The sequence below is a fragment of the Pipra filicauda genome, unplaced genomic scaffold (assembly GCF_003945595.2).
Source record: "Pipra filicauda isolate LSUMZ 115617 unplaced genomic scaffold, ASM394559v2 scaffold344_size1527164_pilon, whole genome shotgun sequence".
Classification (NCBI taxonomy): domain Eukaryota; kingdom Metazoa; phylum Chordata; class Aves; order Passeriformes; family Pipridae; genus Pipra; species Pipra filicauda.
This window is the reverse complement of record NW_024104470.1, coordinates 877,180-999,075: the sequence shown is the minus strand read 5'-3', so window position 1 is coordinate 999,075 and position 121,896 is coordinate 877,180. Positions and strand designations below refer to the sequence as shown.

Here is a 121,896-nt window from a genome sequence, read left to right as displayed (position 1 = left end):
TCACCAGGAAACCACAGCGGGGGGTGGGATGGATGGGGATAAAGTTTCCGTAGCTGAAGTGCAATCACCGGCATTGCCTGGCACTGTGCCTGTCACCGCTGCTGGCACACGGCCCCTGCACCCACCGGTGGGGCTGTTGTGCCAAGTGAGCCCCTTCCCCATACCGGGGCAGGGGCAGGGTGCTTTTGCGGGCGGCATTGGGTCCCCCTGCACCGCGGGCACCTGGCTGAGGTCTGGCGTGGCAGCGGGTGTGGGATGTGTCCCTGGCCCCGCTGCCACGGCAGGCGGGGACTGGAGGGCTCATGAGCAGTGACGTCTCCGTCTCGCCGCGAGGAAACAGCTGCTCGCCAAGGACGAGCGCTCGGCCACAAGAACACCCCCAGGGCGGCGGCTGCTCCTGCGAACACCCCGGACAGGCCCCGTGCTGCCGGTCAGTGCCGGGGGTGCGGGGGGAACGGGCGGGTCTGCAAACCCACCGCAGCAGAGGGTGCCAAAGCCACCCTCCTGCGAGCGGAGGAAAGCCCTGGAATGCCCTGGCTGGGCGGTGAGCCGTGCAAGCAGAGGCTCCCTCCAAGGGGTGTCTGCAGGGGGATCCCTACTTTTTCCTTTTTATGAAAAATCTTCTCTTTTTAACAAGGCCCCGGGGGGCTGCGCTGCCTGCGGGTGCTTTTTGGGGTGGGCGCTGGCGTTGCTGCGGGGCCCATGGGTGTGTCCCGGCCAGGATGCGCCTTTGTCCACGCTTTGCTGCCGCCGCGGCTGCGGAAACACCCATCCCTCCAGCTGGGATCCAAGCTGAGGATCCCCCCTGGTTTGGTACCTGCCAGGTTTTGCACAGGTAAATGCACCCTACGGCACCCCAGAGGCTCGAGCTCTAGAAGGGCGGGGAAGCATTTTGACAGTGGGGTGGGGGGCCTCCCTTGCCCCACCAGGAGGATGGGTGCCGTTTTTTTTTTTTAACCCAGGGAAGCTCCCTTTGCTCCCCACAGGCAGGACAACGTGTGGTGGGGCACTGGGTGTTGTGGCCTCTGTGCTGGGGGAGACCCACAAGGCAGTCGGGCTCCTGGGGTGCCACCCCTGAGCCCAAAGCTATGAGGGGGCTCTTGGAGAGGCTGCAGGGGTGCACTGCTGGGGCGACAGAGGCTTCTGCAAAGGCTGTGCACGTAATTTAGGATTTCCCACTTTTTGTCCAGGGAGGTCCACAGCCCCAACCTCTCCACTGTTTGGGGGGAGGAGGTGTACCCCCATGCTGGGGCACTGCTGCCCCTGGGTTTCACTGTAGTTTTCACTGCCCAATGGATGCCATGTGTTTGTCTGGGCATCTTCCCAGGGCTGCTGCCCCAGCCTCTGCAGAGGTGTTGGCAGCAGTGGGACAGGGACAGGGCACTGCAAGGACAGGTTGGGAACTGGGTGTGGTCGGCAATTCTCCGCCACTGCTGAGATGAGTTGGGTGGTCTCAGCCCAGCTGCCACATGAACCTGGAGCCAGGCAGGAGGGCTGTGCCACGGTGGGATTTCTCTGCTCCCAGGAGGGTACACGGATTCACCGACAGGCTCCAGAGTGGCACTAAAAGGCTGCGTGGGTGGGGGTGGGATCCCCTGGCACCCACCCAGCACCCGGCCGCAGTGCGGCCCCGCTGCGTGTGGGGCACATGGGGGCTCTCCCCCAGGCAGGAGCCATGTGAAGGGTCACCGAGGCTCCCAGGCTGAAAAGGGAAGGGGAGGTGAAGGCAGCTGTGGTTTTCTGCAAAACTTCCCCCTCTCAGCAAGGATGCCTGTGGGTGCCACAGGCTTCCTGCACCCAAGTGGGGGGACTCAGCCACACCTATGGCTGTGGGGTTGGGTCTCCCCCTCCATGACTGCTCTGGTAGGGATGTGCAACCAAGCCAGGGAACTTCATGTGATTTCTCCTACTCGCTCCATGGCATGAAACCAAACTCGTCCGGGGTCAGAAATCCCCCCAGGGCAACCCTGCTCTGCCTTGAGCTTTTCTGCAACGTGTCTCAGAGGGAGGGTGAGCGAGGGGGCCGTGCCTCATGGCTGGCCTCAGCTGACGCTCAGAGGTTCATTCATGGCCGGGCTCCATTTTCCAGCTGTTTTTCTCCCTCTGCCAGCTTCCTCGGAGCAAATGGCGCTGTCTGGGGACTTTCTCTGGGAGGGTGAGGAGAGCCCACACCGCAGTGGGTTGCAGCTATAAATGGTGCTGGTGTTAGAAAACAACCTGCACGTTACCCTGGAAACCCATCTGTGTTTCCTGGGCTCCAGGATGTGTGGGACCGGTGGTGGCCTTGATCGCTGCACGGAAACTCAGATAAAAGCTGGTGGGAGCTTGTGGGGGCTGCCCAGCCCCAGCACCACGAGGCAATGGGACATCCCCAGCAGCTGGGATGGCCCCAGGGCTTGGGGGCTGCAGGGCAGCAGAAGGGGCATTGCAGGGTGCAGTGAGAAGGGCCGGCCCTGCAGAGGATGCTCAGCCCATTTCCACATATCAGCACTTTTTTCCCCCTCCAGTTTCTCTTGGCACTGGCAGGAAGCTGCACGGGGCCCATCTGCACTGCCCCTGGCCCTTGGGGTCCCCAGCTCAGTGCCAGATACCAAAGGCTCTGGTGACCACAGGGTGGCCAGCAAAGCCCCTCTCCCTGATCCTCCCCACAGTACCTGGCATTGCCCTCCCGTGGGTATCACACCCGCACCCATGGTGGGAGCAAACCTTCCCTTAAATAACACAACCCACACAAGGGGGCTTTGGCTCACACTGACCTTTCTGTTCCCTCTCACAGCTCCTCCTTGCCCTCGCTCCAGTGATTTCCAGCTCGGGAAGCCATGGCACCCAAAGGAAAGGTAAGGGTGACCCCCACACGGCAGGGACGGGGACTGGAGTGCTGCAGAGCAGACCCCAGAGCTGGGGCAGTACATCTAACATGCAGCAAGGGTGGTGACGTGCAGGGACACGATGCTGCCCAAAGCCTGTTTACATTCCTGCCTCTCCAGCCAGTGCTGTCTGGATGTGATGCAGATGGGGGAAGTGCTGGGCTGGGGAGCAGGGACAGCGAGGAGCAAAAATCCTTTTGGGACCATAGTGGAATGGGGGAGAGAAGTAGGGCCGTGGGAAGGGGAGAAGAGATGTTGCACTGGGGATTTGGGCTTCCACTGCCTGATCCTGCAAAGCATGCAGCCCCAATTGGGCCTCTGCCCCCTCCCCAGCCTGGATTACTTCCCACTCCAAGCCAGGGCTGGTGCAATGTGGCAGCTGGGTGAGCAGGTGCTCCCTTGCAGCCAGGAAAATATCCAGCATGGGTGGAAAACCCTGCCTCGGTGGGCAGCTGTGGCTGGCGTGGTACAGCCTGCTGGAAGGGGAGGAGTCCCAGCCCAGAGCCTCCCTTCTCCGCTCTGCTTTCCATTCCCTGGAGAAATCAGTCGTTTCCTCCAGCCCAATTACCTGAAGCTTCCTGCCCAGCCGAGGCAGTGATTGCTCTGGGTGGAGAAACTGAGTTACAGTGCAGATGAACATTCCCCTGCGGTGGTCCAGGACCCCAAGCAGCCATGTGGTGGGAGAGAGCGAAGCCATGCTGGGAATTTTGCTTCCACCCTCCTGGCCCCAGTGTGGCTTATTTTTAGCTGGGAGGTCCCGGACGGGCCGGGATGACTCAGAGGCTGGAGGAGGGGAGGCAGGAGGCCCATGGCAGCTGAAACAGGGGATTGAAAGCAGGATGGGGGTATGAAGAGTATGCAGAGGGCAGGATGCTGTTTCCCTCCCAAGTGATGTTTCTGCCCCTCCCTGGGGCTCACTCCCACAGAGAATGCAGAGAGCGTGGGGTGATGCACAGCACTGAGCTCCTGCCTCAGCTTCCCTTGCCCTGGCCAGGGCAGCATTGTGGAAAGGCAGGCAGCTCATGCTTGGAGGTTGCAGAAAGCAGGAACACAGCCCTGCTCCCCCTCTCCATTTAACCACGGCCAAAATCTTGGCTCCCCAGCACCACCTGTGCAACCCCAGCACCCTCTGGCCACCCTTGTTCACTCCTGCTGCCTCCAGACATCTCCTTTGCCTTGCAATTCCTTTACATCTCTGCAAGACACGTGTGTGGCAGCAGCTCGTGCCAAGCCAGGAAGGGTCTGGGAGCTGCCGGGAAGTGGGGCTAAATCCAGCTCTCCCGATGAATCACCTGCAATACGATCTGTTCCATGCCCACCAGGCTCCCTCAAAGGGCAGCATCTCCTCTTGGTCCCTGCCACATGGGACACAAGTGCCAGCAGCTACTCCTGTAGGAGTAGCCTGTGGGACGTGCCCAGTTTCCCTCTGGAAAAGTGGCTACAGAGGCTGGTTTCTTTCTGAAGGTGCTGGTGATGTGCAGCAGAGTTGTTGTGCTGGGATGGGACCCAGGGAGCTGTGGGTATGGAGCTGCCCTGTGTCCTGGGTTCGTTCCTGGAGGCAGAGGGACACTGGTGCCCATCTTCTCTGAGGACATGTTGGCTTTAGATGCCCATGCTGGCAACAGGCCTTTGTACAGCTCCTGGGGATCTTGAAGAAGCCATGCAGCAGATCCTGAGTAGGTGATTCCCAGGAGGTGCACATACCCAGCTGGCACATGGTACAAGGAGAGCCAAGGGAGGATGCTCAGTTTCCCAGGGTGCTGACACAGCTGACAGCCCCAGCTCAGCCTGGCTCCCAGCCCTCCTGTTCCCCAGCGAGACTGCTAAGGAAATGCTGCTGCTCAGCAATTCCCACTCTGTGCCTCTGTAGGGGATGCATCCCAGTTCCTTATGTGGGGTCAGGCTGGTTTCACATCTGCTTCCACCCAGGGTGGTGCTGATCTTGTTCAGAGTCCAGTCCCAGGCTCCCTGGGGTGAATTCCCACAGGCAAAGCTGACCTGCAGAGGGAGAGCCTGGTCCCTCCTTTTTCCTGAGGTCTCTGGGTGTGTCACTCCTGGGCTCCCAGTTGTGCATCCTGGAGGTGCAGAGGAGCAGACAGAATTGGATCATGTCAACACCCAGGATTTCTCAGGCTCCCAGGAAAGTCTTTCCCAATATCCAGGGTCTCTGCTCTGACCCCTTGGATCAGCCTGGGCCCCACAGGAGTGCATGCTGGGGCAGGACAAGCTGTTGGCAGCTCTGGTGCTTCTCAGTGTTTTCCACTTAGCAGCCCATGATGATTTTGTGCCTGTAAATTTGTCTCCTTGCTTGGAGGCCATGCAGAGCTTGGGCATCCTCAGCACCCAGAGGGGTTCCCTGCTTGCAACAGGTAGTGGAAAATTATTTTCTTCGTTGTTCTGAATCCAGCCCTGATAACTCCCTTCAGCTTGGCTGCATTGCAGGGGGATCACTCTGGTCCTTGAGGGCCTTCCCCTGCATTCAGGGTGTCCAATCTTCCCTTGGGGCCTCCCCTTTTCCTGCCCCCCCCCCCCCCCCAAGGTGGTGCAGGGAACTGAAAGAGCTGAAGGACCCTGTCAACAGACCCCTTGGCTCCTGCTGGCATGGTGCAGAGGGCTGTATCTGGCTTACACATGGGCACAAGCAGCAAACAGTGATACGAGAGTGAAGGCCATGGATGTATTCCTGTGACCTGGCACACAGTTTATGCAACCAGGAGAGCAAACAGGAAAGGAAACAACTGCAGAGAAGAACAAGTGTTTATATTTGAGGCTGAGCTTGGCCTTGGGCAACCCGAGCAGAAACAGATCTCACCTCAATCCTGCTCAGATTCAACTTCTCCTTCCCCCATCCCGCTGGGGCTGCTCCTTCCCCTTGTACCTTCTTGCCTCCTTTCCCCCAGGTCTACAGGGGCTCGGTGAAGGATTTCCAAGGCTTTGACGCCAACCAGGATGCAGAAGCCTTGTACAATGCCATGAAGGGATTTGGTATGGACACTCCTCCAGACTGTCACCCCGGGGCCACCCTTGATGTCCCCTGTTCCTTTGGTTAACCCTTGCATGGCTGGGCATCCTGCATCACCTCCCCTCTCACCTGTCTGCTTTAGCAGCGTGCTGAAGCTCTCCTGGTTCCCTTTCCTCCCTGGGGACAGCCTGGCTCTGCTTCTCCTCCCAGTCCCGCCTCCAAAGCAGCTTTGGGCATGGCAGGATGGCTGTGATGAGCCCAGCCGTGGGCTCTCCATGACTTCTGGCTCTCCCCACAGGCAGTGACAAGGAGGCCATCCTTGACCTCATCACATCCAGGAGCAACAAGCAGCGAGTGGAGATCTGCCAAGCCTACAAGTCACTCTATGGGAAGGTAATGGCAGGAACACTCCTGATCCATGCTCCCACTGCAGACACAGGTGGCCGTGGCTGCCACCAACCAGCCCATGCAGGGACCCACCGCTCCCTGGGCCCACTCAGAGGTGCTGTGGAGCAAAGGGTTCCCCAGCCCCTTTCTCCCCCTCCACCAGGACCTCATTGCAGACCTCAAATATGAGCTGACAGGGAAGTTTGAGCGGCTGATCGTGAGCCTGATGCGTCCCCCGGCTTACGGTGACGCCAAGGAGATCAAAGATGCCATCTCGGTAAGGGGTGTGCAACCCCCCTGGGGCCCCTCCAAGGACACCCCAGCCAGCCCCACTGCTCATGGGGCTGTGTCTCTGCCCACAGGGCATCGGCACAGATGAGAAGTGCCTTATCGAGATCCTCGCCTCCCGCACCAACCAGGAGATCCACGACCTGGTGGCTGCCTACAAAGATGGTGAGGGTTGGGGAAGGGCAGGGGCTGCCCTGTGCCTCCATGGGCCAAGACAAGGGCAGAGGTAAAGGGATCCAGCTCTCCAGGCCCTGACCTCTCCCTCTTCCACCAGCCTATGAGAGAGACCTGGAGGCTGACATCGTTGGAGACACATCAGGCCACTTCAAGAAGATGCTCGTCGTTCTGCTTCAGGTATGTCCATCTGTCCAGCGTCTGTAGGTGGTGGGTGCCTGTGCCCTGCAGGGCTGAGCCTGTCCCTGTCCCACAGGGCGCCAGGGAGGAGGACGACGTGGTGAGCGAGGACCTGGTGGAGCAGGATGCCAAGGTGAGGCTTGGCAGGTCGCTGTGACAGGTGGCATCTGGGCAGGGACGGGGCTGGTGGCACTGGGACCATCTGGATTTGGGCCTGCAAAAGGCAGGTGGGTGCCAAGAGCACCCATGCATGGGTAGAGCCCCCCATTAGCAACACCCTGACTTGGGTTGTGCCACCCTCCCCATCCCACAAGGACCTGCTGGAAGCTGGCGAGCTGAAATGGGGCACGGATGAGGCCCAGTTCATCTACATCCTCGGCCGGAGGAGCAGGCAGCATCTCCGCCTGGGTGAGCATCTCCTGCAAGCTCGGGGTGGGCTTGAAGGTATCTTGTCAGCTCCTCCAGGCATTGCCTTGCTCTCATCCCACAGTCTTTGATGAATATCTGAAGATTGCTGGGAAGCCAATTGAGAGGAGCATTCGGGGAGAGCTCTCTGGTGACTTTGAGAAGCTGATGCTGGCCGTGGGTAAGCCAGTCCCTGAGTGGGGATGCTGCAAAAACAGCATGTCAGTGGCCTTGCTGGAGTGGGAGGGCTCAGCACCAGGGCCAGTAGGGTCAGGGCTGCGGCTGTACCTGGTTTTATGGAGCTCAGGTAGGCTCCTTCAGGGTGGGTGGGGATGCTGGATGTGATTCCCAAGGGGTGTGGGTGCTTGGAGACTGGGGGCACTGGTGAAGCTGGGTGCTGGCATCCCTCACCATGCCTCAATTTCCCCGCAGTGAAGTGTGTCAGAAGCACGGCAGAATATTTTGCTGAAAGGCTCTACAAGGCCATGAAGGTGAGTGAATCACCCCTTCTCCACAGGGTCCTCCACAGCATTGAGGGAGCTGGCCAAAGGAGGGCCCCCCTACCATGGGGTGCTTCTGGAGAGCAAAGTGACACAGGTCCATGAAGACAGGACCTGTGTGACCTGGGGTCTCTGCTCTTTCCTCCAAAGGAGTTATTCCTTCAGATCCAGGGCTGGGTAGAAATTGGATAGAGGGTCCCACATGTGGTGGGTTGAACAGGGTTGTTTGGCCATCCCAGGCTTGATGTGAGGGTTCCTCCATTGCAGGGGCTGGGCACAAGAGACAACACCCTGATCCGCATCATGGTGTCCCGCAGTGAGATCGACATGCTGGACATCCGGGAGGTGTTCAGGACCAAGTATGAGAAATCTCTCTACAACATGATAAAGGTAAGTGCTGGGGGTCCCTGGTCATCCTCCAAGCAGCTGCTAGTGCTACCTCCCTTGTGATACCAGCACTCCTGGGAGGGCTGAGCCTCCTCCCCAGACACCCTGTGCCAGGTGTCCATCTCTAAGGACAAGGCTCAGGGAGACCCCTCTCCATGAGCCCAACCCATGGCACTACCTTGACCCTACCTGTGTGGTTCTCCATCTCCATCTGCCTTTCCAGGAGGACACCTCCGGGGAGTACAAGAAGGCCCTGCTGAAGCTGTGCGGAGGGGACGATGAGTAAGACCACCTGTCACCCTCTTTGTCCCTCTTCATCCCCTTGGTGCTGGGTACCCACCTCTGGGTCAGAGCCTGGTGGAGCGCCTGGACCAGCAGCACCTGCAGGAATAGCAGTATAGGGGGCCCCGTGGCCCCTCTGCATGACCAGCCATGGTGCCATGGTCTGTTCTTGGCATGTGGGAGCCCCACAGGGCAGGGACAAACCCCTGGAGGGAGGGTGCTCTGCTGTGGGATTCACCACCCATTTTCCCCCATTCCCACCCACCCAGCCCCCCAGCAAGCACCTGGCTCCTGCCCCACGCCCAGCACCCAACGGATACAAAACGCCCCTTATAGAGGGGCATAACAGAAAGAGGTGGGGCTGCTGGTGGGTGCAGCCCCCCATGGCTCACTGTCCCCTGTCCTTGCCCTCCCATTGCAGTGCTGCAGGTGAGTTCTTCCCCGAGGCGGCGCAGGTGGCCTATCGGATGTGGGAGCTTAGTGCGGTGGCCAAAGTAGAGGTTAGAACCCCCAGCCCCCCTGTACTCTCTCTCTGCTGCCTGCCGGCTTGGGACCCCTGGCTGCTCCTCTCTGCCACGGGGCACGGCCAGCCCCTCAGCTCTGCTCTGCCTCTCGCTCCTCTCTTGATGCCGTTCTCTGGTTTTGGGGTACGAGGTTGGCAGGATGTAACCCTGGCAGGGCTGGCCGCCCCCCATGGGCTCCACTAACCCCTTCCTCTCTCTGAGGCCTTCCTCTCTCGGGGCTGTGGGTCCTGCATGTCTGTGAAATGCATCACTTGCAGCCCTGGCTCCAGTGCCCACCAGAAACCTCCTGCTCCCTGGGGTAGCTCAGGGCTGGCCGGGGCACAGCTGTGCCATGAGGAACCAGCACTCTGCATGCAGCTGGAGGCACCCACAAAAGGGTGCTTTGGGATGTGCAGAAAAGACACTCTGAGGCCTACATGCAAGGAGAATGGAAACGTGTTCAGAGCTGTAAAGAGGGTAGAATCACAGAGCAGGAGTGGGCACCCTTTCAGCGACTCCTCTTCTGGCTCCAGTGATGTGACCAGCCCAGGCTGAGGTGTCCCAGTGCTAGGGGAGGCAGGTGTGACACAGAGCAGGACACCAAGACTGCAGGAACTGTCTGTTGCTGTCTTCTTCCTGCTCTTTGCTGGCCTGGCTATGGTTTGCCCCTTAATGGAAGGGGTGACAGGGGCGGGGACATCCTCACTGAGCCCCAGGTGCTTGCACTAACACGACTTGCTTTGGCCTCAGCTTGCCGGGTGGCACCTTTCCTCCCTCTCTCCATCTCCCTCCCTCCCTCTCTCCCTCCCATCCTTCCATCTCAGAGATGAACCTAAACCCCTCTGTGCATCCACAGCTGCGAGGAACCGTGCAGCCTGCGGGAGACTTCAATGATGATGGGGATGCACAGGTGCTGAGGAAGGCGATGAAGGGCCTGGGTAAGTGGGGGCCAGAAGTTCAGCCACTAACTGTTGCTCCTCAACAGCTTCTGGGGCAGAAAATCCACACTAGCCCATGCAGGACTGCATGGAAGCCTCAGGGGGAATAGAGAGATGGTTTTGGAGCTGTGAGAGCTCTCCCTTCCCCACCTGCCCAGTTTGTGGGGGTGGTGATGTGCCCATGATCGGGGTGACACAGTGACACAGCGTGGCTCTGCAGGCCCCCTCGGCCCTCCCCAGCATCACTGCTGTCATTGCAGGCACAGATGAAGGGGCCATCATCGAGGTGGTGACCAAGAGGAGCAACGCCCAGAGGCAGCAGATCCTTAAGGCTTACAAGGCTCACTACGGCAGGGTACTGCGGCCCCATCCCACCCTGCTCCCTCCTTCTCTCCATATCCTGCCCTCTCCCATGCAGAGATCGGCCCCTCACTGAAAGGATTCCTGTAAGGGAGCAGTGGGCAGCTGAGGCACCCCAATGTGCCCTGGCATGACTCCCCCAAGGAAAACAGAATTGTCACAGCAGCCTCTCACTCTGGGTGCCCCACCAGCCCAAGGGAGGGTGTCCCTTCCCCTTCACTTGCCCCATCCTCGATCCCGCACAGAGGGCTCCAGAGCCAGGATGTCTCCAGATCCACCCCCAAAATGTGACCTTAAACCACCCCAAGGGTCTTCCACCTCCACACTCTCCTCTCCTGTTTTCTCACCCGTGTTGCCTTGACCAGTCCATCCCTGCAGAAGCAACTGGGGACTGAACCCTCAAATGCTTTTGCAGGACCTGATGGCAGACCTGAAATCCGAGCTGTCAGGCAGCTTGGCCAAGCTGATCCTCGGGCTCATGCTGACGCCAGCGCAGTACGATGCCAAGCAGCTGAGGAAGGCTGTGGAGGTAATTGCCACACTGCTGGTGTCAGTGCCAACACGGGAGGATGAGGTGGTTTTCACTGTGGCTGCACCCGCAGGCTGTGGCCCAGGGCTGTGAGTGCCCCCCAGCTTCACACACTCCAGGCTCTCATTTCCTATACAGAAGGAAAGAGCAGAAAGCACCAGGATAAAGACTTAGTTTGCACTCAAGACCTGCTGGGAGCCCAGTCTGGCCTCTTTGCAGCCCAGCATGCTCAGCCAGCTTGTAGCCACAGGAGAGCCAGGGTAGGGGCAAACCAATAACATGCACTACTATCCACGAGATGGGACCCCACTATCAGTGTACTTGGACACTTTCATGTTGGTTCCTACCAGCCCTTGGGGACATTTGCTGGACATGAACTTTTGGCATGTGGTTGCCCTGGGGTTAGAGCAGCCCCTCCTTGCCTGGCATCATGGGGCAGTGCCACCGTGTCTCCATCCAGTCCTGGTACCTGCAGCTATCTGCCATGCCACTGTCTTCCAGGGGGCCGGCACGGACGAGAGCGTCCTCATTGAAATCATGGCCACGCGGAACAACCAGGAGATCCGGGCTATCAACGAGGCATATCAGGAAGGTACGGCACAGGAGGGATGTGGGAGCACCCAGGCCCTGGGCACAAACCATGTACAGTGTTGTGTAAGGCCCTTCCTTGGCAGCAGTTTTGGGTCCACGGGTCAGTGCTGTGAAGGTCTAAGAGTCCCCCCAGCAGAGCACTGCTCCTGGCCTCTCTGTCTCACAGTGACATACCCCAGCTCTGCCATCAATGTCTCCTCTCCTGAGAGCTCTTTTGCAATGATCCCATTTCCTCCAGAGCACCTTAGCACTCTGCTCATGCTCAGGGCATTATAGCTGCTGGGCTGATCCCCTCCTCCCTGGGCCTGAAAACAGCAGATGGGGGAATCTGCTTCAGCCATGCAAGGGCTGGAGGATGGCCACTGCCCTCCCACGGGCACAAAAGGCACTGCTGGGTGGGAAGCTGAGCTGCAGGCAGGGTGCAGGGCTCAGCCATCCCTTCTCCACAGCCTACCACAAGAGCCTGGAAGACGACCTGAGCTCCGACACATCAGGGCATTTCAAGAGGATTCTTGTCTCACTGGCTCTGGTAAGGGCAGCTCTCCCTGGGGATTGTCCCCTTCCTGCCCACAGGCAGTGCTAGGGGTCTGCAAGGACAGTGGCTATGGAGAAGGCAGTGCTGCTGGAAGGCAGTGGCTATGGTTGGGCAGTGCTGCTGGACCCTGTCTGCCACCCTCTCACTTGGGGCTCTCCCAGGACATGTCCTCTCCCCAGCTCCATGACTTTTGTATCCAACCGCAGGGCAACCGCGACGAAGGACCAGAGAACCTCACACAGGCACACGAAGATGCCAAGGTAAGACCTGTATTGGCAGTGCTCTTATGGGCTCTGCATTAAAAAAAAAGAGGATGTTGCATCCGCTGGTCTGGAAATGGCATCCTCAGGGAAGCAAATGTTGCTGGGGCAGGGTCTCTGTAAACTGCAGTGGGAGAGCCAGGTGAAGTGATACTTTTGGAGGTAAAGCTTCCAGGCCTGATTCTGTGTGCTCCTCTGGGCCAAGTCTTTTCTGAAGGGGGCTGGGAAGCTCTGAGCAGAGTCAAACCTGAGCTATCGCTTGTCTGTCCTGTGCCTGTGCTGTCCTGAATGCTCCAAAGCATGGGAGAGCACTACAGCATTCCCAGCAGGGCTGCTGCCAGCAGAGGGAGTGGAGGCTGCACTGCCTGCATCTCAGTCACAAGTGCTGCCTGCACCCCTGCCCATGCACTGCCTGTGCCCTGCCCATGCACTGCCTGCACCCCTGCCCATGCACTGCCTGCATGCCTGCTGCATGTGCTGCTGCTCACCTCGTCCTGCTGCACAGAAAGAGAGAGCCAGGGATGACAAGCCAGGGACAAGCCAGCCAGGTGGCACCTGACCTGGCACCACGCTGCATTTTGTCGGCAAAGCTGCCCTTATCCCTCTGCCTGCGCCTGGCAGAGGTGGGCAGGCTGATGGGAGCCAGCCCATGGCTAGGCAAGGATGCTCCCTGAGGAGCAACAGGCACCCAAGCCCCAGGGGTGGGGGGCTCACTTCATTTGGCCAAAGACCACTCTCCCAAGGTACTGGTGTAGAGGCCAAACTGGAGGAGGACACAGGTCCTGCTCATGGGGAAGCAGGGGAGCTGGGGACAGGTAATTTTAAGGGATTTTGCTAGACTTCCCTTGCTTTGTCAGGGAAGGATAAAGGTTGAGCAGCACCTTTTGACCCTGTTGTCTTCCTGTCTCTCTCTCTCTCCACCAGGTTGTTGCTGAGACCCTGGTGAGTGCCTTCCCTTTTGCTCCTCACCCTTCTGCATGTGTGAGGGGATGCTGTGGTCCTGGGGTGCAGGGCTGGGGCTGGGAATTGCAGCCCCACAAACTGGGCTCTTCTGACCACATGCTCGGGACTCTGACATCCTTGCATCAGGGTGGAAGACAAGGGGACAGATGCAGGAGGGCACCTTCCTGCCCTTGGGGACTGATTCTGCCCGTTGCCTGCATGCAGCACCTGTGTTCCTGGCAGCGTAGGACACAGGGCTGGCTTCCCTGGCTCACCAGAAGTGGGAATTGCCTGATCCCCTCTCTGCCATACCCATCCCCTTGCCTCCCTCTTCACTCTTGGTTGCTCTTCCAGAAACTCGCTGATGTCTCCAGCAACGACTCCAGTGACTCCCTGGAGACCCGCTTCCTCAGCATCCTCTGCACCCGCAGCTACCCCCACCTCCGCAGAGGTAGGACCACATTTCTCCACTGCAGCTGGACCCTCAGCTTGCATTTGGGCTGGATGGGATGGGGGTCTCCCCAAGGCTGAGGTTGAGCCCTGTCTCCGCAGCAGTGGTGGGGATGAGACAGTGGGAGGAGATGGTGTGGCATTTGAGGTGGCTACTTGAAGTCACCCAAGCCTGCTCTGGTCCCACCTGGTCCACGGCTGAGGCCTGAGTCTCCTGAGTGCTCAGGGCTGGGATGGAGTGGCTTGGCAGTGACCCTTTCCTCTCCCCCCTCCCCAGTGTTCCAGGAGTTCATCAAAATGACCAACCACGACGTGGAGCATGCCATCAAGAAGCGGATGTCGGGAGATGTGAAGGATGCCTTCGTGGCCATTGGTCAGTGCCTGGCGGGTGTTCCCTCAGGACAGGGCTCCCTGCAGGGCAGGCAGCCCCTTTGCCTACCTCTGCCCAGGCAACATGGTGGTAGATTCCTGCTGCCCTTGGGCCATGGAGACTCCCAGTGTGGTGTGGGGTTGAGGCATTTATAGGGCATCCTACTACGGGGCTAAGCCTGCACCATTGTACCAAGGAGGGCTCGTAGTTGACCCAGTGGGTGGCACAGCTCCTTGCTGTGACATGTCCCCTGGGTGCCACGAGCCCACTTTCCCTGCCCTCTGTGTGTTGCAGTCCGGAGTGTGAAGAACAAGCCGGCCTTCTTCGCTGACAAGCTCTACAAGTCCATGAAGGTGCGGACAGGTTCTCCTGAGGCTGGGCTGAGGAGGGGGCTGTGCTGGGCAGACATCCTTTGGGACTCAGTAATCCCATGACAGGGATGGGTTTTGTGCCCTGGCTGTCCCTGAGGGGAGTAGGGCAGGGCTGAGCTCAAACCAATACCTGGGGACAGCAGGAGATGTGTCAGGCCGGTGTCTTGCCAGAAGCAAGTCCAGCATATGTCCAAGGAGAGATCATAGAACAGTTTGGGTAGGAAGGGACCTTTAAAGGCTGTCTAGTCCAAACCCCTGAAATAAGTAGAGACATCTTCAAGTAGGTCAGACTGCTCAGGGCTGCATCCAGCCTGGCTTGGAATGTTTCCAGGGATGGGCCTTTCTGGGCAACTTGTGCCAGTTTCACCACCTTCATTGCAAAAAATTTCTTCTTTATACCTTTTTCTATCACTACAGACCCTGCTAAAAAGTCTGTCCCTATCTTTTTAAAGCCCCCTTTAAGTAGTGAAAGATTGCAATAAGGTCTCTCCAAAGCCTTCTCCTATTTAGGCTGAACAACCCCAACTGCCTCAGCCTTTCCTCACAGGAGCAGTGTTCCAGCCCTCTGATCATTTTTGTCGCCCTCCTGTGGACCTGATCCACAGCTTGGACTGTGCTGGAGATGCCAGGTGGATCTGTGAGCCCCAGTCCCTGCAGGGTTATTTCTTTGAGCTCCTCCTTGCAGGGTGCTGGCACAGATGAGAGGACCCTGACCCGGATCATGATTTCCCGGAGCGAGATTGACCTGCTCAACATCCGGGGCGAGTTCATAGACCTGTTCGACAAATCGCTGCACCACATGATTGAGGTGAGGGGACAGGGACGTCCCTCCCCAGCTCATCATCTTGTCTGGCTGAGCCCTGAAGGGACCTGAGCTGTGAGTGCTGCCATGAGTGGCACAAGGGCTGAGCATCACCTGGGGAGGGGGAACATGCTCCCACCAACCTCGGTGGTGGCCGGTCTGGCTGTAGAGAGGATGTGCTGACATCTTCCACTGCTGCACAGATACCTGCAGGGTGGCCTGGACATGGAGCTGTGCCTTCCCTGTGCCCAGCACCTTGAACTGGGCTTCTCCAGGGCCGTTTCTCTGACATGGGTCTCCCTCTTGCAGAAGGACACCTCTGGCGACTACCGCAAGGCTCTGCTGGCCCTGTGTGGGGGGGAGGACTAGGCGGCAGCGGGGGCCCCTTCTTTGTGTCTGAGCCAGCACCCACCCACTGCCTTGATGTCACCGCAGCTTCGGGGGCTTCAGGGGACGCTCGGTTCCCTGCACAGGACGACTCACTTTGCGCTGGACAGCGGCACCACATTGCAAGCGGGGGAGTCTCGGGGAGGGGAGCAGAGGGGTCTGGGTAGGGAGATTGTCTTGAAGCAAAACACTTCATACCCAAACCTGCCACTAAGCTAGGAATATACCCAGATTGAAAAGACAATTTCAAATCTGATTAATAAAACCTTACTGTTGCTGACCCTGGGGCAAGAGCAGTCGATTTATTGGGGCAGGTTTGGGTGGGACTGAGGAGCCTTAGTGTTTCCTTGTTTGTCTAGGCAAACTCGGGCAAGAGCCCTGCCTCAGCTCCAGGGAGGGCTCTGATGACACCCCAAAGCCCCTCTGAGCAACACTGCTGCTGAGAAAGGGGCTGAAAATGCATATGGGGCTGGCAGCAGCACAGGGATTTCACCAGGAGCTTCGCTTCATGCCTCTGAAAATCCCCGGCAAGGTTCATGCCGTTGTGTGGATGATGCTTTCATAAACCAGAGATACAAATCAGACTTGATGGCATCCATCCGTCCTCGCACGCGGTTTCCTGTGCTTTCAAGCTGCTGAAGAAGCAGTCGAAAGGCACATGCCGTAGAGGCTACACCCCCAAACAGTTTGTTTGCACTTCCCCCAGCACTCGGAGAAAAGAACTGGAATTTCCAAAAGCGGGAAATTCCAGCACTTTCAATTGTTTCCAAGCCAGAACAAAAAGTCGTGAATACCCAAGTCTTCCTCAGAACAGCTGGGTGAGGAAAGCTTCACCTTCAAAATATCAAAGCAGTGTTAGGAATAATAACACAATATTATTACAGCACTTCAAAACCAGCCAAGGTTGAGAAGCAACAACATGTAGAAACAAACCAGGGAAGCTGAAACAACTTAGCTGGGTGTTATCCCACTGAAAATTCCCTTGATGCCTTCCTGTAAAATGTCCCCTTGTAACAAAATAACCGTTCTTGGCAGAAAACGGCCTGGTTGAAGCTTTTTCACCCTCCCCATAGAGATGTGGGCTCCTCTGCCTTGCCCCTGTGTGTAAGTAGGAATGGGCATCCCTGTCCCAGCAGCATCTGGGGGGCTGAACACACCCCATTCCTGCAGCAGCCCACAGGTCACCTGCTTGGCCAGAAACCTGCTACAAAGACTCCAAGCAGCTGCAGAAGATGTTTTGAAGGGAGGATGTAACCCCGATCTTCATCTGCCTGTCTCTTCCTGCAGCTCTGCACTGCAGCCCCGAGCTTTGCAGCAGAGGCACAAGGCTTCTGCAGATCAGGGATGGCACAGAGACTGCATGGAGCAGAGCTGTCCACCTCCCTGCATCTGGGAACAGGGCTCAGGGCTCACAGATCCAGCTGCAATGCCCGAGGAAGTTTGGAGGCTTGGGAGACAGCCCGTCACCCCAGGAGAGCCAGATTTGGGGCAGTGGAGCCCTGTTCCTCCAGAGCAGGGGGAAAACCTGCTCGGTGTTAGCACAGGACCACAACACTCATCATCTGCCTCCTTCCTGTTGCCAAAACAGATGCTCCTGGGGTATGTACAGGAGGGTGTGTTTCCTGGGCACAGGTGTAAACACTCTGGTGAATTTTCTGGCTGTAAGCCTACGACCAGGGATCACATCACCCACGGCCTGGCTGTCTTGGAGAGGCACAGGACCACAAGTGAGACCAGGCAGCCCCTCGGGACCAGTCCCCAGCCCAGCTCAGTGCGATGCCGATGCCAGAAAGCCTGGCCGACCACAGCACTCCAGTCCCAAGGCCAGGAATATCCCTGGCACCCGCTGCCAGCTGCTCCTACAATGCAGACAAGATAGAGAGATAGAGTCACACAGCGTTTGGGGACAGGGAGGGAGGGGAAGATGAGGTTTCCTCCCTGGAGCAACTCCCTCTCCTAGAAAAGTCCTGCTGCCAAAAAGCCTCTATATTGCCTCAGTGCTACAGTAATCCATCTCCAGCAGCAGTTGCTACAGCTGGAGCAGAAACAGCCAGTGGCATTTTAATTGCTGCAAACACTCAAGCACAGTCAGTACCCAATTTGAGCACGGGCTGTTTCAGCACCTGCCCCATGCTGGGGTTGGCAGCACACCTGGGGCTGCCCTATAAGGAGAACTGCAAACTGGCCTGAGCTCAGCAGAGCTGCCCACCTCAAGGCAATGCCAGGAGGGTGACGGGATCTTGGGAAGCACTGGCATGGCCTTTGGGACTCACTCTGCCTTGGGGCCCTTTCATCATGGAATGAGTGTAACCTGCAGTGAAACAAGGACCACTGAATCTAGGAAAAAGAAAATTATGTTTGGCCTAAGTCAAGCCTGGGGAAGAAAGAGCACTTGTTTTGTTTAAAGTCCAAATCACTCACTAGCAATTAGTATTAATTGACAATAAATTACGTAAAAATTCCCTGATTGAGGACTGTTTTGCCCATGAAGCCCTCCATACATGGGCAGGTCATAGAGACTTCAGACAAAGCAGTTTCATCCCTGTAGAATTCCAGTTTCCAGGGAAAATAGACTTCATAGCACCACTTTCCAAGAATACTTCTGCTCCATCTGCTGGCTCCAAGCTGCCCAATCTAAGGGCAACTGGTGACAAATCCCATGCCTGTGATCAACAAGGAGGTGAGCAGTTCAAGGAAGGCTAGGAAAGCAAAGGAGAGGACAAAACCATAGGCACAAGAAAGGGGAAAAATTAACAAGGCTGTGAGCAAGGTAAGGGCTGGAGGTGGGTCCTTGCTGGCCATCCACGCTTCAGCCTTCAAGGCTGCTGCAGGGAAAAGTCCGGGATTTACGCTTTGCTCATTGACCAGCAATGTCGGGGGCAAGGGCTCGCTTCCAGGCAGAGCAAAGGCCAGATTTCACAGGTTGCAACACCCAAAAAACCCCACGAGCCCATGTTTGGTGTGCAGAGGGCCAGACCTCTTCTCTGAGTCAGCTCCAGACGCCACTGCAGATCCTCTTTGCTACCAGCCCCTGGGAGGAGCCACTTCTGGTGTGGAGACAAGATGGGATATTGGTTTTGGTCCCTGGCACAATATGTGAGCCACTTCCATCCCACCTGTCATCCTCCCTTCCCCCGGATGAGAGAAACAGTCTTCATTGGGAGCCAGCAGAGGTTTCCTCTTCAGCTGTTCATCTTCCCAAGTCAAAGGAGGAAGAAGCAGCCTTGCCCCTCATATCCACGTGTCCCTCTCTGTTCAGCCTGATCCCCACAGTGAGCTAAGGCTGGGGAATGGCTGAACTCTACAGAGCTGCTCTCCATACACCATCATCCCTGGAGCAGCTGTACAGGACATGATGACTGCTGCTGAGCCCTTTTCTCAGGCATTGCAATTGGATGAGACACATCCCGGGGAGAGAGGAAGAGGGGAAAATCCCCTCTGCGCCTGTTGTTGATTTTGTACATTGGGACTCCAAATGATTCAAAGCTTAAGGCACGCAAGGAAATCCTCTGAGCACTTCCAGGCCCAGTTCTCACAGTTCTTGGCATATCCACTGTGGGACTGCACCAGGTCCCACCATAACCCATCCTCTGGTGACTGTGGAGGAGGGAGAGCGAGGACGGCAGGAAGGGTGATCTCCTGCTACATAGGTGACACTGAGTTCTGCCTCACATGCCAGAGGCAGAGGGAAAAGGGAGGTCTCTTTCAGTGAGAGGGTAAACCCAGAGGGCAAAGCAAAAGCAGCCCAGCATCCCTGAACAGCCAGGGTGTGATCCAACCCCCTGTAAAGGCAGGATACTGCAGGAGCAGGACTGCTCCCCAGTGCCTCCCTGCTCTCCTACCCCAATCCATACTCCCTCCTGCCCTCTCCCAGCAGCAGTCTCCCAAGCTCCCTCCTCTGCCTCTCCCTTGCCCTCCATCCCAGAGCCCTCCCATCCTGCCAGGTTAATTTGAGTTCCTGATTTGCATAGGCAGCAGATCACAATGTTCTGGAAATCCCCTCCTGTAGCCAGAGCTTCCTCCCCGCTCTCACAGCGCCACTGTGGGCCTTCTGCTTCCTTTTGGTGCCACAGCACCAGGACACATCCAACCAGAGTGGTACAGGCAGGAGGTCCCAGCTGCTGATGCCAAGAGGGACCCATCAGCAGCCCCCTGAGGAGCTGAGCCCAGGAGTGGCCCCAGGGTGCTGAGCCAAACCAGCTGCACCCGCTGCCTGCTCTGCTCCTGCCTCACTCCAGGGCCAGCTCCCAGCACAGCCACCAGGTCCCGGCCAGCCCCGTCACCCCATTAGTGTTCAAGTGTGCTCCGTTTGCTCAGCAGCACCAGGGATTTACTGGGCAACTGGGGCTGTTGAGTCAATTCCACTTTGGATTCACACCACTGGACCCACCCTGCTCACTCCAGAATGGGATCAACTTGGAGGAAGCTACACCTGATCCGAAACAAGCAGGAGCTGAGGACAGAGTAGTTCCACCAGCCCCATCCTCAGCCTGTGCTCCTTCTCACCCTGTTTCCCACAAGGTAGCAGTGATCAAGGCACCTTCACGTAAGCGAGCTGCCACTGAAGGTGCTGAACCCCTACTGTGTCAAAGTGTCAGCTATGAACATGTCCTCACAGCCACGCAGGTGTGCTCATGAACCACAGCTGCCATCAGGGGAGTCTTCTCCCCTGGGAGCATGGCAGGACCAAAGCAATGAGGAAGGATCCACAGGACCAAGAGCCTTTTGTTTTCATAGTGAGATTCATCCTGGTGTTTGGGCCAGCCCAAGCTGGCAATCTCAGGTAAAAACACACGGAGCGGCTGGCTAGAGAGGTGGAGAGGCACCGGTGAGAGCACGCCATGAAGTGACCACTTCCACAGGTTCTCAGACTGCAGGCAGATCCCAGACCCACAGCTCCCCACCCTCCTGCCCAGTACCCCCACTCCTGCCACCCAAACCAAACAGACTAAAGCTGGGCACTCCTCAGGCCTTGCAATTCCAACCTGGCAAGGGCAGACCAAACACTCTTCCAGGCACAACTGTACCTGCTGGCAAGGAGCTGGGGAGCTGGAATCAGCCTCTACAAAATAAAACCATTTAAATCCTTGCTGTTTATTCCAGCACCAGCTGGCTCCAGCCTTGGTTCTGACCATCAGTTCTCCTGGTGGATGGTTTCCAGGGATTACCTGCAACCCAGGCATACCATCACCTGTCTGGCTCCACCAGCAGAGACAGCTCTTTTCTGCTCCCTCAGGAAGATGCATCCTGTTCTGACTCCAGAGATGGATGAGGACGGAATGGAAATACACATGGGAAAAGGACAGTGCCTCTTGCAAGACACAGCAGTGTCCCTGAGGAGAAACATGACATGTTTGCAAACCCAGTGAAGTTGCTCAGAAACCAGGCAAGGGGAATGATGTAACGAGGCTCTTCAGTTGCCCAAAAGTGAATCACAGCCTCCACAACAGCCCCCCCCCACTTTTGCTGACTAATACCTGACACAACTTGCGGCCCCTGGGAGGAACGGCACAGGAGAGCCCTTTAAGTGGTGCCTGGCTCCCTATCAAAACCACGCACGGGCTGTCTGGGACCTCCATCATGGGGAATTCCCCTTCTCCATGCCTAAAAGTACACTCAGCTGGGCCGGCCTTCCTGCATTTGGGGATTGCAGCTGCAGAGCTCCTGGTCCCAAAGGTTCTCACCCTCCCCCCCCAGCCCTTCCACAACCTGACCAGGTGAGTAACACAATGATATTTTTGTGGGGGAATGGAGTGAGGGGAAGACAGGGAGCTTTTGGGGTGCCGCAAAGCTGAACCATGCCACCCCCTTCACTCCTCACAGAAGTAAGGATTTGATTGTTTTGTGCAGGCTGAGGCATTAACACATAGGCAAGGCGTTTTCTAGTTCTGTGGAACTGCGTTTAATTTTGAAGGCAGGTTTTCTGAGGGTTTACAGAATAGCAGTGGGCCTCTGGGGTAAAACAAGACTTCCAGGGAACAAAAGGGAATATACTGTCTGGGCATGGGGTTCTGTTGTCTCATCCCCAGCTGAGACCTCAGAGCACAGAGAGCACATCGGGGTCCCAGCACCGCCGAGCTCCCGTAACCCAGCCAGGCTGCCAGGGCAACGTCCTGCTGTCAGTAAAAGGCAGTCAGGGAAAGGGGTTTATTGGCTTTTAATTTTTAAAACCCAAAGCATCAAAGTGCCAAGAGGCCACGGAGCTGTGTGAACAGAGCTGGGTAAGAAGCCAGGACTGGGACAGCAGGAAACAGCTCGATCTCCACTGAAGGACCTCGGTGAACCCAACACCAGGTCACCTAAAGAGGATGTGAACAGACTGCAGGCAGAGAGCAAGCAGCACGGCTGCCTTACAGTGGGATTTCTTTGCTCCTGGTTTTTTGGTTTTACTTATATTTTTAAAACTGTACCACCTTCCGTGTGGCAAAACCAAGAGAAGAAAGAAAATCAGGTAGTTGTTGAGCAAATCCCAATGAGCGGAGTGAAACCAGGTGGTGTCCCCTTTGGTTCTTGCTCCTCTGGCTGATTTTGGTGGTCCATGACGGCACGATAATCACAGCAGCAGCACAGAGGAGAAGGATCCCGGAATACACGCTCCGGTTAGAGGGTGTAATTTCCTCGTCTAACATTAACTGGGAGGCTCGGTGGGGAATTCTCAGAGGAAGGCTCTGGTCAGCCACAGCCGGCTCGCAGCAGCGCCCTCCTCCTTCCCGGGGCAGAGGGGAGAGCTGGCGCTGCCTCCCCTCAGCCATCCCTCTCCCCAGCGGGGGCACACGGGGACCCCCCGGCGGGCTGTCCCCTCGGCCCCGCCATTTTGTGTCTCCGCACGCCGGGAGAGCCGCTGAGGGGGCTCGGCAGAGCCGTTCCGCGACCAGCGGAACTCCCCACTAAGGTGGAAGGCGCAGACAGGCTCCTGCCGCCCCTCAGAGCTCCACCAAGCCGGGCGGGGCCCCGTGCAGCCCCAGGGACCCTCAGGGGACGCACACACAGCCACAACACGTCCGCCATGACGAGCACCTTCCCCACCACCTGCCCTCCCTCCCGCTTTATACCCTGCCCCGCGCGCCGATTGGCTGCGGCGCCTGTCCGTCAGGCTGGGAATTTCCCGGGGGCGGGACCGCCGCCTCCGGTGCTGGTGGCGGAGCGGGGGGCGCCGGACCCTGATCCCGGTCCCGATCCCGATCCCGGTCCCGATCCCGGCAGCGGCCCCGCCGCGGGGCGTGCGGCAGGTGAGCTCGGAGCGGCGCGGGGCCCTGCCGCCCCCGGGGACAGGAGCGCTGCCCGCGGCATCGGGGTCTTACCGGGCACCGGCGTCGCGTCGCCGCAGCGAAGGGTCCCGGGCCGGGGGTGGTCGGGGCTGGCGGGCTCGGGGGCTGCGTGTCGGCCGTATCTGTCCGCTCCGCGAGCTCTCGGGCTGCTCGGGCGGTCGGGGTGAGACCCCGGAGGGGGCTGGGGCCGTGCCGTCCACCGGGTGTCGCGGCCAGTCGCGATAGTCGTGCCGTGCCTCAGTTTCCCCGTTTCCGGGCAGGGCGGAGGCTGCCGACGCCCCGCATCCCGCCGCTCTCGCGGGGGTCGGGCTGGTTGTGTGGGTCCCCACCCCGTGTTGGTGGTGGCGATGCCCGGGGGAAGAGGAGGAGGCTCGGGGGGTGCGGGGTGGGGGTCCCGCAGCCCCCCGGGCGGTGCCGATCCCCCGGGGGCGGCCCCGCTCCTCCCTCGTCCCGCCTTGCACAACCGCGGCGTTTCCCGGGCCCACGCATCTGCCTCCCGGTTATCCCGGGATTGCGCTCCCCGCCAGGCAGCTCTAGCGCGTGGGTCCCCCATGGCCACACATCCGTGGCCCCAAGGACCCTCCTGTCCACGCTGTTTTCCTTCCTCTTTGACTTTTACCTCCTGGTCTGGTAGTGCGTGTCCCCATAGGATGCTGATCCAGAGGCTTGAATAGCTGGAGCAGGAATGGCAGCATCCTCCTCTTTTGGGAGAGGGTGCACAGCCTGTGTCCCCCTCTCTCCTCCCTCACTTCCATGCTAAGATCCCCACGGAGGGCAGAAAGAAAAAAAGATGCTGCCTGTCACTGCTGCTTTGGGGTGAGAATAGCTCTCTGGGGACCTGCAGCCTCTCAGAGATCCAGCTGTCCTGTTCCTCAGTGTCCCTGGCACAGGTTGCTCACCATATCAGGGAGTCAAATACAGCCTTTCCCCTTGAGCTGGATTTTCCCATTACTTGGGTGGATTTTTCCCATCACTTGGATGGGTTATTCCCATCACTGGGGTGGGTTATTCCCATCCCCTGGGGAAGTGGGAGCTGTTCTGTTGCCACAAGCTCTTTTGGAGTGCACATTTCATGGAGAGCACTGCCAGACAAAGCGTTCCAGGGACCAGACTTTGGGCACTGGGATGGGTTCTGGAGGCAGGAGGGCTCCAACCACACACGTCCTTGAGAGCTGTCTGTGGTGAGGTGAAGCGAGCAACAAGAAAACAGGAGAGGCTTTTTGCAGCCCTTGGCATCGTTCCTGGCTCTGCAAGAAATCCCACTATGCCCTTTTGGCCTGACTTATGCAAAACAGACCTATTTAGCGCAGGACCGTGGGTTGTTGCTTGCCAGCAGCTGGTACAAAACATTCATGGGTGGAGGAAACTGAACCATCTACTCATGGCATTGCAGGATTTGTTTTAAAGCAGCAATTCTTATACTTTGGGTGACAGAGGAAGCTTTGCTGATGTAGCTTTGTGGTGCTTGGTTGTTTGCCGGCTGAAGCGCACCAGGTTGGAAAGGAGTAGCTTGGAAGCAAGGAAAAGGGGTGGCTGTGCCTTGCTCTGCTTTGGAGCACTGTGATGAGCAGCCATGATGTTACTGAGCTCTGCAGGGAGAAGTGGAGCAGGCAACATGAGGCAGTTGTCTTTGCAGCAGAAGACGAGATCTTGCATTAAACCCCCAGGGTGATGCCAGGAGAGCACCACCACCACGTCTGGCTGCATGTCCTGCCTGCGCTGGAGCTTGGGCCCATGCTCAGGAGCTCTGCAGCCGTGTCTGTAGACTTGGCAGACCCGGGGAAATGCTTTATTTTCCTCGTGAGCAGCCTCATCAGAAGCAGGTTGTTTTTTGAAGCTCTGCGGGAGGTGGGTTTCTGAGGGGAGAGTAGGATTTCTGGCTGCAGGACATCTGTACTACTCGCCTTTCCCACCCTCTCTCTGTGGCTAAATAGGCTGGAAAGGAAAATGCTTCAAGTGGAGGTTCAGGCTTTTCCCTTTAAGACCTGAGCCTTGCAATGCCTGCTTCCCTCTTCTTTTATTACTCCCAACCCAGGGTACTGCAGTGCCCAGAAAGTCTCGTTATTGCTCCCTCCTAAATCCAGCTCTGCTTTTGCTTCCCTGCAAATGAGACCAGTTCAGCAGCCCGGTTGTCCCTGGTCTGGGACCTGCTGGAGCTCTGGAGAGGAAAACAAAACCAGGCTGGGGTCTGTGGCTTTTTGCTGATCTCCAGTAAAATGATCAAACAACAACAGCAGCAACAAAATCCTTCCATAGTGTCTATCTGAGTGGCTTTTGCTTTTCCTCTGAGGAGGGATGCCGGGGACCCGGCAGCCCCGGTCATGGGAAAATTCTGCTGGCAGCCTGCAGGGATTTACTTTCACCTCCTACGATCCTGGTGCGGAGGAGGCTTCCTGGGATTGTCGTGTGATGGAGTAAGGAAAACCCCTTTCTCCTAAGGGCTGAGCTGAGCCCCCACCATGGATCGCAGGATGGGAATTGGTGGGCTGCCAAGGCCTCAGCTTTGAGATGTTCGTCCCCACTGCAGGGCTCACTGCCCAAAGCAGACCTCCAGCAGTGCTTGCTGCACAGGATTCGCATTCTCTGATCTTCAGATGTTTGGCAATTTTAAAGCCGGAATCACGTCCTTCTGCATGGCTGCTACAGGGAAGGCCGGGGAAGTGGTGCATGTCATCCTGGGTGACAGCGGTGACAGTTCCTGCTCACTTCCAAGCCACAGCACAGCTATTTAAATACCATTCTGCTTTCATCTTCACCCAGGAGCCTCCCCTGCCCACTCCCACTCTCATTCTCTGCTTTTGCTGAGTTGTCGTAAAATTTTACTACCTGAAGGTCTTGGTGCCCTGCTTGGAACCAGCAACGCCCACGGGTGACCGTCTGGCAGTCACCGTCCATGGCTGGGCACGGAGCCAGCAAGCTACAGCCAGGCAGCCATGGTCTGTGCCTGGCCCTCAGCCTCAAGGGCTGTGAAATACTGTCAGATTAGCTTAGGAACTGTTGACTGGCAAAGAGGGAAGTGTTTTCTGGTGTTTCGGTGGTTTCTGCTGGAGTTTGTGGTAGTCGTGTTTTCCTTGTGTTTCTAATCACTATTAGGTGCTGGTCTGTGGTCCTCTCTCTCCTCCCCCAGTGTTTTTATTGAAATGAGATTTTCCACCACTCTAAATCTCACCTGTCAGAACTCTTAAGGAAAAAAGAAAAAACAACAACAAACCAGGACTGGGATCAGTGACCTGGTCCCCAGGGTGACAGCTGTGTCCCAGCCGCTCCTTGCAGAAACTGGGCTGTGCCTCCACTCCAGGAAACCCTCCCTGACCCCGGTACTGCGGAAACTCCTCCCTCTTGCTGAGTATTGTTTGCTGGTGAATTTGTGGCTGGTCTGTGCTTCCGTCAGCTGGAGATAGTTCAGTTCCTCTCTGCAGCTGCTGTTTGAAAACAGCTTCTGTGTCCACTCTGCTGCAATCTCCCTGGTGGGGTGCAGACCTGGGGTAGAAAAATTAATAAAATCCTGAGAATTGGGCATAGCAGAGTCTTTTGGTGGCTCCATCTGGCTGAAAGAACATGGGATCACTGTGAGTGAGCTCTGCCAGTTGACAAGGTGATCAGTGCAGCTGGATTGGGTTTGAAGGATTCCTGCAGGGGCTGGGGACCTCCCATGTGTGCTATGGGGCAAGGCAGAAAACCTCCAGGTTTGGGGAGTGGAATGTAAGAGAAATAGGGGCCGGTACTTCAAGCTGCTGCAAAGCCACATGGGGAAATGGTACCACACGAGAGGGCAGCTTGTCCCCACCTTCCTCAGTCCACACCTGGGTTTGTCCCGGTGGAGGACATGGATGTCCTGCAAGATGCTCACTGCAAGATGGGTTTGCTATCAGCTCTTCCCAGAGCCCCAGGTCTGGAGCAGCATATGGTGACTAGAGACCAGTGAGAAACAGGTTCATGTCCCTGATGGCCTGCCTGTGGTGCCATCCCAGTCCTCTGCCAGGCTGGGCACATGTCACAGCATTTGCCTGCCATGGAGGTGCCACTGGGCCATATGTGTGCCTCCATGCTGGGTTCTGTCCTCCCCACTGGCAGGTCTGCTCCAGTTTTCCCCATCCCGTGGCAGGAGGCTGTGAGGGATTTCATAGAATCCTAGAATGGTTTAAGTGGGAAGGGACCTTAAAGATCATCTAGTTCCAACTCCCTGCCATGGGAAGGTACACCTCAACCTGGCCTTGAACAATTCCAGGGCTGGGGCATCCATAGCTTCCTGTCAGCTGCTCTGGGCCCCAGGAATAGCCGCTCCTCAGCTTGCCCCACACCACTGCAGCAGGACAGCTCCCAGTGATCACCACCTCCAGCTGCTTGGGATGGGGCTACAAGCAGTGGGGGGCTTGGCAGCACCCACAGGGCAGGAGGATGGTGAGGCCCACCAGTGCATCTCCTAGAAGCAGTCTGCCACTGAGGACAGGCCTAATTCTAATTCCTTGCCTAATTCCCTGCCGCTGAGACAGGCGTTAATCGCTGCTCCAGTTGTGGATGCTGCCAGGTGGCAGTTGTCATCTGGAAAGTCCCTGCCGCTCCCTGGCAGGCAGGTCATCCAAACCGGAGATCAGCCTGGATCACTCATGGCATGAGCATTAGTCTGAGGTTGAGACAGTTTTGGGTATGGGCTACCCCCTTCTCCTTTCAAAATGCGTCCCCTCAGCCCCCTCCTGCTCACCAGCACCCGGCTGCCTTGGCTGGGGGAAGAGCACTTTGGGGTGCTCCTGTTGTGCCCCCAGGCAGCACCTGAGCTCCAGCTGGCACTGGGACCTTCTCAGCTGCTGCTCTACTCCACATTATGGAGCTGGCATCAGGGGGGACAGTTCTGATAAGTTGTGCTGTGATTCACAACAGCTGCTTTATCCCCCCAGGAGATGAGTGAGACCTGGAGCCAGGATCCTGCCCAGCTGTCCCCAGGCCAGACCTCAGCAAGGGGGAGGCCTTAGGCCACCCACAAGTGCAAGGAATTGGAAAAGCAAATAGCAGGCTGCTTGCAGATGATTCGTCTCCTTGGACTTTGCTCCCAGCCCGGCACATGCCTGGCTGTTCCCTGTGCCTGATTCAGGAAGCCACGCTGTTGGCAGCTGGTTTTTCCGGCTGAGCCGGAGGGCAGAGCGGGTCCCTGCCTGACTCCTGGGGCTCATCCCCACAATGCTGCCCAAATTTCCCCACAGCTGCAGGTTAAGGTGTTTGGAGGTGCAGACGGTGCCCCTCCCCAACAGCGCCAACAAGACTTTATGCCCCACAAAAATACCGTAGGTTGAGCAGGATGTCCTGATGACAGTGACAGTGTCCAGGCATGGTGTGGATGCTCCTGGGCTGGGTCTCCATCCTTCCTGGGATGCAGCAACCAGTGCTTGCCACCTCCTCCGCTACTCCCATGCCCTGCAAGGGTGAGAGCCAGCCCTGAGTAGGGCTGCTGGTGATGCCTCCTCGTGTGACACTTCTCATGGCCGTGAGTCACCCCGACATGTTCACCCCCAGCAGGGCTGGAGGGGGAAGTGCCTTTACCTGGGACACTTGTTGGCTGGCTGGTGAGCAGCGAGGCAGCACTGCCTTCACCAGCACAGCACCCCAGACCCCCACAGGGTTGGGACCAGGGGACTGTGGCACTATCTGGAGCCAGAGGAAGGTGACGCTGTGCTCCACTGCCTTGCAGGGATGCCCGGCTGGGAGATAGGTGACTGAACAGCAGGCATGGAAGGGAGAGGACCCTACCGCATCTACGACCCTGGTGGGGGCTCAGAGGAGAATGGATCCACGGCCTTGGAGCGCCTGGTGGAGGAGAACACCCGGCTGAAGGAGAAGATGCAGGGGATCAAGTCTATTGGTAACTGCTGCATGCCAGGGGGATGAGGTTTGCTTTGGGGCAGCCCAGCCTGTGCCCACCAAGCCTGGGGTTTTCTTGCTCAGTTGAGAAGGATGCTGGTAGAAGTGGTGGGTCTTGGCACTGGGGTAGCAGTAAAGCTCTCCCTGTCCTGGGGGGTTGAGCAGGATGCCTGAGCTTTTTCACATGAAGGTGCAGGGGGAACAAGGGTTTTGCTGAACTTCTGTGGTGCTTTACAGTGGGATAAATGGCTGGGAAGAAAAGGCAAGTACTGGAGCTAAGTCAGCTTCTTGGAGTTCACAGGTGCCGGGATCTGTTCTGCTTTTGATGAAAACCCCCACCTCCTCCAAGCTCTTTTGGGTCAGAGGCTTTTCCCAGGTGCTGCTCAAAGACCCTGGTATTGGGTGCTCTCTGCCAGCAGGGACATGCCAGTGTGGAAATGCTCCAGCCTAGTTGGGCTACCCCCTTTCTTGTCCTTGACCGCCTTCCCCCCACCCCCAGTTTTGCTTTCGGTCTCGTGACCCAGCTTCCCCTTTCAAGTCCTGCTTCTGCAGCCGAATTTCCACCTGCCTCGTGATTCCTGTTGTGTCACCATGCCCTTACCTGTGACCAGCTTCTGCTGGTGTGGCAGCAACCACCCAGGGTAGGGGGAGGATTGCATTGCTGGTGACAGACCCCAGAGTGGGCAGGCTGGACCCCTTGGGACACCACCGAGGCTTAAATTCACTTCTTCGGGGAAGTGGAAGAGACCTCTAAGAGACATGGTGCTGCCCTTCTGCCTCCTCTGTGTGCCATCATGGGGATTTCTGAAGTCAGTGAGCCACTGATGCAGCTTTGCCATTGGATTTGTCCCAGAAAAGTTGTTTCTGGGTGAAGAAGGACTATTCTGGGCACTGCTCCACCCAAATAGGGTGTTCGGTGCTGGTGGATGGGGCTGCTGGAGGGCAGACACTTGGGGAAGGAGGCTGAGCATTCTGCTGTTGCCCACAACAGGAGAGCTTCTGGAGGAGTCCCAGGTCGAGGCATCCAAGCTGCGGCAGAAGGCGGAGGACCTTGTGAAGGACAACAAAATGCTGATGGCATCATCTTCCTTGGAGGACTTGGTGAAAACCGGAGGTAGGAGATGTGAGGCTCATGGGGGAGGAATAACCCAATGGCTCAGAATCCTGGGCTTGGGGGAAAGGAAAGGGTGTGCAGGAGACTTTTATGAAGGTCCCTTGCAGCCCTGTCATCTCTAGAGTGCATCAAAGCACTGCCATCCTCCCTTCCAGAAGAAGGTTTCTGTCCCATCTCCATAGCTGGGTTAAAAACCATCCATTGGTGCCTGACCTCGCAGGGGTCTGCATCCCAGGTGAGGAGAAGCCTTCCTCTCCAAAACTTTCGTGGCTACATCCTTTCTCCTCTCTGCAGCTGTCGGCCCTGATCCCAGCTTCACACGGGCAGCCCCGGGCAGCGCCCAGACGGACATGGAAGTACGGAAATCACCTCCGAGTGTGAGTCTGGTGAATGTGGGAGCTGGTGCTGGCATGGCTGGAGGGAGGGACTCTCCATCTAGTTAAAGCAAAAGGAGGCAGCCTTTAGCCTCTAGAAACAGGGATAAACCTGAAACAGTCAGCTTCTCTGCTGTACTCCTGGTGGTCTTCTCGTGGTGGGTATCCTGGGCTGCCATTCCCCAGGGAGCCCTGACCTGGCTGCCTCCTCTTGCAGGGATCCTCCTCGGAGTTCGAGGTCGTCACTGTCGAAGCACAGGGGTTTCCCCAGGAGAGCAGGAGAGCGGTGAGTGCCCCTGGTGCCTGCGGGACTTGGGGAGTCGAGCCAGTCGGTGTGGTAGTGCCAGGGGTTTGGGGGTGTGCAGGCAGGCAGCACTGTACCCCAGCAAGCACAGGCAGGGCTGACAGACCCATGTCAAGGCAGCCCTTAGGGAAACCACGAAGGAGGGATAAACTTGACAGGAGCGCCCAAGAACAAGTGGCCTGACTGGACTGCCTGGGCACAGGGCCAGTGAAGCAGCCCCAGACAGATGGGGCACTGGTGTCTGCAGATGTCACACAACAGTGGCAGGAAGGGCTGTGACAACCCAGTGATGCTTGGATGTTCACCTGATGCCCACACCAGATGGAAGCATTGGGTCTCCAAGCCCCATCATTGCTGACAGAGTCTGCCCTAGCCAGGGCACCTCTGTGTGCTCCATTTGCTGCCACCTGAATGTCCCCCTCTGGCTGTCACTGCCCTGTCCTGTCCCACTCTGGCTTTTTGTGTGTGCTGGAAGGGAGAGGAGGAGGGATGGGGAGCCCAGGATGGATGAACATCAGCTTGCACCACATGGTACCAGTAAGAGATTGTGCTCTCATTGAACATCCCTGTTCACATTGGCCAGAGAGGCCCTAGGAGGGGTTGAGTCTTATTGGACACTCCTGGGGTGCAGCCATGGGGTGATGGAGAATGTGATGGCATCTGCCTGGCAATCAGATGCTGGTGCCTGAGCCAAGTCCTAGTCCTGTGCTCACAGGTGGCCTTCCCAGCACTCCAGCTGCACTTGGGTCCTCACTGCCTCCCCTTGCCAGCCAGCATGGGTGGGAAGAGCTGGCCATGCTATGCTCCACACACACCCTCCCAGGGCTGTTTCAGGGCTGTAAACCCCAGGGTCAGGGTGCTGGGGACACACTGAGCTCCTGGCCCCATATGGTGCCACCCAGGGCATTCCCACAGGCGGCAGGTGAGTCAGCAGGGCCAGGAGCAGAGCAGGCAAAGGTGTGGCAGCGCATCCTCACCTCCTCCCAGCAGTGCCGTGTGTGCCAGCTGGGCTCTGTTGTGCTGACAGTGTCTCCCAGGCAATGGAGGAGTTAACCAGTCACGCCAGGGGAGCACAAACCTCTTGGGGACACCCCCCATGCGTGGGCAGGGGTACGCCCTGGCATTGATGGGTGCACCCTGATCTGGGCTTTCCCAGCTACTGTTTAAATCCCGTGCATCACCCTCTTGGCTGCCAATTGCCAAAGAGCTCAGGTTCCTGTTGCCTGGTGTGCCACAGCAGCAGGGGAGCACCAGGGGAGAACAGGAGGAAGGAGAAAATGGGGATTGGGTAAGACCACCCTTTCCAACACAGCCCAGGGCGTACGTGGAGAGGACAGTCTCGAGAGCTGGAATTTCTAGTCTTGGTACTGATGGGGAGACCTCAGGTGGAAAAGAGAGCAGGGGTGGAGATGCCGCTGTTGCTATCAGCAAATCAAGAGTGTGTGGTCTGCTCAGACTACCGAGGGGCACAGGGAATCCATGGCCTGGGAAAGCTGCTGCCCTAATGTCCTCCTTGCACTTGGGGTCTTGGTGTCCCATGTCCAGCAGCTGGGAATCAGACCCTTACAAAACTGGCAGTTTTTCAGCATACTGAAGGCTTATTGCAGGTCCAGCTGCCCAGCACAGCCCAGGGTGGGAGGTGAGGATGACTTTTTCCCCAAGAGGGAACTTTGCAGTGTTCCTTAAACTGGTCTGACTGCACTTCATCCCATTCCCAGGACTTGGAGCAGCCCCTGAACGAGGATGCCAACCTGCTGCCCCAGCTGCAGCAGCTGGAGAACACACTGAGCGGCTGCGCCAAGGAGGCCAGCAAGGACCAGGTCTTCGTGCGCATGGGCTACATGGCCTCCGAGCTCAAGCGCTTGGCCTCCAAGGTGCACAAGAACGAGCAGAGAACATCGTTCCTGCAGGTGAGCAAGGGCTGGCCTGGCTCTTCATGGGGGTTTTCCCGCTTTTGTTTTTTCCCGCCAATCCCCTCCTGTCCACCCTGAGGTGGACACCCACCTTCATGCCAGGGTTTGGCGGGAGGCAGGTGGCCCAGCAGGCTCCTGGGGCTGGCCACGTCCTCATGCTGCCAGTGTTCACCCTCCAGACGCTGTGTGAGACGCTGCACAGTGAGAACAAGGAACTGCGTACCAAGCTGGAGCGGGACCTGGAGCAGAGAAACCAGGCTCTGGAAAAGCTCAGGTGAGGGTGGGTGGTGTGGAGGGGGACAGGGCTGCCCTGGGAGCTTCTTCCCACTTACCCATCCTCTCTGCCTGCAGGTGTGAGAACCAGGAGCTCCGGAGGATGGTGACGCTGAGCAGCCAGGACAGTGGGAAGAGGGAAGCTGCCGAGCAGCAGCAGGTGAGGAGGCAGCATCGCCTTGGAGAGGGCTGGGAAGGAGGCAGGGAGCCCGCTGACACATCAGCAAAGGTGGCCTCATCTTACTCAAGCCCCCAGTTTGTCCCAGTATGACTAGCAAGACTTCTCAGGGTCTCAAGGGGATGGGAGAGGCCATGGGAGGGGAACTGGCTCGAGTTTAGCCGGCCTTGGGCAGCCTCCACAAAAGCCCTGAGGGTCCCCCCGTGCGCGTCCAGCAGAGCGGGGCCATGGTGGAGAAGGCGCCGGGCAGAGAAGAGCTGGAAGCCAAGGAAAAGAAGGTGAAGATCCTGGAGCACCAGCGCAGGGAGGTGAGGACCAGGCTGGGAGGGAGGCACAGGGCTGGGATGGGATGGCACCAAGAGACTGGGGCAGGGCTGCAGAGCCACAGGGAAGCACTGCTGGAGCTGAGATCTCCATCCAGCTGGTCCCCGAGGTGCTTTCATGACAGGAGTCTGCTGGGGACTGCCACAGCTGGCTTGGAGCAGGGTTTGGGCTCCTGTTCAGCCATCCCTCTCTCCCTGCAGCTGCTGGAGGTCAATAAACAGTGGGATCAGCATTTCCGCGCCATGAAGCAGAAGTACGAGCAGAAGGTAGGGCTGGTGCTCGGGGGCCACATCTCTGCTGGGTGGGGGGACTCAGAGGAAACAGGGCGCAGGGGAATATTTGGGGGCTGCCTGCGCCCCCTTTCCCCCCATTGTGAGTCCTTCCAGGCCAACATCCCCACTCTCCCCTGGCAGGTCACGGACCTGCACCAGGAGCTGGCCGAGGCCCGCAGGGCACTGACCGAGCTGGAGGCGGAGCGGGAGCAAAAGCAACGGGATTTTGACCGCAAGCTGCTCCTGGCCAAGTCCCGCATCGAAACGGAAGAGGTGAGTCCCTTGGGAAGAGTGACAGGGAGCTGGCAGCCCTATTGCCCTGCGCTGGCTGATCTCCCTCCCATGCCCGGTCCTGCAGGCAGAGAAGGAGAGGCTGTCCATGGAGGTGAGAGACCTGCAGCAGAGGATGCGGTTCCTGCAGGAGCAGCTGGCTCCGGTCACCAGGCAGCGGGAATACCAGGAAAAGGAGATCCAGAGGCTAAACAAGGTGGGTGCAGGGCACAACCAACCCCTCACTGCAAAATGTCTTTTATGTTCTCCGGTCTCTTCACCTCTCTCAAATCCCAAACTGGCCCTGTTCAAACCACTCTTGCCCAGGCAGAGGCTTGTGCCAGATGAGGCTCACCATATCCCTCTGGGCTCTCAGGAAAGGGGGTTCAAGGAGGGTCCCTCATGCCCCTGCCCAGTTATACCCACTTCCCATGCTGGGCACATGTCCATGGTACTCCAGAGACATCCTGGGCACTGCACCTTGCTCTGACCCTGCTCCCTTCCCTTCCTCCTAGGCACTAGAAGAGGCCCTGAATGTCCAGGCCTCTCCACCACCCATCTTTGCCATGGAGCCAGCGGGGAAGCTGCCACAGCAGGAGCTGCTGACCCAGAACGAGCTACTCAAGCAGCAGGTAGGGCAGGACACAGAGCCACTGGAGGCAGGGAAGGAGCTACATGTCCTGGATCTTCCCAGCAAAGAGCCCAGAGCTGCCTAGCAGCTGGGTGGGTGTCAGTGCTGTGGTGGTGGGGATTGGGGACCGAGCTCAGCGTCTTCCAGGCATTCAGTTGGAAGGACCACAGCCATGGGCCATTGTGACAGCCCACGTGCCTGGGGCTTGGTGTAGCTGATGGGGTCAAGGATGGCAAGTCAGTCATAGGGGTGCTTTGGGGAGGTGTCTGCCTTCAGCCTGGTGCACACACATTTCTCCCTCTTGCCAGGTGAAAATTTTTGAGGAAGACTTCCAACGGGAGCGGAGTGACAGAGAGAGGATGAATGAGGAGAAGGAAGAGCTGAAGCAGCAGCTGGAAAAGCTGCAGAAGCAGTTGGTCCTCTCCAACAACCAGGTGATTAGTGCTGGCTGCCACCAGCAGCATTTCCAGGAGCCCCATGTAATCCCTGTGTGTGTTGGAAGTGCTCAACCCCAGTGTCACAGCCCCCATGCCCACCTCAGAGCAGGGGCTGGGTGTCACCAGCTGCACTCTGGAAGCCCTGTGTCTGCCCTGGGTATGTCAGAGGTTCTTGTCCCCAGTGTCACAGTCCCCTGTACCTAAGAGCACCTAAGAGTAGGTGCTGAGGGAGGACAGGAGAGCAGAGGGGTGGTTTTTCTGCTGGATATCACTGCCAGAGCATCTCCTTTCACTCATCACACAGGCATGGGGGTGGCAGGGTTAGCTCTGTACTAACTCTCCTTGCTCCCAGCTGCGAGCCTCCAAAGACGACTGCCAGAGGGAGAAGGAGGAGAAGGAGAAGTTGAAGAAGCTGCTGAAACAGCACAAACAGGTGGGGATGGGAAGAAACCCTCCTTAGGCAAAGGGGGTGGGGGCTACAGGCCTGGCACCCCTGAGCCAGGTGATGGTGGTGGTGGTGGACTGCCCTCAGGATCTCTGCATCATCTATCCTGGCTCCTCACAGGCTTCTGGAGAGAGACTGCACCCTGAGCCGGTGCCAGGGCCGCTGGGCCCTTCCTGCCCCATGTACCAGTACCAGTACAGTCCCCCCATGGCTCACCCCATGTACCACGGCTTCGATGAGTGGCAGCAGGTCCGATACCCGCCAGCCATGCCAGGCGAGCACACGCCGGGACAGAACTTCCAGCATTTTCCCCCGGTGAGTGTCTACCTGTGCCAGCATGAGGGGGAGCAGAGGGGCCATGTGAGTGGGTCTGGGGCTCGCTGCTGAATGAGCAGCTCCTCTAGGGCCCCTGAGTCACAGAGCAGGGAGCTGAGCACGTGTGTCCTGTTGGCATCTGACTGCTCAGCCCCTTTCCTCCCCCTCCTCCTCCTCACACCCTGGCAATCAATCAGGGAGTGCAGCCTAATGATTCACATGCCTGGTAATTCACTGTTTCTGTTCCATCTCCTCCCACAGCCCGAGTACCCTTGGCGCCCACCCTGTGCCATGGTTCGCAGCCAGAACGCCCAAGCAGTGGCTGGGGTGAAACCAGTCCCCAAGGACTTGGGTAAGGCTCAAACCCCTGGTGTGGGGGTGCCCCTGTCCTTCACCTTGAACCCCTGGGTGCTTGGCTGAAGACCTGGGGGAGGGATGAGGGCTTATCTTTCCAGGCAGTGCCCATTTCCCCTCAGTCCCCCTCTCATCAGCTGAGGGGGTGATTATGCCATGGGGTTGGTCCTTGGCGCATCCCCGGCAGCATCCCCACAGCACCTGAAGTTGGGCTGAGCCCCAAAAGCTCACGGAATTGTGGCAGTTGGTGCTCGGGAATAGCAGCCGTGCCATGGCTGCCATCCCTCCCATGGGGCTTGTCTGGGCATGAAGAGCTGCACTTACCCCCTGCCACCCCTGTCTTGTGTTCCAGAACAGGCAGGTCCTGGACTGCCCTAACACCAAGGACCGGCCGCGCTCCGACACCACTGGAAGAGGAGTAGGGTGTGTGTGTGTGCCCGTGTGTGTGTATCCAGGAGCTTCCTCCAGCTGCTGATCCCTGTGTGTGGACATGTGGTGCACGTGGCTGCACTCGTGGCCTGGATTGGCTCGGCAGAGCATCCCCCCAAGGAAATCATGAAGGAGGGACTGGAGGGGCCATCGTGGTGGCGGCCAGTGCAGGGTCAGTCCCCTGCAGCCTTCCCCTTACCCCCGAGGTGTCAGGCCTGGCGTCGCTGTAGAACTGAGCCAGGTCTTCGGGGAAGAGGAGCCAGCGTTTCCCAGGAGCGTGCCAGGAGCTGCCCCGGTCCAGGGGCTTGGGTTCGGCCCCTGGAGGAGCGGGTGACGACGAGGACTCTCCCGGCAGTGGGAGGTCCCACTCTCACAGGCAGGTGCCGGCCACAGCCATGGCCCGGCCTGAGCCTGGTTGGTGTCTTTGTATTTATTTAAGGACTGAAGTGTGGCTGAGTCTCTCTGCTTTTATCCCGAAAGCTGCTTCCTCTGGGGCAGCCTCTGCATGGGGACAGGGAGGGATGCCAGGGCTGCTGGTCCCCAGGTGCTCTAGGTCACAGGGCCATAGTGAGCACAAGGGGTCCCCAACCCTTGCATGGGCACCCCAGGATCTATTGCCCCAAGTCCGTGCCCCCCTATCTCCCTCTGGGTGCTGAGCTCAGCCCCTCACCCTTCCCTCTCCTGCCCCCCACCTCTGCCAGGGCAGGGAGGCCTCGACTGTCCCGTCTGCCTCTCCATGCAGTAGTGTCTTGGGGACAGTCTTTCACATTGCACAGCAAATCTTGCTCCAGAAAACAGGTCTGGAGGGGAAAAAACAAACACAACCCTTTGTGTAACACAACCCTATTTGTGTAAGCATGGCTGTCATGTGTGCGACAGCAGGAGGCACTGGCCCAGCATGCTCCTCACTGGGGGCTGTCCCTGGTCCCGCCTGCAGCCCCTTTTGCCCACCTCTACATCCTGTCCCCCTTCTCTCCCCAAATGCTGGACTGTGATGACAAATCCTTCTTTGCAGTTGCCCAGGGAAAAAAAATGGAGTTTGTCCAGTTAGGAGCTGCTCCCCCCAGGCTGGCTGCTGTGCCCTCCCCACTCTTCCCCCTCTACCCCAGCCAAGGAGTGGGGCTGTGCGTTTGCAGAGCCTTTATTTGGTGTTTCTATGGTGGGGGGCGAGGGGTCAGCTGCCCCCGACTGGGAGAGCAGCACGTCTGTGCACCAGAACCACGGGCAGCTTGAATGCACTGAAGAGCTGCTCCGTGCTTGGCAGGATCAGGCCAGGCCCACCCCACACCGGGGGCTTTCGGGCTGAGCCTTCATGGAGACGTGGTCTTCTGCTCCAGGGGCAGTCGGCCCCTGCATCCTCCCACTGCTTGGGATGGTGGGGCAGAGGAGTGCAAGCTGGAGGCCAGGAGACGTCACCACCAGGGGTGGAGGTGGGACATGGGGTTATTGGAAATGTCCCACTCCCATTGCTGAGGTCTCTGACACAGGGTGGCCCAGCCCAGCATCCTGGCTGGGGTGTGACAGAGACGGCAGCAATGGAAGGGGACAGCATTTAGCTCTGGCTGCCAGGGAACATCCTGGGAAGGAATGGATGGGGAAGCAGCCAGGGGGGATGCCAGCCCTCATGCCAGCTCTACTTGTCCTACTTCTGCCGCTGCCTCAGGTAGGCCACGATGTCGTTCTTCACGACCCCGATGTTGGCGCGATGGTACCAGCGCATGACAGGCACGCCATCAGGCCCCACCAGGAACTTCTCGAAGTTCCACTTGATGTCATGGATACGCAGAGGCTCCCAGAAGAGTTTGTTGGGGTTCCCAAAGTTCTCCGTCACCGGGGGACAGGCGTTCTGCAATTGAAGGCCAGTGCATCACTGCCTTGCCCCTCCAAAAACCAACCTGGGTGCTGCCCCCTCACCCCTTTTTGCCACGGCACCCACCTTCAGGAAGGTGAAGACCTTCTGCTCCTTGGCCCCATTCACATCCCCCTTCTGGAAGAGCTGGAAATTGGGTTCAAAGCCGCCTCCTGGCCGGACGTGCCTGCAAGGGGAGAGTGGGCAGGAGGTTGTGCAATGGACAGCTCTGGATGTTGCACAAGGGGTGGTGAGGGGACTCCAAAACTCCCTGTTTTGGGGGCCGCAGCCCCAGGCTGGGAGGGAGGTCCTGGCCAGCAGGAGCTGCAGCCTATGCACCCACCACCTAGCTGGGGACCCCAGAACAGCTGGGGTGCACCACAGCCCCCACCACAGTACTCACTTCAGAGCAGGGAGGATCTCTGAGTTCTGGCCAGGTTCCTGCTTCCCAAATTGGTTGGAGGGGAAGCCGAGGACCACAAGCCCCTGGTCTCTCAGCTCATTTTGTAGTGCATTCAGTTCTGCATGCAAGCAAAGCCAGGAGTGGGTTAGCAGGGGACCAGGCATACCCCCAAACCTGCACCCACCTCCCTCGGAACATGTTATCCCTTCCTCCAGCTCCCTGAAGCAGAACAGGCCACAGGGACGTGCCAAAGGCTGCACCCCTGGGTGATACCACCCACTCCTGGGCTGCCTGCCCTGACCCTGAGGTGTGTGTGCCCTGCAGGGCTCTTACCAACATACTGCAGGGTCAGGCCTCAGTACGTGGCCACATTGACGAAGAGCACCATCTTCCCCCTGTACCTCTCAAAGGGGATGAACTCGTCCCCATCGATGGTCATGGCCCCATAGTTGTAGATGGTGTCGTTCACGGAGTTGTAGCAATCCACCTGTGGGGCGATGAGCATCCTATGGGAGCAGGCTGGGGGGCTGCCCGCCACCCCATTCCCCATCCCCACAGGTACCAGAGCAGCAGGCCCAGCCCTGGCACTGGCTGTGAGTGCAGCTGCCAGCATTGTGTCTCTCCCCTGTCCCAAATACTGCTGGCAGCAGCCAGGTTTCAGCATGCCAAGGTCACAGTGATGGGACAGGCTGGCTTGCTCATGCAGATGCACACATGTGTTCACACATGTGCAAGCCCAGGCAGCGGGCCTGGCTCCAGCTGGGGGAATGTTTACAGGCTAGGGAGCGGCAGGAAGGGGAGAGGCTGGAAAACAGTGAGGCCGGCCCCAGTCTCCTGGGCCGTGGGCGAGTGAGCAGGACCCAGCACCTCCCCACGCCTCTGGGGAGCAGGGGCAGTGCAGGGGGATCAGGGTGGCACGGGACAGGGCGGGGCTGGAGCAGCCCCTGCATGCGGGCCACAGGGGTTAACTCGGGGGAGCCCATCTCCTGTCCCCCACCAGGGAACTGAGGCACAGCCAAGTGCTCGGAGGGGCTATTTTGGGAGCTGGCAGGAGGTGAAGTCAGGGGCTGTGCCCAGGGAGTGAAGGCTCCGTGGGGCTGTGGGGTCCCAGCGGGCAGGGTGGAGAGCCTGGCTGGGGGGGTGACAGTCACCCCTGTCCCCTGCCCGCTGGGCTGTAGGGACACGGCGGCTCCACACCCTCCAAAAACGGGGGAACCCCCTGGATGATGTGCATGGAAGAAAATCCCCATGGTCTTCCCCTGGGGAGGTCGGAGGAGGGGGTGTCATAGGGCCACCGTGCCCCACTCCTGCCCCGGGGAGCCCTGCAGAGAGCCTTGGGGACAGGCGGGTCCCCAGGGTGTCACACAGCCCCCCGTCACCCCCCTCACAGGCCCCGTGGGGGTGCCCCCCGCCTCTTACCTTCTCCCTTTGCTCACTCCACCCCGGCTGGACGAGCCCAGCCAAGAAAAGGGGCAAAATCCAGGCGCTGCGGGAGCAGCCCCCCATGGTGGGGCGCAGGGTGAGGGGTGCTGGCACCCCCCTGACAGCCCGGGGCCAGCGGCGGGGACCAGCGCTGCTGTCGCCTGCTGTCACCTCCGAGCCCGGCGGCCAAGAAATAGCTGCGGGGCTGCGGCGGGGGAGCCAATGGCCGGGGGGGGCCGGGCCGGGGCCGCGTTAACCGTGTGGGCTCTGGGACGGACACACGGACACACGGACGGACACTGCCCGGGGGTGGCACCACGGCCTGGCAGGGACCGGGGGCACCCACGGGAACACGGGGCAGCGGCATGTGCAGAGGGTTTATGCAACAAGTTATCCGAGCCGGGATAAACCCGCAGGTTGGGAGGAGAAGTGCCGGGGGGACGGGGAGTGGGGGAGAGAGGGGCTGGGAGATGGAGAGGGGCCAGGGGGGCAGAGGGAGCGCGGGGGGGAGAGAAGTGTCGCAGCAAAGAGGTGCCCTATCCTGCGCAGGGCACCCAGCCAAGGTGACATTTCCCCCCAGAGGGGTGCTGGCACCCGAGGAGCAGGGACTAAACACCCCCAGCAGCATCCCGGGGAGGTCGGGCTGGGGGTCGGAGGGGGAGTGTCCCCCAGTGGTTGCAACGGCGGAGCTGGGGAAAGTTGATCCTGCTTTTCTCCCTGGTGCCCAGTAAATTAGAGTATTGTTGGAAGCAGCCCTGGAGGAAGGTTCCTCCTGGGGGGGGGCTGTTCTGGGGCTCGGGGGCTGTGGCTCCACGCTGACCCTGCTGCGGTCAAAGGCAGGGCACCACTGTCCCTTAGCCCTTGGTGTCCCCAGGGGCAGGAGTTTCTAGGGTCCTGTTTGCATAGGCAAGGAATGCAAACGTTTACCCTGGGCTGTCTCCAAGGAAAATATCCCTGGTGAGGTGTAAATTCCTTGAAATCCCCCAACAAAACCATCTGATGGGAGAATTAACTGGATAGGAAACTGCGGTTTGGGGTGGGGGCTGGTCTGGGATGCAGGGCAGGATGGGGTGGCAGTGGGTGAGCCCTGGGGGGACGAGGAGTGCCAGTAGGAGCTTTGGCTTTACAAGAAAGCAGGGCCACGATGGTGTCAGCGAGCCGGCTGCTGGAGATGCCACCAGGGAAGGGGAGCGAGGACGTGGGTTAAGAGGAAGCTGGGAGCAATCTCCCAGTCCATGTTTTTCACCGGAAGGAACACCATGTCCTTGGAAAGGCTGATATTATCTGGCTCCAAATGCAGCCTCAGATGATGTGGGAGGGCTGGGAGTGGGGTGCATCCTTCAGGCACCCAGGGAACCTGTGGAGTAGGGCAGCTGTGGGTCCCTCCGCCACTGGCAGCATTCCCAAAAGCTTTAAACCTGCACTGCTACTGGAGAAGTGCCTTAGCCCTGCCCTGGCATGGGGTGTGGAGTGTTTCCCCAGGTTCAGACAACCCCCCAAGATGCTCATCTGCTGCCTGGAGATTGCCCCGAGCCCATCACAAGGTGCCAACAGCCAGGCTGGCCACAGGGATGCTCCAGTTGACCCTCATGGATGTGGGGGAGTGAGGCAGCTCTTTGCCAAAACCGGGGAACCTGTAGGAGCCATTATTAGGGGTTTGACCCTCCCCAGCCACCTCCCAGGCTCTGGGTAGATTTGGGGCCACAGGGCCATGGGGCTGCAGCTCCTGGCCAACACACTGCTTGCACCTCTCTGCATCCTGCAGCCCACAGGGACCAATGTGAGCCTGGCACAGTGCCCTGCTCCCCAGCCAGCTCACACTGCTGAGCCTGACCAGGCCTTGAGGGTGGTTGTGTCCCTTCCATGTGTCCCTGATCCCTGCCATGCACAGGGAAAGGCTGAGCTACTTCAGAACTGAGTTTTCCTGAAATCAAAATAAAAATAAGGGACCTCTTTCTCCAAGTCCCCTCTCCTTGGGTGCTGGTGCCAAATCATCCTTGGTGGAGGTGGGGGATGGAGGAGTACTTAATGAGCCACAGCCGATGGACACCCTCTGTGTCACTGAGCTTCCACGGCAGCCTGGGTATGTCACCCAGTGTCCCCACCATGCTCTGCCTTGCTATGCCCAGGCTGCATGGCAGAGCTGAGGGTGCCGGGGGCTCCAGCAACACCGTCTGAGGGCAGTGTGTCACTCTACCCTGCAGGACTGAGGTCCCCCACCCCCAGTGGCAGGCGCGCTGGCCGGGCTGACCCTCGCACGAACCTCCTTCCCTGCTTGTTTTTCCACCAGAGCTGGGCAGGAGCCAGCCCCCGCCTGCTGCAGATGTTTGGCAGGAGTTCGGGGTGAGAGGCCAGGCACTTCCAGCCCCGTGGCCACCACACTGCTGCTGCCACTAGCCTCCCTGGCTGTCCCCGAGCTGCGTGCCAGGGGCTGCAGAGACCTCGTGCCAGGCTGCAGGGTCACAGCTGAGCACAGAAAGCGTGAAAGCAGGGGTGGGGACCATGTACTGCTGCTGACTGAACTTGTCCCAGAACTGACCAAGCAGTTTCTGCCATGTAGAGTGACAGGCCAGCAGTGTGCCAGGGTGGTAGTGGTGAGCTTGAGCAGCAGCAGGCAGCACTGCCCTGGCTCGCAGCAGTGCAGCTTCCCTTTGGCAGCCTGACATGGCATCAGTCCCAGGGCAGCCTCTGAACTTTTGTTCTAGGTGTGCAATGGGAGGCAAAAGCAGAACAAGCTCTGCCAGGCGAGAGGCCCCAGATCTTTGGGCACGAGGCCTCCACACGCTGCCAGCCCGCAGCTCGCCCAGCCCTCGCCACCCTGCCCCAGCCCATGTGCTCCCGCACACTGCTCTGGTTCTATGGCAGCCTCCCTGCTGGGCATGGTGCCCAGCACCTTTTGGAATAAGGACCCCCTTCCCAAGTGCCCTCGCAGCCCCCCAGGCTTTGGCCTGGTTGCTGCCCCCTCCCCATTGCCATCCCTTCCTCTTCCAGGGTAAGATTTGTCCCCCTGCAGAAATGCCACTGACTCCCCCCCCTTCCCATCGCAAAGGGAGACTGTCCAAAGGCAAGGTGAGAGCCAAAATCCCCCATCCCCTGCTCCCTGCCGGGGTTGCCCCATCCTCGTCCCCCAGCAGCAGCCCCCATGAGCCAGCAGCCAGCTCCTGCCACACTCCAGCACCTCTAGGAAAGTATCCCAGTGGGTGCTGAATCACCTCAGCGCCTGCATCGTGCCTGCTTGCCACAGTGTCTGCTTCTCAAAAGGCAGGAAAAGGCTTTTTTCCTTGGCAAAACACCACATAAACACTGCCTCTGAGCTCCAGCACTGTTCAGGCACTGAAGCCAGGGCTGAGAAGGATTTGCTTATCTTACTCCATCCTGGAGGAGGAATTTCCAAATCAAATGTGTTGGAAATTCAGTCTATATCCATTCTCCCCTATCTTCATTTAAAAAATGTCCTGGCTTCTCCCTGCTTTCCCCCAGCTGCCATTTCACTTCGTGTTTGTTGTTGTTACAGGCAAACCCCTCTTTCCAAGGCCTTTCCTGGAAATGTTTGCCACGGACTTGAAACTTTCCAGAAAACTCATACTATGAAAGGAAACCTCTCACATCCCTTGGCTGCTCCAAGGGGCACACGGAGGTGGGATCAGGCACCGGGCATGGTTACATGGACGGGGGGGGAGGGGGGTGTGGGGAGAGGTGTTTCATGCTTTCCCTCGTGTTTTGCTCTGAACCAGGCTTCCTTCTCAAACCATTCCAATGTTTGTGGCTTCTTCCCTATTCCTCTCATAGCAAAGCTGCTCAGCTCACGTTCCTGGTGCCAGATGCCGCTGGCCATCCCCACAGTGTCCCCAGGGAAGCAATGCTGGGGTGGGGCACGGCGGGGGTGGGGGGGGTAAAGCAGAGCTGGGGCTGTTCCCACCCTGCACATCCGTAATGTCTTCCAGCTGCTGCTGCACCGTGCCAGCACGGGAGGGAGAGAGGAGGAACAACAGGAAAATAACTCCGGTTATTTGCCTCAAATTCTGCAACTTGAGAGGGAAAGGGAGAGTCAACAGCTCGAAACAGAAATTTGTTTCTGGGCTGGGCAAGGAATACACGTCCCTTTCCTCCCGGCACAACCACAGCCCGTGGCTGCAGCGCAGGCATTTCCTCTGCTCACAGGGGTCTGTGCTGGGCTCCCTTCCTGGGGTGGGAGGTGTTTGCCCAAGGTCCTACTTCCCCGGGAATCGCCTGCCCCTCTAGCCCCAACCCATATCAGATGCCAACTGCTGTGGATCAAGCCACACGAGATGAGACAGGATTTGAACACTGCAGGGCTGGTTGCTCTTTCCAGCAGACAAAATAGGATTTGAACAATTCCCACCAGCATCACGGTAGTGTTTCCCCACATCCCTGACTCATCCTGTTACTTGAGACCTTTCCTGCCATGAGTCACCAGGACACCGTTTCAGCCCCAGGACTGCTCCTGCCCCACTGACCCCTGCACGAGGCTGGTGTGGGGGAAGCGATGCTGGTCACTAGAGTGGGAGGAAAGCAGCCATCACCGCTGTCAGAAAGTCCTGAGGGATCCTTCCTGCTGTCTGACAACCATTGCCCAATTGAAGTTTGCCCTCCCAGAGCGTGGAGCTGGGCTGGCAGTGTGCCTCGCATAGGGCTGCGGCCTCCAGGCTCCAAGGCCAGACAGAACCCCAGCACCTTGAGTCAAAACAGTGCAGGAGGTCTCTGTGCAGGAGCACAGAGAGGGCTTCTGGAGAGGCTGCAAAGTATCTCAGATCCTGCACACAGGCACCCAGATGCCACCTGTAGTGTGAACAGAGCCACACAACATGCTCATGTGTAGGTTAAAAGTCCATTTATTTCATAACAAAGAGCAGTGCAAGAACTTACATGATCCCCTGCCACTGACTGGGCACAAACCTGCTCCTCCCACTTTACCTGCCCAGGTGAGAGGTGCACAGACCCCCCAGTGGGGCCGGTGTGTTGGGTGAACAGTGAGGGCTCTCACTATCGGGAGCGGGGAGCACAGCCAGCGTGCAGGCAGACAGGCTGGCAGGAGCTGCACACACTCCTCTGCCCTGTGAGACCCAGAGGAACCAAGAGCCCCATAAGATTTTCCTACAATTTCAGCAGATAATGGATAGAGGAGAAGCCAGTGCCAGCTGCACATCTGCTGTGCAGGCAGGACGGGCTCTGTCACCGATGTTTTCAGCCAAGCCTTCAAACTTGCAACCAGAAGCCACATCCATCTTGCTTTTACCCTTTTTTCCAAACACCCTGAGAGCTGGGACTCCAAAGAAGAAATAATTTTGTCGGGCATTTCCACTCCTTGCTGCTTGCCTGGAAGGAGATGGGATCACCAGTGAAGGCAAGACTAGCCTTCCTGCCTCATGGCAGCAAGTTGTTTCTAGCTGGACACATCCACAAAGTCATCCACTTTGCTCTCCCGCTGCTGCCTGTGCTGCCACCTCCCCTGTGGTCCCCGTGAGCTCGGTGGGCAACAGGAGGCAGTGAGTTCACCCAGCGAGAGCCTGGTGCCAGCACAGGGGCAGGCATCTGAGTGCTGGCCAACCCCGGCTCCAGCCCGTCTCTCCAGCTCTCAGGGTGCCCCATTGGGCTCTGCGGGGTCCCTGGCACAGGGTCCCATGGCCGCAGCCCCCTGCCCGGCCGTGCCCCAGTGTCCACACCTCACACGATGCCGTTGCGCGTGGGGTGAGTTCGCACGCGGTAGATGACGACGGCAGTGGCCGGGCAGAGCACCAGCGCCGTCATCACCAGGATGGTGGCCAGGATGATCAAGACGATGACCCAGACGTCCAGGATGTGCTTGGGAAGGGCGGCAGGACCTGTGAGTTCCAGGAGGTCCATCCTGCAAGGGAGAGGCAGGGGGGTGATGGGGCAGCCCCCTCCATCCCTCCCACAGCCAGAACCCATGCGCTGCTCTGAGCAACCCGCTGCTCTCTCCAAGCTGTGGGCAGGTCCTGCTTTCACCTTGGGCTCCTCTGAGAGCCTTTGGTAAAGGCTCCTTCGATTAGCCCCAGGATTTACAGCGTGCTTTGAAAGCACTGGATGAAAGCCTAGGGAAAAACTTCCCTATTAATTGCTGCCGTTGTTAAAGGAGCTGATAAAGCAAAGCCATAACAGGGCATCCCGCTGGTCACTCACCGGTGGGTCATCGCGTGGGGAAATGGTGGGGTCAGGTCAGCCAGAGCCCCCCTCCCTCCTGGGGAGCCTCCTCTGTGTGTGTCCCCACACCTGTACTCCGTGCTGAGTCACCGAGTTAACAGCTCAATGGGGCGGAGGGGCCGGAGAGCGGGGACCCCCCTCCACAGGGACCGCGGCTGCGCCCCCGTCCCGCTCCTGCACCCTGGGGGTGGGGGACACGATGCCGTGGAGAAGAAGCGTCAGCTGCCTGTGCCCTGCCTGTCCTGCCTGTGCCCTGCCTGCCCTGCCCTTGCCCTGCCCGTCCTACTTGCCCTGCCGATGCCCTGCCTCTCCTACCTGCCCTGCCTGCCCCCTGCATGCCCTGCCCGTCCTACCTGCCCGCATCCCCTTACCTGCGGCGCTGCCCGGCTCCGACTCGGGCTCCGGCTCCGGCGAGAAGCGACGGCAGCTGCGGATCCCGTCGGGGGAGGAAGACTCCGCCTGGCCCCGCCCGGCCCGCGCGGGGCGGCAGGGAAGGGGAAGGGGAAGGAAAAAAAGGAAGGAGAAGGGAGGGGAGGGCAGTCAGGACATTTTTTCTCACCAGGCTAAAGCAAGGTCACATTCCACCTCATCCCAGCCAGGACGGGGTCCCACCGGGGGAGACCATCTGGAGCCGAACCCGAAGGTGTCAGGTCGGCACCGTGGGAATATTTAACTTCTTAGCCCTTAACAAAGGGTTCTCCCCTGCCCCATCCTGCTCCTGCCACAGCAGGGCTCACAGGTCTCACCTGCCCCCGAGGCCCGGGGGAGGCGCTCCAGGGATCCGGGCAGGGTGATTTACAGAGACAGGGAACAGCGTTTCCACTGCCCACTGGAACATTCCGCTCCATCCGTGATGCCGAATGGCTAAAGCAGATGTGAGATGCTCTGATTTTCCTGCTGGGACACCAGCTCAGTGTCACACACAGTGGAACCTATGCACTGCATCCTTCACTCCTGCTTTTTCCCAGGGAAACCTGCTGGATTCCCAGTGGTGGAAACCCCCTACCCACATGCTCTCAGACCCCCCTGGCCTGCAGGCACCTTCCCGGGCCCACAGCACAGGCAGAGAGCCTCCTCCCTGCCTTCCCAGCTGCTGCTGTTGGATAAAGAGCACGTGGGGTTTTTATCTCGAGCTGTGGCAGATCCTCATGGACAGGGGTTTCCTCCGGAGCTGCCAGTGGTGGGTAGAGGGCAGGAACTGACTCCAGGTGCTGTGCAGGGATAGCACAGGGGTGGGAATGAGGGATCCATGCCACAGTCCAGGCTCTGACTGGTGCTTGGTCAGGGTGTCCAAGAGCAAACTGGGGGTGGTTTGCTGATGGAAGCTCTGCCCACACAGCACAGCATCCACAGACTTCATGCTTTCCTGCTGATCCCATGACATGGGAATGTTTGTTCTTGTCAGGACCCTGTCTTAGCGGCCATGAGACGGAAGAGAAACCACCTTTGGGGTGTGGAATATTCAGCACTGCATCCAGCTCTGGGGGCCCCAGCATAGGAAGGATGTGGAGCTGCTGGAGCGAGTTCAGAGGCGGCCGCAAAGGTGCTCCACAGGCTGGAGCCCCTCTGCCCTGGAGACAGGCTGGGAGAGCTGGGGGTGTTCACCTGGAGAACAGAAGGCTCTGGAAAGACCTTAGAGCCCCTTCCAGTGCCTAAAGAGGCCCCAAGGGAGCTGGAGAGGGACTTTGGACAAGGGATGGAGGGATGGAAAAAAGGGGAACGGCTTCCCACTGTCAGAGTGTAGGATTAGATGGAATATTGAGAAGGAATTCTTGGCTATGAGGGTGGCGGGGGGCTGGCACAGGTTGCCTGGAGGAGCTGTGGCTGCCCCACCTCTGTTCCTGGCCGGGGTTTGGAGGCCCCCGGTCCCCAGGATGTCCCTGCACCGGGATCCCCCCGGGCCGCCCCGCCCCGCCGGGCACGTGGCCAGGGCGGCGCGCTGACGTCACGCTGAGGCGCGCTGACGTCAGGCGGCGGCGCGGCGGAGCCCGCCCGCTCTCAAGATGGCGTCGCTGCTGCAGTCGGAGCGGGTGCTGTACCTGGTGCGCGGCGAGAAGGAGCTGCGGGCACCGCTGCCGCAGCTGTACTTCTGCCGCTACTGCAGCGAGCTCCGCTCGCTCGAGTGCGTCTCGCATGAGGTAACGGCGTCCCGGCAGCGCCGCGCCCGCGCACCGGGCGGGACCGGGCGGGACCGGGCGGGACGATGCGCGCAGAACGGGTACCGATTGGGTGGCTCTCCCGCCACTCACTCGCTTTCTGCCTTCCTATTGGTCGGTGGCGCTTCTAGGGGGTGGGCGCAACGCTGCTTGGGGTGCGACGATTGGCTGTGGGTGATGGGTGGGGCGGTGCTTCGCTTTAGATTGGCTGTGCCGCCTGTCCGTCGGCGGAGCTCGGGCTGTGATTGGCCGAGACCAGCGCACAGGGGCGGCTCCCCCTCGTGAGGGAGGTGCCCCCCCCTCAGCCTCGGTCGAGGGGAGCGGGGACCCCCCAAAACCACTGTGAGAACAGTCTGAGGCAACGAGGGCCCCCCAAAACCTTTGTGGGACTGGTCTGGGGCACCGGGGCCTCCCTACCCCTCTGCGGGGCCCCACCGGGAGGGTCAAGACCCCCCCTCCCACACACATCCCCATCGGGCCCGGCCGGGGAGAGGCAGGGACCCCCCCACGCTCACCACTCCACATTATTTTACAGTGTGATTTCTGTTGTGGAGGGTTTGTGGCTTCACAAACTGTCATAGTCAAACAGGTAGAATTGATTTTGTGGAAGCCTGGTTGAACTAAGAAACTGTGATAGATTTGGAAAGCCTTGAAAGAATGACTGTGCAGCCCTGATCTCAGAAGAGGAGTCTTTAAGGAAAGGTTGAGGCCTCTGAACAGCAGATTTGTCGCCAGGCTGCATCCATGATGGATTTACTGTGGTGTGAGGAGTGTAGTCATTGTGCATGTCCATGTTTAATAATCAGTTTGAATTCCTCTTCAAGAAGGGGCCCCCAGTCTTGCTGGTGTTGTTTTAATTGACAAAATTCGATGTGACAGCAGACAGATAAAAAGTGTTCTGAATTGTACATAAATCTGAGCAGCGCAACGGCAAGGACAAAATAAATGTAGGTATAAGTAGAAAATAACATGTTAAAACCTGTGGTTCAAGCTGCAGAATGAAATTCTGGTAGCTGCTAAAGGCTGACCTTTCCTCACTTACAAGGTGGAGTAATTTAATCCATTCTGATTTAAGAAACCTTCTGATTCATGTTATTAAAGAACAAAATCAGGCTGAAACAGGCTAAGATTTTGAATACCATAAAATGCCTCAAGCCTTCCCTGGCTGCACCAGGGGTTGCCAGACACGAATCCCTGTTGAATCGTGTGGCGGGTGCCATGTGCTGTCTGGTGTGCCAGGTAACACGTGTGATGTGACTGCCTTCTCCTTCAGGTGGACTCCCACTACTGCCCCAGCTGCCTGGAAAACATGCCTTCAGCTGAAGCCAAGCTGAAAAAGAATAGGTAAGGTTGCTTTTGCTTTTATTTTCATCAAGGCTCCCTATTTTAAACAGCTCCTTCCTTAGTCAGCACCTGACGTATCTGTCTGAAACTCTTCAAAAATTACATTGGTGCTTTTTACCATTGAGTCTGTTTTGGGGAATAAATCATTGCCATGATCTATCAGGTGACGTTCATGGATTTTTTTCATTTTTTTTGTGATGACTTGTTTCATAATACAAAGAGGTTTTTATTATCCCTCGGTGTTTCTCACTGTTGCCATTCTGAAGTTGACTCTGAACCCCTCCTCTTCCCCCGATGGCTCTGGTGACCTTTTTCCCTCGAGGAAAAGGTCGGTTGGTTTAATGTTGATCTGGTTGTTGAGAGCTTTTCCCTCAGCCTGGGAGCCTTCTCAGAGCACTGTGTGGTTGTCTGCAGGTGTGCCAACTGCTTTGACTGCCCCTGCTGCATGCACACCCTCTCCACCCGTGCCACGAGCATCCCTGCCCCGCTCCCCGACGACCCGGCCAAGACCACCATGAAGAAAGCCTATTACCTGGCCTGTGGGTTCTGCCGCTGGACTTCCCGGGATGTCGGGATGGCAGACAAGTCTGTAGGTAAGGGACAGTTAGAAACAGAGAACTGAGTTACAGCAGGAGCCCAGTTTGTGTTTTGAAGGTGACAGTTAATCACATTAGCTCCTGACTGTACTGTAGGTTTAGGACCTGCCTAGGGTTGGAGTCACAGTTAGAAATTCACAGGAAAGTGGTTTGTTGCTGAAGTCTCCTCTGAAGAGCTGAGCTGAGTTAGTGGAATGTGTGACCCACTTCCATGTTCTTGTTACCTGACTAGTGAGAAAACTGTCAAATGAGGGGCTGTGTTAGTGCTCTCTCCCCACAACCGAGGTCTTGTTTGTGTGCTCTCAGAGCCTTTGAAGCTACTCAGTCTGACAGCATAAACATGTAATTTATTTTCCATCACTTCTGTGCACCTTGACTTATTCTGGAGTTGCTAGTCAGTGTTTGTACTTGTTTTTTCTCTTCACAATAGCACAAAGCTTTCATCTATTTTTGGTATGTAAGATGAACAGAAAATGTCTGTCAGGCTCCAGAAACGGGGCTGAGTAGGCCAAGCAGATTCTCTGACTTGCGGTGTTGATGTAACTGAAGACTGGGAGCTGGAAATGCAGAGACAGTGGCAGCCAGTAACAAGACACACACATAAAGTCATGTACCTGCTGGTAAAGTGACTCCTAGCTGCTGTCCTGAGTGTCTCTCAAACAGCACTTGTTTAAAAACACAATATGAAAGCTGCCAAAGCTCCTTTAGCCCTAAACTGCCCGTAAAAAGCTTGAAGAGGTGGATATTTGTACAGGCATGAACTTAAAGAATTGCAGTGGTAAGTGTAGCAAAAATAGGCAATGTCATATTTTATGAGTAACACTGAGATAGTTGAGTGTGGGGTGTGATGGAGTCTGGAAATCTCCCGTGGACTTTGTTTTTTCTGTTTCCTCCTGCAGCGAGTGGTGGTTGGCAGGAACCGGAGAATCCTCACACACAGAGGGTGAGTGAGCAGGAAGGCCGTGCTTGGGCTGAGATGGATCAGCCAGAAAGAGCTGTTAGAGGTGTCAGGCCCTCTCAATCACTTTTTCTGCATCTATATAATCCTTCAGATACCAGTTCCAGTTCCTAATCTCCACCTTGACTGAATTCAATGGAGGGAAGGCCTCTTAGAGGCTCCCCTGAGGATATCGCAGTATAAAATCTCCTTTTGAGAAGAAACTCAATTGAAAACATCCTATCTAATAGTGCTGTTAGAACACCACCGGTGAATATGCTGAGTATGTATGTGAGAAAAAGCTGTTTTCCAATCAAGAGTGTGTCTAGGATCTGGAAAACAGAGCTGCACCTTTAACACCCTTCCCTGTCACCCGTTAGGGCTCCACTCTAAATGTGACCAGCCTCGGGGAGGGGGGAAAAGATGCTAAAGATGCTGTTTGCTCCACTAATCCAGATTGCTGGATTTTGGCCACACGACATTACTCTGTCTGGTCACGGCAAATCCATGAATGAAGTCTCAGTTGCTGAATTGCAAAGTGAGAACTGGGAAACTGCTCTCCAACACACATCATTCCCAAGGGAGGGTCAGTTTGTCACCCAGACCGTGGGTTAAGACATGTTAAGACACACAGACTTCTTTAAGTGTATCCTTCGCAATACAGCAGGCAGTGGGAACTGAGTGAAACAAGTAGCAGTGACCCCAGCTACTTCACAAGCAAACACTGCAGCTGACCCGACGTTGCTCCCCTTACACTGGGTGCCTGTTCCTTTCCATCCCTGCAGATTAACAAACTGGTTGAGTACTACCAGCAGTTGGCTCAGAAGGAGAAGATCGAGCGGGACCGGAAGAAGCTGGTGCGACGCCGAAACTACGTGCCCCTGGCCTTTTCGGTGAGCTGGGTGTGCTGTCCCCTCAGAGCAGCAGAAGTGATGGGCAGCAGCCTCAGTGTGGAAAATTAGATAGTTGGGAGCACAGCAGGCCTGCCCAACTTTTTTCAGTTGAGGACAACATGAAGAAAATGAGGGCTTCTTTAGGGACGAGTAGTTTTACACCCATTGCCCCTCTCTCTCTGATAGTCCTCTCTGTCAGTGCCAGGAGGGTTTACACTTGCCATACCAAGGAATATGTTCTCCAGCAGTGAAATGCAGTGCAACTGCAGCCACAATGCCAGTGGCAGCTCTTTCTCAGGACAGTTCATTCCACAGCTCAGTGACAGATAGATCAGCATTGTCTGGCACTTCCTCTGCATGAAATCTCGACTGATATTAACCTTAAGACTTGGTTGTGGCTTGAATGACTTGTTTATTGTAACTGGCAGGTAAACGCTTACTTTGTTTAGCTGAGTGACTGCATTTGCTTGCTACTTCTTGATTAACTGTGCTTGCTCTGTGCCCTTGCTTGTGTCTTATGGCTGCATTTTTTGTCTCCGTTGCTACCTGCTGCTATTTTGGGGGCTCTCCACAGCAACACACTATACACGTAGTGGTAAGTCTTTTCACAGTTTCTGCTGGTGTTAAAGCTCTCATGGTACCAACTGAAGGGGAGTAGCAGACTGTACACCTTGCCTCAGGGCCTCTGGCTTGGGTGTGCCTAGAACAAACACAGGTAAAGGCTAACTTGTTAAGAGGGTAAAAGTTGTAACAAAACTATTTTTTGTTAGTTTAGAAACAGGGCAGTGTCTTTGGGTAAGTAATGTGCACTTGAAAACCAGTCCTTTACCTAGCTTGGCTGAGTCAAGTACCACAAACATGAGTCATCTCACCCTTGAAAAGTCACTAGAGTAGGCTGATGCTCACATTTCTCGTTTCGTGAGAATTCAGGTTTTCAGTCCTGCCCACAAGGCAGATATCTACCTCCAAGCACCCTGTGTACAGCTCAGCTCTAGAAAGCTGAGAAGTAGCTCAGCTACTCCTTCTGAGGCACGTGTAGGTAATGAGACTTGTAGGAGTTTGAATCTTCCAGCTGCTTCTAGTAGTGCTACGGAGCATTTCAGATGGATGCATAGCCACGTCAACCCAGTTCTTGTGGCAGCTGAGCTCTCGTTCTACACTACTTGTCGTGGAGTTGCTCTGAAGAGAAGATCAGGGAAAATGTGTCAGTAGTGCAGGATGGTGATGTAAGTAAGGAGCAAAAGTTTTATAAGCAGTAGCCACACACATCCATCTTTCCCTGTCTGCAGTGCAGTGGGAATTGTTTTCTCCTTAATAACAGTTTAAGCAGAAGAAAGTATCTTGGGAAGCAGTGAACACCTTTTCCTTTTGCTTTCCTTTGCTTATCCCCCCATGCTTGTCATGCAGCTCAAAGGATGAGTTTGCAGCAGGGTTTTTGTCCTGGTAGGAAGCAGACCTGAAGCTGACAGTTCCTTCTTTCCTTGTAGGACAAATATGGCCTTGGAACCAGGCTTCAGCGCCAGAGGCCCGGAGCGCCCATCAGTGCCCTCGCTGGACTCTCGTGAGTGTCAGGGTTGGGGTTACCTTTTGGGGAAGGATTGGAGGTGTAGGCAAGAGAGCAGTACAGCAACTTTAGAAAGATGATGGACATGTTAGCAGGTAGCAGTGAGAGCAGATTTCTTCTTTCGAGTGTTGGAGAGACATCAAGTCCTCGTGCATCTCTGTGCAGCAGCACCAGATGTGTTGCTTTCTCTCCATAGGAACAAGTGACTGCTCACACCCTTGTGCAGTTGTTGTCTTACAATCTCACTCTCACTGCCTTCTGTGCTGGAATGCAGTTACTGTGGTTGCTGTCAGAGCACACATGCCATATTTTATGACCAAGTTGTCCCTTATTTTGCTTCAGCCTGAAAGAAGGAGAAGACCAGAAGGAGATCAAGATCGAGCCAGCTGATGCAGTGGAAGAAGTGGAGCCTCTTCCTGAGGATTACTATACAAGACCAATCAATCTGACAGAAGGTAACACCTTAGTATACTGTCACTTTTTGCCCTTACATTTTATAACATAGGCAGTGCCTACAAACCTGTCTATGAAGTTCCTAATGACCCAAGCTTCTGGTAATTTTTATGCTGGGATTGAAACTGTGGGAAATGTGTGACCTTTTAAATGGTAATTTTGAATGCAACTTCAGCTTCATGTTGTATGTGGAAAGCTCAGAGCCAGATGCTTCAGGCCTCTGAAGGGTTGTTTTATTTTCTTGCTGACCATAATTTCTGTGTGTGTGAAGCATCAACTTTTGGATGGAGAAAAGAGCTGACGTCCTTTTTCAAATAATAGCAGGAACTAAGGAAATAACTGAGCTGCTGGGGAGCTGGAACCAAAACTGGACTGTTGAGTAACAATTGCACATTGCTTTGACATCAGCTTGGAACAGCTTGTGTATGCTTGCCAGTTGTTTACCTGACTCATGATTTAATCCACAAATACCATAAATTGATCAGTGACACTTGGAGTAAGCAAGATAAACCAGCAGGTACAGGAGCAATGTGGGCTTCCAGCTGAGGTGGCTCCACGTAGGGCAGATGTTCTGGGTAGGTCTGCAGGCCTACAAAGTCTGCCAATATCAATTAATTAATGAAAGCTTTATGGGAAGGAGTAGATCATCTTGGTCTCCTTTTGCCATGAGACTGTCCTTACTGTGAGGATTTAATGCTGGTGAAGAAGACGACTTCCATGGTGAGGGAAAGGCTGCCAGGTGGCTCACTGCCTCTTAAGCACTGGGAACAGTGAGGAGCCTATTTTTTGGGAGAAACCCATGGGAGATTTTGGCTGCTGGGACTTCCTTGCCTTGGGAACTATGTTGTCACTAATTTTATGTGTGAGTCTGAGTTACACAAACCCCTTGCTAAGCTGTGTATTGTACTCATGCAGCACCCAGCTGTGAGGGTAACAAAGCTGTGAAACTCATTTGCCCTTGCAGGGGAAAGAACTATGTTCTAGATGACTGCAAAACTCTGTTTCCATCCCAGCTCAGCTTTGAAGAGAGATCAGAGTCCCTTGTTTCTCCTGAGCTGGCACTGATGTTGCTCTCATGTTACTGTGCCCGGTCAGGGCAGCCCTTTATGCAGCTCTTGCCTTTCTATTCATTGCTAGAAACAGTGGCAGTTGAGAGTGGCTTCTGAATTATGTGGTGCAGGTGAAATTAAATTTCTTAGAGGTGGTGGCATGTCTGCACACAGTGCGAGGTGCATATGTAGAGTCTAATCTAGCTCGAGTTTCAGCACCTGAGACATTTCTTTGTCTTGCTTTCTGTGGTGCTCCCAGTGACGACTCTGCGTCAGCGTCTGCTGCAGCCTGACTTCCAGCCCATCTGCGCTTCCCAGCTCTACCCACGTCACAAACACCTCCTGATCAAACGCTCGCTGCGCTGTCGGGTAGGGAACTCGGGACAAAAACCTGCCTTTTCCAGGCTCTCAGAACTTGGGTGGTGGGAAATGGGCTGTGTATTTCTCTTTTAAAAGAAACTGCTCAGATGGTTCTGGTTGTTGAATGTTCTCAGCCAAATTACTGAAAACAGCACTAGGAGGTGAGGGAGTCTGTCACATCTCTGGTGTGATGAAGATTGTGAAAGGAGGACAAAAATATACAAAGATGGTTTTGTGCTAGTGCTCTGCCTAGCCAAGGAGTTGGAGAAGGCTGCCAGTTCAGTCAGAAATAAAAAAAATCTGCTGTTTCTAAAGACAAAAGTCAGCAAAGAAAATATTAGGGAGAGGCAGTGCAGAATACAGAAGATGTCCATAGAGTGGAGGCAGAAAGAAGGTATTTAAGAGAATAAAAGCAGAGAGCTGGGAAGTGAAGACAGGAAAGAGTTAAATCCAAGTTCTGCTATTGACTTACTATAGGGTTTTTACTACATGATTTGTTTTCTCAGTAATACAGGGATATTTATCTAGTTCCCAAAGTAATAGACCAATATTCTTATAAGTATTTAAGATGCAGAGTGCTTTGCAAATGCAGAATATTTTCTCAGAAATAAGTGATTGAGTGATCCTGTATTTGAAGAGTAGCCTCTGAGGAGATCAGGAGTTCCAGCTATTTGGTTTTTTTATTGGATTCTGGAGCATAAGTCTGAGGGCTTACAGGTATTTGTGCCTTCTTCCTTCTGCAATCAGTGTCCAGGTGTTTTTAAGACAAATTTCAAGTCTCGTGTTTCCGAGATTGCACTGGTAGTGCAGGATATGACATTTTTGGAGTATCAGTAAGTGAGCACAGTGATGGCTCCATGCACCTGAGGTAGTTTTTATATGTGCTGTGCTGGTGGACGGTGCCTGTGGCTCTGATTGTTCAGTGTGTGACTGCACACTCTCTTCTGGTGCTGACTAAAATATCTTTGTCTCTAGAAATGTGAACATAACCTGAGCAAACCAGAATTCAATCCAACCTCTATCAAATTCAAGATCCAGCTGGTTGCTGTGTAAGTAAGATATGGGGACTGGGGACAACAGCTTAGTTAATGCCTTCTATTTGTTTGGTTTTTTTGGTACTCTTGTTTTGACCTCTTGTAGGATTGTGTCATCTCTTAGGATGGTGTAATCACCTTTTAAAATACAGTTACCTTATCTGTGAAAGGTTTGCTTCCTGATCTAGTAATGATTTCAGCAGTTTGACAAAACCACTGCATGCTGTGCCTGCCCCACACAGTAGTAGAGGTCTGTAGGATTAGGCTTGTACAGCAGCAGGGCACTTTATTTTTCCTCTTAATGTAAGCCAAGCTCTGATAGCTCTAATACCTCCCTCTGCTTCAGGAGGTGAGTTATAGACAGCAACACACTCCCTTATGGTCCTTTGCTTTGTTATTTTTGTAGTAACTACATCCCTGAAGTGAGAATCATGTCTATTCCCAACCTGCGCTACATGAAGGTCAGTAGCTTTTCCAGAAATGTCTTAGGGTGAGACACAGTGGGGAGCTGTGAATGTGGGATCTTTTTGGAAGGTGACACCGTGTGATGTTGTTCCCTAAGGGTTCCACTCAGCTTGGAGGGCGCAGGGTTTAGGGGAGTGGTCACCGCCTGTACTTGTCACTCTGCAGCAGATTACTGTGCAGTGTGACATCTGGCCTCACAAGCACTTGCCAGTATCTGAAGAATAAAAGGTGTGGAGTTGAGATCTTGGCTAGATTCCAAAAATACGTATTTCTTATATTAAGGAAGAGTGTTGCATGGCATTGGTGCCTTTCTTACAGACTGGGGGTGGTTGCTGTCCATCCCTTGAGAGGATATGATGCAGTTTTTGAAGGCGTTGATTGGTCACGGAAGATGGAGGTGCTAACAATAACAATGAATTTTAGCACAATTGCTTCTTGAATTGTGATTCCTGAATCTCCTCAGGAGAGCCAAGTCCTTCTGACTCTGACCAATCCTGTGGAGAACGTCACACATGTCACTCTGCTGGAGTGTGAGGAGGGAGACCCTGACAACATCAACAGCACTGCCAAGGTACCGTACCCTCCCAAGCCTCTTCCAAGGCTTACTACTCCCATTTGTCCTTCCACAGGCCACACTTTTCATATGTCCTTCAACCCCTGCTGTGTCTTCACTGAGATCCAGAACCCAAGGGAGAAATTAATGATTTCACTGGCAGGGTGGTAATAAAATGGTCCCAGAGCAGAGGAAAGCCGAGGATGAATCACTTTTCTGTTAAACTGTAGTTAAGCAGCCCTCAAAAGGGGAGGGCCCTCTCCTGCTTGCAGTGTAGCTGGTGATCAGTGCTGAAAGGCCTCTTTCTCTCCCTGCTCTGTTTCAGGTATCTGTTCCTCCCAAGGAGCTTATTCTGGCTGGCAAAGATGCTGCGGCAGAATATGATGAGCTGGCAGAGCCTCAAGACTTCCAGGATGACCCTGAGTGAGTATTGTCTGTCCTGTGGGGATCATCTTCCTTAAAAACTTGGCACTTCAAGTAACTCACTCTCTTCTTTGTCTTCAGTGTGTTTTGCTTCCCCCTCAGAGCATTGTTCCTCTCTGAACAATGGTTTGAGAACTTGGCTGACCCAGTGTTCCTCTGTGTTCTGCCTTGCAGCGTTATTGCCTTCAGAAAAGCCAATAAGGTGGGAGTTTTCATCAAGGTCACCCCGCAGAAAGAAGAGGGCGAAGTGACCGTGAGCTTCAAGATGAAGCACGAGTTCAGAAACCTCACTGCTCCCATCCGGCCCAACGAGGAAGGCGATCACTCCTCAGAGGTCATCTGGCTCACCCACCACGTGGAGCTCAGCCTCGGCCCCGTGCTCCCGTAGAGGCTCCCAACGCTTGCTCCCTGACGGCTGGCGCAGGATGGACTGGCACACTGAGAAAGCACCTGCTGGAAGGTTCTGCCAGAGCTCCTTTGTGATGTGTGGGTGTGCCACAGGCCCCGGCCGGCCGCAAGGAGGGTGCTGAGGGTGCTGTGGTTTGGGATGGTTTGTTCTCTCTCCCCTTGTCGTAGTGCCCACTAACCACCACTCCTCTTCCCCTCACTGCTACAGGCTAGTTTAACTTGCAGCACGTGTCAGAGCACAGAGAAAGGTCTCGCTTTCTCCAGGTTTGCGCTGAGTTTGGCTCTATCAACAGATAATTTTGGCTAAATTTGGATTTATCCACAGAAAAGAACCCATACCGTTTTTTCCTGATGTTCCATGCTCTGTAATGAACAACTTCTCTTTCACCCAGAGCTATGCCCTTCCCAAACCAACATTTTAAGAGGTGGCTGTGTCTGCTGCATTACTGGCAAGTTACTGGCAGCAGCACAATGTTTTCTTTTGGTTTTCTGCTTCCTTGTAGGATACCTCAACTGTGGGGCACCGGGATGTACAGCCCTACCCCTCTGGCATATGTAGCTTGCTTAGCTGAGGTGGCAGATCTGTTTTCACAAAGGAGTTGATGAGTTTGCCTTTAAACTTTAAACATAGTGTACTGTAGTGTTCATGGATTTGACTGGCAACCGAGCCTGCTGTCGGCCTGCTGGGCCTCAGGTGGATGTGGCAGCATGATACACTGCAAGCTGGGAATTCAGGTGCTGCTGCATCTCTTGACTGAGGCAGGAATGCTCTGGAGAGGCTGCCTGACAGTCTTCAGCTCCATAAGTTGTTAGGGATCATAGTTATCAGGGTGTGAAACCTGGAGAGTTAAGGTTAGTTCTGGTAATTGTAAACCCACAAAGGTGTTTTTTGGGTTCATCCTCTGTGTTTTTCCAGTTAGGGTGGGTGTGAGGGAGGTGTAAAGGTGGAAAGTCTTTATTTGTTAACTACACACACTGTACTACAAGGTCACTTACCCGGTGTGTAATTTGGCTGCAGCCCAGACTAAAATGGGTGGTTAAGAGCTGTGTATCCAGGACACTGCATAACCAGAAAGTGCGTGGCTAATGCAGGCAGGTGAGATGGCTCTTCCTGCAGAGCATTCCCACTTCAGTTATTGACCTTAGTTAAACCTATCTGATGGGCTTTGATGTGCTGCTCTGCTGGGAAAGGCTTGAGTGCCAGCCAGGCATGGCTGTGTCACTCCAGATGCTCATGCCATGGCTCTGCCAGCCTGGATCTGCAGATCCTGTTCGTGGGAAGGCAGGATGAGGCTGCCTGCTCCCCACAGGTGGTGGTGCAGCACCCAGAACATTTCCCTTAGCGCAAGAAACCTGCCGTGGTGTGTGGGAGGGACTCCCACCCCACAGCCCTGATCCTGGGCAGGTCTCAAAGCAGTGAGGCATCACGTTTACAAGTTGTAACTTTGTGTAGGTTACACACAGATGTACAGCATGAATTTGAGACTTGTAGTTAGTAGTTAATGTATAGCGCTAGTGCCTGCTGCGGCTTCACCTGTCCAGATAACAAAGCACTGCACCTCTGGCCGCAACTTCTCCTGTTCAGTAGCCAAAACAGCTGTTACACTTGCGACACGACTACGGAAAAGCCGAGCTGGTGGCTGGCCCAGGGCTTGAGCTGTGCCTGGGGCTGGTGGCCATTGTTCCCCTGGTGCTGGCCTGGGGTTTGCTGCAGGCCAACACAACCTGCGCCCCTCTCACTACAAACACAAGGTGCATTGAGTTGCGCTGTTTTGAGCGGCCTGATGAGCTCGGCGAGTTGTTTTCCCCCCTCCCCGTAGGTGCTGTAGGCGGTAGGAAAGGTGTCTCGGTGCGTCCCTGCCTCTGTCCCCGCTCCCCGACAAGGCGCCTGTTGCCTTATGCTTGACGTCGTGTAGTGACCTTCAATAAAACACAACGTGGCTCTCGGATTCTTTGCGCTGGTTCTTTATAATTTAATTATTTAAACAAAACAAAAAAGCGAAGCTTCCCCCCCCCCCCCGTGTTTTCCCGATGGTCCCGCCGGTCCCCCCCGGTGCCGGTGGTCTCGCCCGGAGCGCGGTGGCGGCAGCGGCGGCGGAAGTGGCGTCAGTTCCGGCGGGGCCCGGCCGGCAGCGGGGCGGGCGCCATGTCCACATCGCTGGGCTCCAACACCTACAACCGGCAGAACTGGGAGGACGCGGTGAGCGGGGGGAGCCGGGACACGCGGGGAAGGCGGGAGGAGCGGGACCGGGGTGGGCTTGCGCTGCCAGGAGGCCGCCAGGCGAGGGGAGCGCGGGGAGGAGGCGCCAGGACCGGCCCTGGGCACCCGCGACCCCCGACCTGCGGTGCCGCGGCTCCCGGGCCCTCCGTACGGCAAAGGGACGGTGCTGCTCCCTACGGTCGGTAGGAGGGGGAGCTCTCGGCGGCTGCTGAGCCGGGCCCCTCGTGTGCTCTCTGGAGCCGAGGCCTCTCCTCTCAGGCTATGCTGAGGGATAACGGGGCGGCGCCACCTCCTCGGGTCCGGGCTCACAGGATCAGATCTTAAGAATATGCTTTCTTTGTTTGTGTGCTCTAAGTTTTGCATCAAGCTACAGCAGCCAGCAGATCGCGATTCTTGAATAATTTGAGCCTGGGTGGTGGCTTGCAGTTCTCCTGATGTCTCTGAATCTTTTTGCGTTTTTCAGTCAGTGTGATGAGTTTAACTCAGTAGCATTTTTCAGAGTGCGACTTGAATGCTGTTGTGATGTCAGAGTTTGTTACAAATTCCCGATTTTCTTCTTGCTCCACGCAGGACTTCCCTATCCTGTGCCAGACATGTCTTGGAGAAAACCCCTACATTCGGATGGTATGTTCCTTTTGGATCCTGCAGTCCTTCCCTCTGTGCTGGACTCTAAAACTGTGGGGTCTGGGGACTGAAGCAGGGCTGGGGGCAGGAGGGGCTGCTGAGCTGGACACACACACCTGAGCATCTGGTTCTGCACAACAGGACTTGGTTCCAGCCGTTGTTGGTATGTGGTGTCATGGTTAGGGGTGTGATATAAGAGCAAATCAATCAAAAAGGAGAGGAAGATGACGTAGTCCAGTGTCTGGAGTGCAGGAAAGAGTAGAACATGAAGCTTTAATGCTTCATGTGAACTGTGACGTGGAGAGCTGTGAGCTGCTGAAACACTAAGTAACACAATTCCTAAAATATGACGAACATGCAGTACTGAAATTAAATTAAAGCTGCCTTGTGAAGGTAATTTAAATCCCTGTTTGTTTTCCTTGGTTTCCTCTGTGCAGGGTGAGTCAGTCCATGTTGTGTTGCTTTTCTCTGCTCAGCCCACTTGTGTGTGACCTACACTGACACGATCTCCTTCACATTTCTGTGCCACCAAGTTTGCTGAGAGAGATTGGGATATTTTTATGAAACACAACCTTAATGCTGGTATAGGTGATATATCAAAACCAGGTTGTTTTCACGGTCATGTAACATCGTCTTTCCTGAAAAATAGCTCTTATTACTCCTTTTCATTCCTATCTTTCATCAGTGCAGGGGTGGGACTTACAATACTCTGTTTTTAATGAATGTTTCTAAACCAGAAGTGGATTGAGAGTATTTTAGAATTGACTTCTTTGTCTTGTTGACCTTCCAAGGTGTAAGCCCAAAACATGGGGGTGGATGAGTGTAAATGCAGCATAATTATGAAAAAACCCACTGTGTTATAACATCAATGATATGTTTTCTGTTGAACTGATGATATTTCATGTTTTCTTTTATTGCTTTTTATTACATTTCAGACCAAAGAAAAATATGGAAAAGAATGCAAGGTATGTTTGTGTCTTTTGAAAAAAGAATGTCTAAATTGGTGCAGATCTAGGAATAATATGTTTTAATGATTAAAAACCTGTCGGCTTCAGAAAAGCACTTATCTGGGTTAACAACTTAAAATATTTATGTAACTACATAAATTTTTAGGTCGGTCTACTGTGCTTTGTTAAACAAAGTCAGTTGGTCTTAAAATAGCAAAATTTTTGAGCAAATCCTAAGTCTGTCTAAATCTTCATGTTTATCAGAATGAGGGTTTGTGAATACTGTTGTACTATATTTGAAGATATTTCAGCATTTTAAATTATTTAATGTTTTCTTGTGCAGGTCTTTTGTTTTTACTCAGAAATGCATAAATACCTGGAGTTTAGGGTTAGCTCTGCGTATGTTACTCATGGCTACGTGGTGATTTGTGTTAATTATTTAAGAAATAAGCCACATTTATTTCTGAAAGAGCAAGAAATAGTGTTCACTGGACTGAGGGAAATCAAAGGAATTTTTTGCCCTTTTATCAGTTCTCTTCTGAAGCAGAGAGAAGGCATGTGTTGAAATCTGTACAGATTGAGATTGTATCCACATACTCGGGCTGTACATGCAGCAGAAGCAGATGTGTCATTCCATGAGATAAGAGAGGGCAGTAGTCTTTTTCTGGACCAAAGGTCTCATAACCTCTCCCCGGGTTGCTGCTGTGCAACAGCACAGATGTAGTTCATCTCTGATAGCTCTACACTGACATCTCCTGGAATGAAGGAGAATTTCTGTTTCCTTTGAGTAGATCTGTGCTCAGGCTATTGTAATAAATTAAAAAAACAAACAAACAAACAAAAAAAAACCAAGAAAAAAAACTTCCCTAAAACTTTCTCCTGTCTAAATAAAGCACCAAATAGAAAACTGAGAACCAAACAGAAAACCGAGCTCTGTGTCTTAGCACTAAGATGGAGAAGTTGTACTTACGGTTTAAAGAGATTAGACGAGTTTGGAGTTTTCAGTTTCCGTGCAAGAAGCAGAACAGTCACTGCGGAGGGAGAAACAAGGGTCACCTTTCTGTGTCCCAGATTTGTGCCAGGCCTTTCACCGTGTTCCGCTGGTGCCCCGGGGTGCGGATGCGCTTCAAGAAGACCGAAGTGTGCCAGACATGCAGCAAGCTGAAGAACGTCTGCCAGACCTGCCTGCTTGACCTGGAATATGGTGCGTACCCAAAAATGTAAACCAAGAGAAGGAGCTGGCCTCTGAAATGTAAAATTGGTGAAATGTCTTTAAATTTGTGTGTGTATTTGGCACTGGGCAGTCTTGGAGAGGAACAAGTCTTGGCGATCACATCTGCAGCAGATGAGTTACCTCTGGCCAGTGCAGGTTGCAGAAATAACTATTTCTGCTCTTTCAGCTTGTGCTTCATATGGATTTGTTGGGGTTTTATTGTTTCATTCTAGGTTTGCCTATCCAAGTCCGAGATGCAGGACTCTCCCTTAAGGATGAAATGCCCAAATCTGACGTCAACAAAGAGTACTATACCCAGAACATGGAGCGAGAGGTAAGATAGTTACAGTCATGCTCTTGATGTGACTGTGGATGGGGAGGAAAGGGGAGCAATGACCCAGCTTCTCTTAAAACCTTTTGCTTGCTCTGGTTCTGTGCATTAGTGTTCAGTGCTGATATATACATAATTGTTTGTGTTTTACCTGCTGTTTAGATAGCCAATTCTGATGGCACTAGACCTGTTGGTGCACTAGGAAAAGCTACTTCTACCAGCGACATGCTGCTGAAGCTGGCCCGAACCACTCCGTACTACAAACGCAACCGTCCTCACATCTGCTCCTTCTGGGTGAAAGGAGAGTGCAAGAGAGGGGAGGAGTGTCCCTACAGGTACAGATACATCTTAAACAGTTAATCTGTTCACCACAGCTACCTTGGGGCTCAAAGAACCCAAGATCTTGCAGTGGGCAGGAGACTCAACACTGTGATTGGGCTCAGGGTGAAACTTGTGTCCAGCGCCAGCAAATGAATCTCTGTGGTGGCACGTTCGTTAGTGAGCCATTGACTGCAGGGTTTGCCAAAGCAGTGACTGCAGCTCTCCTCTTGTGTAGTTCATTTTTCCCCTTCATGGCGTCAGTCCCCTCAACCAGAGATCTTTGTGTTTGAACAAGAGGCCATTTGAATCCAGCTCTTGTGTTTTGTGGGGCTCGAATGTTGAGCTGTCAGAAGTGCCATTCATTCGGAACTTGAGGCAGTCCTGGCTGCAGTTCAAGTTCTCAGGGCTTTTTGTTCCATTTTGGCATGTTTATGTGGACAGCGTTAAGGATATAAGTGACCCGAGGGCTTGAGAAGGGAAGGTGGCAGCTACAGCCATTTTAATCCATGCAGCTGTCACTGGTGTTATAAAATGCTTTGCTTGCTGAACCTTAGACATGAGAAACCTACAGATCCAGACGATCCTCTGGCTGACCAGAACATCAAAGATCGTTACTATGGAATTAATGATCCCGTGGCTGATAAACTGCTGAAACGAGCATCAACCATGCCTCGCCTAGACCCCCCCGAAGACAAGACTATTACTACACTGTATGTTGGAGGGCTTGGAGATACCATTTCTGAATCGGATCTCAGGTGTGTTGGTGAATTATATATTGCCCTTGCCCTTTTGTTTGACACTTTGGTATCTGCTTATGTTCCAGTAAGGAAATCTCTCTTGCAAGGAACAAAAATAAACCTGGTTTTCAGTTTTCCTTAATGGGGAACTGGTTGGTGGGCAAGTGCAGGGGAGTGCCAGCTTGTTGGAGAACAGATAAACAGGCACATTTCAAATGCTTTGATTTAAAATTTATTTCTTTAAACATGAATCATCCTTCTGAGCTGTTGGGCATACTGTGCAACCCTTTTTACAAGGAAGTCCTGTAGCCTCTAGCTAGCTGCTAAGAGAAGCTTCAGAGCTTTCATTGCTCCATAATTGCACAGAGAGGCAATAATGATTAATTGATCGATTATTAATGTCTAATGATCAGTTTGAACTGGGGATGGAGAAGAGAAAGCATACCTATTCTACCTGCTCTGCTCTGTACCCCGTGACTAGGAGGAGAGGGGTATCATCATGATTTTTCCCTTCCCCCTGCAGAAATCACTTCTACCAGTTTGGGGAGATCCGGACGATAACGGTGGTGCAGAGGCAGCAGTGTGCGTTCATCCAGTTTGCCACCCGCCAGGCTGCAGAGGTGGCTGCTGAGAAATCCTTCAACAAGCTCATTGTCAACGGTCGCAGGCTCAATGTCAAGTGGGGAAGGTGAGTGTGGGGGGAGGAAGGCAGGAGGATACTGCCACAAGGTTCTGCTCCCAGTTTATGTAGTCTTGATAAGCAGGATTGGATATTATGGTGGAGTACATATTTGATTGGTAAATAGCTGGGGTCCTCTTACAGCTTGGCTTTGTTTCTGCAGCGGGATGTGGGTTGGAGATGACACAAATAGTGTAAGAGATTTCCTGGCTGAGGGTTATGGATGGGTTTCTGTAGTTTTGCTCCTAGTCCATCTCCTGTAAGCACTGTTTGCACACTTTGTACCACCTGTCTCTGATGTTGTGAGTTTTTCATCTTTGGCCTGAAACAGTGGATCTGGATTAGATAAGGTGAAACTACTGTGTTACAAATATTTCCTTATCCCACTTTTTCTCATCCTTGTTCTCAAACTTTTGTCTGTTTCCCAGGTCCCAGGCAGCAAGAGGAAAAGAAAAGGACAAGGAAGGTACTACAGAATCCGGGATAAAGCTGGAGCCAGTTCCGGGACTTCCTGGTGGTAAGGGAATTGTTTTCATCTCTGAAACACTTAATGCTGACCTGCTTCCATGAGTGAGGCTAGTGTTAAATTTCTGGGAGCAGTGACAGTTCAGGATGGTAGAGGCAGTGGTGAGCAGAGCAGTTGCAGTAGCTTTGCAGCAGATCCAGCTGGGATGGGAGATGAGCTTTGTTTAGAAGCAAATCCTGGATGAAAAGAGAGTTCTTTATGTGATGAGTGAAAAGGTAAAGCTCAATTCAAGGTACTTAGGTCTGAGACACTGGCAGCACATGCTTTTAATGTTTTCCTAATTCACTGAGCATTGTATGATGGAAAAAGCAAAGCTGGTTTTGGGTGAAGAAAACCAGTGACTGGAATTTCAGGGCAGTCCTGCTCTCACGGTTCAAAGGTGCGATGGTAGCAGCAGTTTGCCCTTGCGAAAGCACGCATTGTGCCCCCTCTCTGAAGGAGACACCTCTGCTTGTCTTGCATCTCCATAACCACTGTGTGCTTCTTCTGCAGCTCTCCCCCCTCCTCCAGCTGCAGAAGAGGAGGCTTCTGCAAATTACTTCAACCTACCTCCAAGTGGCCCCTCAGCTGTGGTGAACATTGCCCTGCCACCTCCCCCTGGCATCGCTCCACCGCCACCTCCAGGTACTTGTGTTTCCCCCTCTAGTGGGGGTGTGGAACTCGGTGTTAGATGGTCTGTTCCTCCTTGCCTGGCCATGCTACAACTGATGCATGCCCTGAACTGATTTTCCTCATCCCTGATCACACAGTGTCAACTGATGATCTAAACTGAGGTGTCAGCACAGTTTAATTAAACTGAGCTGCCTGTTGTGGTAGGTATTCACTTGCAAATTCCCAGGCATGGAGATCCCCATCGCTGGTACTGAGACCTACTCAGTGCTTTTGCTGGCTGTGTAAATGCCGCATTAACCCCAACTTCAAAGGGTAATTTTGCAGCTAGTTGACTGCCAGCCTGTTTTTGGCTCTCTGTATATATCTATCCAGAGTTCCTTTTTTTTTTTTTTAATGGAATGTTGTACTCTTGTGAGTATATTTTCTCTGCTGCACGGTTGAATAGAAAACATTTAGATGGGCGTTACAGACATCTGCCCAGTTGCCCCACCAGCTTTTATCTGTGAGTGAGGATGTGTGTTGGGTAGGGATTGCCCCCAGTTGTACGGAAAAGAGGGAAGGAGTTTTGGGGGAGATGGGAGATGAGCACATTTGTGAGGCACAGCTGTGAGCCAGCTGTTCAGTCGGCGCTTTGAAGCAGTGGAACATACGCATCGGGTTTTCTGCTGCTTTGCCTGAAGCTGCCAATTTTATTCCTGCAGGTTTTGGACCACACATGTTCCATGCTATGGGGCCCCCACCTCCCTTCATGAGAGCCCCAGGCCCCATCCACTACCCATCCCAGGACCCCCAGAGGATGGGTGCCCACGCGGGAAAGCACAGCAGCCCCTAGCACGTCCTGCCACCCTCATCCTTGAAGTAAATGTTATTTTCTAGTTACCATGGTAGCACCATATGTTGAGCTGTGGGTGAGCTAGAGACGCCTTATTCCCCTGCTTGCAGCCACAGGGCAAGCTGAGCTCCGTGTCTCCGCTAGCTAATCGGATTGTTGGTATGTCCCAGGTCTTTCTTTAAGTGTTGGGGGGGGGTGGGGGACAGACAGGGGGGTTGTCTGTGGGTCTGGGGTACCAGAATTACAGTGCTATCTGTGTATCCCATTGGCACACTTTTAAAATAAACTTCTGGAAAAACAAAACCAAACCCTTTTCAAGCCCGTTTGATGTCCTCAGTCTGAACATTATGGACTGTTTAAATGTAACCAGAGACTCTTCTCTGTCAGGTAACTAATGATGTGCTAATCTAATGAGGTGTTAAACCAGGACTGAATAAGAGCTGAAAAACAAGCTCATCAGATGATGTTGTTGCCACAGGCAAACCCATGGCTTTGCCTTACACAGAGTTTTCCTCCCTCCTTTTTCCTGACTTCTGGCTTTGAAAAAAAGACAAGAAAACAAAACCTTTTTTGATGCATCACTTCTAATCCTGCTCATCCTGGGTGAGACAAACGCTGGGTCAGCTGAGCAGCCCTCGGGCAGTGCAGGCATGACATGGAGTGACAGGTCAGCAGTTGCCCAATTTAGCCAGGTGACGGTCCCCTCAGTGGCCCCACAGGCTGGGCTGTGTTGCTGACAGCTGCAGGGGAGGGCACTGTGCAGCCGCAGCTGCTCTGGGGGAGATTTGGGGCTTTCGAGGCCCTTGGTGCAGTGTCTTAAGCTGTGAGAAGGGTCCCACTTCATCCTGCTTTTCCTTCTGTGCTCCCACTGTAGTGCTTGGCCAGGAGTGACTGCATCCTGCATGGAGCCTGCTGCTGAGTAAGGTCTGTGTACATGTGGCTGGAGGATTTTAGATTTATCTGTGTGTCAGCTGCTTTTGTGCAGTGGATCTGTGGACATCTTTCTGTAAAGCAAAACGTGATGGGGCTTGTTCTGAGGCTTCATTTGCTTGTTTCAAAAAAAGCACATTAAAATATTTGAATTTTTCACCACTGTGCTTAGACCCTGCTTCCTGGAGTGCAATGTCTGGGGACTTTGTCTGATTTTTATGTGGCTGCTCCCACAGCCAAGATGCAATGTGGGCAAGGACAGCATGTCTGCTTTTGTTTTCATGTGCTGTCCTTTATGGTGACACTGAGTCCCATGATGGACTGCCAGGCTGTTGGAGGGGTGTAGCACTTGTGCACCATGGACTGGCTTTCTCTGGAGAAAGCTGGGCTTTGGGCATGGGTGATTAGTTCAGCTTTTGTCAGGGAAGAGCCATTTCAGGGCAGCGTTGGGCAGCAGAGGCTGCTGGTGGATAGGAAAGGGCTGTGGCTTTTGCCACTGCTCTGGCCCCAAGACTCCACAGCCAGGGCCTGTGAGTGCTGTGCAGACACGTCTCAAATGCAAGAGGCTTTACATCATCACTATTTATTATTTCCAGTTCCCTGGGGTTACATGGCTTCTGCAGATGATGGACAAAGAGGAGAGAGATGGAACTGGAACAGGGCAGCAGTTGAGCATCACAGATACCCAGATCAATAGGCTGTTGTTAGCCACAGGTCCCACTGTGTGTCACTGCTGTAATTGGATCCTCATTGCTGATTTTCACATTCCCAGAGAAGCCTGTGCTCTCTAGAGTCATGATCACGCTGCTTTTCCTTCCCTGTGGAACACCCTGGCAGGATCCTCAGACTGGTGTGGGTCCAGGCAGGACCTGATCCTTGTTAACCAACTACATGAAGCAAATCTGGCGTAAGTCACTCAGGGCTTAGATGTTCAAGCAAGGCATGCAAATAGCAGTAGAAAGGGGAAAATACCAGCTGCCAAGTGCTAGCCAGTGGAAAATACAGCACAATTTTCCAACTCCCACTGTTCCTCTCCCATCTATCCTGGTTGTGCTGTGTTGGTAAACAGGCAGATTCCCAGTTCCTCATTTGTTTTGTTGTCCAGCCAAGCCCAAAGTAGCTGCTTTTAACATGCCAATGCCTCCAGTAACTTGTTTTGCTGCTGCTCTTCCATTATCACCTCCTCTCACCGTCCTGACTGGAATGACAGATGCAGAGTTGTCCTGAAGATGGAATTTCTCTGCAAAAGCACCAGCTGTCAAAGCAGGTCTCTTGTGTCGGTGAAGACGCAGGGAGGGAGTTTGGTGTGTTGCAGCTGGTGGTGCTGTTTTCCACAAGGCAGGGCAGAGGACAGGCTGTATGAGGTGTTTTGTATGGGAGCTTGTGGGGATCTGCTTGATTAACAGCAAGAACTTGGCTGGCTGGCTTGGCACTCACTGCCCTTGTGACCAGGGCTGCTGCAAGGGGAATTCAGAATGGTCCCAGACTCGAGCTCGGTCAAACCCCATCTGAAGATGACAACCCGAGACCACTGGCTGAGCTTCCACGAGGGATACCTGCCCCCTCTCCCCCACCCTGCGAAGTGTGTCCGAGTCTAGCGAGGAAACCATCCGTGGTGGTGTGGAAGGAACAGCTACAGCTCTTCGCTCTCCGGCAGGATCCGCACCCAGCCTTGCGCCACGCGGTTGAAGTTGGGCCTGTGGGAAATCACCTCCAGCGCGCTCAGGTTGTCCAGCTCTGCGGTGGGCACAGAGAACAGCTCCCCAACCACCGCCCTGTCAAACGGGGCTGGGGTCCTGTGGCACAAGGAGAAGCAGACTTAGTCACAAGGGCATGCTGTGAAGGTGATAGAAAAAGTAGGTCTGGATTTACTGACTCTGAGCCCAGCACAGCCTAGCAATGTCTGTGGCAAATGACAACTCTCCTCCTCCTCCTCCCCAGAACACTGTTAGAGCCCCTGCCAGCCCAGCAAGGTGCTTCTCCGGTGCAGAGCCCACCTCAACTCAAGCTTTGGCAAGACTAGGGAGCAAGGCTCGGTGCCTGAGTGTGAATGGAAGCGTTCTGCACATGGAAGGGCTTAGGTTCAGAGAGCAGTGACAAACCCCCTGGTCGTTAGAAAGCGTCTCAATGTGTTCTGCAGAGGGCCGAGGCCGATGGCTGCTCCAGATCCCTGCAGCACATGTGCAGGCAAATGTGTCTCTCTTGGCCCTGGCTCCATCCTGCCTTTTGGGACGGCTTCTCATGAACTATGACTAACAGGAGGAGCAGTGCGGGGGCAAGAGCTGTCATCCCTTTCTGGAGAAATGTGGAAAGGGACTGGGGAAGATTGTGCCAGCCCCCAAAAAGCCAAGAATGTTGGTTTTGGAGCAGCACATGGAGGCTGAGCTATCAGTGAGGCAAAGCTGGGAATGTTTGCTTTGGGAAGCACTGCTAGAACACGAGTAACGTGGCAGTGTTTTGCAACAGAGGAGAAATAAGAGGGGGAAAGGTAAAGTAGAGAGATTTGTTCTAGGAACTTTCTCTCTTCTGGGAAAAGATAGTCTTTGTCAAAGGTTGGTTTTCACTCTCTCTTAAGGCAGCAAGGTGGCCCCAGGTCTTTGCATCACAGCCTGAATATTTAAAATTGGGAATAAATCAGTCTTTAACACAGTTGCTGTTGAAATGGTGGACTTGCCCTTGCCTTGTGACCCATGTGAGCTGGGATTCAACCAGCCTTAGGCAAGACCACTGGCTTTTTGATAGCCAATCTCTTCCAAAAGGCTTGTTTTTCTGTGGTTTGGTATTTGAACTGAGAAGTGATTTAAAAGCCAACAGCTTGGAAGATCATGAAAAGCCCAGTTAAAAGCAGATTGGCTCTCTGAATCTTCCTGCCTCAGTGAAGAATTAGAGGAGGTGGCGAGAGGCTTGGAGTTAAATTAGCATCCATCTGTATTAAATTACAGTTGAAGACTTTAAATAGAAAGGCAGCGTGTGAGAGAGGAGAAATGGTGCAGGGTAAAGCACTATTCAGAAACATGCCCTTGCTTCAGTCCCTGTCCATAAATAAATCCCAAGGCAGGAACATGGCTAAATGTTGAAATAAAAGAGCCAAGTGTCTGCAGCAGCTTTTCGTTCTCCCCCTGCAGCACCTCCTCGGCTGTAACTCCTCAAGGAGAGCCACATGGCAAAGCCCCAGGGCTGAGGGGGAGGAGAGCAGCAAAGGGATGGTGGTGGCCAGGCTGATCTCTGGCTTTTGGGATACCATTCCCATGTGGAGGGGTTGTGGCTCCCCACAGCCCCTTCTGCCAGGTGCTCAAAGCACAGCAGTCGTGTGTCCCATGACCCAAATCCAGCCCTGGTGTGGGCACAGCAGAGCTGCCCCTGGCACAGGCCCAGCACTGTGCCCATGGTCTGACAGGGAGCGGTGCTGTGTCCTACTGGGGAGCTCCAGTGGGAACTTGAATGCTGTAAGGCAACTTTGGCCAGGCCACCAAGGCCCAAGTAATTCCATCCTCATGACAGAGGCTTTCATCAAGGAGGACCCAGGACCTTGGTTTGCAATTCCCTGGGATGATGTTCAGTTTAAAAGTTCAGTTCTCATTATTCTACCATGGGCTGCTGGTGCTTTGCTACCACCAGATCTCCATCTCCTGGATCCCCACCGAGCACCTTCCCAGAAAGGAAACCTTCCTTGGCAGTCTCTGCTCCAGCCTTGACCCCAATGTATTTTGGAGGTGTGACGAGGCACCAGCTGTGCTCCATCAGAAGCAGCCACAGGGCAGGGAGCTTGCCAGGCTGAGCCACTAGAAATCCCCTGGCCTGGAGGCTTCAATCCCAAGCAGGTGTTTGGAAGGAATCTGGTGACTTCTTTTAGCACTTTGTGGGATGATTAACCTTATACCCCCACCACTTCCAGCAGCTGCTTGGATACCTTAAGGAAATTAGGAGACTTGGCACTGTCTGTGTCATTCCTCCACCCAGCCCAGAGCTGAGCCCAGCTGGGAGCAGAAGTGATTCCTTCTCCAGGACCATGTACATGAGAATTAGTCCTCACAAATTTCATCCCTGAGGTTAGCCAGTGAGATCAGACTGCTTAAGGCTGTGCAAACCCAGTGGTGGAGCTGAGAGGAGATCTGGGGAGCTGCTGGAGGCAGGGACCTTTGCAGGGAGCATCCTGAGCCCTCGCTGTGCCCCTGTGGTGTATAGAGAGAGCACAGACCACTGTGTTTCCCTCACAGGATGTTGGATGCTTCTCAAGGCTGAAGGGCTTGAAGGGCTGGCCAGGTTGGTGGTGCCTGCCTGTTACCTGTTGAAGCTCCTGAAGTCCCACGCAGGGGGTTTCATGGGTGGCTGGTTCTTGCCATACACAGCATCATCCCTGTCACCGAAGAGCTCCTGCCACGGGCACCGGTAGCCCTTGGGGATGGCGGTGACGTTGAACTTCTCCGGGGGGATTTCTTTGAGGGGGCTCGAGTACCCTGTGCAGGGGGAGAGACAGCATGGGCTGCTGGGGCTGGGAACAGCCTGGCATTTGCATGGCCATAGAGGACCTGCTGCTGGGGCCAGGACTGCATATCTATAACATAAATATATACTTATATATTTGTATATGTACAAACTCTGGGGAAGGGTTTGGGGCAGAACCCTCGGCAGGCAGCAGCTCGCTGCCTCCAGCCCCACACTGCTGAGATCACAGCGGTGTCGGGTTTGGGGTGCAGGCAGGATTTATTTACCTGGGGCCAGGGCACTGGGGTTCAGGACTTTGCTCATATGCAAGACTTTCTCTGTCTTCTTCGGCACTTCTGGGGGGCCACCCTGGGGCGATGCTGCCACGTGGAGCTCGGAGTGATAATTCTGCTGGCCCTCAGCATTCTCCTCTGCCTGCGGGGGGGGAGAGTCAACAGGCACAGGGCACTTTTCCTGCCCCCACTGGGACTTTGGAGGTGGTTGAAAGCACCTCAAAGCTCCCTCCATCTACTCACCATCCCTTCATTTGCTGGATCTCCTTTCTCAGTGCGGTGTGAGCCCCCTGGCCCTGGGAGCTGCAAGAGGTAAGGAGAAGGGTTAGTGAGTGGATACTGAGCTCCTTGCTTGCCCATCTCCATACCCAGCCCACCAAGCCATCTCTCCTCTCGCTTCATCTCAGCGTAGCAGCCGACTGTGGCTGCCCTGTGCAGAGCCCCCCGGCCCTGCCAGGAATTGCTTCCCTGGAAAGGCTGCAAGAGCTGGGGAAGGGCTGTCTCAGACCCACCTCCCTGTAGCCACTGGGATGCTCAAAAATGAAGCGCTGCATCCGCCTCTGGCGCTGCTGGAAGAGCTGGGAGCCGCGGTTATTCCGCAGGGAGAGTTCCTCGATCATCAGGTCCTGCGTTGTGCTCATCTTCTTGCCCAAGTCCAGACGGGGCTCTGAGGAGGCCAGGAGAGAGCACAGCCAGAGCTGAGGATGCTGCAGTGCTGGGGAGCCCCAAGCCCAGCACAGACAGTGTGTCCCCTCGTCGGGGTCCCTGTTGCGTGGCTTAGCTGTGTCAGAGACTGGTGTTTCCTCAGTGTGAGGAACTATCAGGGAATTAGCTCAGCTCCAAAGGCTCAAACAGCCTCACTTGCCCCATGCATGGGTCAGTGGCCTCAACCAGAGCTGGGTCTGGCCCCTGGGCAGGGAGGGCAGCACTGCCCTGGGCCTGATGGCACCTCTGCACCCCCTTACCATCTGCAGGGCCCGGTTTCATGATGGTCATCACTTGCTGCCGTGCTCCTGGGGCAGCTCTGTGGCAGGGGGATGGATTCTGCCTGGCTGGAAGAGAGAGGCACCCCCAGAGTGACACCAAGCATGGGGACGTGTCAGCCCCAGGCGTGCCACAGAGGGATGCCAGATTTCAGCTGAGCATCACCCCTGTCCAGCATCATCCCCGAGCATGTCCCCTCAACAGCATCATCCCTGAGCATCATCCCTGAGCATCATCCTTAAGTATCTCCCTGCGCCGCTCTCCATTCCCTTCAGCAGACATAGGGAATGTTCAAAGCATGTTGTCCCTCAGCCCCTGCCTGTCATGTTTCCTTTCTGCCTTTCTTTAGGGCAGAAAGTATCCTCAGCTCTATCCTTGCCCACAGTGAGCCAGTGTCCCTGTGCCCTGAGTGCCCCCGGAGCAGCACCTGCTGCCGCAGCCCACAGGGCCAGGGGGGCCCTGGCTGCCCCCCCCCAACACCTCTGCCTTAGCAGAGCTATTTTCAGCTGTTGGCCCCAAGGGTGCAGGAGCTGCAACCCTGACCCTGCAGGGAGCTGGTGAGCCCAGCCAGTGGTGAAGAGGGGCACGGGACTACCGGGCTGGGTCGCTCCTTTGTGGAGAGGCAGCTGGAAACCAGCCCTGGTGTCAGCCCCTCAGGCTGCCCACCTGCAGCAGCACAGGGCACTCGGCTCAGTAAATGGGAGCTGTTTGACCCCATTGAGTGCATCTGGTGTCCCTCACCTCAGGCTGATGCTGGGCAGTTTCCCCTAAGGGCCCTGGAGAGCAGAGGGTCCCCATGGGGCTGTGAGTGCCTGGCATGCAGCTCCCTGCCAGCCCTAAGCTCAGCTTTACCATCCGCACAGTGAGCCTCAGACCTGCGTCCCATCCTTCCCTCCACCCCACTCCAGGGAGACTGTACCCTGACCCCACAGTCATGATGTCCCCACCACCAAGGCTGGGACGTCCCCAAGCCCTGTGCACCCACCCACCCACTGCCTCCCATGTGGGGACCTCACCTTCCCTACCTGGCCAGGGGATGCCCCAGATGCTGGGGAGTGAAGATGCTTCTCCTGCTGTGGAGGGTGATGAGGCCAAAGCCAACCTGCAGCCACCAGTGCTTGGTGGCCCTGGGTGGCCCTTCACAGCAACCCCTGGGCTCCTGCCGCTCACCCCAACCCGTCCCGGGCTCCAGCCCAGATGCCAAGGTCCAGCCACGGGACAGAAGTTATTTCTGGCTGAGAAAGGGGGCGGAGCAGGGCTGTGACCCTTGGGGAGCGGGATGCCGTCACCCCAGCACGGGACAGGTCTGACCCACGGGGATGAGGATGCCATCACCCTGAAGTGGGGCTGTGACCCTTGGGGACCAGGACCTGTCACCCCAGCATGGAGCAGGGCTGACCCACGGGGATGGGGATGCTGTCACCTTGGCACGGAGCAGGGCTGACCCCTGGGGACAGGGATGGTGGGCACGTAGCAGCAGCAGGAGGTGGCCATGTGCCATGTGTTCCCAGGCCACCTTGGGGACAGATCAGAGCTAGGCTGGGTGGGATAAAGGCAGTTTATTTCTGAGCTGGGTATACAGCGGCGTGGTGAAGGCAGGTTATGGTGGCTGGTGGAGTGAGGGTGGGAGATATGTCCTGGGAGTGGGGGGCTGTGCTCCAGGAAGAACAGACTGCAGGGTGGAGGTACTCCAGGGAATAGGGATGGGCTGGCTCCAACAGTGTGTCCTGGGGAACGGGAAGGAGTGACTGGGGCTCCCTGAATGGGAACGTGTCCGAGCTCTGGCAGCCCAGATTCAAACTCTTTTCCAGTCCTGGTCTCATCAAGGTGTGGGGACACCGACTCATCCCCATGGGGACACTCTCCTGTGCTGACACCTCCTTCAAACCCTCTGCAACATGTACCACTTCCTTCAGCCCCCCACAGCCCCCCCATCTCTTCCCACCTGCCCTGGCTGCCACAGAGCCCATCGGTTCCTGTGTGTGCCTCCATCCTGCCAGGGTGAGGATGAGGATGGGGTGAACCTGGGGATGGGGACAGTGACAGGTACAGGATGGGGCTGTCCTTCTTTGTTTGGGGAGGACAGGAGGGCACCTATAAACAGTCCCCTTGACGTGGCAATAAATAACTTTGGCTCATTTTGGTCACCAGGGAAGGAAGGATTTGGGAGAATTTCTTTGAGAAGGAGTCTAAAGTAAAAAAAAAAAAAAAAGCAATGAAGAACTGGGGAGATGGAATGAAAAATTAACTTTTCCTCCCCAGAATCTGTTTTCAGTTGAAACTGGATAGTTCTGGAGGCTGGGAGAGGGAACCTGGTCATGGCACACTGCCCATCCCTGCTGGATACGGTGGCTGTGCCACCCCAGCAAAGCAGAGCTGCAGTGACACCCCAGGGTAACACCTGGCAGCTGGGGACAGGGAGCTCACAGGGGACCACCGAGCCCATCCCATCCTGGCTATGTGGGAGGGGGCTGGCTGGTGGGCAGGGACTGCTGAGGGAGGGGGCTGGCTCTCCCCACTGCCTGCTCCTGCGTGCTGATCACGCAGTCCTGCCCAGAAAGGTTAGGGTGGTAAAAATAGAGCAGGACCACGGGATGGCGGGCGAGCAGGAGGCACCTGACCCTGCTGGCACACCGAGGGGCTGCGGCAGCTCCGCAGGGACACTGGTTTTTGGGGACCTCAGCCCCGAGGGTTGGGGTGCTCCCGGTGTGGGGGGGTCAGCGGGTGGCATCACCCAGGCTGACAGGTCCAGGAAGGGGGTGGTTTGGCTGGGGCTGGCTCATCTAGGAGGTGCAAGGGGCCCCCGAGGGCAGACCCCCCGTCTTCAGCCGCAGGCTGCCGGTCCAGCCCCGGGGACAGAGGTTGAAACTGTGGATTCCCGGGCTCTTGGTCCCCGAGTCTTCGGAGTCGAGGGAGACGTCCGAGTCTGTCGGGGACCGGGAGGTGCAGCGCTTGGCTGGGCATCGCCCGCCCACCACGGGGGATGGCAGGGGGCTCTTGGGGATGGGGGACAGCCTGGGGATGGGGCAGGAGGACGTGCTGGGTGGCAGCAGGAGCCGGCGACCCTCTGCCCAGGCGGCTCGGGGCATGCCGGGGGAGGCACAGAACTGGGGGCTGCCTGCCCGGGGCGATCGCAAGGGGCTTTTGTGGGTGGGCGAGGGGCTGCCCAGGCTCCCCAGCACGCTGCTGGCAGCCTGCAGTGCCGGCGCTCTGGGCCCCAGCCGGGGGGACTGGGGCAGGCTGGGGGGGCCAGCGGAGATGGGGGTGAAGGGCCGGGAGCCCTCCAGCCCCACGGCTTTGGGAGAGGAGCTCTTCCTGCGGGCAGCGTTGATGATGTTCCTGGCAAGCCGCGCTTGCATCTGCCGGCTGGCCCGGGGGTCCGCGTCCTGCCGCAGCGGGGACAGGGACCTCTCGCTCCATGGAGGTGACATGGGAGGTCCCTCATCCAGTTCGGGCACCGAGGCCGGGCTGGCCCAGCCGTCCAGGCTGCCCGGGCGCCGTGCCAGCCGGGGCGTCCAAGTGGGCGATGCAGGGAGGGACGACCGCCTGTCCTGGAGAGGGACAGAGAGCGGGTTAGTGACCCCCACTCGGGGGAACGAAGGGACAGAGCAGGGGGACAGCAGCAGGAGGGGTGCCAGGGTAAGAGTCACGCTGGCTCAGCCCCACAGGAGCTGGGGATGCCTCCTCGTGCATTGCACCCCTGCAAGGGCTCCCCAAAATGCATTTGACTCTTCACCCCCTTGCCTGTCAAGGAGGTCGGGGCAGGCTGAGCCTGCCATTAATCCTCCTTGCCCAAAATACGTCTCAGGCCCTCTCACTACCTGCAGCTTCCTAAAGCCTCCCTCTGGGGGATGCTCTGAGATCCCAGGTGTCCATTGCCCGGCACTGCTCCCCAGACGGCAGAAAAGAGAAGAGTCAGGTGTGACAGCGCAGAGAGTGTATTCAGAAAGAGGGGAGAAAAAGAAAAATGCAGGAGAAATAAAAGCACGGTCAAAAGGCAACTTGACACCATGGGGAGAGTGGTGGGAGTGAGGGATGGGCAGAGGCACGGCTGGACCACGAGCCCCAGGCTGAGCATCACGCAGCAGCCCTGCCCTCACCACCCTCCTCATCCCAGCACATCCTTGCTTCCAACCATACCACACAGCACCACCCACCCCAGCTCCAGCACTGAGCCCAGGGAGGGACAGGCACTCCACAGTGTCCCTTGTCCTGGTACCACAGGAATTTACTGTTCCTGAGGGATGCAGCTCTTCCTCTGCAGTGAGGAAGCAAATGAGGACAGATCCTGAAGGAGCAGCAGAAGAGCCAGGAGCAGGCACAGTGAGGTGGAAAGGTGGGGTGTCCCCTCCAGGTTTGCTTTGGTAGGAGGCCGAGAGGAACCGCAGGACAGAGGGGATGCAGATGAGCAGGCAGAGCTCTGAGCGCTGGAAAGGCGGGAGGTGAGGAAAGGAGGGAGCCAGAGGTGCGATGCTCTGTACAGTTTCCAGACGAGAGAAGAGAGAAAGCACCGTCAGCCCCCTGGCAGCACAGGCAGGCTCCTGATGGCTGTTTGGGATCCTGTGGGCTCTATGCCCCAACTCCTGCTGCCTCCCCGGGGCTCCTCAGCTCCCATTTCGCTGGGGGCTCAGCAGTGCCTGCCACCCACTATCCCAGCACTGCAGCCTCCCAGCCACTTCTTTTTTCTATTTCCTTTTCTTTTTACCCCCTTTTTTTGCAGTTGGTTTGGCTTTTGGTGCTCCCATGAGCAGTTAGGGAGGACTCAGCCTACGACCCCCATGTTTTTCTCTCCGCCACCACTACTTGTAATAAAAAGAAGGTTTCCACACCTGGGGCTCGATGCCAGCATTCCTGGTGGAGTAGGAGGGCCGGGGTGCCTGGAAGCCTGCCTTCCCCCGGGGCGGCAGCAGGCGGCATGGGGAGGCCAGGAGCACCTCAGCCGGGGCTCCGGGACTGGCTCCGGGACTGGCACGGCTCTCGTGAGTCAGGGGCAGAGCCCCGGCAGTGCCAGGGAAGGGGCTGGAGGTGGTCTGGCTGGCACTGGGCACGACAGGGGGATGCCAAACAGGGGAAGGAGGCAATGGAGAGGTCGGGCAGGAGGCTTGCTGGGGGTAGGGGTAGGCATCTGGAAGAGAGGGTCTGGGTGGAGGCATCTCTTGGGGCATGGACCTTGACGGCCCCTTAGATGGGGAGAGGATGAAGAGAGAGGACTGAAGCTGGTAGGGTTGGTGCTTGGAGATCTCCAGCTCCTTCTGGGAGACCTCATTCTCCATCAGGTTGTTGCCATACAGAGAGGCAGGGGGGGTTTTGGAGGGCCTGGAGGGACTCTTGGAGGGGCGTCTGGAGACCATGGGTGACAGGTAAGCATTGCTGTCATATTTCCAGGAGGGAGGCAGAGACATGGTGGGCGATGGGCACCGCAGCAGCTCAGGCTGGGAGGGAGCCTCGATGATGAACTTCTCCATCCTGGACTGCCGGCGAGCAAAGAGCTCAGCCCCCTTCCCTCTCGCTTCACTGAGGATGTGGCTGGGCTGCGGCTTCTGCTTGGGCTGGATGGTGGGAGACTTGAGGCAGGAGGACCATGCCGGAGCATCCTCAGCTGGCGGGAGGTGGTGCCCACTCCTGGATGCACTGCTGGGGACAAAGTTGGCAGCTTCAGCCCCAAGGACGAAGGGCTCATCCTCTGCACTGGGCTCTCCCTGATCTTTCTGCTTCTTCCTGCTGTCTGCACTCTGAACCAGGTCCAGCAGGTCGGGATTGGGGCCTAGTTTTGGCTTCTCCACAAAGGTGAACATGGACTTTCTGCTTCCTCTCCGGGCAGCCGACTCCTCCAGGATCCCTGTTTTGGGCAAGGGGTTTGGTCCACTCACCCCACAGCCCAGGAGGGGACCTGGCAGCATCTTCTGCTCCTGAGAGGGGTACAGGGCCGAGTAGGCAGGGGGGGAGCGGACACGGGTGAGCGGTGGGGGGCTGCTGAGGGTCTCCGCGTAGGTGGGCGGTGGGGGCAGCTCTGGGGCAGGGGGTTCCTCCGCCGGCTGGCTGCTGGTGGGGGATGCCTGGGTGCCGAAGGGTCTGGCTGTCCGGTTCTTCACAGGCTTGGGCTTGGCCAGGGTGAGATGGACCTCATAGTACTGCCGGCTCGGCACCCCGTTCTGCTGCTGGCCACCTGGGGATGCCATCCCTGTGGCTGTCCCCGCTGGCGCACTGGGCACCTCACTGGGCACGTCAATGTTTTTCCCCTCCTCAGCGTGCTGTGGCAGGGCAACAGGTGCCATGCTTAGCCCCGCAGGGGCTCCTGCATCCCCGAGCCCCTCCATCCCTCTCTCTATCCCACCGGCCGCCTGCTCCTGCACGCCATTGGTGGTGGCTGATGCCATGTTCTCCTTCAGGTAGACGCTGAGTGGGACCTGCTGGGCTTCAGCAGGCGGCTCCTGGCACGGGGGTGCATTTGTCCGCATCCTCTCTCCCGGGTTGCCGGGCTGGTCAGGCTCCGCCTTCACCCCCTGCCCCTCGCCCTCCTCCATGGCCGCTTGCCGGGGCTGGGGCGCAGGGCTCAGCAGCAGCCCCCCGCCATTCCCAGCCCCCGTGAGCCCGTCGACGCGCTGCCTGCGGCGGTGGAAGAGCAGGACGCCCTTGGAGCTAGGGCCGGGCGCCGTGGTGAGCTGCGCCGCGATCCTCTGGCTCCGTGCCTTTGCCTCCTTCAGCTCCTTCTCTGAGAGGCTGGCACTGCGGGAGAGACCTGAACAGAAGGGAGACAGGGGTTAGGGGGGCTCAGTGGGGATGTGGGGTCTCAGCCCTCCCTGCCCAGGACTGGCATTCCAACTCCTTTCCTGGCAGCTGGGGGAAGGCAGGAAAGATGCTCTGGGGCTGGGGTGCATGGGGGTGATAGCACACTTCAGGGGTGGTGGGGACCCAGCCCAGCACCCCACTAAGATGCTGGGACAGATGGGAAAGCCCAAGAGACACATAGGGACACTTGGGACCTTTCCCCCTATCCCACCCCATATTCCATCTGGGCTCTGTGCACCCACCATGGTGACCACATGGGATTTCTCTGAGGGCTCGGCAGGTCTCCAGTTGCAGATCACATGGCTTTGGCCCTGGCTTGTGGAGGCAGTGGGCAGGGAAGAGGCCAGTGTGTGTGTGTCTCCCCCAGACCCTCACCCCAAATCCCGCCATTCTGAGCCCCAAAATAAATGTGAGGTCAGCAGGGAGATGCCAGCCTGCCACAACCTCATGGCAAGGCTGGGGGCCAGTCCGCTGGGGGATTGATGCACGGAGGAACACGAGATGGCAGTAGCTGACAGAAGCTGTGCAGATCCTGACCAGCTGGACACAGACACTGACACAGCAAGGAGCCACCCTCCCGCCTCAGGACTCAACACAAGTGCTAAAAACAACGTGCTAAAAGCCTGGCACAAACCCCGTGGCGAGCAGCCGAGTGCCGCTGGGCTTCTCCTGTGCTGGCCAAAGGTCAGGGCACCAGCCCTTCCCGAAGACTGAGAGGATGTGGAGCTGCCGGGAATACATTTTCTCAGGGTGAGCAATTTCCTACAAGCTCACTCCAAAGTGCCCGTGGGAAGGGCAGTGTCCTCAGTCCTGACGAGGGCACTGCTGGGCACAGACTCCAGTGCCGACCATCAGCATCACACCCGCACCCACCAGGGGTGCAGCCCCTCCTCCAAAAGCTGCCAGGATGGCTGTGACGGGTGTCCCTGCTCCGGCCTCAGCAGGGAGGTGGGTGGCCAGCCTGCCCCAAGCCCTGCTCCCCTTCCCTTCCCATCCCTTCCCGTCTCCTCTTCCTTCATGTGTTTCTGATTTTCTTGCCTTCTGTGCTGCTTGGGAGCCTTCCAGGATATTTTCAGCAGTGGCTCAGCCTACCAGCGAGGGAAGGGATAGATGACTAAGCCAAATCCTTCCAGCAAGCCCACGGTAAGCAGGAGGGCTCTTAGAAACTGGGCACCTCTTCTTCCTCCTACCTTCCTACCTCCCTCAACACCCATCAAGTCCCTACACACCGCTGAGGTGTGCAGGATGCCCTGGATGAAGCCTTCAGGCTGCCTGACAGGAGGGTTTTGGCTGGGCACAGGGCAGAGGAGGAGGAGATGCCAGTGGAAACTCTCCTGGAGATGAGGAGCCCGTCCGCAGGGGCGATGCCGGTGGCCAGCATCCCCCCCGGTTCGCGCCCGGCATTGTTCAACGCCCCATTTCTGTTTGCTTTGGCGGCGGCGCAGAGCGGGGCCGCGGTTTCCTCCGGCCGGGCTGGCTGGAGGGCGGCCAGCACCGCGGGCCCCGCGCCGCGGGGTCACCCTCGCCGCCTTTATCTCCGAAACGGAGCAGAAATACAGCCAAGGAGCCGTTGAGAAACAAGCCACAGGCTCCAGATGTCTGCGGGTTTCGTGCTCCGAGCTGAGCATCCCCGCTCCCTCGGAGGCCAGGGCTGCCTAAGAAGCCGAGCTCTCGGCGGAGCCATTTCGCAGCCTCTCGCTCCTGCTACCGCCTTTTAACAGCAATGGAGGGGCCCGGGGGGACCTCCTCCGTGCTGGAGGGATGACTCAGCTCTTGGCCAGCCCCTTCCTGCTTGGACTAGCTGCTAGATACACTCCTATGTAGCCAGGACCAACACTGGGATTTGTCCCCTGGGATTTTGCCCCCAGGTATCCCCATCCCAGGCATGGGCATCACTCTGGGCCAGGATGTGCTGCAGGGTGGAGTTCCCCACCTGAAATCCTCTATCTAGAATCCATTCCCATCTGTATGCACCCCTCCACTCTTCCAGCAGCCTCTCTGCCCCTGCCCAGCCAGCGTCCACCATTCCTGGGCTGGTCTACCCGAGTCCACTGGAAATTAATCCCTCAGGATACTACGGTGGATGCTGTCGTTAAGAATTGCTCTTCACATTCAATTTTTATCACATGGATGGAGAGCACCAAAGCCTCTGGCAGTCCAGAGGAAATTGCAGAGATCTCCCTTCCCTGCTCCAGCCTTAGCTGTGGGATTAGGTTATTCATCCCAGAGCCTTTATCCCCGCTGGAGAGGTCCTGCCACCTGGGGCAGCTCCTGCACCTCTCGCTCCCCTCCCAGCCATGATGTTTCCCATCCTCCTTCCCCGCCATCCCCTGCCAGCTGGGAGCCTGGCTGGTTCCTTTCCCCAGCCCCAGGCAGGTGTGAGGGAGCTGAACTCGCTGAGAATGTCCAGGTGCTGGGGAGGAGGAGGAGGGGTGTGAGGCTGCTGGAGCAGCGTGGGGAGGAGGCAAAAGTAAAACTATGTGTGGCCAAGGGCGCCGGGGGCTCATGCAGCACTGGGGTTTCCGCCCATTAATGGGAGTCCAGTCCAAAATCTGAAGCGTGACTGGCTCTTCTTGTGCTCTTCCGTGCTTCCTTCCTTCCTTCCCACTGTACTTGCCATGACACTGTCCTTCAGGATGGAAACATCTCCCCCCTCCAAATCTTCCAACACAATGAGCACCACCAGCCCTCTCCACTTCTTTGTCCCCACACGGGGTCCATGTTTGGTCGCCTGTGGCCCAGAGATGCTGGAGAAGGACACGCTCCCTGTGCCCTGCACAGCTGCTGGACTCCCGGCACACGTGAGCACCCCAAGTGCTATTCCAGTTCAACGCACATCAATTCCAGCCAGAGGAGCCTATAGATCTCTATCTACATGTTTATATAGGCACTTGCTCCATAGGTTTTCCATTGCTCCAGGGGTGACTTCCAGAACATCCCCCAAGTGCAGGGCTTAACAGCTTCTTACCGAGCTGTCAGTCATCCTTCCCACAGCACGTACTGTGCTCTCTCCCCCAGAGCGAGGATGACGAAGGTGATGAAAGGCATTTTTGTTGCTCTCCCTTCCTGACCAGACGGGGAAAAAAAATTCCTTCCAGCTCACCTTTCCATGCAAAGGACGGATCCTCCTGAATGGCGCTACTGCAGAATGTCTGAAGTCCACCCAGGAAAGGCAGGAATCACCATCTGACCCCAAATGAAGGTGAAGATGTATCAGACATAGCTTGTGGCCTATCCTGCCCTGAGATGGACTGGAATGAGGATTTGGACCCAAATTTCAGGGAGGGGAGATACTCCAGGGCCTGCTGAACTGACAGATTCAGTGGAAGTTGATGATCTCAACGTGGCTGGGATGTCACAGGAAGGAAAACAGTGACTTGGAAGCTGTGTATGGTGAGAAGTCCTTGTATGGAGAAGCCAGGAGGTACCCAAGTCCCAGTGGGACCAGCAGGATACAACAGGCCATGTGAAATCTTGGAGTCAGAGCTGGCAGGTGACTCCAAAGTCTTCACTCTGTCCCTAGCCTGCTCTGAGTTTGGATGCTCAGCCCATCTTGGCCATGCTCAGTGTCCCACCAGACCTCCCACCGGCAGAACACAGATCAGAAACCCCAAATCCTCCTTTGCACAGCACACCACTCACCATCCATAACCACCAGGTGCTTTTCCCCCTTTTCAAAAGTTCCTTGGCTGCTGTGGGTCAACCCAAATGGTGCATCTTGCCAACAAAATCTCACTGGCAAAACCAGGAGCGAAACCAAGACAAACCCCACCTCCAGAGGGACGTGGTGCTGTGTCACCTGCCATGAACCCCAACAAACATTCACAGCCGGGCATTCTGGGGAGGGGAGATCCAGTGTTTTCACCCAAACATTGAGGGCTTTGGACACCGAGGAAATGTAAGCAGGTTTTTTGGCAGAGCAGCCAACTGGCCCTTTGCCCCAGCTACAGCTGTGCAGGATTTTTTGCAATGTGCACCAACTCACACACATTTAAGTCCGAGCACACACTTCCCTCCAGCTCCCAGAGTTATCCCAAATAATCTGCTGCTAGGAAAACACGGTGGGTAGCACAGACAGGCAGTTGAGCTAGCTAGAAACGTATATGATTCAAACATATGGATAAAAAGATGACAATTTTCTGCCTAACTCCCAGCTTCCAACCCTCCTATACCCCAGATATAACACCTCCATGAAGGTTTTACCCACACTCACCCTTCAGACCCAAAAAGCTCTGGCTCAGGCAGTGGGTGCCATGGTGGGACCAACCCTGCCCGCCTGGCAGGACGCTCTGAGCTGGGCCTCTCCTGACAGGCGCCTTTGCCAGAGACAAAATCTGGCACAGCGAGAAAATTCAATGCGCTTGCAAGTTTTCCCTGTGCTCTGTTCACAAGGGCTTTGCTGGATTTGGAGCTGTTTGCCTCCCAATGCTCCCCCCGGCTCCCAGCCAGCACCCAAATCCTACTGAAATGGCCCCACAGTCTCCAAGCGAATCCTGGGGCACCCATCTCCCACCCAGGAGGAGGAGAAGAGAGTGGTGGGATTAAGTTTGAATGGGGGCAGACTTCCCCTGCCCACCCCCACTTCCCGGGGGGGTGCAAGTGAGCAGCCTCAGCCCTGCACACATCCACACTGGGCAAGAAGAGGCTGTTGCACTGCAAAAGTGGAGGATGCACCTTCTCCCAGCTGGCCAAAAACTAAGCTTTTAGCTTCGGAAAAGGGGGCTGGAGCCAGGCAGACCTCCTCCTGGCTGCCCTGACACCCGTCCATCCAGATTGCAGCAGAGCCAGCCCATCCTACGGCCAGGTACCCCTATCCTGCCTGGGGTCCCAGCCCCACTGTGCCCACTGGTGCTTGAACTCGCTGTGACCCATCCCAGGCTGCCAGGACCCAGTGACAGCCCCACCAGGCTGGTGCCCCGAGCCAGCAGCGCTGGCCTGGCGAGAGAAGGTCAAAAGGCTCGGTGTGTCCCTGTCGAGTGGACAGAGCCGGGAGGGGAGCGGAACGAAACGGGGCCTTCGCCTGTCCCTTGCACAATCCGTAAGGGATCCATCCTGCTGGCTGCCAAGCCGAGGGACAGACCTCGTGTCCCCAGCATGGGTGGCATGGCCAGGGGAGATCACGTCCCCATCGTAGGGGGCAGGGGACATCGCCTGGGAAGACGTCCTGCAGAGCTGGGAGGTGCGACCCTGCCCCAGGGGCACCCCCACATCCCCCCACATGCCCCCGTGTTTCCTTGCTGTGCCTCCCACGCCCCACATCGGACATCCGGGTGCGGGCAGAGGGAACCGACACCTGCCCCTCTCGTTCCCAGAGAGAGACCCTGCTCAGCCCCCATCACTCACCCCTCGCCCACCACAGCACCCACGGGGGTTCTGAGCATGTACTCTCTGAACCCCTGTGCACCCCCGGAGCCCTCTGCACCCCCTGCGCACTGCCATCGCCCGGCACCCCCGGACACCCCCGGATCCCAGCACCCGCGTTGCCCTCCCCTCTGCGCGCCCACCCAACCTCCCCCGCCCCGCCGTCACTTCTGCACTTGCACCCTCCGGCCCCCCCGGCCCCCGCCCGGCGCCCCCCGGTCGCTGCCCCCCAGCCCCCCAGCCCGACCGTACCCGCGGTGCCGGTGCCGGTGCCGCCGCCCCGCACAGCCCGACTGCACCGGGGAGGAGGCGGCGGGCAGGAAAGTTGCGGCAGCTCCGCCCTCGGAGCGGGCCCGGGGGGGCGGCGGGCGGGGGCCGGGGCCGGGGGTTGGCGGGTCTCGCCGTCACTGCCCCTGCCCCTGCCCGCCCCGACAGACCGACCGACCGACCGGACGGGACGGGTCCCCCTCCCCGGCGACACCGGCAGCCGTCCCGCCGCCCCCGGTGTCCCTGCTCCGCCGCTTCTCGTCCCGGTTGGGTCTGCCCTGAGCAGCCTGAGCCGGCTGCGGGGTGAGAGCAATCGCGACATCCCCTTCCCATCCGGGGCATCCCCTTACCCAGCTCTGTGCATCCCCTTCTCAGCCCAGGGCATCCCCTTGTCTCATCCTGAGGCATCCATCTCTCCCAGTCCTGCACATTCCTCTTACCCAGCCCCGAGCATCCTCTTACCCTCTTTTCCCTCTTCCCAGCACTGCTGGGGACCTGCAGCACCTTACGTTTCAGACGCTGTCGGGGACGTGGGGATTTCCCTTTCCGTAGTTTTCCCCAGTGCCTAAAGGTTTGAGGCACTTGGAGACGGGCAAAACTCCAGCACCGGTGTCACCGCCCTGAGGACCTCCTGGGAAGAGCACAGAAAGCCCTCTGCCAGGGATGGTCTGCTCCGAGTGACAAGGGGACCACAGTCCTGGGCAAGATGATCTCTGGGGAGCCAGCATCACCTCTCACCTCCAGCACCTCACTGCCAGGCAGCGCTGCGAGTGAGACCAGTCTCACCCCCTTCCTGAGCCTGTCCACGCTGCAGGATGAGCTCTTGGCCTGATTTTTTGCCTTTCTAATTTCCTTTCTTCCTGCCCCTCTGTGCTTTTTTGTGCTTTTCTGGTTTTTGAAGGAGCCTGGCACTGGCTCGGCAGCCCCCAGGGAGCGAAACCTTCTGTTTATTTGCACACCAGACAGAGAAACCAGTCCTGCCTCCTGCATCTCCCAGCCTCTGCCTCTACCTGGGGCTCCTGCGCTCCCCAGCCTGCCCCAAGAGGTGCCAACCAGTCCGGGCCGCCATGCCGGATATTTGGGAGCAGCCAGCCTGGCCTTGGGCTGCTGGATGGGGACCAAAGGGGCACCTGGGACCCACCTGGGTGGGTCCACACAGCTCGAGGCGGGGCACCCGCTTGGCTCCCAGCTCCCAGGGCCAGCCCTGCATCACTTTGGGTGCAGATGGATGCAGCCTTTTCTCCTGCAGAAGCTGGATAGTGTGGGAGTTCCTGTACCCCCAGCCAGCTAAGGAGAAGAAGAGCAAATCCTTGACACCTCCCAGGGATGCTCCTGCAAACGCCCTGCTGCAGGGACAGCCTCGGACAGCACCTACAAGGGCACCTGCCCTTCCCTCCCTCCTCTGCACTGAACCAAACCTCTCTTTCCCAAACCTGCAGGCTTTCTGCAAGGTCTCGGAGCTGCTCCCGGTGCTCAGGACCCTCAGTGACATCCTGCCTGGAGGCTCTGGAAAGTCTGACGGGTCCCGCAGGCAGTGGCTGGTGGTGATCTCACTTGGAGGGGGAGGAAACGGGACAGACAAACTCTTTCCAACAAACCTGTTGAGTTACTTTAAAATTCCAGGCTGGCAGCAAAAGTGCTGGATGGCGGCGCGGGTTAGGAAAATGCTGAGCCTGGACAGAGTCAGGCCTGACCTTTCCCCACCGCAGATCTGCCATCCCAGAGCAGTGAGAAATGGGAAGACTATTTATTTGGGTCCATCTGGTTTGTGTGCTGAGCCCTGAAACACGATGCTGCTGGAGCAGCCGTGAGCCAAAAGGGCTTGGCTGAGCTTCCCAGCCTGTGTCCCATCCAGGAGCTGCTGGTTTGGAGGATGTCTGACCCTGCAAAAAGGCAGGGGAGGGATTCTGGGCACCGGGTTCCTGTTGAGCATCCTCAGCTGGTCCCACCCCACCCCACCCCACCCTGGGAGCTGCTTTGGGAAAACCACACTCTGAGCTGAGGAGCAGCATCTGATAACACCATCCCATGGGGACAGGGACACACCTGCCTCAGCGCCGTGTGGCAGCTGAGATAACAGCTGGGCAGGAGCAAAATAGAAAGAGGGGTGGAAGCAGGGTTTAAAAATGATCCAAGGCCTGTAAGAGGATGAGTTCTGTGGGAGCATCTCCCACATGGAGGTGGGGAGGTCCAGGCATGGAAGCAGCCACAGTAACCCCAGATATGCGCCTGTATTTGTGTCACCACGTCTGAAGGGACAGTCACGGGCAGAGAGGAATGGCAGGCTGTGACACAGGCTGTGAAGTGAGGCAATGGCAGAGAGCATTGTAGGAACCAACTGGCCTGAAATAAAGCACTTAATTTTTAAACCAGGGGCTGACAGAAATGGCCCCAAGCCATGTGAGGGGTGCTTGGCCACCCATAGCTGATAGGGGAGAGGTGTCCCTGTCCCAGGCACAGCCTCAGGAGCTGGCCCTGACCACCCCCCTCTGGGCATGGTCCCACCAAGCCCCATGGCCGAGGTGAAGGCTGGGAATTCCACCCCGTTCATGCCCTGCTTTGGGATGGGTTGAGTTCTTGGAGACGGTGGGAACCCGTCTGCTGCCTTCCCACCCCCCTCCCGAGAAAAGCCACAGATTCCTCCTTATTTTTAAGGCCAGAGAGATCATCTCGAGCTAAAATAGTCCCAGCAGCTCTGCTGGGAGCCTGGGATCTCTAACCCGACGGAGGTCCTGCCCTGGGAAGAGCTGGGTATTCCCAGCAGGAGCACAGCAGTGCCTTTCTGGGTGGGGGACAGTGGCCAAAGGGGATTTCTCTTACCTGCTTTCCTTGGCTCAGTGTCAGGGTTGATGAGGACCCGTTGGATCTTTACCACTTTCCACTCCTGGCTGGGGCTGGCTGTGGGGCTGTCTGCTGTGGGGGGCAGCTCTGGGGCAGAGCCAGGGCACTTGCAGGGGGCTGCAGGCTCTTCTGCTGAGGCCAGGCTGCTGCCCTCCAGTGTGGGATGTTGTGCATCCCCGTTGAGCTCCCTCAGCTCCCTCTGGAAGCTCCCACTTGACTTGCCTCCCAGCAGTCCAGTCCATCTCTGCTGCTCCCCTGGCTTTGAAGCAGAAATACTTTGGAGCTGATGGCATCTCTGCTCCCCTCTGCTCCCCCTCTCCTGCCAACAGCCAGTGTCCCCCTCAGCGTCCCCCTCGGCCATCCCACAGACACAGGGTGTCTGCTCAGCCTCGCCAGGCACAGGGCAGCCAGGCTGGGGGTGGAGGCAGGACTGCTGGAGACTTGCCCTCAGCATCCTCACCACTTTCCTTCACTGGCACTCCACAACCTTGCCAACCCACTCCACATGGCCAGGGGCCTGGATCCTCCCTGTCAGCCCCCCTCAGAGCACGGGCAGTGTCTGAGACAGGGGGAGCTGGGCACAAGCTCGGCTTTACTCCTCTTGCAGGTAGGAGGACCAGGCACGATGTCACTGGATCAGGCAACTTTCAGAGACCCAACAGGAAGGATCTGGCCAGGGGAGACAGGTCAGCAAGAAGGATTTTGCAGGAATGTTTCTTTTTCTGCAGGCAGAGGACCAGCATCCAAGGACCTGTGTGAAGGGAAAGGGGAGCGTTGAGGATGCTTGTGCACACACTGATTTCCTATGGCCCCAGACATTGCAGCAGCTCCTGACAGTCTCAGCCTGAGCTCCAGCTCCAGCACTGCTCCCCATGAAGAAGGACTCCCTGAGATGCAAAGTTCATTTGGAAAGGCCCCCACCCCAAGTCCACCCCATGCTCACCACTCCAGGTCCTTCATCTATCTCTCCTCACCCTGGGGACAGCACCCAGGGAAGGCAGCCCTGTGCCCAACTCCCTTCCCTTTGGCAGCCCAGAGGTGGCTATGGACACCCCGATAGTGGTGAGTGCTGGGGAACCATTGCAGCTCTGGAGCTGGGACCATTCAGGGAAGAACCCAGTCCCTGAGGATGTTTGTCAGGGTTATCAGGAACAAAAAGGAAAAATTTCCAGCATCCAGCTAACAAAACTGGGTTTAACCATTGAGTGACTCATGTGGCATCAGGACAAGAGCAGACAGACCCACTTCCCTCCTGTCGAACATAAATCCTGCTGGATGACGAACCCACGCACTGACACAGATGAGGTATCAGCTGGGAGAGGGGGATATCATCACTCCCAGGACAGGATATGGGTTACAGCCTACGGAAATTCCTGTGAGTCCTTTGCAGCCGCTCAGCACAGCATCACCCAGCCCTGCTCACAGCAAGGCTGGGTCCCAGGGAAGTGCCCTCTGCTACCTGGAGACCCACAGCGCCCAGGGCACACGGATCAGATCACGATGGATTTCCCAGCCCAACAGCCAGCTGGGGAGGAAAAGAGGGTTTTATCCATCCCAACTCCCTCCCTGAGTTATTGCAAGGTTTTTCAGTGAAATAAGAAAAGGCACCAGGTCAACATCGCAGGCTGAGCTCTGGCAGGAATACAGCCTGCAGCTTCCTTGAGGCTCACACAGCTTCTCTGCAAAACTTCTCCCATCCTTAGCAAGGTTATTTTGGAAAAGAAGGCAGATTTGAAAGCAGGCACTTGGGCATTTCCCAAACACAAGGCTGCATTTTTTGGAGAATGCCCAAAGGAAATCTGCCCTTTCTGAAATCCTTCCTCCTGCCTTGCTCTGCTGCAATTATTCAACACAGATTTGCAAAGAAATCCTGGGGGGAGAATGTCAATGTTTCTCTCTGAAAAAGGAATCTCACCCTGTTCTTTACGTAATTTGGGGGCCCAATAGTTGCAGGAAGCCACCCACGTCTTTCCTTAGAAACATGGCAAGTTGTTGGAGCTGGAGGGAGCTGGAGGGAGCTGGGTTATCTCAAATGAAGACAAAGTTGCCAAAAATATCTCCAGCCCAGCCCAGGTCAGCAGAGATCCTCTCGGAGCAGGTCTGCATCTCCCCACTCCCATTCCCTCACCCTATCCCTAAGGAGCAGGTTTCTTGGGCAGCACAACTCAAGCCCATCCTACACAGTAGCTGCTTTGATATTTTGCTGGGGGAGCTGGTACCTCCCTGAAAACCATCTTCCAAAGCCGCCCCCTTTCCTTTCGGGAGCGCTTTCTGCAAATGGGCATATCCTGGGGAGCGACGCCCACAGTCCCGGTGTTCCCCAGGCAAACCCCTCCTTGGTGAGACCTGAGTGGTGTTCCCCAAGGACACGCTGCTGGGACGGGGCCACCCACGCCACCAAAATACTGAGTCAGGCATCTGCTGCATCCCTGGGAACCAGTCTGGGCCCGGCATGGTGGCAGGGAAACGGCAGCAGAGCTTTGGAGAGCAGCCACCCTGCCTCTGGGACAGAGCTCCTGGGCTCTACAAGCAGCACAGAAAGGGAATATTTATGAGTAACGTGGATCTCTAGCAAAAGCTGCTGGGCTGATCCCACCTGCTGGAATACCGGCTGGGTAGGATGGGTATATATGCCTCAGGTGCACTGGCAAAGATGAGAAGCAGCACCAACCATGTCCACAAAACCAGGCTGAGATAGCCCCCATCTGCAAATGAAGATTGTAAAGGGGGATGAGGGTCATTTTGGGGACCATTTCAGGGGTGAAGCACCAAAGGATGCCTGTGTTGGGCACCGGTGCCCAGCTCACAGCCCCAAGAGCAGCTGCCCACCGTGCCCCTCTGAGAGGCTCCTCGTGCTTCCTGACAGCAGCAAGTCCCTGCGAGAAGCTGCAAAATTGTGCTGGTGAGGGAATAATAAAAAAAAAAAAAATCCCCTCTTCAATTCACAAAGTGCTGAAATCTGGCATCAAGAAGACCTTTTGCTCAGCTTCTCTTCCTGCCCACTCGCTGGCGGGTGATGCACAGCCCCCCCACCTGCCTTTCTCACACCCTGCCACCTCCCCTCCTATTGAAAAAAGGAAAACTAAAGTTAACTTTCCACATCCCACACAAATATTTTTGGCAGGCGTTGCTGGCATTCAGGCTGCTGAGCCCGGGGGAGACAGGGTCTGCAGAAAGGCTTCGTCTCCATCTGCTCGCAGCACCGGGCTGGGGGACTGCGATGCTTGGGCTGGTCTGTCCCAGATGCAGCGCAGGGCCAGGAGGTGGCACAGCTGTAGAACAGTGGGGTGCACCTCCAAGACAGCCCTGGGGACTGTGGGTGGCCCGGCCATGGAGTTACCATTAAGTCTGATTTAAGGCAGATTTGCCCCCCAACTTGGGCTCTGTCCCGGCTTTCCTGTGTTGTTCCCAGGCACGTCCCTGCCCCACGCTGGGTTTTCGTCATCATGAGACAAGCCAGGAAGGGGTGTGAAAGCTGTCCCCAGTGCAGCGAGGGCTCTCGGGTTTCCTGGGTCAGGCAGCGGGTCGCTGTCACTCAGGCAGGACGCTGCTGCCCAGACTTGCAGTCCCCAGCTCCAGTCACAAGATCAGCCCTGTCCCTTTCCAAAATAGCCCAGTCGCAATGTATACATCCAGGGAGCTTTGCACCTCCCCTAAGCCAGCAGCTGAATGTCCCCTCAGGGGAGCTGGGCACCTTCCTTCCCCACGTGGCACCTTCTCCTCGTGGCACCTTCCCTCAGTGGCACCACAGACAAGGAGACTGGGTGGCCGAATCCCCCAAGGGCAACCCCCCATCCCTGAGGTTCCTGTTTTTCTGTTAGGGAGCACTGCCCTCACAGCTGATACTGGAGACACCTCTGGGGTGTAGCTGTCACCCAGTGGCATTTGGTTGCCCTGTGCGCAGACACTCTCCCATCTGCTGCAATCCAATATCCCTCACAGCTCCCTGGATACCTGGCCAGGATGGCCGGGCTGTGTGCTGAGGGGGAGGCATGGCCGAGCTGCCTGTGGGGTGACCCCCTTGCACAAGGACCCCACCACTAAACCCCAAAGCCGTGCATGGCTGGGGCCAGTGTGGTGTCACCCTGTGCCACCCTGATATCCTTCCACAGGACAGCACTGGCACTTCCAGCAGGGAGGGGATGGCAAGAGGAGGGATACGGCAGGGCTGTGCAGGATGGATGGAGGGAAGCCTTCTCCATGGGGGTTCAGTGCCCAGGGGAGGTGCACAAGGAAACTGGGATGGGATGTGATTGCTTCCCTTGGCATGACAAGACGGACCCTGTCCCTGGAGCGATCCCTGGGAGTGTGGACAAGCATGGCTACATCCTGGCTCCTGCAGGCGAGGCCAGGGCTGGCAGGCACAGCAGCCGTCAGCGTGCTGGGGAAAACAAAAGCCTTTTGCAGCGCTGATTTACTACCTTGACGGAAACCGGGATGGAAAAAACAACATTCCTGAATGCCTGTCCCCGTGCAACCCCTGCGGTCCCCACTGCCCCAGCCTGCCTGTGGGGTCATGGGCTGCCGGTCCCGGCAGGTGGGTGCCCTGTGCCCTCATTCCCTGCCCACATCTGGTGGGGAGAGGCAGCAGGAGGAGCACCAGGGATGGGACGGGGGCTGAGGGGCATGAGGGGAGTTGTCTTGATTAAGCAGTGAGCAAAGCAAGGGAGGAGGACAGTGGCATCCTGGCCAGCTGGACCATGTCCCCTCCCTGTCCACCCCATGCTGGAAGGAAGAGCTGGATGTGGGCTGATTGTATCCCTCTGCACCCTGCATGGTTCCTCATGCCAGCCCTGGGCTTGTCCCTCCAGGCTCAGGGAGGAGTGGAATTCTCCCTGGGCAGCTCTCCTTTCTGCTCCAAGGCATTGGGAAGGCTAAGAGGGGGCCGGGGAGCAGGATGGGGGGCTGAGGAAGGGGATGGTGGTCCCTTGGAGGGCAGCACAGTGCAGGCTGGGCTGGACTGGGGTGGAATGCATTGTGTACCCCAGCACGGACACTCCAGCCCAGCCCCAGCAGGTGTTTTCCCCTGCTTCACGACTCCCACTCCCACAGGGGTTTTGGTCAGGTTTTGGTGCTCAGCACACCCACTCACTTCCTCAGCCCATCTCCCAGCCCCAGTCTGGGGGGCTCCAACAAACCCCGATGCTCCACTGGGATTTGCATCCATTGAATATCAGCCTGTGCACTCCAGCCAAGCAACACTTATCCTGCTCTGCTCTCCTGGCTGGGTTCAGAAGTAAATCTACCCCCTCCCATCATCCCTAAGGGGCCCATCTGACCTGGGGGTCCCAACCAGACAATCCTGGGAGCTGCCCGTTCCCTGACTGCACAACACAGTCCCACACAGGGCAGGTCCCAGCCTGTCCTGCCCTTTGCTCAGCTTGAACCCTGACCCCAGCTCCAGCTGCTGCGTTCCAGGGGATGAGGACAACCCCAGCCTGGCTCTCACAGCTGCCTCAAGCCCTTCTTCTCAGTGCAGTTTTGGGGAGCAAAATACCAGGTTTGACAAGCCCTGCCATGTCCCATCAGCTCAGCCTGATGCAAGCCCAAGGTGTCAATGGAGTGGGTGGCCGTCCCCAGGGACCCCTGGCTACCACTGCTGGAGCCTCAGATCACTGCAGAAAGTCAGGGATGAAAACTGCAGCTCAGCCTTTTCAAAGCTCAAAGGAAATGTAAAAACTAGGGAGGTCCAAGAGAGAAGACGACCTGAAAGACCAAACTCTGGGCAGCATGGCACAGCTGCCCCCAGGGCTGGCACTGCTGCAAAGCGAGCCGGATTGGCAAGACAGCTTCTATCAGCTTCTGGTTCCTCACATCCCTGCCTGCCTGGGGCAGCTCACCTTCATCACCCATCTCGCAGGAACATCCTGGCTGTGCAGTCACCGACTCTTGGGCACAGCAGGTCCCACATCCAAATTTCCCCTCAGAGCTCCGGCAGCAGCTGCCAGAGGGAAAAAAAGGAGGGTGGGCTGGCACGGTGGCACCTTCACCCCTTTCCCAAGCAATGCCAATGTACATTTCCTGGGAGAGAGATGATGAACTCTCTCTAAACAAAATCCCACTCCTGGAGATGAGCACTGTGGGGATGGCGGCATCTCTGGATATCAGATGCCGGTTGTTGCCTGTGCCAAAAACCTTCCTGGGTGGAGAGGACAGGGCAGCTTCTATGGCAGGTTTGGGGGTCACCTTGCAGTGGGATTGAGATTCATCCTGCAGTGGGATTGGGGTTCATCCTGCAGTGGGATTGGGGTTCATCCTTCAGTGGAGCTGGGGCTCATCCTGCAGTGGGGCTGGGGCTCATCCTGCAGCCAGGGGATAAGCGGGATGAGCTTTCCTGCAGTGGAATTAGGGCTCATTCTCAAGCCATGTTGGCCCCAGGGAGCTCAGCCTCAGCAGACGTAAAGCAGGAGTAACTAAGCAGAAAACCCCAGAGGGGTTTGAAAATCCAGTTTAAACAACCTCAGAGCATTCAGGGACGCCTGAGCTGGGACAACTGACAGCCGGAGCATCTCAGCCCCCCAGAGTCCAGGGGCTGCTGAGCTTCCCGGGCCATCCTGGGGGCCAGCCCAGTGTGAGACACTGCTTTATTTCACAGTCATGTTTGACACTGTCACAGCCCCCCCAGCTCTCCCTGAACAGACAAACAAAGGGCCACGACCCGGGGCTGCCAGGATCAGGGAATGTGACCCGGTGACATGTAGATCCAAGGTCAATGGCAGAGCCAAGGGCTCAGCTGAGGTTTGCCGAGCCCAGCAGCTCCATCCTCCCCACTGTGACCCCCCACCATCATCTCCAAGCATCTCTGAAGCCCTAAAGCTCCCTGGCGAACAGAACTGTGCTGCTAAGAGGCAGGGAGCAGTTCCCTGCCAGCTCTCAAACCCACAGCTTTGGCCAGCCTCTTGGTCCCCAGCTCTAATACCAGGAAGGCAGGATAGAACCCGAGAGAAGAGATGGATGCAAGCAGCCTGGGGACTGCCAGGACCAGGATAAAAAACATTTTAGCAGCACAGTGACTGAGTGCACACAAGTACAGGGTTTGGCCCCTCTGAGCCCCATGGGCAGCGCTCGGGTCTGTCCATGGGAAACAAAGAGCATCCCGGGGAAGGGAGTGTTTTCTTTCCAGAACAGGAAAGCAGCCAAACCCCAGCACATGCCCATTCCCAGGCCTTGGCCTCAGCAGCACAGCAGGCTGGTGGCCTTGGGACATGAGTTTTTTTTCCCATCTGGTTCACCCAAGGCTGAGAGCCCGGCCAGTCCATGCGAGGCAGAAGAGCAGCCCCGAGCTCCGCTGGGCTCCGGAGCTCTCTGAGGCCAAGGCACGACCACCAGCCATTGCTGGTCAGGGGGGTCCCCAAGCATTTTGGGATGGGGTTGCCTGTGTGTGAGAAGAGAGCTCAACAGTCTGGCTCTCCTTCTGGCAAAACCACTTGTGCAGTAGGAATAAACATGCCGAGGACACATCCAAGCCAGTGCAAACAGCCCCTGACTGAGCTGCTCTCTCCCAACACTCTGTTTTCTTTCTCTGCTTTTCCTCTCCTCTCTTAACCCCTTCAGGAGCCCGGGGGACCACCACTGGCAGCCCTGGGAGCTGCTGGAGACACATGCCATGGGTCCCTGTGAGGCTATGAGGAAGGGCTGGGACATGAATGGGGTGCCAGGATTGCCCCAGGGCACAGAGCTGGTTTTTACTGCCATCAAGTCCCCTGCCTGACACTCCTCTCCCTCTTATTCCCCAACTTCATCTCTCCCCTCTGCTGCTCATCCTCTCCCCAGCAGCTCCAGACGGTCCTGGGGAACAGAGCTAATCCCCCCTCAAAGCCCCCAGTTCACCCAGCCAAGCACAAGCTGGATGCTGGCAGGGTGCCACCCCATCCTGTGCAGGACACATGAGCCAAGAGAGACCCTGTCATGGGGAAAACACTCCAGGGGTCTCAGGGAAGCCCATCTTCACCCTCTGCTTTGCCGGGAGCCCCCCCTTCCTGGAGGTTGCCGTGGTCGTGTCCTGTGACACCACTCTGTCCCCATGGTCACCAAGAGCCATCCCCAGCCAGCATCCCTCTGGGACGTCCGCGGAGCCCAGGGCAACTCTGGTGAGCCCGGGGATGCTCGCACTCGCCACGCTCACCTCTTTCCCCTTCCCTTTTCTCCCGCGGGGAAGTAAAGCTGGCTGCTCTCCATGTGCTCCAGTTGAGCCCGGGGGGGGTCAAGCCCTCGCTCCCCGCGCCGTGCCCGGAGCCGGGGTCCCGGCCGGGAGCTGGGGTCGGCAGCGCCCGGGTCTCCTCGCCTGCTCTGCTCCAGCCGCGCGCGCAGGGCAGGGTGAGCGGCGGGGAGAGGGGCGGGAGGAGGGGAGGGGGGAAATGAAACTTTAATAGCACAGAGCCCCTTTTGTTTCCCAGCATATGGGATATTTCATACATGCTGAAGGCATTAACCACCTATATTCTTCAAGCGCTCACAGCGGCTGGGAGCACAGCCCTGCTCTCGGCTCAGGGCACGGTGTCTGTCCTGGGGGGATGGAGGGGACAGCAAACAGCCCCCCTGCCCTGGCACCGCTCCCTGGAAGGGGGGACACCCTTAATTACAGCCCAGAAAACTGCTTGGTTTCACCCAGGATCACCCTCTATGTGGTTTTGTCCCTCCAAAAGAGCAACCAAGCCCCCAAACTCGAGGCCAGAAAAGAGTTGTCCCTGCTTTTCAGACATGGGGGAAAGTGACCTCACTATCCTTGGGGATCTGAGACCCCAAACATCCCTCCTGTCCCAGGAACAAGGCACAGCCCCATGGCTCCATGGAGCTGTGACTAACAGTGGCAGAGAGGGGCTGAGGAGGGCTGTCAGCATGTTCCCTCCCTGCCCATATGCCAAGGACACAAGAGCATCCCCAGAGCAGTGACAAGCAAGGTGCTGACAGGGAAGAGCTGGAAAATATCCACATGGGATATCCTCATGCTCTTCACCCATTTCCTGCTATGTCTCTTTTTGTGGTGCCTGGGGACAGACCATGGCAACTGTAAAATGAGTGACACCATCTTCCACAAGCAGGGAAATGACATCTCCAGGTGACAAGCACGGAGTGGCTGGCAGTGCTTCCCTACAGATCCCACCAGCCACTTCAGTGTGGGATGAGGACATCTGGGGTCCCCGGCACTACATCTCTCCCTGCATTCCTATAGAAGAGATGATGGCTTTGACCTGGGCAGGAGAGGACATCTGCTGGTGGCAAAAATCCAAGTGTGTTTTGACAGGAGGGAACTGTCTCTGTGCCCTGTTTCCACCAAATTGTGTGATTTCTCAGCACTGGGGCTCTTCACTGGTGCTCACTCCCAGCCCTTGTGTTTTTGGCCAGCCAGGGGAAGGAAGGTACCAGCTCACTCATCCGGGGTGAAGGGACGTGTTGTCCATCCCACAGAGCCACAGCTCCACTTGTCCCTGAGCCCCCAGCCCTGCACTACACAGGGTGCCCGGTAAATCCGTACTTTGTCCAGTGTTTATCCAGTCACACTCTAATTTGAAATAAAAAACGCAGCCAGTAAAAGGCCTTTATAGCTCTTCAGAGCTCATAAACCAGCAGCGCTGGCGGACGGGGGCCAGATGATTGGGGGCCGCTAGGAAAATTTATTGCAGATTTTGGTAAGTGAAACATTACAGCTCTGTGAGCCCCAGGACTGGTTTGCTGAGCAGCTCCCAGTGGCAGAGATGGAACAAGGGATGCTTTATTGGGGGAGGGAAGAGGGGGGCTGGCAGGTCTCACCCAGACCCACAGTTAACATCCACTCAGATTTAGACTGGCTTGTTTTTTAGGCAAGGCTTTGCACAGACTGAATCTGTCCACGTGCCAGGAAGGGAGGTGTGCCCAGGATCCTATCCTCACATCCAGGTCTGCTGGACACAGGGCTGCATTGCCCCAGCATGCAAGCAGTCCTGAAGAGCATCCCCGGGGTGATGATGAGCAGGACTGTGCTGGCACCTTCCCGTGCCACGGTCCCTGGCTCGGTGGGTAACCTTGCACCAAGCTCTGCTGCGGGGCAGGAAGAGCTGGGATGGGGCAGCCAAGCTTGTCGTGGGAGTCAGAAGAATTTGGAGAGAATGAGAGGAAGCGGCTGGGGTGGGGAGCGTGCAAGGGAAGGCGGGTAGCAGGAGGGAAGGCATTTTTTCCTTACCAGTGTGTTGGCAGCTTCGGTGTGAACTGCTATAAATTTGCTCCTTATCTCTCAGACCATTTAATGTTTTCATGAAAAGAAAATAGTCTGCAGGAAAAAAACCTCACTGATAAAATATCCCTTCGGCGTTGGGAGGAATGTTAAACGTCTCTAATCAGCAGGGTCTGGGGCTCAGGGTGCTCCCGGAGCTGGCAGGGAGATGGGAAGTTGTGGAGACTGGCAAGGCCTGGAGCAGGCTCTCCCAGCACCCTCCCAGGTCCGGGGAGGGGGAGTTGGTATCTGCACCCCTTGGGTGCTCCTCACACTATGAGAGGGTCCAGGGAGAACCTCACAGAGGATGTGGCACCCAGTGTGGGATAGCAGTGGCTGAAAGTGGGACAGTTCCAGCCATGCCATCCCACAGGCTCCAGCATAAATTAAACCAATACTGCCAGAAAGGATAAAAAATGGGAATCCATCCAGGGTGTAAATTCTGTGGGAATAAAGATATAGATCCAAATCCTTCTTGGCTGCTGCCCCAAGCCAAGCAGGGGCAGGGGCTGTGCCAGGGACCCCCACATGGCTTTGCACCTCTGGCACCCATATCCCTCACCTGTGCCTGTACCCACGGGGAGGTCAGGGGTAAGCCCTAAGAGACGCACATGGCTGGAAGCATTCTTCCCAAGAAAACTGGCCTGTGGACAAGCTGCTGCTTGGATTTACAGCTGCAGAAGTGAATCCTGCACAAATCACTCTTAGAGCATGATTAGAATTGGAATCTCCTCCCTGGCCCTTGCTGACTGTCCCCTTGCTCCTTCTGAGGACTGGGATGCAGGGCTGGGGGAACTAGCTTGCAGTCCCTGGGCACAAGCATCCCCTGCTGTAGGATCAGGTACTGTCTGGTTGCACTCCCTTAACATGTGGGTACCGAGCTATGTCCACAAGGCTTCTTCCTTCCTCCAAACACCAGGCAATGTGACTGCTGGCATCCCACATGCTGGTACATCCCCCAGTGGGAGCATCCCCCCCTGAGGCCGGCAGAGCCATGACACAGGGACATCTGAGCCTCTGAGCTGCAGCTTCACATCAAGGCTGAAAAACAAACAAGGCAGCAAAAATGTGACTGCAAAGGGGATTTTTCAGGGTGGGAAGGAACGGTTACTGAGGACTTCCCAACCCCCCCCTTTTTTCTTTTCATCTTGGTAACGTTTAATTTTATATTCCAAGAGATCAGAAAAGCCATTTCAAATGAAAAAAAATCAAACCCTTCTGTTTCGACACACTCCCCAGCCCAACGTCCTCATGCACCAACACACCCACATACCAGCTTTCCTCCCAAACACAGCCCCGGCCCAGCCAAGCCCGTTTCCAGGCAGTGTTCCTCCTTGGCCAGCCCCATATTCCAGCATCCCAACTCCCCTGCCAGCCTCGCTCCCAACCCCATCCACCATCCACATCTCCTCCCCGCAGGCAAACACATTTTCTTCCACATCCATCACATGGAAATAGGATGTGTGTTCCAGTGCCAGAACACGCGCGGTCGGCCTCGCCAGCAGCGCCTGCACGGCTGCACAGAGCTGCTGCTGTGCTGGTGGGTTGCAGTTGGCTTTTGTGGGAAGGTTTTGGCTTTGACTGGAATGGTGGGGAGGAGCCAGGAGCTGGCACTTGTCATTGGCACCCCGACCTGCCGAAATTGGTGTGGTGCCAGGTGTCTCACTCTTTGCTTCAGCATCTGTCTATGTGCCCACTCCCGCCTTTCTGTGGGGCATTTTTGCGTCTTCAGAGGCAAAAAAAAAATGTATTTTGTGAAGCTGGGGGTCGCTTGGTGGACTGGCAGCACCACTGGTGGCGTGATGGCATCACAGGATGAGGACAGGGGCTGTGCATCAGCCTCAGGCACTCACCATCCAGGGACCCTCAGGGACCCTCCATCCATCACCCACCCACTGTGGGCAACCTGGGGTGGGGGCATGAGGGTCCCAGGGTCTTGCCTCCACAAAGTGCCTGGTGGCAGCTCCCCGTGGGCTCTGGGGCAGCCCCGCCGCCGCTGCTTTTCCTGCCCTCTGGAAGCCCCCCCCGTCTTGCCGCTGTCTGCCTCTGACGCAGGCGGCTTCACTTCCAGACAGGTCGTGCTCCCCCCAAGCCTGAGCCCAAAGAAAGCCCCTTTGTTTGGCTCAGCAAGCGAGGCCCATGCACTGGCTGACCCCAGCACCCTGCACCGACCTCCACCTCCCGAAAACACAGTCCCTGCTGTCCCATGGGTCAGGGCAGGCTTGGAGACAGTGACGGGGGCAGCCCCCGACAACACCACTCGGGTCAGGATCAGTGCCCGGGGACACTGACATGGGTCACAGAGGGTGCATGGGTGTGGAGCTGCTCTGTCCTGCCAGGAGGGATGGATGGATGGATGGAGGGATGCTCTACACTCAAACTTCTTGTCTCATGGCTTTTTGAGACAGGCAAAAATCACCAGGAAATAGCGGAGCCGCCGAGCTCACCAGGGTGGGATGGGGAGCGGGGCCAGCTCTGAACAAGCTGCTGCTAATGAGAAGCAGGCGGAGAGCCCGACATCGCCCCTCCCACCAGTCCTCTCTCACCCCTCAGGGTCAGCTTGTATTTTCTTAAGTCCTGATTGCCTAGAAATTGGAGGCTTGTGTGCTGGTGGGGTCTGATGTGCTCCAGAGCAAAGTGAACCTGATAGAGCCTGGGTTTAGGTTTGGGAAGGATTGAGGGGTACTCTGGAACCTTGCACCCAAGCTGACCATGGCACAGGACCCATGGGACACTGCCTGCCCTGATCCTGCTCCAGCAGGAGCATCCCAGTTGGGAATGGCAGCAGCCCATTCAACAGTGCTCAACTCATCCTTGATTTGCATGCGGGAGAAGAGGAACCTTGAGCTGCCGAGCTAGAGAGGAAACGAGAGCAGAAAAAATGTGATAAACAGCTGTAAAGCCCGGCCCTGGCTCTGCACTGCTCCCGCCGTCGCGGGTCGGCCCCTCAGACTGTTTATGGAAAGCCCAGTTTGCCGAGAAATCCATCTCCCATTTCCTGTTGATCGCTGGAAGCCAAGGTCCGCTCAGCCAAGGGCTGCCCCCGCCCGCGCACGTCTCGCAGTGAGACAGAGGAAGGGCTGAGTGCGGGGCAGCTCACTGAGCTCTCGGGGATGGGTAACAATCCCGGGGGACTGGAGCAGTATCCCCTGGGAGCCCATCAAAGCTCTCAGGCGAGACAGGGCATCCCCAGCTCTGCAGGGACCTCTGGGCAGGGAGGAGTTGGGAACTCTGCCTGAGGCTACTCAGCACTGACAAACATGGGTGGGATGCTCACATCCACCTGAGGAGATCGGGGGCTGGGAACATCCACCCACTTCCAGCAATGACCCCTTCAGCCCTCAGTGTTCACCAAACACATCCAAGCCCCCCGTCTGGGGACAAAGGATAGGTCCCTCCCTTCACTCCCTCCCTGCTCCTCTGACCCCGCTGGTGGGTGTGGAGGGAGCCGCCGCTCCGTGTCCGCTCACTCAAGGCCAACACCATTGTTGGTGAAGCGGTGCCGGGCGGGAGCGGAGCCAAGCGGGGATGGAGACGGAGACACAGATCCCGACGACGACGACTGAGTCATCGGCCCGCAGGAGCTGAGCAAGGGAGAGCCGGGTCCTGACCTGGAATCCAGGCAATTCTTTTCTCTGAATCAGGGGAGGGAGGGAGGGAAAAAGGTTGGGGGTAGGGGGGAGCAGTGAGTGGATTTCGGCTGCTCAAATCTCCTCTTTTTCCAACTGCTCCAGAGAGAGACGGGATCAAGGCAGTGCAAGAGGGATGGAGAGGGGTTGTGGAGGGCCGTGCTGGGGACAGTCACAGCAGGGTCTGCAAGGAGAGAGAATGGGCTGGGAGATGCCAGGGGGATGCATGTCCCCATTCTCTCTCCGCTTATCCTAACTAATGCGAGGAGGAGGAGAAAGGAGGAAAAGAAATAGAAAGAGTTTCCCGCCCCCTCTGCCCGGTCCCCTCCCTGGGCTGCGGTCCCTGTTGGGCGGGGATGGGGATGCTCGCCCAGCACGCTCCTCATCCAGCTCCGAGCCCGCGGCCAAATCTGCGACAACCCCCCAGGGGCTGTCCCATCCCAGCAGAGCTGGGGGCAGTGGGCAGATCTGGATCCTGCTGTCCGGGGAGGGTTGGCTGCACCACAAAAGTCATCTCTGAGTGGTCAAATGGGTAAAACAAGCCCACCCCACAGGCAGCTGAGCCTCCCCTCCCCATGCTGTCCCCTTCCCAGACCCCAGCATCAATCACTGGGGAGAAATTGGGAGTTGGGAGAAATTCTGCCTCCAGCCCTTCCATGGGGCTTCACAGGTCCCCCCAGCAACCTCAGCACCAGATCCAGGGAGAACATTCACCCCCAGACCACCCCATCCCTACACCTGGGCTGCTCCCCATGAGCAGGGGGGTCCATCAGCCCAGCTGGGGCGCTGGGAGGACCGTCACTCATGTGGTCACCATCTGCTTGGAAATCTTTCCCTGGCTCCAGGTTTATATGTACAGATTTTTATAATTATTAGCCTTGGTAATTTACCGTAAAATATTTATTCTGGCTCATTCCAAGGCTTTTGATTCGTGTTGGGTCTGTATGGCTTGGGGGGGTGTGCATGTGGAGGCACATGGCCACGCAGGGCTGGATGCTCCGCTCCCACCCTGTATAAATATCCATGTGGATGTGTGTGGCCCAGGGAAGAGACCCTGGTGGCAGCCTGGACTGAGGGTCCAGCTCGCTGCTCACCTCCACATCCCCTCCTACTGCAATCCCAGCAACACTAGCCCTGTGGGACATGGGGCTGGGGAGGATATAACTGATGTGCTGCATGGAAGGGATGTGAGGGGAAAGCATCCCAGCACACCCCATTGAGGGTGGGGGAATGGAGGTGGCAGGGACAGACAAGGAGGAGGAGGGTTCTGGGGGTGGTGGCAGCGATCCCCGCACGCCTGGGTGGTCAGCAGGGCTGGGCTGAGATGGGCTCTCCACTGCGCTGAGCCCCCGTGCAAGGGGGAAGAACATCCCTGAGCACCCTTCCCTGCCTGCCCTGGGGCTGGGACCCACGGCACGGCTCTCCAAGCCCCGGGGGCTCCGACAGAACCAACCCCCATAGTGTGCGGGAAGGCTCTGGCGATGAAACTCAACCCAGATGTGCAGCAGCGGGAACCCTTTAACATTTCCCTGCTCTGTGCCTGGAGTTGGACAGCCCCTCCAACAGACCTGGCTCCTGAGTTGCTCCTCTCTCACTCCCCAAGTGCCCTGCAAAGGAGCTGCAGAGGCTGTCCCAGGGAGGGACAAGGACAGAGACTCACTGGGGATGCTCCAGCAAGTCTGGGCAGAGACAAGATCTTTGGGGAAGGCAGCATCTCACCAGTGGGCAGGGGAGAGGCAAGCAGCATCCTGAAAGCACCAGCAAACACACAGCACTCAGTCCCTACAGGGCTTAAAAAGAGGAGGAAAAGTATTTAGATGGTTGAGAACTACAGGTTATGTGGGCTGTGTTGTACCTCCATGGCAGTGCCAGCCCCTCAGCAGTAGGAATGCGCTGGTACTAGCATGGGCTTTGCCAGCCAGAAGCTGAGTTTACTCAAGGAAATATTACCAGGACAGCCAGAGCCACACGCATCTGGTCACCCTTTGCACACCTCAGAGCCTGGAACCTTGTTTAGCATCTGCCTTCACTTTTCTTCAGGGCTCAGCATGCCCCCATGGCCCTTCCTCACACTCAGCCTCCCGACCCAGCCTTGCCCTGCCTGCCTCCCAGCTGGCCCCTGCATTATTAAACCAGATCCACCTTACCAGCCCATATCTTTTTCCACTCTGGCAAAACCTGCCTGGTTCTGGCTTTGCCACCCGTCAGCACTTCCATCAGGAGCCAGAAGACATTGGGACACCCCTTCAGTGCTGACCCTCTGTGCCCCTGTGACCCCTCTGTGGGGGGACAACCTGCTGCTTCTCTGCCCCCAGACCCCTGGGAAGCAGCCCCAGCTCCCCCCTGGCCTTGGAGCCGCTCCAACACCTGGTTTTAATAACAAATGGCGCGGGAAGGGACAAAGGCGCCTTGCGGGAAGGGCGGTGGGATACAGGATGGGGGGGATGGCAGGTGGGGAGAGAGGGGGCCTGTGGGGCTGGGATGAGGGGGATGCTAAGGAGGGGCACCAGCCCAGGACCTTTGCAGGGCTGGAGGTGTCAAGCTGCCCATCACCACATCTCTGAAAAAATACCACTCACAGAACTGGGTTAACTACAGGCACCGGAAAGCTGGGATTAATGGAAACTGGTTTTAAGAATTTTCCCAGATGGAAGAAACATCTTTTCGTCATCTGTCCTTTGACATTTCAAGTCTATTTTGCATCCCCAGCATTTTCTGATTTGGGCTGTGACATTTAAATGGGCGATTTGTGTTTACAGTCTTAGGCGTTGTAAATACCTTATATATAAATGTCTTTGCATGTATAGGAGATATTCTATACATTTGTATCTTCGAAACAAGAGCTATAAATCTTTACAGGAAAATGTAGATCTCCTACAAAAACATTTCTATCAGCTTTGTAGGGTAGATGAACATGTAACAGAAATACACTGACCTTTTACAGACACTAGGAGTTAGCATTATTTTATCACAAAGTGTAAATATGTCACTTCAAGATCATGAGAGGCATTAGAAGAAATATGTTGCATGGCTCTTATTCAAGGACTTGCTGACTTGCACTGTCCAGGGGGGTGACAGTGCATCATCCCCCTCCAGTTACAGGTCCCACGACAAGGATGCAGCAGTGTCAGGGCTGCAGAGCCAAGGGCATGTCCCAGCTGCTGTAGGGGTGATGCAAAGGGACAGGGCCCTCTGGCAGGGGCACAGCTGTGGTTACCTCCCAGCACACAGCACTGTTGGTGACACCGCATGCGGTCTCAGGAGGCTTTTGAATGCCCCAAATCTGACCTTCCATGAGCATCCCATCATCCCAGCACAAGCCTGACCACAGCCAGAGCCCCACCAGCAGCACCTCTGCCACTTCCCCATCCACAGGGGTCCCTGAGTGTCAACAGCCCCCCCCCATGACAACATCCCCCAGGAGGAAGGCCCCATCTTGGAGCAAAGGGCTGTGGAGGAAGGCAAAGCCATCTCTGCATTCACGGTCCTGTCCTGGCATGAAATATTTGCAACATCTGGTCACATCCCTTCTGCCAGCCCAGCATTGCCTGACCCCATGCAAAGAGCAGCCCAGGCACTTCTGGGGTCCACATCCCTCCTGCAGCCATTTCCAGGAGGGATTCACCAGCACATCCCCAACAGCCAGGAGGATGCAGGACGTGTTGGAGCATGGATTTGGGATGCGTCTGGATGAGGATACAGGACATGTCAGGGCATGCTGCAGGATGAATCAAGGTGCAGAAAGCTGCCATTGGGGATGGACCCAACGCTGCAGCAGCTTGTGGGCTGGAAAGTCAGCCCTCACCATAGCCACCATGGTCCTGTCTGCAGGCTGGGGCTGAGAGGACTTGGAGCAGCCTTGGCTCAGCCCTGTGCCCTCCGGGACCCCAGGAGGCTGCTGACTCCCACCCACTGCCCCATATAGCCCCCGGGGGCTCAGAGCTGGGCAGGGGCTGCTGTGGGATCTCCAGTCAGAGGCTGTAGGAAAAGGCTGTAGCAGGGAGAGCCCCAGCAGCCCCTGGCCACAGCGGGGAGCAGTGCAGGGGCACAGAGAGTTTGAGCCCTGAGCAGGGACACTTTGGGGTCCCGCTGCCCCTGGGGCCCTGCTGGCCGCAGCTGCCCAGCCCCTGGCCCTTGCCCAGCCCAGATTTTACCAACTTTGCACATTTTTGGCAGAAGCTAGAAAACATTACTGGTGCCAAGGTGGGCGACAGGCAAGGGGGATGGATCCTCCCCCATGGCTTTCCTGTAGCTGTGGGAGGGCAGAGACCTCATCATCCTATCAGGCACCCCACGGCCATGGAATAGGGCTGAGCTGTGCTCCTGGCCCTGTTAATTAACAAGCAATTAACTCAGGGCTAAACTGGGCAGCAGCTGGGCCCACCTGGGGCAGCCCAGGGACAGGATGGGGGTTTCCTTGCACATCAGCCGAGCTGGACGGGGACGATGGTGCTGGGGGCCAGCCCCAGGCACAGCCCCACTGCTCCCTCCTGGGCTTGGGGACACCAGGAAGGGAACCGAGGTGGGTGCGTGGCCTGGCCTTACTGCAGCATGGCCAGGAATTAACAGCCTCCTGGTCCGGGCAGGCAGCTCCACGGAGCCGGCAGCCCCCGGCTCTCCCCCTGCAGCCCCCTCCTCCATCCGGCGGCTCCGCACATCGTTTGTCACTCCGACAGGTTCAAACAAACCCGGCTGGGATTAATTAGGCTCGGTCTTCGTTTCCTCCAGCACTTCGCAGGGGCCGGGCAGCGGAAGGCGGTGGGGAGGGAGCAGACGGGCGGGCAGGCTCAGGCAGGCAGGGACTGGATAATGGGGCAGGGGGGAGAAGGTAAGCAGGGCTCCCCCAGCCCCCCAAACTCCTTCCCCAGTGCTAACGCAGTCGGAGCTGGATGCTGTCCCGGGAACAGGAGGCTGTGGGCGCTGTGCAGCGTGGATGGATCCAGGACTAGACAGCTGCTGCCACCTCGTGCATGGAGGGCTGCTCCCACACACCCCCTTCTCAAAATCCCCCAAAGATGGGCCCAAAGGCAGCCAGGACCCCCAGGGACAGGACTGGATCATGCCACTGAGGAGAGACACAGGCAACAACCAGCAAGTAAAACCAGAGCCCCCCCTTTATTAGCAGTTGGTTCAACAGGACTTTACACCAGTGCCTGGGAGCCTCTCCCAGCACAGCCCCACAGAGAGGCAGCAGGAGGTGCAGCCCCCCCACAGCCCCCTAAGGCTACAGGGGCTCCTGCTGAAACAACTGGCTGGGAACTCCACTGCCAGCGGGGCCCCTCTGTCACCCATGGTGCCCTGGCCCCGCTCAGGAGGCAAGGGCAGCATCCTGGGCACTGCACCCCCCTCTGTCAGGAACCGCTGCCATCCTTCATCCTGTGAAGCAGCTCCATCCAAGGGGAAATCTGGGCCCTTATCCCGGTAAACCCGTGATGGCTCAGTCTCGTCTGCCAGCGAATCCCAAGGCGTGGGAGAGCAGAGCGAGGCTGTAGCTCTGTACGGCACCACTGGTATAAAGACGTGTCTCCCACTGGGAAACTGTCCCGTTTCCCCACTGACCTTTGTCCATGTCACGTGTAACAACCAAAGAGACCACGTGAAACCCTCGGGGTTTAGGTACAAATTCTGGCACTGAAGAAAAACAACCCCCCCTGCAAAATGGGAACCAAACGAACCCTTCCCCCCGCCCCCCTAAGCCCCAACATTATTAAAATACTTTTGTTTTTTAATATTCAAGAGGTTTGAAGTTCTCAGAATCCTTCTGATTGCTGTTATCCCAATGTTCTGTCCCCGGGCTCTCCTCCATGTTGGGGGATGCCGGGCACTCGGCTTTACCACAGGAAACACCACGTGTGTACAAGATTGCAGGGTGGGCTTGGGGGTCAGGAGCATACTGGGACCAGCATACTGGGACCAGTATGCCCAGAGCAGAACACTGGACCCTTCTCCTGCTAGGCTGCACTCCCACCATGCTGCCCATGAAGGGGGAGCCAGAGGCTGAGGAGCTTGAAAATGAATAGAGATGACAAAAGAAATCGTGCCTGAGTCTTTGAAATAAAAATCCACCCGGTTTGCAGCATTTCCAAGGAGGTGTTGGGGGAATCCTGCAAACTCTTCTGTTTCCTGCCGTGGGGCTGACGGCAGGAGCAGGACTGGGTTCCTCTCTGATTTGGGTCTCCACCAGCTCCATCGCTCTGCTCCAGCTCAGCAAAGTCACCACCAGTGCACCCAGAATGGCTGCTCTGCCCTCAAACCAAGAGGTGAGGGACAGCTCTGCTGCTGCCCTCAGGCTCAGAGCAGTTGGAGCCTGTTTTGGGCAGAGAAAGGGGGAATTTGTGCCACTTCTCTATGTCAGAACAGGGCAGTAAGGGGCCAGAAATTAAAAAGGAAAAATAAAATGAAAGAAAACACAGGTGTGGGTCAGGCGGAGAGGTGACAGCACAGGGACTGCAGAGTCGGACTGCTGCTTGGGCAGACGTAGCCTCCTGGGGGTCCCCTCCAAGCTTCTGGTGCAGCCATATGCTCCTGGGAGTCCCCTCCAAGCCTCTGGAGATGCTGTACACTCCTGGAGGTCCCCTCCAAGGCCACGGCTGGGTATTGCTGAGAAGGTCACGCCGGAGCAGGGGGTCAGCCCCGCTCAGGTATTGCTGGGGGGGCAGCAGGCAGCAGCTACCTGGTGCTCTGCAGCTCCTCCCGCAGCCAGGTGGGCAATGTCTGCCCCATTTTGTACAGGAGCTTGGAGAGCTCTATGTTATGGTCCCTGTAATAGTCCCGCAGGAAGGCGCGCGACTGCAATGGGAGAACAAAGAGGAGGGTCAGGGGGACCAGCCCCAAGCCCACTTGCCTGGCACAGCCCCCAGCCCCCAGTTTGGCTCAGGACCATCCCAGGACACTTTCTGCATACTCACATCCGAATCCATCTCGGGGTACTTCCTCCCTTTGCTCTTTCCCAAGCATTTCGTTTTTCCTCCATCCAGAAGCTGACACCAGAATCCTTTCTTTGGGTCAAACCTGCAAAGTCAGAGCTCTGCCTCAGCCCTCTTGTCCTCCCCCCCACACCTTCAGCAGGCAACCACCCTGCCCAGCAAGCCCTGCTGCTGCCCAGCCCTGCACAGGGCACTTCTCCACCACTGGAATCCACAGCACAGCTGACATCACCCCCCTAGCACAACAGGTTCCCTCTGCAGCTATGCAATAAGCAGCCCACTAAGGCTCATTCACCACCACACCACCCTGCTGAGGGGGCATGGGGTCTACCTGGGTTTAATTACTATTTTCTGTGGCACCTTTGTCCTTGGATGCCCTCAAGTGCCCCATGGCACCTGGGTGAAGATTCAGAGTGGCCTCATAACTAAGCCCTGGCAGAGGTACACTATTATTTTCAGAGGTAAATTACTATTTTTCTAGGAGCTCTGGAGGCTCCTGCTTCCCACGGTAGGGTTTAACGCCTGGAAGGCTCAGAGCAAGGTGACACTTGTGGAGTTGCCACATGGCCAGCAGCAAGAGCTGCTCTCGTGCCTTCACGAGGAGGTGGGGTGCCAGGGCTCAACACCATCACCTGTGCCACAAACGCACTCCAGAAGCCCAGAGTTGCTCTTGGGCTGTCTAGAGTGACTCCACTGTGGTGTCTGTCTGAGCCTCAGGGGAAAACCTGGCCTCATCAAAACCAGCAGCAGCTCTATGGAGAGCCTCAGGACTGGGGGCTGCTTTGGGACACTGCTGAGTGTCCCCAGGGTAACCCGCTGCATGGGAGCAATGTCAGGGTGGAGGAAGGAGAAGTTTGGGGAAGGACTCACGCAAGGGTCTTGTGGTAATCGATGAAGTTGGTCACGCCAAGGAATTTCTGGACCGTCTCCATCACTTTGGCGGGTTCCGTTCGGAGCAGCTTGCCGTCCAGCACCAGGATCTGGAAGGAGTAAGGAAGGGTAGTGAGGTGCCACTGGCTCCCAGCCTTGCTTTCCTGGGGCACCATACCCTCAGTCATCTCGGAGTCAAATCTGCCACCAGCCTGCACGGGGGCCCCTGCTGAATGCCAGCGTGCCCTGCTGTTCCCTTACACTGGATGGTGGAAAATGAAATGCAACTAAAAGTCAGGGCTAGGACCCATCCAGGACAACATTAGAGCTTTGGCTCAAGGCTGCCCAACCCATGGCCAGACAGGATTGCAACACAGCAATTATGCCAGCAGCAGGCAACTAATAGACTTTATAAGGTTAATCGACAGTGGAAAAATCATTCAGGGATTGATCCCATACACCCCAGCAGCGCTGCACTGTGCGGGTCACAGCAGGGTTGGCATCCAGCTCCTATTTTGCCTGCAGGCAGTTCAAACCATGGGCAGCTTCACCTGCTATTTTTGTCCTGTTCGATGCTGTGGTGACACCAGACAGGGCAGCCCCGGGAGAGTCTGTGGACAAGCGTGCAGGCAAGTGTTGGGTGACCCTGCAGAGCCACCCACAGCCCTCCAAGCTCCCTTTCAACCCTGCTGTGACAGGACATCTTTCAACCCTGCACAAGGACATCTTTGTGCGTTGTCCATCACCAGCCTCACACTGCAAGGGCTCCCTTTTGCACAGTATCTCCCCACTGCCCCTCCTTCCAAGTACTTTCACTCTTCCCTCCAAGGTTTTCAGGGTATAAGAAAAGCAGCTCCCATGGAAGAACCCCCACAGTGGGCCTTGGATCCAATCTCTTTTGCCCCCACATCTTTGCTTGGGTGAGGGGTCTCCCCAGGTGCTGCCACTGTAGGATTGGGGTGCTCCCATCCCTACCTGGTTGGCATGGTAGCTGTTCAGCCAGCGCTCGATGTGGGTGGCGTACCAGCCCGGCACCAGGCAGCGGTTCTGCAGGGTCCGGAGCTTCGGAGCAGCCTCGGGCCCAGCCGTGATCACCTCGTGGAAGGTGTATTTCAGGGCAATCGGGTCGTCGTGAGCTCGCTGGTGCTGTCAGGCAGGAGCAAGGTAGGTTTGTTCCTGGGGTAGCCCCAATCCTGGGCTCCTCATGAGGTGCAGCGGCTCCCAGACCCCCAGGACGTGTCCTCATGCATCACATTCAGCCAACAGTGTGGCATCAACTGTCACCTCACATCCCAAATCAAACTCCTTGCCCACTGCCCCACAGGACTGCTCAATCCAGAGGAGAGGCAGAAGCTCACCTGATACCAGGAGTAGGCTCGATCTGCAGGGTTGATAAGGATGGTGATGACTTTGGCCTTGGACAGCAGGGCTGCAGCTCGCCGGGGAGCCACTTCAGAGTCAAAGTAGTTGGCACTTTTCTCAAAGTAAAAGTCAGAAGTGGTGTTGGAGGGGATGGGGAAGAACTCCATGTACCTGGGGGAGGCACAGTGTGAGGTAGGCACATGGTCACGAGATGTGCCCAGCACCCCCCTCACAGGTGACATCTCAGACAATCAGATGGGAAACCCCACACCACCACTGCTCCCATTCCTGCCCCACTCAGTCCCCACAGCACAGAGACCCACCAGTCAATGCCCTTGTGATAGTTGTGTCCATTGAAGAACTGTATCTCCTCAAAGGTCTCTGAGCTGGGATAGTTGCTGCTCAGGTCCGGGTGCATTCCCAGGAAGAGATAAAGGGCGGTTGTTCCTTCAGACAGACAGAAAGCAGGAGCTGACTTGGGCCAAACCTCCCTCCAAGCTCTGCTTCAGAGCAGGAGGGCAGAGAGAAGCTATTTGGGGGTGTGGGGAGTTCTGTCAAGCCTCTCGGAATGCTCATGGCACCAAAGGTGAAGGGAAGCACCTGTTTTTTGAGGCCCGATGATGAGAAGCTTTGGGAATCGGTCACAGGTCTTCTCTTTGGACCAAATGTCTTTGTGCCGTTTGTCTTCACAGGGATCCTGCAACACGGGGGGAAGGATCAGAGAGAGGGCAGCCTGGATGGGACTGCACACCTCTGCTCAGCCCCTCCAGCCTGAGCAGACACATGGGGAGGCCACACTGCTCAACAGGCAGGACAAAGACCAGGCTCATCTCCAGGTCTACAGGGCAAACTCCTTCCTGGCACTGCCCACAGAACCAAAGAGAGGGGAAAATCCACTGCTTACCCAGGGAATCAGAGGGAAATCCAGGTTGGAAACTACCTCAGGCAGTCATTTAGTCCAAGCTCCTGCTCAGAGTGCGGGTATATCACACTTCCCTCGCCCAGCACAACAAACAGGGCCACTCCACCTACTCAAGGCATAGGGGGTACCTGCCACAGCGGGTCCTTCTCTTCAGAAAAGATCTGGAAGTATTTCTGTGCCAGCTGCACAGGTGGCAACGTCTGCAGCTTCAGGTTGGTCCAGGAGTTGAGGAAGCGGACCAGGTGCTTGAAGGTGTACAAACCCAGGCGGTCGTTGCCGTAGTTGGACAGATGGGTCATGAAGATGCTGATCTGAAGCAGAGAGGACAGAGCAGGGGTTTAGCAGAGCCTCACCCAGCAGCCATCCCATGCAAACAGTTCTGACCCTGGCTGAGGACACCGGGGGCTTCTCCCATAGCAGCGCTGGGATAGCTCTGCAAGACCCCTGTCCCTCTGTCCCCGGGCAGTACTCACAGGGTTGAGGAGCACAGTCAGGAACAGTTCACCCCCGTTGATGATTTTGTCCAGCTCACTGGAGCCACCAGGATATTCATTGTAGAAGATCGTGTGTGTGAAGAGGCCGCAGGTTTGCCGGGGGAGTACCTGGGGCAGGAAAAACATATGGATTGCTTCCAGAGCTGGGTCCCTTTCTCTTCCCAACAAAATGGGAGTCCTTAACCCCTTGGAGGTCAGGACCAATTCCATTGCCCCTCACCAGCCTCAACTTGAACCCATACAACAGAAGGGAGATTGTGGACAGAGGGAAAAGCCAAAAATTGTCCTCACACGAGCCTCTCCCATGTAGGATGAGCAGAGGGCACAGCCCCCTCGAATTGAACCACCTGCTGAGGTTCTGGGTCTTGCTGGGGGGACAAGAAGAGAGAAGCACCAGAGACAAAGCCTGGCCACTCACCATGATGCCGTTGTGGATGAAGCCGCGGCGATAGCGAGCAGGTTTCAGGTGTGGATACTCCTCCGTGCTCGTCACTTTGATTGACCAAACCTGCTTCCACGCTTCGTACAGCTGCACATGCACGGGGTACACCCCCGAGTGGTGCGGGGCCACGGCGTACCCCATGTCAGTGGGGATGCCATGCTCCTGCAGAGAAGGGAGTGGGGACTGCGTGACTGTGGACACCCCAAAATCACAACATCCCAAACTAATCTCTCTGCAAGGGACTGCCCATTCCCAGCTACAAATTGTCTAAGTTGTGCTTCTGGAGAGCAACCAGGGAAGGGGTGTGCATCCTCTCCTAAGCCTGGCTGTCTCCATGAAAGGGAGCCCAGCAGCAGACATGCTGGGTGGACACCCACTCCTGGCTTCACTCAGATCCTCCTCATCCCTGTCTTCTGCTGTCACCCACAGAACAGCAGCAGCAAAGCTTTTCTGTGAAGAACAAGGAGATACAGCTATACAGGACTGTAAATTGGTTTATATCAGGAAATTTAAAACAGCCTGGAAATTCGGAGCTGGACAATTGCCTGTCCCAAGTAGGGGTGATCTGGTGTCTCTCTAATTAAGCACATCTAATTATCAGGCAATGAATTCAAATTAGTCTGAAGATCACTCTCTTAGGCCATAGGATGCAATCATTATTACTGAGTCTGGCTTTACTCGCTTGGATTCAAGACAGCTGTGGGTCAGTCAGAGCACAATCTGGTGTCAGTGCTGGTTTCTGCGGGGCCACACAAAGGACAGCCGAAGAGGACAAACAATCCCTGAGCAAGCTGAAGGGCAGAGGCTGCCTTTCTAAACCAAACATGTCCTCAACAGCTCGGCCTGCAGAGGGAGTTTCCATCAGCTGAAGCCTCCCGGAACAGCCACCGCCCCAGGATCCTACATTATCACTCAGCACAATATGACATGGTGCCAGGCTGAGCATCCCCCTGGACTGGACCTCTGTACTCCCACGGTGCTGGGCCAGGTGGGCACAGTTGCAATGCAGAGACATAGTCTTCCCTTGAACAGGCACTGGGGCAGCTCACTGCCAAAGCAGCAAGTTGGCTGGTGCAGATAAATCCTTTTGCTCCAGGTACTATAGTGTAATTGGATTTACCCACCCAGCTGCAATGTGGGGGACATGACTTAATGTCACCAGGTCCCTTTATTCCAGTAAGCAGAGATCATCCCCTGGGAATCCTCTCTGCTCCCCTTCTCCTCTCCTCCCCCCACCACAAACATCCCCACCAGTGGCATCTTACTCACGACAGCGAATTTCTTGTTTAAGGTCATCTGCTCGGCGAGAACCGACTGGTTGTGGAAGAGGTGAGGCTGCATGTGGCTCCACATGTGGGGGAACCACCAGAACTCCTTCACATAGGACAGCAACAGGTCATCACCTTCATCCTCGGCATCGGTACCTGTGGACACGACACCTGCTGTCACCACGGAGCATGGAGAGCATGTGAGCAGCCAGGGCTGAGGAGGGGGAGGCTCTCTCAGTGACTTCTGGTGCAGGTGGTGGGAGAACAGGGTCGGATGCCTGAGGACCCTCCTGCAGCCCCAGCATCAGCCTCTTTGAGCACCAACCGGTGCCTCAACACCAGTGGTGCAGCAACCACAGGCAAAGTGATGCCCTCGCCCTCCTCACCTGTGTGGAAGAATTTCCCTGAGTATCCCAGGTTGAAGGTGAAGTTTGGGATGTGGGTGCGCAGCTCATTCTGTGTGTCAAACAGCGCCTGGGAGAAGGGGAGGGAAAGCAAGGTGTCCTCAGCATGTGGCCTCAGGGATGGCTGCCACACCAGGGCAAGGACCCGTGTCCATGAGAGCTTTGCAGAGGGGCTCCCAGGAGAACGGGGGGATGCTCTGGGGACAGGAAAGCTCATCTCTGGCGCATCCCTGAGCAAGCACAAGTGTCCAGCCCCATACACCCCTTGCCCACCCAGCCAGGACAGCACAGCCGCACCTTGACATCTTCCACTTTCATGCGCGTGCCCTCCTTGCCCACAAAGATGTCGTCGATGTCCACCAGGATGTAGCGGTCGAGGGGCAGGGAAAGCCTCTTGCCCGTCAGGAAGGAGACAGAGTCCACAAAGACCAACTTGTGCAGCCAGAAGTTGAGGTTGTTGCCAAACAGCACCCTCTGGATGCCGTCGTGGAGGCCCAGGTCCTGCATCACGGTGGTGTGCAGCGCAGCGTCCACGCTCATGTGCGGGATGGACTCGGCCGACTTGGTCTTGGCCAGGAGGACTGGCTCGTAGGTGGAGTGGTTGGACTGGAAGACGGTCCAGTCCTCCCCAGGGAGCACACCCTTCTCCACCTCGCTGGGGCGCGTGATGTAGAGCAGCGGCGACTTGGGGTTGATGCTGCAGTCCTTCAGCGCCAGGTTGGAGTGGAGGAAGAGGGGGAAGCCCTTCAGCTGGGCACTGAGCAGGCTGTTCTCGTTGGCCTGCATGAGGAAAATGGGGGCTAGAGGAAATGGGATGCTAGGCACAAGGCAGGGCCTCACTGGGGACACCAACAGCCACAGCAACAGAGGAAGCGGCTCATCACCCCTGGACATCCAGGTGCTAGGTCCCCCTTTCCTCTCTGGAGCAGGGGGTGCCCTTGTCCCTTTTCACACACTCAATCCTGCTGCTGACCGAAATATCTGCTCATGCTTTTGGCAGACCCCAGCAAGGGTCACTCCTGGGAAACAGGGATGCTAAAAGCAACTGGACTGATCCCAGAAGTGTGTTTTTACCCCCAAAACACCCAGAGGCCACACATCCCCTCCACAGAGAGAGGGCTAAGATAGTGCCACCTGCTAGAAGCCTATGCCCCAGACCAGGTTGCAGTCCAGCTCCACACCAACTCAGGCTGCCTAAAGAAAGCACGGAGAGGGCAAAGTCCCTGTGGGGCAGCAGGATCCCAGAGCCTCCCTACTCACATCTGGCCTGGCACTGGGGTCTTCGTTCACCCCCTGTACCCCCTTACCTTGAAGAAGCCGATGATGCCCACACCGTACTCCACACAGTACTTGTCCAGCAGCTCCCGGTTCCAGGCATCCAGGTTGACATACTTGAGGACGTTCTCATAGATGATGAGCGCAAAGCGTCCCCGGTCCTTGTCAGTCAGTGTGGGCATGTCCCCCTTCCCCGGGGCAATCTCTGTCCTGTATTTGAAGCGACTCGACTCCAAAATGGCCACGATCTCCTGGCCCAGCTGGGAGTAGAGGCTCTCCACGAAGACCAGCACCAAGGGGTCTGTGCGGGAGGAGTCGACCACCTTGACGGTCTTCAGCGGCAGCAAGCGGGAAGGGGCGACCTTGGGCTCGTCACAGTCCGGCCCTGCCACGTCCCCAGAGGGCTCCAAGCCCCTTTTCCACCCATATAAATAATATGCAGAGATGAAAACACTGAGCAGGCAGAAGGCAAAGAGCAGGAGCAACACCACCTGCGGAGAGAGCTGCCAGATACCCCGCCGGGCCCTGGCCAGCACAGTCATCCTTGCATCTGCTGGGCAAGGTGGGGCCCCTCTCCCCTGCCCGTCCCCTCCCCTCACGAGCCCCGGGGAGGGGAAGAAGCAAGCAAGCAAGCAACCAAAATAAAATTAGACAAAATAAAATTGAGTACTACTAATAAATTAAAATACTAGCAGGCCGCCTGTGCAGGCTCTCTCCCCTCCAGCAGTCGGGCGTCCCTCGCTGTCAGCTTCATGTCACCATGGCAGAGGCACCGAGAGTCCCCTTGCTGAGCCGAAATTCCTGTGGTGATGGCAGTGGTGGCAGCAGCAGCCCCATGGCCTCAGCAGGGCGAGGGGGTGGCGGGCGGCCTGGGTGCGGAACGTGGTGGGAATGTGGCCATGGCAGCTCCCTGGTTCCCCGGCTCCACACGGTGCCCTGCAAGACAGAGGTGGGATGAGAGGGCAGCAACAGGACCAGCGCTGCTGCTGTTATTTCTACCAGCACAACAGCCCCGGCAGATCCCTCGGCGAGCTCGCTGGCGTGCCAGGGCTTGCCGCAGGAACGCCGTGAGCTCCTGACGGCGCTGGGGATGGGGCGGGAGCGCAGCGCGCACGCGTGGCCTGGGATCCCAACTGTGGGGTGAGCCTGGAGGGTAGCAGCATCACCAGGTGCTATGGAGGGGAGCCCTCAGCCCCTTGTGAGTCCCTGTCACCTCAAGCAGCTGGAGCAGCAGCCCCACTCCTGGTTACCCAGTGGGAGCCAGGCTGTGTCAAGGAGAATATTGGGGGTGGTCTGAGCCTCCCATGGCCCACCCTGACTGGCAGGGAGGGACACAGGCTGCCGGCCAGATGGGCGGCTCAAGGCCAAGCCAGGAGCCGCCAGACAAGGTCACTGAGAGGGGCACACAGAAACATCCACATGGAGCCAAAGAGACCTTGGGAATATTTTTCCCCTCCCTGTGAAAGGCGCATTTGAAAAAAGAAAAAGGATGGCACTGCTTGCTGGGAGGTGGAGCTGCCCAGGTGACACTGATGCAGCCGGTGTGTTTTAAGGAAAAAATAGTGCTGGCACGGTGGCTCGCAGCCCTGCCCCAAACTCACCATCAGTGTTGGGGACAAGGGCACGAGTCCCTGCTCCTCCCAGGGAGAGCTCGCTGTGCCCTGCCAGCACCACGGCTGAGCACCCTCCCAACCAACACCAGCCAGGCTCCTAACAGGATTAAACGTGGCCAGCTGAGCGGTACTGTGGATTACAGGCTGGGGCTTGGCAGGGTAATCCTGTCATCCCTGCCCTTCCCTGCAGCGAGTCCTGCTCCAGACACTGCTTCCCAACCCTGCCAGTATGGCACTGCTTCAGCCAGGCCCCTGCAGGTGCCACCAGCAGCCAGTCTCCACCCAGCCTCCGCCACTGTCTCCTCCATCACCACCACCACCCACCAGCAACCTCCCCTTGCCGTCTGTACCAGGCACAGCCGAGCACCTGGGTTTATTGATTTGTAATTTATCTTTGTGCACATGGATGGTCTCTAGGCAGGACCAAGAGATGATGTACCTTCACTCTCAGACCCCCAAGGTGTGCCCTGCCTGTCTCACCTCACTCCTTTCTCCCCTCCAGCGGGGCTGAACTTTCAGCATCCCCGGGCAAACAGCCTCAACAGGATTTTAGGGCAGAGCACTTCTCCAGGTCCAAAAGGAGAAGCACATAGGGATGTTGATTTTAGGGATGTGCCTGTGCAGAGGGAGGTACCTGCCTAGGGGTGGGGAGAGCTGGGACTGTGTTATCCAGCACCCTGACCATGCCATCCTGCTCCCTCTCCGTTTCTTTCATCTGCCAGGAGCAGTGGGTGCTAGCAGCATTCCCACAGTGATGGGTGGGCAAGTGACAACAGTGGCTTTGGTGCCAAGTGCCGGAGCTGGCGGGTGATGGACAGGACTGTGTGTCCATCCTTGCACCACCCTCCATGAGACAGGGACTAGGGCTCTGCACCTCCATCACCTGCCACTTCCAAGGGCGCTTCATTAGTCCATCCTCTTCTAAGAGCTTTTAATTATGGTACTTAATGACCAGGCTTTGGAGACAGGATCTCTGGGCAGACGCTGGCTGACTCTCCCCAGGCTGCCACGTCAAAGCCTGCCCGGGCAGGGGGCCAGCACCGGACCCCTGGAGCAGCCAGGAGTGAGCCGGGACCAGGGCAGGCACGGTCCCGCCCCACACGCCCGCCAGCGCGGCAGAAAGCAGGCAGGAATCCTGCTCTGCCGGTTCACTGCTGGAGCAAACCCTCCATGGGGAGGATGCTGAGGGGTTTGGGGCGATGCCACGGGGTAGGGATGCTCCTGCTTTCCCCATATGAGTGGGTGCTGGCTGCACTGTGCCCAGCAAACCCCTCCAGTGGCAGGAAAGCTGACAGCTCTCTACCAGAGAAGGAAGCAGGTTTAGGTCCAAGAGCACAAACAAGTCCTTGAGACCAAGAGCTTTTCTAAAACAAAAGGGAAACATGATAAAATAGAAAAAAAACCCACAAGAGCTGGCAAGGTGACAGCCGGGGTCAAACTTCCTTTTAACCTGATTTTTAGAAGCTGCTCAGGTGCCTTTTAAACCCACAGTAGTTATTTAAAAGGCACCAGATGGAAATGTCAGCCGGAGTCCCACACACACACCTCAGGCCCCCAGAAACACTACACAGCGCTGGCAGGTTCCCATCACCCAGGTGAGTGCTGAGCCACAGCCACACGTCAAGGACCTTGGGAGAAAAAGCCCTGGAAAATGCTCTTTGCTGGTGGGTTTCTGAGCAATACCACAGCCCAGGCTCCACTGGAGAGGAGGCTCAGCAACGAGGCTTAGCCACAGTGCTCTTAATCCGGCTGCCCTGACAAACACAATCAGCGTCCAAGTGGCTTCCCAGCGTGGCTTGGAGCCCGGAGCACCCTGCGGAGCCGGATCGGACCCCAGGACAGGCAAGGAGTGCAACCAGTGGGCAGGGAAGCCCTTTACTATCAGCACTTCAAATCTAAGAGAGCTGCAGGAAGAAGAGGAAAATGGTTGAAAAGCTTTTCTAAATGCACCCCCCCCCAGTGCAGTTGGGGGTTGCGGTTTCCCCCTGCCACAGACACTCCCTGGGGAAACACTGAACCCCAGAAAGCCAGAGGGGCACTCAGGAGATGAGAGGGGATGAAACCATCTCCATTAGCAGCTTGCAGCGCTCTTCCTTTAACCTCCAGTGAGATTTTGCAGGGATGCAATGGGAGGATTAAATATAAGCAAGGAAGTGCAAGGAGATCCGGAGGAGAGGGAAGGGTCAGTCATCCCAGCAGACAACCACAGCAGGGTTTGATTTATTGGGGGGTGGAATAGGTCAGGCTGCAGGTGCAAGCAGTGAAGATCAGGCAGTTCACAAGTCTCGACTGTCAGATAAATCAACTGTCCCAATCCCACAGCCCAGGGATGGGAGGTGAGCTCAAAACTACGGGTGTGACACAGCAATAAATTGCTCACACACTTCTCTTGCACCACTTTGGAAAGGGCTGCAAGGGGGGATCAGGCACCACCTTCAGGGAGAAGACACCCCAAGACTTTGTGCAAGAACCCCAACCCGACTCCAGCAGCTTACAAACCTCCAACATTCAACCCACAGAGATGAAGCCACATCCTAAACACCACATCCAGATGGGCCATCCTGCTCCTCTCCTGCTGGCACCCTCTGGGTGGGCACCCCTGCTCCTCACTCCTCATGGTCGCAGGGAGAGACCCACCACTGCTGGGTGATCACCAGGTCACCACCATTCCAGCTCCACTTCTCCATGTAAGCCAGCCCTGGGGGTTAAGCAGGAATGGAGGAGGATTTAGAGGCAGGATGCTAAATTGCATTGCACAGCTCAGTGATTTGCAATCACTCCTGCTCGCTCCAACACTTCCCTTCCCATATACAACCACTGCAGGGAATGCGGCTGCCTCGGCCCCACCGACACATCTGCTTCATCTCCCACTTGGACACTGGAAGGCAAAAGGCTACTGGAAGGTCTAAATTTGGCCAGGCCGGGACCCAGGCCCCCAGCAGGGCAACAGCGCTCATTCCACCCTGCCTCCTGTCTCTCCCACACCTCACACACTCTTGCCAGCATTCCCAGTGATCACTAAATGGTGGCTTGGAGCCCTGGGAATCAGCACTACCTGTAAAAGATGCACAAAAGGCAGCCAAATTATTAATAATAGGTTTAAGTTCCCTCTAGGGGGAATCCCCTTCACTCGCTGGTAATATTTAGAGGGCTACAGATCTAAAACCACTGAGCTAAGCACGTCCTTAGAGAGGAGATTAATGCCATCACATTATTCAAGAGACAACTGCAAGCTCAAGACAGGGGAGCTTGC

At 56.5% G+C, this 121,896-nt stretch overlaps 9 protein-coding genes across 15 annotated transcripts in view; 4 read left to right on the top strand and 5 right to left on the bottom strand.

Moving 5' to 3' along the window:
• The first annotated feature begins 307 nt into the window (after positions 1-307).
• Positions 308-15,750, top strand: ANXA6 (annexin A6). 2 transcript variants are annotated; one of them, XM_027718228.2, is made up of 26 exons: positions 309-430; positions 2,777-2,837; positions 5,768-5,852; positions 6,128-6,222; positions 6,380-6,493; positions 6,579-6,669; positions 6,779-6,858; positions 6,935-6,991; positions 7,173-7,266; positions 7,349-7,444; positions 7,696-7,754; positions 8,031-8,153; positions 8,374-8,432; positions 8,854-8,932; positions 9,792-9,873; positions 10,134-10,228; positions 10,649-10,762; positions 11,264-11,354; positions 11,803-11,882; positions 12,095-12,148; positions 13,073-13,090; positions 13,445-13,541; positions 13,818-13,913; positions 14,205-14,263; positions 14,967-15,089; positions 15,393-15,750. In XM_027718228.2, the coding sequence occupies exons 2-26, from the start codon at positions 2,820-2,822 to the stop codon at positions 15,450-15,452; spliced, it is 2,019 nt and encodes a 672-aa protein (XP_027574029.1). In that variant the 5' UTR covers positions 309-430; positions 2,777-2,819; the 3' UTR covers positions 15,453-15,750. The 2 variants fall into 2 exon arrangements, with proteins under 2 accessions (XP_027574030.1, XP_027574029.1); XM_027718229.2 differs by lacking the exon at positions 13,073-13,090 and having other exon boundaries at positions 308-430.
• Positions 15,751-22,640: 6,890 nt separating this feature from the next.
• Positions 22,641-36,675, top strand: TNIP1 (TNFAIP3 interacting protein 1). 3 transcript variants are annotated; one of them, XM_027718233.2, is made up of 18 exons: positions 22,641-22,699; positions 28,422-28,592; positions 29,583-29,705; positions 30,000-30,082; positions 30,297-30,365; positions 32,102-32,293; positions 32,476-32,570; positions 32,648-32,729; positions 32,966-33,055; positions 33,272-33,337; positions 33,485-33,616; positions 33,702-33,830; positions 34,129-34,245; positions 34,553-34,678; positions 35,034-35,114; positions 35,247-35,441; positions 35,703-35,793; positions 36,148-36,675. In XM_027718233.2, exons 2-18 carry the CDS (start codon positions 28,460-28,462, stop codon positions 36,171-36,173), a joined length of 1,830 nt encoding a protein of 609 aa, XP_027574034.1. In that variant the 5' UTR covers positions 22,641-22,699; positions 28,422-28,459; the 3' UTR covers positions 36,174-36,675. The 3 variants fall into 3 exon arrangements, with proteins under 3 accessions (XP_027574034.1, XP_027574031.1, XP_027574035.1); XM_027718230.2 differs by having other exon boundaries at positions 32,963-33,055; XM_027718234.2 differs by lacking the exon at positions 32,966-33,055.
• Positions 36,676-37,349: 674 nt separating this feature from the next.
• GPX3 (glutathione peroxidase 3) lies at positions 37,350-40,077 on the bottom strand. Its single transcript, XM_027718237.2, has 5 exons — positions 39,896-40,077; positions 38,810-38,963; positions 38,477-38,594; positions 38,161-38,260; positions 37,350-38,070 (listed from the first exon to the last, which is right to left on the bottom strand). The coding sequence occupies exons 1-5, from the start codon at positions 39,980-39,982 to the stop codon at positions 37,867-37,869; spliced, it is 663 nt and encodes a 220-aa protein (XP_027574038.1). The 5' UTR covers positions 39,983-40,077; the 3' UTR covers positions 37,350-37,866.
• A 4,664-nt stretch (positions 40,078-44,741) lies between these two features.
• Positions 44,742-47,021, bottom strand: SMIM3 (small integral membrane protein 3). 2 transcript variants are annotated; one of them, XM_039384277.1, is made up of 3 exons: positions 46,828-47,021; positions 46,453-46,540; positions 44,742-45,764 (listed from the first exon to the last, which is right to left on the bottom strand). In XM_039384277.1, exon 3 carries the CDS (start codon positions 45,761-45,763, stop codon positions 45,584-45,586), a length of 180 nt encoding a protein of 59 aa, XP_039240211.1. In that variant the 5' UTR covers position 45,764; positions 46,453-46,540; positions 46,828-47,021; the 3' UTR covers positions 44,742-45,583. The 2 variants fall into 2 exon arrangements, with proteins under 2 accessions (XP_039240211.1, XP_039240210.1); XM_039384276.1 differs by lacking the exons at positions 46,453-46,540; positions 46,828-47,021 and adding an exon at positions 46,061-46,118 and having other exon boundaries at positions 44,742-45,235; positions 45,583-45,764.
• Positions 47,022-48,051: 1,030 nt separating this feature from the next.
• On the top strand, positions 48,052-60,265 carry DCTN4 (dynactin subunit 4). Of its 3 annotated transcripts, none has more exons than XM_027718269.2 (14): positions 48,052-48,219; positions 49,511-49,581; positions 49,996-50,174; positions 51,077-51,120; positions 51,900-52,007; positions 52,582-52,602; positions 53,495-53,568; positions 53,914-54,026; positions 55,333-55,442; positions 56,409-56,482; positions 56,874-56,928; positions 57,396-57,503; positions 57,811-57,908; positions 58,083-60,265. In XM_027718269.2, the coding sequence occupies exons 1-14, from the start codon at positions 48,085-48,087 to the stop codon at positions 58,294-58,296; spliced, it is 1,404 nt and encodes a 467-aa protein (XP_027574070.1). In that variant the 5' UTR covers positions 48,052-48,084; the 3' UTR covers positions 58,297-60,265. The 3 variants fall into 3 exon arrangements, with proteins under 3 accessions (XP_027574070.1, XP_027574071.1, XP_027574072.1); XM_027718271.2 differs by lacking the exon at positions 48,052-48,219 and adding an exon at positions 48,595-49,184; XM_027718270.2 differs by lacking the exon at positions 52,582-52,602.
• A 159-nt stretch (positions 60,266-60,424) lies between these two features.
• RBM22 (RNA binding motif protein 22) lies at positions 60,425-67,667 on the top strand. Its single transcript, XM_027718276.2, has 11 exons — positions 60,425-60,516; positions 61,108-61,161; positions 62,097-62,126; positions 63,180-63,312; positions 63,555-63,655; positions 63,815-63,987; positions 64,528-64,728; positions 65,234-65,398; positions 65,818-65,906; positions 66,408-66,539; positions 67,229-67,667. Exons 1-11 carry the CDS (start codon positions 60,463-60,465, stop codon positions 67,357-67,359), a joined length of 1,263 nt encoding a protein of 420 aa, XP_027574077.1. The 5' UTR covers positions 60,425-60,462; the 3' UTR covers positions 67,360-67,667.
• A 2,214-nt stretch (positions 67,668-69,881) lies between these two features.
• MYOZ3 (myozenin 3) lies at positions 69,882-74,003 on the bottom strand. The gene is made up of 6 exons (XM_027718281.2): positions 73,973-74,003; positions 73,520-73,674; positions 73,251-73,310; positions 73,002-73,149; positions 72,575-72,746; positions 69,882-70,085 (listed from the first exon to the last, which is right to left on the bottom strand). Exons 1-6 carry the CDS (start codon positions 74,001-74,003, stop codon positions 69,923-69,925), a joined length of 729 nt encoding a protein of 242 aa, XP_027574082.1. The 3' UTR covers positions 69,882-69,922.
• Positions 74,004-76,255: 2,252 nt separating this feature from the next.
• Positions 76,256-86,730, bottom strand: SYNPO (synaptopodin). Its single transcript, XM_039384280.1, has 3 exons — positions 86,394-86,730; positions 78,821-80,730; positions 76,256-77,542 (listed from the first exon to the last, which is right to left on the bottom strand). The coding sequence occupies exons 1-3, from the start codon at positions 86,728-86,730 to the stop codon at positions 76,775-76,777; spliced, it is 3,015 nt and encodes a 1,004-aa protein (XP_039240214.1). The 3' UTR covers positions 76,256-76,774.
• A 21,433-nt stretch (positions 86,731-108,163) lies between these two features.
• Positions 108,164-121,896, bottom strand: part of NDST1 (N-deacetylase and N-sulfotransferase 1) — a 20,403-nt gene continuing 6,670 nt past the window's right edge. Inside the window, exons 2-15 of the mRNA XM_027718243.2 lie at positions 117,063-117,966; positions 116,053-116,535; positions 115,738-115,825; positions 115,353-115,507; positions 114,060-114,245; positions 113,621-113,749; positions 113,276-113,458; positions 112,826-112,922; positions 112,549-112,672; positions 112,222-112,396; positions 111,839-112,009; positions 110,864-110,973; positions 109,976-110,078; positions 108,164-109,856 (exon numbers count right to left, since the gene is read on the bottom strand). Coding sequence (XP_027574044.1) covers positions 109,737-109,856; positions 109,976-110,078; positions 110,864-110,973; positions 111,839-112,009; positions 112,222-112,396; positions 112,549-112,672; positions 112,826-112,922; positions 113,276-113,458; positions 113,621-113,749; positions 114,060-114,245; positions 115,353-115,507; positions 115,738-115,825; positions 116,053-116,535; positions 117,063-117,572 — 2,634 coding nt within the window. The 5' untranslated portion in view covers positions 117,573-117,966 and the 3' untranslated portion in view covers positions 108,164-109,736. The remainder of the gene's footprint in view (positions 109,857-109,975; positions 110,079-110,863; positions 110,974-111,838; positions 112,010-112,221; positions 112,397-112,548; positions 112,673-112,825; positions 112,923-113,275; positions 113,459-113,620; positions 113,750-114,059; positions 114,246-115,352; positions 115,508-115,737; positions 115,826-116,052; positions 116,536-117,062; positions 117,967-121,896) is intronic.

What these genes read in the sequence shown, in the direction of transcription:
- ANXA6 (XM_027718228.2), top strand. An exon ending in ACAAGTCACTCTATGGGAAG is followed by an intron (nt 6,223 to 6,379) that starts GTAATGGCAGGA and finishes CCCCTCCACCAG; the next exon opens with GACCTCATTGCAGACCTCAA. An exon ending in AGATCAAAGATGCCATCTCG is followed by an intron (nt 6,494 to 6,578) that starts GTAAGGGGTGTG and finishes CTCTGCCCACAG; the next exon opens with GGCATCGGCACAGATGAGAA.
- TNIP1 (XM_027718230.2), top strand. Translation starts at nt 28,460, where the DNA reads ATGGAAGGGAGAGGACCCTACCGCATCTACGACCCTGGTGGGGGCTCA. An exon ending in GGACTTGGTGAAAACCGGAG is followed by an intron (nt 29,706 to 29,999) that starts GTAGGAGATGTG and finishes TCCTCTCTGCAG; the next exon opens with CTGTCGGCCCTGATCCCAGC. An exon ending in TGGAGCACCAGCGCAGGGAG is followed by an intron (nt 33,056 to 33,271) that starts GTGAGGACCAGG and finishes CTCTCCCTGCAG; the next exon opens with CTGCTGGAGGTCAATAAACA.
- DCTN4 (XM_027718269.2), top strand. Translation starts at nt 48,085, where the DNA reads ATGGCGTCGCTGCTGCAGTCGGAGCGGGTGCTGTACCTGGTGCGCGGC. An exon ending in AACACACTATACACGTAGTG is followed by an intron (nt 52,603 to 53,494) that starts GTAAGTCTTTTC and finishes CTTTCCTTGTAG; the next exon opens with GACAAATATGGCCTTGGAAC. An exon ending in ACCAATCAATCTGACAGAAG is followed by an intron (nt 54,027 to 55,332) that starts GTAACACCTTAG and finishes TGGTGCTCCCAG; the next exon opens with TGACGACTCTGCGTCAGCGT.
- RBM22 (XM_027718276.2), top strand. Translation starts at nt 60,463, where the DNA reads ATGTCCACATCGCTGGGCTCCAACACCTACAACCGGCAGAACTGGGAG. An exon ending in AAAACCCCTACATTCGGATG is followed by an intron (nt 61,162 to 62,096) that starts GTATGTTCCTTT and finishes ATTACATTTCAG; the next exon opens with ACCAAAGAAAAATATGGAAA. An exon ending in CGCTCCACCGCCACCTCCAG is followed by an intron (nt 66,540 to 67,228) that starts GTACTTGTGTTT and finishes TTATTCCTGCAG; the next exon opens with GTTTTGGACCACACATGTTC.
- MYOZ3 (XM_027718281.2), bottom strand. Translation starts at nt 74,003, where the DNA reads ATGACCATCATGAAACCGGGCCCTGCAGATG. An exon ending in GAAACCGGGCCCTGCAGATG is followed by an intron (nt 73,675 to 73,972) that starts GTAAGGGGGTGC and finishes TGGCCTCCTCAG; the next exon opens with AGCCCCGTCTGGACTTGGGC. An exon ending in ATCCCAGTGGCTACAGGGAG is followed by an intron (nt 73,311 to 73,519) that starts GTGGGTCTGAGA and finishes TACCTCTTGCAG; the next exon opens with CTCCCAGGGCCAGGGGGCTC.
- SYNPO (XM_039384280.1), bottom strand. Translation starts at nt 86,730, where the DNA reads ATGTCGCGATTGCTCTCACCCCGCAGCCGGCTCAGGCTGCTCAGGGCA. An exon ending in CACCGGCACCGGCACCGCGG is followed by an intron (nt 80,731 to 86,393) that starts GTACGGTCGGGC and finishes CCTTCTGTTCAG; the next exon opens with GTCTCTCCCGCAGTGCCAGC. An exon ending in ATGCTGGCATCGAGCCCCAG is followed by an intron (nt 77,543 to 78,820) that starts GTGTGGAAACCT and finishes GTCCCTCTCCAG; the next exon opens with GACAGGCGGTCGTCCCTCCC.